At 41.4% G+C, this 124,387-nt stretch overlaps 2 protein-coding genes and 1 non-coding gene across 6 annotated transcripts; 2 read left to right on the top strand and 1 right to left on the bottom strand.

Moving 5' to 3' along the window:
* The first annotated feature begins 2,731 nt into the window (after positions 1-2,731).
* Positions 2,732-23,218, top strand: BTG3 (BTG anti-proliferation factor 3). Of its 2 annotated transcripts, none has more exons than XM_040227408.1 (5): positions 2,732-2,928; positions 6,345-6,523; positions 11,107-11,244; positions 16,432-16,639; positions 22,115-23,218. In XM_040227408.1, exons 2-5 carry the CDS (start codon positions 6,351-6,353, stop codon positions 22,352-22,354), a joined length of 759 nt encoding a protein of 252 aa, XP_040083342.1. In that variant the 5' UTR covers positions 2,732-2,928; positions 6,345-6,350; the 3' UTR covers positions 22,355-23,218. The 2 variants fall into 2 exon arrangements, with proteins under 2 accessions (XP_040083342.1, XP_040083351.1); XM_040227417.1 differs by having other exon boundaries at positions 2,732-2,999; positions 22,115-22,892.
* TRNAK-UUU lies at positions 10,354-10,426 on the top strand. The gene has a single exon. It is a non-coding gene; the product is annotated as a tRNA-Lys (tRNA).
* CXADR (CXADR Ig-like cell adhesion molecule) lies at positions 23,159-88,617 on the bottom strand. Of its 3 annotated transcripts, XM_040227386.1 has the most exons (8): positions 88,283-88,617; positions 63,712-63,878; positions 56,293-56,497; positions 46,834-46,989; positions 45,806-45,928; positions 44,885-45,023; positions 43,641-43,824; positions 23,159-23,288 (listed from the first exon to the last, which is right to left on the bottom strand). In XM_040227386.1, exons 1-8 carry the CDS (start codon positions 88,515-88,517, stop codon positions 23,247-23,249), a joined length of 1,251 nt encoding a protein of 416 aa, XP_040083320.1. In that variant the 5' UTR covers positions 88,518-88,617; the 3' UTR covers positions 23,159-23,246. The 3 variants fall into 3 exon arrangements, with proteins under 3 accessions (XP_040083320.1, XP_040083330.1, XP_040083313.1); XM_040227396.1 differs by lacking the exon at positions 43,641-43,824; XM_040227379.1 differs by lacking the exon at positions 23,159-23,288 and having other exon boundaries at positions 39,373-43,824.
* Between the last annotated feature and the right edge of the window lie 35,770 nt (positions 88,618-124,387).

Raw genomic sequence — 124,387 nt, 5'->3', positions numbered from 1 at the left:
GATATCCCATGGACAGAGGAGCCTGGTGGGCTGCAGTCCATGGGCTCTCAAAAGAGTGGGACACAAATTAAGCAATTAAACAATAACACAACAACCAACTTCTAATAAACTGAGAAGCTGGATCAAAATCTGTTTTTCCAAAAAAGATAGGCCATATTTGGGACAGAGAGGAGGGTTTTAAGAGTTAATGCAACTCAAAATAAGATGTTGGTTTGCCCAGTTTCCATTGCCTCATTCATCAAGAGAGTTTGTGTTGTGACTCTTGGAAGTCAGTTTTATTGCATGATGTAATGGGGAAAATAATGAAGATTACAAATTTTCTTTATGCTTATGTTGTTTTAAACTACTGCCAGTTTATGGATATTTAAGAAGTTGAAGCAAAGAAAGCAGATTTAGTTTCTTTTAATTCATCCAAGAGGTTAGGTCCTGGAAATTTTTGAAGTAATATGTTGAAGTGTTTTTAGAATTAAAAAGTCTTAAATCCCACTTGGTAGACCTCCAAAGGCCTTCAAAGGCTGCACACTTTCCCCTAATGTTATATAACAGAACTCTCTCTGTCCACTTTAAAAGTGGACAGTTTTGTATTCAGATCCAAACTTGAAATGTGGATTGAGAAGATGGTACCTGAGACTGTTGTGCTTTCAATGCTGAATTTCTCTGAGCTCAAAGGAATAACAGATTTGAAATTTTGGTGATTGTTGTCATGATCTCTGTGACTTTATATGTGTGATTATAGAGCCCTTGCCCTAGGCTCATTTAGGTGGCTCATTCTCAAAGGAAACAGCTTGTGCTAAAAGAAAACTACATCTATGAATACATGATTTAGTGAGCATTTAGAGTGAACTGAGAAAAGAAATCAACTGTGAAAGGAAAAAACCCATATGAATGGGTAATTGTTTGTATCAGCTCTGCTCCCCTGTTCCAGCCTCCTAGAGTAGGGACCTGCATTGAGACCAATTCTTTTGGGCTTGTGTGACTCTGAATTAAGTGGAAAGAGCTGAGGGAGAAAGATCTAAAGCACACAGCCAGGACTGAAGAAGAGTAGTATGTTTTAAAAAAGAGGCACACAATCAGTTACTTTGTGTGAGAACAGTTGATGAGAGAAGTGTTTAAGATAGTTTATTTATCTGCTTCCCAGTTTCAAGGCTATGAGAATTTTTAGGATTTTGAAATTGGGTTTCAGGTATTCCTGTGTGTTTTGAATATAGAGTCGGACATGACTGAAGTGACTTAGCAGCAGCAGCAGCAGTGCTCTAAGACTGGACCATATGGGTCACAGATTTATTAAAAAACATCAACATACTAATCTTGAGCTATATAAATTTCTGGACAAGTTCTGAGTAGTGTTTGTCACTGCCTAGCTATTTTATTAAATTGTAGAGAGAAAAGTATTCAACAGTAAAATAACCTCAATCAGATAGTTGAGAGATTAGAATGAAAACACCTTCATATCTCCTAGAATAGACTAGGGTGTGAATTTAAGTATCCTCTTTAAATTGACCGGTGAGTAGCTTCAGTTAGAACAGTATACTTTATACAAACACACACACACACAGTTTTATTGTACTGGTTTGGGAATTGCATTTTTTTTTTTTTTTTACTGCTAAAAATTAGCATTTTGAATTGCAAATAGGCTACACTCACCATCAGTAATGCAAACTTAAAATATTCATAGAACTGGGCTGAGAACATGATCGCAGGCCTAGCAGGCAGTGAAATATCTGGTCAACATATAACTTAAACAATAAGTTCTTGAGTAATTTGCATTGTGCTTTGTCTAAACAGTGAAAGCTAGCTTTCAGTTACAAGAAAAAAAGTAGAAATATCTTGTATTTTTCTGGCCTGTATAATGTATTAAAGTGCTTTCAAAAAACGAATACCATGACGCCAATAAGAAACGTTAGAAAGATGTTTCTTTTTTTTTTTTTCCCAGAAAGTTAATATACATTTTTCACATGTGTGTTTGCTCAAAGATTAAACTTTGCATGTGGAAGTCCTTGACTAGACGTGTCTGGGAAATAGAAAGCTTGGACTCTCAAGGTTTTATTCAGCTCATATCCCTGGAGACCCTCTTTTGTGCAGGAGACCCTCTTTTGTGTCCCGTTGGGACACAAAGGTCAGCAGGCGGCAGTCCCTGCTCTCAGGGAGCTACCCGCCGCTCAGGGAGGGGCCCAACTAGGACTTTGAAACAAACTGAAATGTCACCAGGAGGCCGCACAGCGGACGTGGCCCTAATTATCAAACCAATGAAGAGGTTCTGTCCATTAAAGCAACGTCTGCCTTTCGTCTGATCTGTGTAAACGCCCCCTACTCGCACCCCCCACCACTGCCCCCCAAGCCCGGGGAATAGAGAGCTGGGCCTCTACAGAGCAGGGTCTAAAACTCGCCCTCCCTGCCACGGGGTGTCAGGGCGCCGAGCGACAAGGACACGAGAGGGAGAAGCAGAGGCCCCAGCAGCAGAGGGGAAGTGGCCCACGCGACCCCCGAAGGGGCTACAGCAGGTGGGTCGGGCTGGCGCTAGACCCTCAGTGCCATTCTTTCCGGAAGGCAGAAGCCGATGGCGTTGCTGCCCTTGTCTTCGGACTGGAGGGTCTGCCGCGCGCGTGATACGACTGAGGGTGCTTCGCCGCCCGCGCCCTGAGGCAGGGACCCCGGGGGCGTGGCCTAGGCGAGGCCCCGCCTCAGACCCCTCCCCCTAGGAGCGCGAGCCAGTCCTGAGCGGCGCCATCCCTTTCCCGGGTCATCGCCCCGCCCCTCTTCCGGCCCGCGAGCCCCCTGCGCGTCGCTTCTGGGCCGCGTTCGCTAGCTCTCGCGCGCTAGCCAGCCCGCCCTCTCCGCGCGCGCTTGGCAGCCCGACGACGCGGGAGCCTCACAAGCCTGACGAGGCTTGCAGCGCTCATTACCACCGAGCGCCGGTCCGCTAAGGCGGTACGTTCGGTTCCCGGCCCGGGGACTGTCGGGGTCGCCGAATCTGTGGCCGCAGAGCGGAGGCGGCGGCGGTGAGGGGACTGGGCCAGGAGGAGGCGGACATGGCGGGGCTGAGGGCAGCGGGAGGAGGGTGGTCCGGGCGTCCTGGAGGCCACGTCGAAGGCTCGCGGGCGGGCAGTGCGTGGGGGGACCGCGAGGAGTGCGGGGTCGAACAGGCTTGCATCGGCTCCGGCCCGGCGCGAAGGAAGGGCTGGGGACTGAAAGGGGCGGTCCTCGAGGGTTTCCGCGAGACCCTCAGGGGCATCGCGACGGCGGAGACGCCGCCTAGAGGCTCCTGCCACGTTTCCACAGCGCGTTACCTTCCGCTCGGGGTGGGCTACAGCCTTCCTCGCGCGGCCGTGGGTTTTCTGGAGCCGGAGACCCGGCTTGCTGTCTCGGGGATGGAGGGAGGTCGCGCCTGAGGGCAGTCGAGTTCTCGAACCCGGGCCTCCGAAGGCTGGAACCTGCTCGGGGGCGGCGGACCCTGCGCGACGGTTCGCGGGCGAGGAAGGGAACGAGGCTCTGGGCCCTGCCCCCTTAACTCGGGAAAAACCGCGATTGCAGAAGTTGGACGCGCTCGCGGGCGGTTCTTCCAGGAGTGGGTGGATTCGTGGGGTGCCCCCTCACCGAGCGCTCCTCAAGAGCCCCGTGCCAGTGCCGGGCCGCGGGCTGCCGGGGCTTGATGAGCCCACCTCCCAGCGCCGCGGGAATCCTGCCTCGGGGTCCGGAGCCCGCTTTGTGGCGCCGCGGGGCTCGTCCGGGGCTCCTCACCCACCCCCGCGGCTGGGATTCCCTCAACCTTGGGAAAGTCTGTCCGGAAAAATACTTGTTTCCAGAAACGGGCGCGACTCGCCTCTCGTTACAAGGGAGGGAAAAGTACAAAGTTATAAACTCCTGGCAGGCAGGGCTGGGTTATCCTTGGGGTTCTCGGCCCGCCGCCGGGAGCTGAGGAGACTGTGGAACAAAGTAGAACTTGAGGAGCAGCCGCGGTGACTACGTCCCCGGATGACGTCACCGTGCGAGATTTAAAATGGGAGCTTTTCGCTCCGAGTGTGGGTGGAGGGTTTGCGGCCCCTTACTCGAGATAACTTCCCTTGCGTACCTCGGGTCTTCTGGGCCCTGCTGGGTTTTGCTTCCTGATTATAACTCTCCCCTCTGGGGGGTACCCTTTGGATCCTCCTGGAATACTGACTTGTGAGGGTGGGTTAAATTGTCAGCAATTCAGGCACTATTCCTTCAAAAGTGAAAAAAATAATAATAATTCCATATGACTCATCTTGTGTTACAACCCAAAGCCACCACTAAGTGGTTCTTTCCTTCCTTTCTTCCTTTTATTTTCTGATGTGAAACAGAGGGCCGAGTGGGCGGGGGTGGGGGGGAGGGGGGCGGGAAAGGAAAACAAAACCCCACACTCAGATATGTAGAGCAGAGTTGGCAAATTGAATGAAGAAAATGAGTTAGTTGGGGATAGAGTGTATTTCTTTAGCGTGATTCCTTATTTTCTTTGGTGGGGTGGAGGCTGATGTAGTTCCATCAGCAAGTTTCATCCCAAAGCATATATTAAATTGCAGTGGGTTTTCTTTTCTGTCATAACTTGGTGGAGTATAAATATAGCTTTATACGTGGAAATGGCTGACGTTCTTTTTCAACAGGAGGCTGCACAGCAGTTGCAGAGGGCTGGGGTTATGTGCTGCTGGCCATAGAAGAAACTCATTCTAGGGTTCCAGGAGGGAGTCTTCCCATCTAGGATCAGGGTAGCTATGGCTGCCGGCATACTTCTCAAATACCATACAGAATTTATTTCACACTAACATCCCTTGTTTGAATTTGCACAAGGAGGAAGGAATCATGAAGACAGACTTTAAGAGGAAGTTTGGGAAAAGAAAAAGGAAGCTAACAGAATCAGCTTTAGTTTTTAAATCTGAAAGAACTATAGGTAGGTTAGTCAGTTTTTACACCAAACATAGCAGGGGCTGTATGTCTTTAATAATTGGTTCTGAAAAGGTGTTGCTTAGTAAATGCAGCATCTGATAACTCCAAGTTACAGCAGCCAAATGAATGAGCTCATTGGGTAAAGACAGAATATACATTGAAATAATCCCAGTACAAGATATCCAGTACAAGGTTTTTGCTTTTATGGATTAATCAATGATAAATCAGATCTGACATTTATAAAGAATCCTTCTTGAGGCAGTTCCAAAATGCAGCTGAATCTCTAATTATTCCTTTTAGTTTGATTTTCCATGAATGACCCTGAATTTCCACTTTCTTAAATATGCTTTGATAGAGCTGGGTTTTGGGTAAATATGTCTCTGGTTCTGAAAGAATGCTTATAGAAGCTCAATGGTGGATCTTTTTCTTCGTGTATGACAGGTTTGTTGAAATACAGTTCACACACTGTATAATCTACACATTTAAAATGTACAGTTCATTTGTATTAGTATATTCACTAAGTTGTACAGCCCATCACCACAGTCAATTTTGGGACATTTTCATCATTTCTAAAGGAAGTCTTACACTCACTGACAGCACTCCTTCTCCCCCATTCTCCTACCCCTAGGCCACTAACCTATTTCCTGTTTATATAGATTTACTTATTCTGGACATTTCATATAATTAGTGTGATACAGTATTTGGTCTTTTGGCATCTTTCCCTCAGCATAATGTATTCAAGGTTCATACATGTTGTAGCACCTATCAGTTTGTCATTTCTGTTGCTGAATAATATTCCACATTTTAATTTATGCATATATCAGTTGCTCCACATTTAGTTTGTTTCTGCTTTTTGGTTATTATGAAGAATGTTGCTGTGGACATTTGTGTACAAGTTTTTGTGTGAACATATGGCTTCATTTTTCTTGGGTATAGAGCTAGGAGTAGAATTGCTGGGTCATCTGGTAGCCATATATATATATGACCTTTTTAGGAACTGCTAAACTGTTTTCTCTATTGGCTCTACAATACTGGATTTTAAAATGGAATTCTTTTTATGTTTAAAGTACAAGTTATTTCTTAGAATTTTAAACTTGAATTATTGTACTTAAATATTTATGCATGTAGTAAAAGCTATATAGTGGTATCATTGTAGTGCTTCTCTTTGCGTGATATCTCTGATTTTTATTTTAGCTGACAGGAACAACTTGGTGTGCTCTCTTTAGTGAACTCCATACAAAGGTGATAAAATTCTTAAGCAATATTTAATAATAAGGTCTTTATGGCATAAATTAGTGACTGTTCCTGCTCCAGATATCAGCCAATGAAACACGAGATAAAATTGGGAGGAGGAAAGGGGACTGTAAAGGAGGTATATTTCACAGAGCTTTATCTTCAAATTTTGATGTTTCAGTTTTTTGAGAAAAACTATTTTATCTTTGCAGGAGAAAATGAAGAACGAAATTGCTGCTGTAGTCTTCTTTTTCACAAGACTAGTTCGAAAACATGATAAATTGAAAAAAGAAGCAGTCGAGAGATTTGCTGAGAAATTGACCCTGATACTTCAAGAAAAATATAAAAATCACTGGTATCCAGAAAAACCATCAAAAGGACAAGCCTACAGGTAGGCTTGGACATTAGAATTGAACTGGACATTTGAATTGAACTGAGTGAAGAGGATGATCATCAGCTCCTCAAATAAGTGCCAGGCCAGAGGAGTGATGGTGTCCTGTCCATGTCTTTCACAGTTTAGCTGCATCATACCCAGCTCAGGGGTGGCTCATTTATTTTTTCCTTGTTCACTTTAAAATACAAGCATTTGTTGTTGGGACTCCTACTGCAAGGACTTGAGAGGCCAATCTGTAGACTCCTGGGAATTAGTCTTGTGGTCATAGTGTGACTCCTGAGTGTTTTTCTTTGTGTGTCACAGGTAGTTGAGGATTTTCACAATTGTAGAAGACCCCTAAAACTATCACTTAGAAAAGGGCATGGAAAGAGTTGAGAGAAATGAGTTCCTTGTATCTAAAAGTAAATTACATGCGACATATTAAAAGTTTTCTGGCAAATGAGAAATAAGATTATTAGACACCTGATATGTTCTTGATACTGGAGAAGGAAACGGCAACCCACTCCAGTACTCTTGCCTGGAGAATCCCATGGACGGAGAAGCCTGGTAGGCTACAGTCCATGGGGTCGGAAAGAGTCGGATACAACTGAGCGACTTCACTCACTCATGTTCTTGACACAGGAATGATTTCATTTGTACTGTGCATAATTCGTTGTAGTAGAAGCCAGTGTAACCATTTTATAGATGAAGCTAACTTACCTATGATTCGCAAATGGTAAATACTAGCTCTGGAATTTGAATTCAGGTCTAACTCACTCTAAATTCTTAGGAGCTTTCTGTAACACCACAGTCTGACCACTGCCTTGTCTCTGAGAGTGAAGGCAATTCTCACTCCCAGCTGTCTTTTGTACTCCAGTTTATAAATTCCATATACAGTTTAAAGAAGAGCAGACTCCTGTAAAACATGTCCTGGCATGTTCTGTCTTTAGTATTTATGTGAGTATTTGGGAACCTAAGTTGAGAATGTTGTACTAAACTCAGCTGTCAAACTGTGTCCCATTTGTGGATGTGACCAAAAAAATAAAAGTGGAACAGTTGTGACTGTCATGAATACAAATTCTTTTATTTTTGCATATTGCTGCCCCTAAAGATTCCTCCACAAACAGCACTTGACAGTAAAAAGAATTTTCTTTCAGTCACTGAGCTCTTGTCAAGTGTATGACTATTCACAGTGTGCAAAGGACGTGAAAATATGACTTGTTTAGTTCTCATTTGTGAAAAGCAAGGTAAGCATGTGATCTGTTGAAAAGAATCAAGTAATTGATATATTTCTCTCATTGTTATCCAAAGAGGTTTCCTAGTATACTGGAAGATGTGGTGAGTGAAAGTAGAAATGTGGATGTAATTCAAGTTACTGTTTTTTATCCTCTCACTTGATTCTCTTAATTTTTTCCTGTACATCTTCATTTCTGATAAAGTGAACAGCTTTTGTGAATTAGAGCTCTTGAGGCTTTTTACACTGATGTAATTGACATTGGACTAAGGCTTTTGGTAGTGCCAAGCCACTGTACTGTTACTGAAAAAGGAGACACTGTCAAGTAAATGCTTAAAGATCAGACAGTGTACAATTTCATTTCCATTAATCTCAAAAACTTGAGGAAAAAAGTTAGCCAAACAGGATTAAATTGGCATGTAATCAGAACTATCATTATTGAGTCATTTTGAAGCCATCTTTGAAGTAGAAAACTATTAGAGTTAATAGTGGGTTGTTTCTTTTATAAAAATGAGTAGACTATAGAATTAACCAAAGTTATTAGACTCTTCATAGAGTAGGTTGGAGGTGTTCTTTTTCTTCTAAAGTTTTTATAAATTAGTATGTTTCTCTGCAACATATACAAATAAGGGCAATTTGGCAACATTACGGAGATCTGTAAAAATATTCATAGTCTTTGAAAACTGAGTCTCCTAAAATCTATTCTAGAAGCATAATCAGAAATGCAAACAAATATGTATGAATATGGATATTTCTTGCATTTTATAATTGCAAAAAATTGGAAAGCACTACACTGTCAAGTAAATGATAGACTATTTTTATGCAACTTTTAAAATCTTGTTTTTGAAGAGTGGCTAATGGGTGAGTAGTCACAGTATCTAGAGTGAAAAAAAATAGCATAGAAATATGTATGGTATGCAAATTTTGTTGAAGCAGAGTCTCTAAGCCTTTATATTTACATATATATTTTTTAAGCTTAGAGCCTACATCTTCACTGTATGTTAAAAAACACATACATATATACATGTAAGATCTATCTCCTTACCCTTAACTGATTTTGATCCTGAGCACATGGGACTTTTGAATCAACCTACATAACACTAGAATCTGTAACATAAGACCATCTCATAGAAAGGAACAAAGATTTTCTTACATGTTTTAAACTAGTTTTTAATTTATACTCTGAATTTTCTAAATTGTTAATGGTGATGTTACGATAAATATAGGCCTAATTGCGTTGTTTAATAAGATGAACTTTGGCATCTGGTCTGGATCTGAACTCTGCATTCACCACTTTCTTGCCAGGTAATGTTGGGCAAGTTACTCAAACTCTCTCTGCCTCCTTTCTTTCTTGCAATGGAGAAAATAGTATGTAACTCACAGGATCAATGTGAAAATTTAAAGAGTTAATATAGACATACTTTGTTTTATTGTACTTTGCTTTATTTCATATCACAGATGTTGTGGTTTTTATAAATTGAAGGTTTGTGCAAGCATGCATTGAGCAAGTCTATCAGCGCCACATTTGCAATTGCATTTGCTCACTTTGTGTCTCTGTCACATTTTGGTAATTCTTTACAGTATTTCATACTTTTTCGTTATTATATTTGTTTTGGTGATCTGTAATAAGGGATCTTTGATGTTACTATTACAGAGACTTGATGAAGGCTCGGGTGATGGTTAGCATTTTTTAGCATAAAGCTATGTATATTGTGTTTTAGATGTAATGCTGTTGTACACTTAATAGACTACAGTGTAGTGTAAATATAATTTTTATATACACTGAGAAATCAAAAATTTGTGACTGGCTTTATTGTGATACTTGCTTTATTGCTCTGGTCTTTAACCAACCCACAATGTCCGAGGTATGGCCATACATACAAAGTATTTAGAAAACTCTCCATTGCATGGTAAACCTTCAAAAAGGGTTATTATTATTACTTACAAATATATATTAGCTATTATCTAATGAGAACTTTTTCGCTGTTTTAAATGAAAATGGAAATTGACTAAATATAAACACATTACTCTCTTGATGTTAAGTATTATAGTTAGTATAGTTAGTATTATCAATATTTGTCAATTAACTTATATTTTCTATATTTTAAAGCTTTGGGTCTGAAAAAGAAGTAAAATGATTTAATCTAAAGTCACCCTGTAAATCGCAGGCTTCTCTGGTGGCTCGGATGGTAAAGAATCTGCCTGCAATGCAGGAGACCCAGGTTCAGTCCCTGGGATGGGAAGACCCCCTGGAGAAGGGAATGGCTACCCACTCCAGTATTTTTGCCTGAAGAATCTCTTGAACAGAGGAACCTGGGGGCTACAGTCCATGGGGATCACAAAGAGTTGGACATGACTGAGAGACTTAACACTTTTACTTTCACACTTTCACCCTATAAATCAGGATTAGTACAAAAACCTGAATTCTTTTGGTTCATTTCTTAGCTGTAGGCAGTAAATACTTTCATTGTAACTAAAAATTTCTCTATGCAAGCAGGATACTTACTTTAACAGGTATTTTTGCATTCATACTGAGAGCCATCTTTGAGCATTCTGTTAGGTAGCCGTGGTTGGTACTTCTTAGGTTAAAAGAAGAAATGGGACAGATGAGAATTCCCTGGTAGTCCAGTGGTTAGGACTCTGTGCTTTTACTGCTGTGGGCCCAGGTTTGATCCCTGGTCAGGGAACTAAGATCCTATAAACTCTGTGCTAGAAGTCTTTATTGGTTTAGAATTTTTTCACCTTTTCACTAACTAAATAAGAAAACTCTCAAGTAACACAACTTAAATAAGCCAGTAACACTTTTGGATTATATTTTACTCTTAATACATGATATAAATGGTTCTGTGTCCTTGACTAATTTGGTATTTAGAGAACAGTTACAGGTAAGGCAAAGGATACCCTTCTTAAGCAAAGTAACGACAGAGCAAAACTTGTGACAAAAATTTCTGAATATTGTTTAAAACATTAGTTGAGGTCTTTTTGTTAGCTGGAGATTTTGTTATATAGGAATTTGGCTAATTTTTTGCATTCAAAGTTCTAAGTAATTTCATGCACTTACATACTCCTTGCTTATTGAAGTACATGTGAGGTTGAGTAGTTACTATCTGAAATGAGGTAGAGCCAGTCCTACTGATTTCCCTGTGCTCATGCAAATACCCTCTTTCTACCAGGCTGGGTAGCGTTGATGCTGCTGCCGCCTCTTTGCCTTTAGTTCAGATTTGTTATCTATTTAGGATAGGTATTCCTGAGTTCTTTACCAGGGTTTTATTTTTTTAAGTTCATGTTGGCAAATACTAGTAGATACAACTAGGTTTCTGATTTAAATTTTATTTAAAGCTGTTAACATTACTCCACTTTATTGTAGATGCATTCGTGTCAATAAGTTTCAGAGAGTTGATCCTGATGTCCTGAAAGCCTGTGAGAACAGCTGCATCTTGTACAGTGACCTGGGCTTGCCAAAGGAACTCACTCTATGGGTGGACCCATGTGAGGTGTGCTGTAGGTGAGTTTGGCAACTGAACTGATTACCATGCTGGGACTGATTTTTATGAAATTCTCTCAGGTACTGCCTATACACTTATCTTAATGGCCAGGAGCTGGTTGTTTGGCTTTCTCAGATGTGAATTTTGTAAACTATTCTTGGAGGTGATAGTAAAAGACTGGTTACACTCCTGTTTTACAACTAAAGAAACTTAAGAAATAGAGCAGAGTTTTTTTTTTGAAGAGATTTACCAAGTTTATTGTAGATTTAGATACCTTGATTCTCTGTAGGTCAATTATTACCATCTCCCATTGATGGTGCCCTTGTCTTACCCGTCTTCAAACTAAGAAAGTTGTTAATCCCAAATAATACTGGATAATTACTTTCGGTTGGTCTCTGTTGCTGTTTGTTTTTACTGTTGCCTCTCTCCCCGCTTTTTGGCTTTTAAGTGGCTGAGTGAAATTTTCATGGTTTTATTTTCATAATGGAAATTATTTCTTGTCTCCTAATGAGCAGAATTGTAAAAGGTAGGTGTGTTAGGTATAAAATTGAACTTCATTTACTCTAAAAGCATTCATTGTGGACCGGCCATTCTTAGTTGTGGAAAAGAAAGTGACATTATTCTTTCAGGTAGTTTAAAGTGTAATAAGGGAGAAGAAAGAATAAGCAGATAACAACAGAGTGAGATTTATGCTATAATAGAAATATGTACAAGATGCACTGGTTGGTGGCACAAAGGAGAAAGTTACTGCCTTACGGAAGACTGTAGTCACCCCTTGGTATATCAGTGAAGGATTAGTTCCAGGACACTCCTCACCACGCACACACATGCACATGCACAGCCAGAACTAAGATCCTCGGATGCCCAAGTCCCTTATATAAAATAGTGCAGTATTTGCATATAACCTATGTATAACCTCCCATTTACTTTAAATCATCTCTAGATTACTTATAATACCTAATATAATGTAAATACTATGTAAATAGTTGCCCTAAATTGAAAAAGTTCAAGTTTTTCTTTTACGAACTTTCTGATTTTTTCCCCCCAAATATTTTTGGTCTGTGGTTGGCTGAATGCACGGATGCAGAACCCATGGATACAGAGGACTGATTTTATTGAGTAGGTGGTACTTGAGCTGAGTGGGGAAGGAGTTGTAGTTGACTAGATGACAAAGTGGGTGTTTCCAGGCAGGAGGAACAGAATGAACAGATGCATGGAACTCCCTGCGAGTGATTTCCTACAGCTGTTTCTTTAGGGTTTTCTCTTTGGTTTAGAGGTACAGTTCACCCATTGATTGTAGTAGAGGTGCTTTTGATGTAACCCTAATATGTTCTAAAGGTGGTCATAGGCTGTGACTTGATCTTCATCAATGAAAGTGGTGATGAAAACATGCTGGATAAATACATGGTTGTTCTGCAACAATTTTCTGGACCACCCTGGAGCTGCTTGATATAAACTGGTGTCTTATGTAAGCTTATTGCTTTGGGAAACTGAGGGCACGTAGATTCTCCAGTACTTTTTTCTCATAAAAAGGAATAGCAGCAATTTTTGTTCTTAGAAGGTCAGACAATTTTTAGAGTCTGGGACTAAGGAAGGACTTACCTCAGGCCAGGGTCAGACTTTGTTTTGTAGACTTGGTCCACTGAATCCCTGCAGAAGACTTTTCAGTATACAAGAAATAGCTATCACAAAGTTGACTATTGAAATACTTACTTTTCAAGGCCTACACGTTGATCCTGATTTATTCTTACTTCATGCACAGTTCTTTAAGTTAGTTGTGTAGTTTTTTAAGCCCATAAAGACTTACATGGCATTTGAAGGGGTATTGTTCAAAATACAGTTGACTTTCCATATCTGAGGATTCCATATCCATGCATTCAACCAACTTTAGTTCAAAAATATTTGAGGGGAAAAAATTAAAGATAAGTTCTAAAAAGCAAAACTTGAATTTGCCATGATGTGCAACTATTTACATAATATTCAAAGTATTTGCATAATATTTACATTGTATTAGATATGATAAGCAGAGAAGGAAATGGCACCCCACTCCAGTACTCTTGCCTGGAAAATCCCATGGATGGAGGAGCCTGGTGGGCTGCAGTCCGTGGGGTCACTAAGAGTCGGACACGACTGAGCGACTTCACTTTCACTTTTCGCTTTCATGCATTGGAGAAGGAAATGGCAACCCACTCCAGTATTCTTGCCTGGAGAATCCCAGGGATGGGGGAGCCCGGTGGGCTGCCATCTCTGGGGTCGCACAGAGTCGGACACGACTGAAGCGACTTAGCAGCAGCAGTAGATATGATAAGTAATCTAGAGATAATTTAAAGTGTATGGGAGCGTGTGGGCAGGTTGTATGCAAATACCTTGCCATTTTATTTAAGGTACAATACTTGGGCAGCCATAGATTTTGGCATTGGGAGAGGAAGGGGAGGGGATGGTCCTGCAACCAGTCCCCCAGGATACTGTTGTCATAAATCTACAAAAAAAGTAATAGTCTAACATAGAAGTGGGAACAAAAAAGCAAGAGTTGAACCAAATATATTATCACACTGTCAAATAAGAAATATTTAATACAACAGTCTTAAATCATTAGGGGAAAGTTTCTGTATCCAAGGATGTTTAAGAAGTTGGCGAATTACATGAACATTTTGGACATATTGATTTGAAATGCCTAAACCATATCTTGACACCTGAAGATGAGAGCTTTAGTTACATGGACATTCTGTTTTACTTAAGTGAATACTTCATTATTTGATAATACCAGATAATGAAAAATTACTGAGCTTTCTCATCTTGCTAGTATAAGAAAATCCTTGCATTGCCTTCTGTATGATCAAAATTTTGCCTCAAATTGACTGTGATGTGAGTTTCTTCACAGTTAATAGAAATTATCTTCAGAATGTTCATTAAGTGATGATAGAAATCCCAGGGGAAACAAAGTGTTAGTAATTGGGTAGAGATGATTGCTATAAATTAATAAAGGAAATTGAGATATTTATTAGTGCTTTTGAATCCAAACTGAGAATATTCTGAAAACTAAAACTGATATAGCAGTTACATAGTTGAATAAATAATCTGAGTCATTAAAAATAATAAATCATTGTATACTAAAGGCTATGGTTTTAAAAAATATTTGAAATCTATTCAGAACATTTTTCATAGAATTATTCTATCAGGATAGATATCGGAAGAATGCAAAAGCGTTGTATAGTTAGAAAGGTTATCACTTCATGAAATACTTCAGATTATACTAAATAGAAAACAGATCTTTCCTATAAGGAGAAATCCTGCAAATAGCTGGCATGTTATTACCTACTCAGTAGTCTACACTTCTTTTTTGTTTGTAATTTCTGTAATCCTTTCTTTTCCTGGAAGATAAAGAGCATTAGATACTATTGATATTTTTCAAGTTAACTCAGTTGGTCTTAATGTTTCAGCAGTGTGTTTAAATTTTAAATTGTAAAGTTTAAAACTTGTCCCTTACTAATTCTGAGGAATTAATTGCATGTTCTAATATTACAGTAATATAGTAAGCTGCTTCACTTACCCTGAAGAGAGCCCTCATGCCAAAATACTACCAAGGGAAAAAGGCGAAACCTAATTGAGCTCAAGTGTCAAAGAAATCTGAGTTAATAAAGCTGATCCTTCAGTCATTTAGATGTCTGCCCTTGGTTTAGGTTTCTGTTTCTACTGAGGTAGGGTTTTTTCTCAGATTTCTTGCCTTTCTGTTTTGCCTGAGTTGAAATTGTAGTTTATGAATTCTGTGTTGTACAGAACTCACCCAGTTGTTCAGGCATTTTTCTAAGAAGAATACACCAGTTGAAGAACAACCACTATCCAACTACTTCAGCTTCCTCATCCTGCAGATAAGAAACTAAGGCCTGGAGAGACTGAATAACTTGAACCTGGATACAGCTAATATATGGCAGAGCAGAACCAAAAACATGTCTTGTGCTCTGTCCACCATCCTATAGCGGTTTACTGAAAAAGAATAGAAAAAGGGATTATATACTGTATTTAGATTGTATTTATGGCCCCATTCAGCCCATGAGAATAGAAGATAGCACAACTGAAAGGAATAGAACTCACCTATGAGACTACTTGATTGCCATTTAAACTTTCATAGACTTTGTTGTAATTAGGCCTTTTACTTAATTGTAAATATCCTGATTCAGAAATAATTTGAGATGAGTTATCTTGAAATGAAATTCATTGACATCATAGTTAACCTTATTTTTCTATTGAAGACATTCTTATATTTTGTAAGCTTGGAATCATTTGTTTAACTTTAATTACATGCTGTGTAAGACTGCTTAACAGTTCATTTCCTTTGTCCTAACACTTCCTAGAAATTGTTTCATAGTGTTTATGATGTCTAATTTATTTGAATAGATTTGTGGGTTTCTTCTCTGTCCTCTCAATGAAAACTCCTAGTTTTACTATGTGTTATGCTATTTTCCCCTGATCACAGAATTTTTTTTTCTAGTAACCAAAAGCCAAAGTTAGAGATCCTGACAGTTTTTCTTAGATCAAGGCTTTAAAAATGTTTTGGAAGAATAAAAAACACTGCTTAATTTAAAAGAAATGAACATTTATCATAAGAATCTCTGTGAAATCAGCAGTGTAATTCAAGAAAAATCCTTTTATTTTCCTCAACAGTAGCTATATTTTCTTTTTCTCTTTAACCTCAACAGTTGCCTCAGTTTTCATTTTTGTCAGTGTAGATACAGGAAACTCAGGCCCCTTTTTTAATTTAATTGCAGTAAAAGTAAATCCCATAAGAAATATCTAGTTGATATTTGACTTGAATTACTATGATCTACAATATAGAGGTCAATTAAAAATTCATTAGAAAGTTTTACTGTATTAATGTAAATGGCCAATACATTAATGTATGGCCAATTTCAGTGGTGCATACAAAAATGTAATCCATCAATTTTTCTTGGGGCAGTAGAAAAGAAAATCGGAAAAAAAGAATGAATGAGGTCACTTTTTTGGTACATTAATAGACTGGAAAACTGTGGCCTGCCTTTTGGCATGGAGCTGGGTTAACATGCTATATATGTAGAATCAAGTTCTGGGAGGGTTCCTTCTTGGCCCAGGACTGGTGGCATGTCCAGACCTGTTCAGTTGTTTTTATGGACATTGTTGCTTTGTTGATATAACTTCAGGGTTTCTAAGTTTTTGGATTTTTTTATTCTTAGGTATGGAGAGAAAAATAATGCATTCATTGTTGCCAGCTTTGAAAATGAGGATGAGAACAAGGATGAGATTTCCAAGAAAGTTACCAGGGCCCTTGATAAGGTTACCTCTGATTATCATTCAGGATCCTCTTCTTCAGATGAAGAAACATGTAAGGAAGTGGAAGTGAAACCAAATTCTGTGGCTGCGACCCCCAGCCCTGTGTACCAGGTAACCATGAAGTGGCTCTATACTTGAAGGTCCTGAGCAGGGCTTGCAAGGTCATCCTGGGCAGTCCTCATATTGCCCAGGGTTTCTGACTTGAGAATAGATCACAGTTCTTGCCTTTCCACATTAAGGGGAAGTAGAATAGGCATCCTGAGTCATGTTATCAAAGGTCTGCTTTACTTTTCAATAAGTAGGATAAATATATTTCAAAAAGAATAGGAAGAATCATGGAAATAAAACATTCCTGATGTTTTAAAATCCTTAGTGCTTTCAGAAACAGCCACTTTTTTTTCCTGTAGCCTTTAACACTTCCAATTTGTAACTTCAGGTTTAACTTTCATGTTCCTCCCTCCCTGTGGTTAAAGAGAAACCTCAATAAATTTTTCTTTAGTTAATTTTTCATTCAAGCCCAAACAATATCTTTCTTTGCCTTAACATGTAAAGAATCATATAGCAAGCGTGAGAGCTTCCCTGCTGGTTCAGTTGGTAAAGAATCTGCCTGCAATTCAGGAGACCCGGATTCGATCTCTGGGTTGGGAATATCCCCTGGAAAATGGAATGGCAACCCACTCCAGTATTCTTGCCTAGAGAATTATATGGACAGAGGAGCCTGGCAGGCTGTGGTCTGTGTGGTCACAAAGAGTGGGACACAGCTGAGCAACTAACACATAGCAGTCATGCATGTACTTTGTTCACTTATTTATTACTTATACCCCACATACAGTTAATGTATTATAGTTTGAAAAATTCTTAACAACAGTACTTTTCAACAGGAAATATTTTCAAGTAAAAAAGAAAAATCTTTTGAGTTGAGCCTTCTTCTGTACATGTACTTTTTCTGATTTTGAGTCTATTTTTAAATATACCTATTTTTATTAAGTTGGCCTTAATTAGATATAATTAAACATAACAGGTTTCTGGTAGGGTTTGATTTGGCCTAAAATGAGAATTTAGTCTTTAACGAGTAAGAAATCAAGAGTATCACGAGTATTAGAGACTGAACCTTTAAAAAAAATTAACTCGAAACAGTATGTGCGTCCATGCTGAGTCACTTCAGTTGTGTCCAACTCTGCAACCTTATGAACAGTAGCCCACCAGGCTCCTCTGACCATGGGATTCTCCAGGCAAGAATATTGGAGGGGTTGCCATGCCCTTTTTCAGGGACTCTTCCCAACCTAGGGATTGTACCTACATCTCTTAACGTCTCCTACACTGGCAGACAGATTCTTAACCCAGGGATTGTACCTACATCTCTTGACGTCTCCTACACTGGCAGACAGATTCTTTAGCACTAGCATCACCTGGAAAGCCAGAGTACAACAGTGACACGTCCTCCTCTTCCCCAACCACCAGTCTTGCGCCCTTGCATGAAGGTGTTTATTACCAGTTATTTTTGTATCCTTTCCAAGCAAGTCCCTATATAGATAAGTAAACATAATATTTGTGTTTCAGGAATCATTTTAAGACCACTGACATAAATATTTTGGACTTCTTTTCCCTCTATGTGATGCATTATGTACTACAAATTACCATTGTTTTTTTTACTTTTATTATTTATTTAACTTTACCATACTGTATTGGTTTTGCCATATATTGACATGAATCTGCCATGGGTGTACATGAGTTCCCAATCCTGAACCCCTCTCCCACCTCCCTCCCCATATCATCCCTCTGGGTCATCCCAGTGCACCAGCCCCAAGCATCCTATATCCTGTATTGAACCTAGACTGGCGATTCGTTTCTTACAGGATAGTATACATGTTTCAATGCCATTCTCCCAAATCATCCCACCCTCTCCCTCTCCCACAGAATCCAAAAGTCTGTTCTATACATCTGTGTGTCTTGCTGTCTCGCATACAGGGTTATCATTACCATCTTTCTAAATTCCATATATATGTGTTAGTATACTGTATTGGTGTTTTTCTTTCTGGCTGGCTTCACTCTGTATAATTGGCTCCAGTTTCATCCACCTCATTAGAACTGATTCAAATGTATTCTTTTTAATGGCTGAGGAATACTCCATTGTGTATATGTACCACAGCTTTCTTATCCATTCATCTGCTGATGGCCATCTAGGTTGCTTCCATGTCCTGGCTACAAATTACCATTGTTAAATTACCTGCAATTCATTGAGATGTGTGGTAATTTTATCTCAGAATTTTATTTGTTGTTACTCAGTAAAGCAAGAATATGAATCCCAAACTGAACTTATTGCTACTAATTTTTACAAGTAAACTGACCGTTAATTTTTAGATTTTCTTTTAAAATTAAATTGTACTTGTTTTCCCCCTTGTTGAAAGACTACTGGGATAAAATTCTAACAGAAAAGCATAGAAATGGAAGTGTCTTTTATGTGCTTTTAAAATATAACAGTTCTTTTTGACATTACATTCACTTATAAAACATTTTATAATTAAGAAGCATAGTTCAGCTCTTAACAGTCATTGTGTAGAAAGTTGGAGCAGGTGGTCCACTTTAAGATCTTTTTTACCTATTTTTTTCATCTTGAATCTGGTTACCAAGAAGAACCTTAGAAAAAAGAGGTTATCAAAGTATACACAAAATAATTTCTAGCTTGGGGGTTTTTGTTCTCTGATAGGGGTCTGTGTTTTCTGAAAGGAACCTCCAAAGATAATTCTCCACTAAGAATGAAGATTATATGATTTCTCCCCAAATTGGTCTACAGATTCACCTTGCTATCAAAATCCCAAAAGGCTTTTTTCTAGATAAAATTCAAAGAAAGGAGAATCAAGTCAGAGATCTCACATTAATATCAAGTCATTATGTTTATCAAGACAGTGTGTTAATGGTTTGTTGTTTAGTCGCCAAGTCGTGTCTGACTCTTTTGTGACCCCATGGACTGTAGTCCACCAGGCTCCACTGTCCATGGGATTTCCCAGGCAAGAACAGTGGAGTGGGTTATGATTTCCTTCTCCAGGGCATCTTCCCTACCCAGGAATCAACCTGCCTTTCCTACACTGGCAGGCAAATTCTTTACCACTGAAACACTAGGGAATCCCTGTGGTAATGGTTTAAAGATACACAAATGTATTATTGGAACAGATAGTAGACTCCTTATGTACAAAATTTTTTTTAATAAGTGCCAGAGGCACTCAGTGGGGAAAAATCTATAAGAACTAGTACTGAAACGATTGGATAATCCATTTATTTTTTAAAAAGTGACCCTAACTGCTACCTTATACCATACATTAAAAAAAAAACTAATTTTAAATGGGTCACAGGCCTAAACATAAATGCTAAATCTCTGACACTTGGAAGAAAACATAGGGAGATACCTTTATTATTTAGGATAGGCAAAGATTTCTTCCAAAAATGTTAATAAATTTGACCTCATCAAAATTAAAACTTTTTGCCCATCAAAAGAAGCCGTAGATAAAATGAACGGGCAGAAGTATAGGCTGGAACAAAATATTCTCAATACATATATTTGTCAAAGGACTTGTTTTCAAAATATACTTTAAAAATCAGTCCTATAAATCAACAATAAAAGACAAATGATCCAAATAACAACAGTGGGTATAAGATGTGAAAAAACACTTGTACAAAAGAAGTTATATAAATGGCCAGTAAGCAAATGAAAAAGGTGCTCAATCTTATTTGTTATCAAATTTAAGCCACAGTGAAATACTACTTTCAGAATGGCTAATATTAAAACATCTGACAGTACCAAGTGCTGACAAGGATGTGAAAAAGCTGGATTCATAAACTGTTGATTGAAGTGTAAAAAATGGTACAACCACTTTGAAAACTGCTTGGCACTTAAATATGTATCTGCCCTATAACCCAACAGTTCCATTCCTAAGTATTTAACAAGAGAAATGAACCATATCTACAAAGCCTCTTACTAGAATGTTTATAACAGCTTTTTTTATATAACAGTAAAAAAAAAACAAATATCCATTAACAAGTGAATGAGGGAAGATAGTCATATATTCATTCATACAGTAGGATAATAGCAGTAAAACATTTCATAATAGACACAGTACGGAAGGAGCTAAAAAACATTCTGTTGAGCAAAAGAATTTTGCCAGGGAATTCTTTGGTGGTCCAGTGGTTAAGGACTCTTGTTTTCACTGCCAAGGGCACAAGTTTGATTCCTGGTCGGGAAACTAAGATCCCACAAGTCATGTGTTACAGCCCCCCAAAAAGAATATTTCTAGACACAAAAGAATATATACCTTCCATTTATATGATGTTCACAACTCAGTCTGTGATAGAAATTTGAACAGTGGTTGCTTGTGGGAATCATTATTCCAGAATTGTGTCTACTTTCTGAGTTTTAAAAGCTTACCAGGACCCCAATGTAGAAAGAAATGAAAACATTCCACTTCGCTATCGGTTTGTAGTATAGGTCAATTATTAGTTGGAACTCTTAATAAATTTTTTCATTTCCCCATTATTGTAGGTAATCAAGAATTAACTGTGCATGCTAAGGTTATTCACTGCAGCATTGTTTTGTTTGTTTTTGTGCATCGTTTTTTTTAAAAGACTGAAAGCAGCCGAAATGTCCTATCAACAAGATACCACTTAATTTAGTTATGGCAGTCTTTGCATTACTGTCTAGCTGTAGATGTATGAAAAAAGTCATTATATATTGATATGAATGTCTCTGATATGTATTTATTGAGTGTAGAAGCAGTATGCAGAATTGTGGATATTTAATGTGTATATAGATGTACACACAAGTATATTCATAGAATATCTCTAAAGATAATCAAAAAATTGATTAGTGTCTGCTGCCTCTGAGAGGGTAGCTGGTAATCAGATAGAGAGACTTTTTTTTCCCACTATATACAACTTTGTGCCTTTTGAATTTTCTATCCTAAATGTAGTGCTGATACACAGAATATAAATTTTTTAATCCCTATGCTAAGAGCAGATTAGAAATCAGAGAACTCTGAAACTCATAGTCACAGGGCACAGTATTCTGAGCATAGAGGTCCAAAACTGCTGAAAACATTTTGCATAATGTGAGCTTGATGTCCCACTTGACTTACAGGATAATCTAAGACTGTTGTTCCAAAATGCTAAACTGGCTACATTAGAATCACCTGCAGAGTGTCATCAAAATACCTGGCCTCTCTTCCTAAAATTTTGTTAATATTGTTCAGTAGAACAGGACTGGGACATGACATTTTTGTGTTTAAAAGCTTCATAGGTGACTCTTTAGCCAGCTTTGAACACCAGCGGTCTTAAACATGATATGTCCTTATAGGCCTTTACTCAATTCTGTGTTTTCATCTTTTCTGCTTGATATAGCCAGAGAATACCTGGTTTTCGAGGGGTGTGTTTGAGTTTATTAATTTTTGTTCATTTGAAAAACACTGATCACTTACTATATTTGAAGTTTTTAACATATTTAGACTTGACTGTAAGGAATGTCCCCTAGGGCTACTCTTTGGGTTGTAGGTGAGTGAGTTTGTTTTTTATTAATTTACCATTTTCTTTTCCCTACAGATTTCGGAATTGATATTCCCACCTCTTCCAATGTGGCACCCATTGCCCAGAAAAAAGCCAATAATGTATCGAGGGAATGGCAATCAGAGTCACTACCCTCCTCCCATTCCATTTGGTTATCCAAATCAGGGACGGAAGAATAAACCATATCGCCCAATTCCAGTAACATGGGTACCTCCTCCTGGAATGCATTGTGACCGCAATCACTGGATTAATCCTCACATGTTAGCACCTCACTAGCTGCTTTTGTCTGTTGGTGTCATGTTGAGAGAAGGTAGAATAAGCCTGACTACACATTAAAAGTTCATACTTAAAGTAGTAAAGTTAGATGGGCTAAACCATCAAACTTATTTTTATAGAGAAGTTATTAAGAATAATCTTTTCTTAAAAATATATATGCACTTTAGATATATTGATATAGTTTGAGAAACTTTATAAAAGTTAGTCAAGTGCCTGAGTTTTTAATATTAAACTTGAGTATTTATATATTGTGCATCAGCTCTGTTGCTTATGAGGATACTGTAGGAGTGGATGATCTGTTCTAGCACCTTTGAGCATTTATGGAAAGTATGTAAGTTATTTATACACATGGAAATCTATTTTATGTTGTTTAGAAGAATTGCATAAAATCATGTAGTTGCAAATAAAAAGTAGTTTGAGGCATGCCAATGTGTGCTTCTGTTCTGTGTATAAACAGAAGAGTGAAAGGGATATCTCACTGCAGTGTGTTTAAATATTTAGCAAAGAAAAAGCAATGTAGCAATTTCCATTTTTCTTTTAAAAATTAATTTTTTATTAACCATAACTTTCCAAAGGCTATAGTAGCAAGTGATTCATATAAAAAGTCTAAAATTTGTTAGTAGTAGCTAATTGAAAATATAAATATAGTGAAACATCTTTCAGTCATCAGAGTCACTATATATAGAATTTTCTTAGCCTAGAATTTGGCCTGTACAAATGTTGATAAGACATCTGGCTTATATGCCTAGTGCCATTGCATAAAGCAGAAATGTTCTTGTAGATGCTCTAAACTCTGCCTTGTGCTTTTTTTCAACATGTTTAAGTCTTTATTAGTGGTCTAAAATAAAGTCAAATAGTACAGTACTTCAGATTCTTCAGTGGTCCTTCGAATTTATACCGCTGTAGTGTCATCAGTCTCGTAAGTGTACTTGAACTACAAAAACAAAAAGATAAAAAAAATTTGGATAAAAAAAAAATTGGATTTTTTCCCCAAAGGTATATTTTAAAAAACTAAGATCATTACACTTTCTCATTATCCACATCTTTAAATTTCTAGTCCTAAATTATTTAATCAGAAAAATCACCACTTGCTAATAAACACTGGATGTCCTTGGCTGTTCCAGATATTCCTGTTGCCTGGTGATAAATTCTATTGAGTATCGACTACCAGAAAAGTGCACAAATCATAAAGATACATAGCTCTCAGGGTATGTGGAATTCAAAATGTCTGCAATCTCAACAGAAAATTTAAACCTCAGAGACTTCTGGTTTCAATGTTACTGTGCTCTTCAATAGTGCTAGTTAACTGTGGAGATGTGTCCAACTTTGGCGACACCAGGGACTGTAGCCCGCCAGGCTTCTCAGTCCATGGAATACTCCAGACAAGAATACTGGAATGGGTTGACATCTTCTCCAGGGTATCTTCCCAATCCAGGGGTTGAACCCAGGTCTCCTGCACTGCAGGCAGATTCTTTACCGACTGAAATGAAGTGAAAGTCGCTCAGTTGTGACTGACTCTTGCAACCCCATGGACTAAACAGTCCCTGGAATTCTCTAGGCCAGGATACTGGAGTGGGTAGCCTTTTCCCTTCTCCAGGGGATCTTCTAACCCAGGCAGATTCTTTACCAGCTGAGCCACAAGGGAAGCCCAGGAATACTGGCGTGGATAGCCTATCCCTTCTCCAACAGATCTTCCCAACCCAGGAATCGAACCAGGCAGGGTCTCCTGCATTGCAGGCGGATTGTTTACCAACTGAGCTATCAGGGAAGCCCCTTACTGACTGAGCTAAGGCATTATTCTTAGTTTAGACTGGATTTCAGTGAAAAAGAAAAATCACTTTATCAAAATTACTGGCCACAAGAGGGCATCAGATGTTCTTTTTCCAACTTCCAAACTAAAGGTTGTAATTGTAAATAATCTCCCTCCTCCAAGGAAAAGTATTTGTGGTTATAGTTTAAAAGAGGGAGCTTTTACTTGATAAACTTCCGTTTTGTTGTTATGAAATATACTCATTTTATGGTCTCACAATTTGAAAATGTGGAACATTTTCTTATATCATTGTTTTTTTCCTAAAACATGATCTTTAATATTTTCATGGTATTCATATTTATGTACCTTAATTGATTTAACCAGTCTTTATCAGTAGCTATTAAGCTACCGATCTCGTTAGGAAATTTTTCTTAGCCACATTTTAAAATATGTATCTCCTTTGTTGGAGGTGGTTGGGGAGAGGGAGGTATTCCTTTGAAGTCCAAAAATAAATGAGCAAATTGGTTTCAGAGCTGCCAGCTTAATTTACATACAGAAAGTCTACAGATGATAAATTTGTTAAGAATCAAGTTCAGTTCAGTCGCTCAGTCATGTCCGACTCTTTGCGACCTCATGAACTGCAGCACGCCAGGCCTCCCTGTCCATCATCTCCCAGAGTTCACTCAGACTCACTCACGTCCATCGAGTCAGAGTTAGTAAGCTGTAAAATTTCAACAGAAAAATAGGACTGTTTCACTAAATTCAATGAAAAATTATTTTTGAATCTTATTGATCATTCATCAAACACATATAAAGACATGAAATAAAATTTACTGATTAAAAACAAAAGTATTTAAAATTTATAAACTTTGTCTAAAGTGACTGGAACATGACAAATGTAAACTTAAATTTTTTCACCTGAGTTAAAGTGAAATATGATTATTTCATGTTTCCTAATATTGCTAATAGAGACCATATTTAAAATCAGATATTGACAGCTGGTAAGATCAAATTATTTTGTAAATAATTCTGAAAAGACCACTTGTGGATGCTCAATAGTCACTGTGAAATCTGGACAGAAAAAACTAAAATGCAAGCTCTTTTACAGGGATTTGGCATGCAGATTTACTGTAAAATTACCCTCCCTAGCATGAATACGATTACCAAATTACCCTCCCTAGCATGAATACGATTACCAATCAGAAAGTTTAGGTGGGAAACCATTACAAATGATCTATCCAGTAAACATTTTAAATATTTAAAATGTATCAATATACAGTCAGTCATCTAATATCAGGACTTCCCTGGTGGTCCAGTGGTTGAGAATCTGCCTTGCAATTCAGGGGAAGAGGATTTGATCCCTGGTTGGGGAACTAAGATGTCATATGCATGCCACAACTAAACCAGTGCACAATTAGAGAAGCCCACACAGCCAAAAAAATGGAATTAGGAGACCTGAATTTCATTTCTATTAGCTTTGGTAAATCCAGACCTTTCTGGATCTTGATATTTTCATAAAATGATGTTTGCGTTTAGTTGCTAAATCGAATCCAATTCCTTGTGACCCCATGGACCGTAGCCTGCCAGGCTCCTCTGTCCATGGAATCTTCCAGGCAAGAATGCTGGAGCGAGTTGGCATTTCCTATTCCAGGGGATCTGCCTGACCCAGAGATCAGACCTGAGTCTCCGGCATTGTCAGGTGGGTTTTTACCACTGAGCCTCCAGGGAGCCCTCATAAAATGGCGCTGAGTTAGATGACAGCCCAAGGATATCTTGGGGGTGGTTCGGCTTTTACCAAATTTAACTGCTATGTGAATTTTCTTCACTATGTTACAAATCTTTTGCCCATAATATTGTGAAAATTAAAATGCTACAAAATCACACACCAAAAAATCAAACCTACAAAAAAACATGTGTTCATCAAGTTCTGTTGGCTACTATCCAGTGTCTTGGATGTAACAGACTGTATCTTTAAGTTGGCAAGGCAGAGATTACATTTCCTTTCATGTAATTATCTTGCTTTGTGTTCTCTTGTTTCTGTGAACATATAAATCATCTTCCCCCTTATCGGGAGGTCAAAAGGCTGGTGGAGACTGAATGATGGAGGGCTGATTGTCCAAAAGGTTTCAAATCATTGGCACAGTAGTCCTCTGCATGGTGTCACTTTCCACGGTTTCACTTACTTGCAGTCAACCATGGTCCAAACATTTTTCCATTTAATATTACCGTTATGAATAAACAATCCATAAGTTTTAAACTGCACACTGTTCGGGCAGTGTGACGAAATACTGCACCATGCTGTTCGTCCTGCCTGGGACATGAAGCATCCTTTTGTCCTGTGTACTGCTAGTCACTTAGTGACCCTCTCAGTCATCAGATGAACATTCGTGTCCCGGTAACCCTTTGTGTTATCAATGATAGCTCTAGCAAGTGTAGTGATGCTGGTAATTGTAATATGCCCAAGAAAAGTCATAAAGTGCTTCCTTTAAGTGAAAATGTAAAACTTTACTTAATAAGAAAAAACTGCTGAGGTTGCTAACATCTACAGGAAGAATAAATCTTTCATCTGTAAATTGTGAAAAAGGAAAAAAAAAAAACTGTGATGGTTTTGCTGTCACACTTCAGAGTGCCAAGTTATAGCCACTGAGAGGGGCAGGTATTTAATTAAATGGAAGAGGCTTTAAATTTGTACAATAAGATTTTTGAGAGGGATTACATTCACATAAATTTTATTATAGCAAATTGTTATAATTGTTCTGTATTATTAGTTATTAATCTTACTGTGCCTATTTATAAATGAAACAGTAACACAGGTATGTATGTGTAGGAAAAACACAGTAAACACAGGGTTCAGTATTCTCTGCAGATCCAGGTGTCCAAAGGCGGGTCTTGGACTGTATGCCTCAGGGGTAAGGGGGGACGACTAGATCTTCACCATCACGGTCTCCTCTCAGAATTGCAAGGTCACTCTACTGTTCTCCAGAAATGTTCTCACTGTTGACAGTTCTGGGACGCCATGAGGAAAAATGTCCTACTTAGCAACATAAAACGAACACAGTGCCAGTAGCCATCGTGACAGTTGACCTAACACACGACCAACACGTCTTTTTCAAGTGCAAGATAACTCATTTTCACCATTAGTAGTTTGTGCTGATTCCATAAAACTGCTCTGGGCAAAAACTCCGGGAACTTGAAGAAACCAAGGATAAATGATGAAGAAGTACACGATGATGGGTACACTTAGGGCAATGAATTGATATGAACATAGAACTGCTTCGATTATTATGAACAAAGTTTGAGTGCATGTGCCTAGTTGCTCAGCGGTATCCAACTCTTTGTAATAACATGGTCTGTACCTCGCTAGGTTCCTCCGTCCCTGGGATTTTCCAGGCAAGAATACTGGAGTGGGTTTCCATTTCCTACTCCATCAACAAAGTTTAACTGAGAATCTACTATGCATTGATCATTTAGATATAAACATGATCTGTCTTTGAGAAGTGTTGACATCTGCTTACAGAGAGGAGACAGACAGGTGAAGACGGGGGACGCTCAGTTTCCTCAGAAGGTACAATCTCAAGAAGGAAAAAATTAGGGGAGCGTAGGAAGGAAGATTAGAAGGCAATGGCACCCCACTCCAGTACTCTTGCCTGGAAGGTCCCGTGGACGGAGGAGCCTGGTGGGCTGCAGTCCATGGGGTTGCTAAGAGTCGGACACGACTGAGCAGCTTCACTTTCCCTTTTCACTTTCATGCATTGGAGAAGGAAATGGCAACCCACTCCAGTGTTCTTGCCTGGAGAATCCCAGGGATGGCGGAGCATGGTGGGCTGCCGTCTATGGGGTCACAGAGTTGGACACAACTGAAGTGACTTAGCAGCAGCAGGAAGGAAGATTGGGATTACAAGATCAGAAAAGGGTAAGCACATGAAGAATGGAAGAAGCAACGTAACCTGGTAAGGGGAAAAAAGTGCATTTCATATCACAAAGGGCTATTTTTTATAATATTTAAGAGCTCCGGCTTAGATGGTAAAGAACCTGCCTGCAATGTGGGAGACTTGGGTTCCATCCCTGGGTTGGGAAGATCCGCTGGAGAAGGGAATGGCAACCCACTCCAGTATTCTTGCCTGGAGAATCCCATGGACAGAAGATCCTGGTGGGCTACAATCCATGGGGTCGCAAAGAGTCGGACATGACTGAGTGACTAACACACACGATACAGACACCAAATAAGCAGAATTGTGATATAAAAGAAACATGGGCAAAGCATATGAACATAGGACTCAAAACCACAAATGGTTTTGAAACATAGGAAAAGATGCTCAATTAACTATACAGAAGTAGAATTTTAAGCCATGACAAAATTTTCTTCTCAGAGATCAGGAAACATAAAAAATGTTGGATAAGAGTATTGGTGAGGAACTGGAAGGAGATAAGTAAAGCACTCTTATCTGTTGCAAGCATAAGCTGCTACACTAATTAAAGAAGATTTTAACAGCTTATCAGAATAGGCTTTACTCATACCTCTCCCTTCTAGAAGTTTAAAGATACATTTGCACATAAGAAAACTGATATATAGACAAATACTACTTATAATTTTACTCGTATCAAAAAAAATGGGATCAACTGAAGTGGCCAATTGGAGACTGGTTAAGTAAGTTACAGTGTAGCACTCTGAAGTAATATAGAGTTTTGAAAATAAGATTTTAGATAGACATATAAATGATAGATAATAGATAAATAGACATAGGATGGTCTCAGAGGATTTGTTAAATTAATAAGTGTGCATAAAACATTATTTTAAAAAAACACACATGTGGGGCTTCCTTGGTGACTCAGTGGTAAAGATCAGCCTGCAGTGCAGGAGACCTGGGTTTGATCCCTGGGTCAGGAAGATCCCCTGGAGGAGGAAATGGCAACACACTCCAGTATTCTTGCCTGGAGAATTTCAGGGACAGAGGAGCCTAGCAGGCTTCAGTCCATGGGGTCGGAAAGAGTCAGACACAGCTGAGCGACTGAACACACAATATACATGTACATATATGCAAGCATAAGCATAGAGTAAATGCTGCAGTGGAGAGCTAGCTGTGAAAGTTTAAAGGTAGGCAGAGTGTGGACTTTAAGTTAGATGTTGTCCAGGAAAACTTTCGAGCAAGGGAATGCACTGAAGTGTTTTAAGTTTAACTTTGAGTCATCTACTCACTTCAAATATCAGATAGATTATTTCTATCTAAAGCAGTCAAAATTCACTGGAAGGACTTATGCTGAAAGCTCCAATATTTTGGCCACCTGATACAAAGAGCCAACTCATTAGAAAAGACTCTGATGCTGGGGAAGATTGAGGGCAAGAGCAGGGGGAAGACAGAGGATGAGACGGTTGGATGGCATCACTGACTTGATGGACATGAATTTGAGCAACCTCCAGGAGTTGGTGAAGGACAGGGAAGCCTGGCGTGCTGCAGTCCACGGGGTTGCAAAGAGTCGGACACAACTTAGTGACTGAGCAACAATCACGTCTTCAGGTCTTCCTGAGGTTAGATGCTTCCAGTTCTCTCCAAGCAAGTAGTAAATGAATGGAAAAGGATATTTCTTTTTATAAAAGCAACAGAGCTGAAACAAATCATACAAGCACGCTTTCACTGAATACTTAATTTTAGTCAGCTCTAGTACCAGATGCTGAACAAGCTAGGCATAACACATCATGGCCGAAACCACATCTGCGCCCTCAGGATTATCTGAGGTCCCTTTTCTGTGTGTGTTAGCCTCCTCCCTCTCCCATTCTTCAACCAAAACTTTCTAATTTCATCTCTTTCCTCAGTCCTCTTACCACCTAGCCACCCACCCCCCACCCTCCCAGAGTATGACCTCACCTTTACTTCCTGGAGAAAAGTGAGACTATCTAATTATATTCCATCCACAGTCACAATCCTATTAAACCTGCTCCCAACCTCACTGACTTTTCCCCTCAATCTCAGAAGACGTTTTCTTTGATTTCGTCAACTCAATCCTACCCACATTCTGTTTTGACCCCTTCCTCTTTCCAGACTCCTTTTCCGCAGCCTCACAAAGTAACTAACCTTTACCCCACTCTAGTTACTGTTTCCTCTGCCTTCCTGCTTCCCTTCATGGCCAAGAATATTGAAAGAATAGTCTAATATAGCTTTCAAATTGCATCTTATAAATCAGACATCTCAAGAGCTGGTGGGGATATCGTGGGAAGACAAGAACCGTTTGGACTTGGTAGGATTTAATCTGAGTGGGGTGTGTTTTGAATGTTAACTATGTTTCTAGATCCTCCTCAGCTCTCATCCATGCTTCAACCCACAGAACTAAGGGTTGGGACAACCATTCCATCAGAACTGGTCCATCATTATGGATGACTTCATTCCCAGAATGGTTTGTTTCAGCCTGTTGTGCTCCAGAGGGCTGACTTGGGTCTTCTTCTCATCCCACACAACTCTCTCCTGAGTGATTTCACTCCACCTCCCTTTTTTTTTTCTTTCAGATTTAATGTATATATATATATGCCTTTGGCTTAAAAAGGCCCGAACTTCACTTTTTCCCCTTACCAGGTTCCTCAAATGGTGCTTTGCATTCACAAAAAGAAGCTTGTGAAATAATCTAGTTTAGTTGTATAAGAAATAACTAAACAGTACTTTCACTTAAATCCCACAACTTAACTTGCCCTAACAACCCACTGTTTTAATACTTGTGCTCTGAAATACCTCAAAGAATGGGGGAGACTCCAGGAATGCAAATCAAATTACATATAACCAAAAATCAGAAGCAACTTCTAGGTCCAAAAGTGGGGAAAAAAATGAATTATACAGGATTATCTTAATGAAACATCATGCAGCTATTAAAATGGATATATAAATACTTTTAACAACAGGTAAGATATACAAATATGATACAATATCAAATAGGAGAAAGAAATCAAATAGAGGACGTTCACTTTAAAAAATAATAGGGATATTAAATATACTAGAAGAGAAATAGAACAGAAAGGTCTTTGGTAGTGATGTCATTTAGGTGAAATTATTTTTCACCTCATTTACTGTTGTTACAATGCTATCTTAATAAGGAAAGAGTTTTTCAAAATATTCCACCATTCAAGTCCGATGAAATCAAATTTAGAAGGTGTAATGAGTTAAACCTGTTTTGGAACTGACACTTCTTCACTACTTTCCATACTGGTAAATATTCCTACGTAACGCATGGGACAATGCCATGCGTTATAATAGTACTGGTGCATGTTCTAGACTTGTAGGAATAACCTAAAAACAAAGGAAATTTAATTATATGTAAATATATTGGTGTTGCTTTTCATTGAACAGTGTCAGAAAAAGTGAACACAGACATTTCCTTTCTTTATGCCAAGTACTACATCACCATGACTTCATACATGTCAAAGGCAGGGTAATAGTAGATCTTGCTGTCCAAACTGAGACATTTTCTTGAGCAAAACATCTTTTGCTGTATGTATTTACAGTGAGATAACAGGCAAAGACAGAACTGTCTTGGGGAAAGGGATACAGTCACCCAATCCCATAAGATATGAGGCAAATACTGCTATTACAACACAGTAATAATCATGACAGCAACCAATGCTTACAGAGCACCGATGTGCTAGCCTAAGTGCCTCAGACGTACTAATCATTCTCAGAAAAATTCCACAAAGTTGGTCCTATGATTCTCATTGTAGTGTTAAGGAAAAGGAAAATACAGGTAAAATGTTTTGTCTAAGGTTACCCAGATAGAACCAGGCAAGTTGTCTTCCAAACTCATTTTATAGTGTTACCCTGTCTGAAGGCCCCACCCCACCCCACACCTACACTGACTGCTTGTAATACCAAAATAAAATGTGTTCAATAAATGGATCCCTGCTGGGTACTTTTCTCTCCAACTAAAGCAGCAATCCCCTAAAAAATAAAAATCCAAAATTGAGGAACAGAAACTCTTCAAAATACCAGTAAAACCTTCTCAACAGGAACAGAAAGTTGGTTTGAAACAGCTCTTCCAAAGTTTCCAGGAATACTAGCTCTCCACTGGCTGACAGCATTGGACTCCCACAATATCAAACCTTTCACACACATACACTTTCCCCCCCTTCATTTTCTTAATGGTTCCATAAGTGAAGTGCCTGGTTTGGTCACTCATCATCCCCTACATCACTTCCTGAGTAACCTCCAAAGTTTTCACACGCATGACTTCCGTTTTCAGCCCACCCCTCACACTCTAGATCCACATATCCATGTATCCATCCAACACTTCATTAATACACATAATAAACTTCTCAAACTTTCAACATGTTCAAAACTGAACTCCTTAGCTTAACTTTCAAACACTCAAAAGAGTCAGGGCTCCAACCCCCACCTTTATTATTCCTCTGTCATGTCCTATTCTTGTCTTCATGCTTATGACTGCCACAATTATATCTCTGGCCCTGAGTTTTCTATTTAGATCCAGGTTCAGGATTCACCTGCCTACTATTATCCTGCATAGTTCCAATGATTTCTAATAGAAACAGGGTTCAATGTTTTCATTTCCCACTCAATATCCCCTCATACCCCTATGGCCAATCCATTTACTATTAGTTTTTTAAAATAAGTATTAAAAATACAGACATGTATCTCTATAAGTGTAAAGTATTTCTAGAAGGATAAATAAGAAACTGATCATACTTCTCACTACATGCTCTTATACCTTATAAATTTTATACCCCATTAATGTACTTATTTAAAAAATTAACAAAAAAATCTGTTATGTTTCTTGAAGGAAACTGAGGACAGAAACTGAAAAATGTGAATGAGAAGGTGATTTACATTTCACTCTCTCTCATGTGCACTATCTATCTGAAACATTAAAAAAAAAAAAAGCTGTTCACAAAAAACTGTATTAGCAACTTGAAATACAGAACTTTAAAAATCGATTTCCCTGGAAAAATAGTTTCACCTTGTCAGAAAGATTCATAAGAAGACAATCCATAATCATTTCATCAATGACTCTTTCACCTGACAAGCAGATGTGAGGTTAATAGTGTATTATGGTCATTCCATCTTTGAAAGATAGTATACTCCTGGGTTAAGAACTGGGGAGACTTAAAACTATGAAAAAACTATATTGGCATAGTTACTTAGGTGCTGATATTTTTTTTACCATACCACCAACAACTAAGAAAAAAAGGAAAACTTTCTGGGCATGTATTCTGTCCAACTTTCACTAGTTTATTCGTTCTGCTTCACAGTTTCCAATCATCATTGCTGTTATGGATAGAATTGTGTGCCCCTAAATTCCTATGCTGCAGTTCTAATCTCCAGTACCTGAGAATGTTACCTTATTTGAAAATAGGGTTGTTGAAGATACGATTAGTTCAAATAAGGTCATTAGGGTTGGGTCTTCATCCAATAGGAGTGGTGTCCTTATAAAAAGGGAAAACTAGGACACAGTGATAGACACAGAGGGACGGTGACCTGAAGGGACCCAGAGAGAAGACAGCCATCTACAAGCCATGGAGAGAGGACTTCCCTCACAACAATCAGAAGGAACCAACCTCCTCCACCAAGAAAGCTATTAGAACTAAGAAATAAACTCACCAACGTTTTAGGAGGCAAGATTAATGTACAGAATTGTGTTGTTTTTCTATACTCTAACAATGAACTATCGCAAAGGGAATTTAAGAAAAAGAATCCCATTTACAATTGTATCAAAAAGAATAAAATACCTGGAAATAAACTTAACCAAGGTGATGAAAGACCTATACTCTAAAACTGTAAGATGATGAAAGAAACTGAAAACACAACTAAATGAAAATAAATTCCATGTTCATGGATTGGAAAAATATTGTTAAAATGTCCATATTACCTTAGGCAATCTATCAATGCAATGCAATTCCTATCAAAACACCCATGACATTTAAAAAAATTTTTATATTTTTCAATTGAAGGATAATTTCACACATGACATTTTTTACAGAACTAGAACAAAAATCCTATAACTTATTTGGAACCACAAAAGATCCCCAATAGCCAAAGCAACCTTGAGGGTAAAGAACAAAGCTGAAGAAATCATGCATGCTCACTGACTTCAGACTATACTACAAAGCTATGATAATCAAAACAATATGGTACTGGCACAAAAACAGATAAATGGAACAGGACAGAATGCCCAGAATAAGCCCACACACCTATGGCCAATTAATCTATGACAAAGGCAGCAAGAACACACAATGGAGAAAAGCCAGTCTCTTCAATAAGTGGACTTCCAGTAAGTGGGAAAACTGGACTGCTACATGTTAAAGAATGAAATTAGAACATTTTCTCATACCATATAGAAACTAAACTAAAAATGAATTAGAGACCTAAATATAAGGCCAGAAACCATTAAACTCCTAAAAGAAAGCACAGGGACAATACTCTTTGAAACAAACTATAATATTTTGTTGGGCCTGACTCCTAACACAAAGGAAACAAAAGCGAAAACGAACAAATGGGACCTAATTAAATTGAAAAGCTCTTGCACAGCAAAGGAAACTGTCGACAAAACAAAAAGACATCTTACTAAAAGAGAGAAATGTGCAAACAATAAGATGGGTAAAGGTTTAATATCCAAAATATATAAAATGTTCATGCAACTCAATATCAAAGACAAACTGATTAAAAAATGGGCAGGCAATGGGAATTTGGTGTATAACTCAGGGAACCCAAACAGGGGCTAACAACCTAGAGGGGAGGGGTAGGGAGGGAGATGGGAAGGAGGTTCAAGAGGGAGGGGACATACATATACTTATGGTTGATTCATGTTGATGTTTGGCAGAAGCCAACAAAAATTTTGTAAATTAATTATTTTTCAATTAAAAATAATTTTTTAAAAAAGGGGCAGAAAACCTGAAGAGATACTTTTTCAAAAACATATGACTGGCCAAAAGGTACATGATATTATGGTCATCACTAATGATCAAAAATGCAAATCAAAACCACGTTACCTCACACCTGTCGGAATGGCTATCACTGAAAAGTCTTACAAATCAATGTTGGTGAGGATGCGGAGAAGACGGAACCCTTGTATACTGTTGATGGGAATGTAAATTGATACAGCTACTAATGAAAACATTTAACTATTATGGAAAAGGCTGTATATTGTCACCTTGCTTATTTAACTTATATGCAGAGTACATCATATGAAACGACAGGCTTGATGAAGCACAAGCTGGAATCAAGACTGCCGGGAGAAATATCAATAATCTCAGATATGCAATATGGCAGAAAGCAAAGAGGAACTAAAGAGCCTCTTGATGAAAGTGAAAGAGTGAAAAAGCTAGCTGAAAACTCAACATTCAAAAAATGAAGATCATGGCATCCGGTCCCATCATTTCATGGCAAATAGATGGGGAAACAATGGAAACATTGACAGACTTTATTTTCCTGGGCTCCAAAATCATTGCAGATGGTGACTGCAGCCAAGAAATTAAAGACGCTTGCTCCTTGGAAGAAAAAGCTGTGGCAAACCTAGACAGCATATTAAAAAGCAGAGACCTTACTTTGCCAACAAAGGTCCGTATAGGCAAAGCTATGGTTTTTCGAGTAGTTGTGTATGGAAGTGAGAGATGGACTATAAAGAAAGCTGAGCTCTGAAGAACTGATGCTTTTGAATTGTGGTGTTGGAGAAGACTCTTGAGAGTCCCTTGCATTGCAAGGAGATCAGGCAATTCTAAAGGAAATCAACCTTGAATATTCATTGCAAGGACTGATGCTGAAGCTGCAGCTCCAATACTTTGGCCACCTGATGCAAAGAATCAACCCATTGGAAAAGACCCTGATGCTGGGAAACTTGAAGGCAGGAGGAGAAGGGGACGACAGAGGATGAGATGATTGGACGGCATCACCGACTTGATGGACATGAGTTTAAGCAAGCTCTGGGACTTTGTGATGGACAGGGAAGCCTGGCACGCTGCAGTCCACGGGGTTGCAAAGAATCGTACATGACAGAGTGACTGAACTGACTGACTATGAAAAATAGTATGGAAGTTCTTCAAAAACTAAAAATAGAATTGCCATGTGATCCAACAATTCCATCCCTGGGCATACAAACAAAATGAAAACACAAATTTGAAAAGATAAGTGTACTCTAATGTTCATAACAGCACTATTACAATAGCCAAGACATGGAAGCAACCCAAGTGCCCATCAACAGATGATTGATTAAGATGTGGAGAAGGAAATGGCAACCTGCTCCAGTATTCTTGTCTGGGAAATCCCATGGAGAGAGGAGCCTGGTGGGCTACAGTCTATGCAGTCGCAAAGAGTGGGACATGACTAAATCACCACCATATATATCTATATCCATATATATAAAATTTCATAATTTATATATATATAATCTCACATATATATAATGGAATACTGCTCATCCATTAACAAGAATGAAATTCTGCCATTTGCAGCAATGTGGGTGGACCTGGAGAATATTATACTTGGTGAATTAAGTCAGAGAAAGATCAATACTGTATGATATCACTTGCACATGGAATAAAAAACGAATACAAGTGAATATATATGCAAAACAAAAAGACTCACAAATATAGAACTTGTGGTTATCAGCAGAGAGAGAGGGGGAGGAGAGGAGTATGGGATTGAGAGGTACCAACTATTAAGTATACAATAAGCTTACAAGTATTGATCATCCAGCACATATATATACAGCTGTTATTTTATAATAACTTTGAATGGAGTATAATCTATTAAAGAATATTGAAGCACAGTGCTGTACGCCTGAAATCAATATTGTAAATCCACTAACTATACTTCAAAGTTTTTTGGAAAAGGAACCAATCCTACCATAACCTTGCTCTCAGATCTTTAGCCTCCAGAACTGTGAGACAGTAACTTTCTGTTTTTTAAGTCACCCAATTTGTGGTTCTTTGTTATGGCAGCCCCAGCAAACTAATACAACTATACGCAGAATTAATCATAAATGACCAGGTCTGTTCGGGAGACTTGAGAACAACTGACATAATGTCATCTAAAACAATTTTTTTCATTAAAAATTAAATCTTCTAAGATATGGTGCTTTATTTACCTAAGTAGGTTTCCCTAAATTCTGAAATATTATTTTGATATTCAAATTAGGCCAAGATATCTAAGTTTGGTCTCACTGAAGGTGGACTCAAAAGTTCGTGAAGCTCAAGAAAAAACATTCTACAAGTGACGGAGCACGGACACCAGTCATCTGCACAGAGTTTTCCAAACGACTCAGAAGTTCCCAAGTTTGGGTGATTATTGAAAATAACCTGAGAGAGACACAGACCCACTGACCTTACCTGAATCTACTCAGAATCTCTGAGGAGGGTTTTAGAAATGTATTTCTCCAATGCTTCTCCACTGCTCTAGGTTTGTATAATAACTAGGTTGTTTCTGTGTTGGCTCTTATTGAGTCAGTTCACCTAGTCTTTATTTGCACAAGTTATCTTTTTAAGCCCTATGCAGAATTTTCCATCACCACACGTACTCACTCACCCTTTTCCTCTTGATATTGTCTTCTTGGAAGAAATCAGGCCAATCGTCTTACGAAACACATGACACACGCCCATAATGTCCCTTCCAAAAACTCATCAAGGAGATATACTGAGCACGCAGAACAATTAGAATGCAAAAGGTTCTGTGCCATACAGACCCATACTGGCAATGTTGAGGGTCCTACACCCCAAGAAGCATACTGATCGAGAACTTAGTCCTTGGTTAACTGGACTAAAATTTATTTCTCAGTGCTTCATTAACTCTGGAAATTCTACTTTCTCTGCAGTTATCTTAGGATGACTTTTTTCCCCTGTAAATAGTTTAAAAATTTAGAAAAATCATGTAAGTAGAAAAACAACAAATCCCATATGATTTATACATCAGAAATACCAGCAAGAAAAACAGGTGAATTTCTAGCACTGGCTTCCTGATCATTTTCAGCTGCCTTTGCCACATTTAGAAATTACATTTGTTTACACCTTAGAGTTGAACCTATTTTTATTTAACAATATATTATTTCATGCTCAAATTTGAGACAAAAATTCTGTCTCAATTTCAACAGTTTTGCCATTTGGCACTTAATTATCCAGAAATATGATCTGGCCTTCAGACATGCATAATTAAAATATGATCTAAATGAAAAGCATTAAATTATACTTAGTAGTTTCACTAAGCCTATATTATCGTAATCTTGATGCTCTGAAAATCTGTGCCTCACTATCAGCATCCCAGGACAGGGACAAATGCAAAGAATTTTCATCGTCATATCAATTTTATTTCTTTAAAATCTTCCAACATCCCTGTGATGCAGGTATTCTTATCCCCGTTTTAAACACCAGGCAACTGAAGTGAAGTAAGGCATCTAGTACTAAATGGTACTCGGATATGTCTGACTCCAAAGCCTACGCTCTTCAACGTGAGTAGAAAGCTTCATATTAGTATAAACCACTGATTCTCAACCAGGGGTGGTTTTGTCCCACCCCAGTGACTATTTGGCAACACTGAAGACATTTTTGGTTGTCGCCTCTCGGCAGGGAGGGCAGGAGCTATGGGCATTTTGTAGGTAAAGGTCAGCAATGCCACTACACACTGGCAATGCACAGATAGTCCTCCACAAGCAAGAATCATCCATCCCCAAATGTTAAAAGAGCCAAGGTTGAGAAACTATAGTAAAAACAAAATATTTCTCAAAATATCTTCTTACAAAAGCATTACTACCCCATTTTTTTTTTCTAAAATCACTGTTTAGAGTCAATGAAAATAGCTTTAAAGCATAACTAGATGTATGTGTATTTAATATATATATGCATGAACATTTTTTCATTTTGGCCATACCATGGGGCATGGGGGATTTTAGTTCCCCAACCAGGGACTGAACCCAAACCCCCTGCATGGGAAGCATGGAGTCTTACCACTGGGCCAGCAGGGAACTCACTGTACACACATTTTTAATGTATCTGAAAACTCTTGAGTTTAGACTGTAATTGTGACATGATCCTCCATGGAATTTTGGAGGCTTCAACCCCAAAAACATTGTTATACACTGTCATACAGATGCACAAGACTGGAAAAATTTTCATGGATAAGTTTTCATTGATGTGTGATTGCTCTGATCTTTACTTTAATAAAAGATGCAAGGGGGTTGCAGGGGAAGAAACCCTGCCTCAGGAAAGCAGGGAGAACAGTATATTGAAACATTATAAAGTAGACTTTTTCTTTTTAAATAAGAGGCACAATGAAGCCACACCATGAGGCAAAAAATTGCTTTCTTGATTTTATTTTCAAAGTACACAAAGTCACAAAACTAGAGCAAGTTTTTGGCTTTTTTGAAACCAAACTTTGTTCTTACAAATTTCAAAATCTGCACCATTGGATATTTAAGCCAGAAACTTGAAATACAAAAAAATCATTTTTGAAACTGACAGTCGCAGTTCTCTACTTGCATATGTGAAGTGTCAAAATATTTCTTCTCAGTAGTACAAGTGTATTTGTCACAAAAATTCACAGTTAGGGATGAGAATAGGAGAATCAGTGAATTGTGGCTCTCTCAACACTTGTGTCATAAAATAAGTTAGTAGAAAACAGAGTTCTTTGGAGCTTTTAGTGTTTGAGGTCTAAACCAAACTCAACTGAAATTTACCACACTCTGAAATCACAAACTAGGATATTTTGCAAAACTAGATTTTAATTAACAGTGAGAAGCCAAAACAACAAATATGTATTGGTGTTACCTTTCATAAGACAAACTGAACCACAATTCACCAATATATATATTGTTCATTCCTATTTCTATTAGGTAGAATTTGTGCTCAGTTATGAACCATTTTAGTGTCAAATGAGTAAAAAAGGTCTAACTACAGAACATGTCGCCTTTATTGCAAGAATATCCAAAGGCATTTGAAATATTAAAACTTGCCCAGAACATTTATACTACTAAACACAGAAATATTATAAAGATATATATATATATACACATATATATAATATATGTCACAAGCCACTAAAAAGTTAAAATTGTGCCAACATTTTCTACAAACTACTCCTTACATGACACATCAAAGCATTAACCATAAAAAATATGAATTTGTTTTCTTTGCCCACTGGAATAAGGCCATCTGAAAGCCCTAAACACTATGGAGATGAAAAAAGATTAGAAAAAAAACTTTAAACGTTTATATAACTTCAAATTTACATGCTGCACGCACACAGAAAGACAGAGAATAGTTAAGTCATACATTACAGGACTGGATATCCAACTTCATGCAATTAATTCTTTTCATATTTAATCAAACTGTCTTATCTGCCCCTTCACCTGCTACAAATTTTCAGAACTCAATCCTAAAAATCATCTTTTTAATAAGAACCAGGTCTTCATACCAATAATCTAATTGTGTTTCTTGAGTTAACCTCCCCATAAGACACACTCAGTCTGTGTTTCCATTGTAACAACTCCATGACAGCCCAAATTTAAAGGTTATCTGCCTAGAATAACTGGCCAGTTTAATCAATATTGTTTTTGATCTCCAAACAGGGAAATATTAGTAAGGTTGCCATATGAAAACAAGCACCAATAACCTACATATTCAAAACACAGAATTATAACCTCTATATTTCCTTTAAAGGTACCCCAACTAACTCAAAAAGATGGTGTCACTCTCTTAGATACAAAGTGGAATGGAACAGCTTTGCTTTGATGGTTCAGTGCTGTCCTTGACTGACGTTTCGAAATGCTTGAATAATAATCTTTTGTTGACTTGCTTGATGATTACCAACAGTAATTCAACAGAACAAATATTTGCTCTCTAGTTCAGTGGAAATTATCAGTCAGAATTACTTAGGAAGTTATCAGTACTATCTGACTTTTGGATTCACTGAAATTTATGAGTAGCTGGAGATAATAAACTGAAAACTGAGTTCTGTCCTCTAAACTCAACCACATCTCACAGGTCTCTTGAGGTCATGACAGTGGCCTTTTTTCCTGAGCTTGTTTCTCAGGCTGTAGGTGGTAATGGACCTGGATTGGAAGGAAGCATTCTGGAAGAGACTCTACAGCCAAATCCTAGATTAACTGCGAAGTCTAAGGGAAGAGAAAACAATGGGGTCTTCCCAGATGGTACTAGAGGTAAAGAATCCACCTGCCAACGCAGGAGACACGCAAGAGGTGCAGATTCGATCCCTGGGTAGGGAAGACCCCCTGGAATAGGAAATGGCAACCACTCCAGGATTCTTGCCTGAAAAGCACTTTCGGAAGAGATTCTACAGCCAAATCCCAGATTAACTACGAAGTCTAAGGTAAGGAAAGCCTTACGACATGTCCACTTTTTGTAGGGATTTCTACTTATACTGATAGCATAATTTTCATTACAAAACTGGGACTAGGAAGGACCAAAATTCTTATTAGTAATGTCTGTGCTCAGTTATTTACTTCTATAATACCTTATACATTTTATTCATATAAAACAGATCAGAGATCTGATATTCAAAAATAGTTATTATTATAAAATCAGAAACACAGTCAAAGAGTGTAGGGGATGTTGACATTTTAAAAACTTTATATGAGTAACACAATCAGTTACCTTGTATGCAAAAAGAACAGGAAGAGGCAAGACTGAAGGTATGAGGATAGACAGGTATCACAGTGATGCACTTTCAGGAACAGTACCTTCACCTCTAAGCACCTTTCAGGTGATAGCTAGCTCATAGGCACCAGAAATTCATAATAAAACTAAATTACCCAAAAGGCACGGATGAAAATGTTAACATAAGTATAAAAGCAACATTATGTAACGTTAAAAACCTATGTTAAAAATGCTTCCAAATATGTAAAACTATACACGAATCCATTACACATTCAGCTTTAATTTGCCATTAAAAAATGTATACAATACTCTGCCTAATCATAAATACATGCCAACATTAATGTATAATGTAGCGTTTACCACCACAGCACCCAAAGAGATGAACAGAAACCAACTCCCTACTAAAATCTAGGGAAAAGGTTTTAGAGCTAGTGAAATAATTTATTGCAGACCTTATTACTATAAAGAAATTGTTGGCTCATTCTACTAAATCCACACTCCCTCACAATCTTAAGGGAAGTACAATAAATTCACTTTCATCTACTAAAACAGTATTTAACACATTTGGCAGTAGGAGTATTTTTCTAATTCCTTTTCCTTTCATTTCTCTCTCTCTTTTTTTTAAAGATTAAGTCACTTCCACAAAACTAAGACAAACTTTTCCAAGCTCAACTTGATTTTCTGAAACTACACAAGACATGTTGGCCATACAATAGCAACTGTACATCCTCCCAAATCTGAAATACAGAATTGACAGAGGACACTTACTAGTTTAAAATGTAGTTCATCATTCTAAGTCTATGAAAAAAATATCCTCCAGGAACTGCATTCAAGAGGGTAAATTTCAGATTACCTTTCTAGAACATATACTACACAACACCATCACAAACACAAAAGAACCGAACCAGGAAAACAAAAAATTCTTCAATTTAGAACCAATAATTTAGAGAATGACAATCTGTAACTGCCAAACAATAAATGAGTTATAATTTTTTTTCTTATTAGGAAAATATCACCTAAAGCGCGGGGCCAGCATTTACTTGCGAACTGCAAAATACTCTACATCTTTGACAGCAGGCCACTGTTCTGCAGACCACCACAGGCCTCGGGCCACTGGAACATAATCAGCAAAATCCATCCTCACTATTGCACCACTAGTGTCATCACTGTACACAGGTAACAGCAAATTATCTAAACGAATCAGATAAATGCTCCTGTAATTTAGCATACCAAAGAGCCTATGTCCCTGCCACCCACAGCAATCTATCCATTAAATACTTGAGAAGTCATTTCATATCCAAGGCTTATGAATTACACGGAACTAGGTGATTTCTAGAACACTGTAGTGTTTTCTAGTTATTAGAGACATTTCAAACACAAAGCTTTCGAAGAAGTGAAAACAAGAACAAACATAAATGCATGTAAGTATTTTTGCCATGAATCGTTCTTTACCAATTTTGAGGGGGTTTGGGGAACACTATCGGGTCACATAAATTAAGTGGGAAAAAAGCAATCTAAAGACAACGGCAGAAATTTCAGATGATTCAAGTATCAACTTGGTGTGCACGAGAGTTCACCAATTTCCTTCTTCGCCTCTGATTTCATATTCAAAGTGCCACATCTGACTTAAGTATTGATATTCAGAAACCTATAAAGTCAAGCTCTTGAAGGAAATATTATTTAGATAATGAATCTATCATCAGAACTTCAATGCCTTTACCATTTCAATATATCCAAACAAAACTTTTTGATGTATTACTCTTACAGTTTTTGGTTAGCTTTTTATTCTCACGTATTTTGAGGCTGGTAGCAAAACGTACGGGTGTTCATATTTCCAGAGGAGAGCATGGGTGACGGGCACAGAGGCTCTACACTATGGACCCGTCCTTGCTCTGCGCTGGGATCATCACAGGCACCGCCCCCATCCTACTGAGATTAGGGGCAGCTACCTTAGCGGGTGGGAGCGTCGGACTCTGAGGAGCGCGTTCCAAGTCTTCGCTTGGCACTTGGTTGTACTGAGTCTTGGAATATCCTTCCATGTTGGACGGGGACATGGATCCCAGGGATGAGTGATTGCTGCCGATGTAGCTTCTGGCAGTGGACGTACGGCTCTTGGGAGGAGGCACGTCTTCTCTAGAAAGCGAAGATCCCAAAGAACGTTTCTAAAAAATCTTAGACTATGTGAGCTGTGAATCATGGGTAGGGATGAGGGAAGAGCCGCTATTTAAGCATCAAGTGTGTAAAAGTGAGAGTGACACACAGAGAACAAGCACAGGAAGGCATGATGTCATCAACTGTGTGTTTGGCCCAAGTTCATCAATACAGAGTTTCCACCTTCACACACAATGAAATGTGGGTGTTTCAGAAATGCATGACTCTATAATGTTGTCTCACACAGAACAAACTTCAAATATTTTCATATTCTAGTATCACTGATCTAGATAATCTGGTTATAGTCGTGTAATACTTCATAGTCAATAAACCGACAGATATTTCAACCAAAAAAAAAGAACAAGACAAAATATCCTTTTTATTATGAAAGCTACTCATCTAAGACTTTAGCTGAAAACTTAGCAGATTTAAGTTCGGAAAAACTGAGAAGCAGGCATAAGAATTTTCATAATAAGCACTGACATAGAATATATATCTGAGTTACTTCTGGTACACTTCAAAAAGAAAAGTGCCAGACCCCACCCCAGACTCAGCAAATGTCAATTTTCTGGGTGTTACTTTGGTCATATGTTGTTATTTTTACAAGTTCTATAATTCAATGTTATAATTCACTTCTAGTTAAGATCTACTGGTTTAGAATATTTTTAAAAAATTAAATCACATTACCAATAGATCTATTAACTAGCTACTAGATACAATCAGACCTTTAGAAAACAAACTAACCAACCTTAACATCTTCATTTCTTGAAAACTTCACGCCTGTACTTTATTGGGAGAAGGCAAACAGCCTTGAGATATCCATTCAGCAGTGGTTCTTCAAGTAGGGCCCCAAGTAGGGGAGAGGTTAGTTGGCTCCACACACTTGAAATAAATATTAAAATGCTTTCAAATGTGTTAAGGGGAAAAGCTACAGCTTTCATCCAGTTCTCATGTGGCCAAATGCTTCAGATGGTTAAGAGAACTAATGCTTTAAGGATGTAATAAATTCAGTGTATCAGTCAACTCCTGTGTACTTAATTACCTGATATCATGGTGAACTTCCTTTTCGTATTTTTCTTCTCTGCGCTTTTTATGACAGCAAAAGACAATAAGAGCAATGAGCACGAGCGCAAGCAAAGTTCCTATAACAGCTCCTGCAATTGTCCCAGCTCTGTTTGAAGCTAGAATAAAATGTTAACAAGAAAATAAATAATAGTAAAAACAACACAAAACAAAAATACTTTTGACCTAGTCATATTGAAGTTAATGATACACAATACCAGATTGATTTCATTGCATATATTAACTTTAAGAGACAAACTAGCTAGCTTTTTCTGGTCAGGGGAAACTCTACTAAACGAACTGTCTTCTGAACTGTATAAGCTATTTCAAGGATAAAAACAATAAAATCACTCTGAAAGATTTTACTATTCACAGCTATCTAGGTTGGCATAAGAATGTTGTAAATAATATGTCCTTAGTCACACATGCTAAATCACTTCAGTCGTGTCCACCTCTTTGCGACCCCACAGACTATGGACCGCCAGGCTCCTCTGTCCACGGGATTCTCCAGGCAAGAATGCTGGAGCGGGTTGCCATGCCCTCCTCCAGGGGATCTTCCTGACCCACGGATTGAACCTGCACCTCTTACATCTCCGCATTGGCAGGCGGGTGTTCTTACCACTAGAGCCACCAGGGAAGCCTTACTTACACTGGCTAAATATGAAACAAGAATTAACTTGACAACTCTTGCCTCCATGATGGTGCTACAATAATGAAGGTTTTATTAATAAAATGTAGTACTTCTTTCCCTTCCATGTCTTAAAAAAGCGAGTAACCAAGCCAGAGTGCTGTGATCAAAGGCAGCATCCCACTGCCCATCACACACACTTGCTGATGGAACCAAAGGCGACTGCGTAAACGTCACGAAACCACCTTATCAGAGCACAGAGAAGATACTTACGAGGAACCACATCCAGGCGCAGCAGGCACTGATCAGAGCCCACTCTGTTTCTCACCGTACAGCTGTATGTCCCGGAGTATTCGGCGCTGGCATTTTTCACAGATATAACAGGTGACGTCACTTCTGTGGGAAGAAAGAGGGGGTGAGGGAGCAAAACCCATTCTTATAATAACAGACTGCTGAGTTTCTAGTAAAGGCAAACCCTACTTGGTTGACAATCCAGGTAAAAGTGAGACAAAATGAAGCGAGACGCAGAACAAACGCAGCAAGACACGTTCATGTCTCCTGAATGCAAACCATCGCGCCTCCGGTTCATTCACGTCAGAGCCAAAGTAATCATGAACGCTTCGGCCAGGTACAGGGTCTCTGTTGAAACAGAGCCACGCTGATTATAAAAGAATACTCCGTGGCATGAAAGCTCTTAGGTGCAGCAGCAAGATCTGCAAAATGTATCTCATCCCCCCAGACAGAAGAAACAGAAAAGTAAACGGGTCCTACTGTTCAGCCTCTTAGTCTGAAAAAGACAGAGGTGGAGAGAGGACAGGGCATGGAGGGGGTTAATCAGTTTGAATAGATTAATTATAACACACAGATGAGCAATCAGATTTAAACAATTTGAATCACTGTGGTTAGAGTCACACAACTATTGTTTTTGTTTGTTTTTATAGACATGCCATGTGTAAATAACCATATCTTCAACCTGAATCAAGCCAAAACACTCAAGATTCATCTCTCCTTGTAGCTTAGCCACTAATTTATGATAATGAAGTTTCCATCAATATTACCGGTAATTAAAAATACACACCAAAGAAATCAATTATAATACCCTAAACAGTTATAAAATGTCTCTTCATTTATACATGACACCAAGTCGTCATTATAAAACACTAATTCCCTTAGAATCCTGATTGCTTTGTCTAGGAAAGGGAAGGCTTTGGGGATTAAAACATCTATACATACATGTACAAATCCTACCAGGCTTAAGTTCAAATCGATGACACAGAATCAAGCTGTATAATCAGCAGTACCTGGTAACCACGAAGCGGGCAGTTTCTGTGAGTCGGACAACTTCTGCCATTCATATCGTAGTGGGAGTGAACCTTCTTTAGGTTCACATTTGAGTTTAAAGTCATTTCCAATTTCTTCTGATCCATCAACATAACATCGTGTACCTGAAGGCTTAACTAAGAAAAGACATTAAGTTATAACTTCATACAGGAAAACGGAATGTATGTTTCTAATGTTGATTTTTTTAATTTTTAAAAATTTTTATTTTTACTTTATTTTGCTTTACAATACTGTATTGGTTTTGCCATACATTGACATGAATCAGCCACGGGTGTACGTGAGTTCCCAATCCTGAACCCCCCTCCCACCTCCCACCCCATATCATCTCTCTGGATCATCCCCGTGCACCAGCCCCAAGCATCCTGTATCCTGTATCAAACATAGACTGGCAATTCGTTTCTTACATGATAGTATACATGTTTCAATGCCATTCTCCCAAATCATCCCACCCTTTCCCTCTCCCTCAGAGTCCAAAAGTCCGTTCTATACATGTGTCTCTTTTGCTGTCTCGCATACAGGGTTATCATTGCCATCTTTCTAAATTCCATATATATGTGTTAGTATACTGTATTGGTGTTTTTCTTTCTGGCTTACTTCACTCTGTATAATTGGCTCCAGTTTCATCCACCTCATTAGAACTGATTGAAATGTATTCTTTTTAATGGCTGAGTAATACTCCACTGTGTATATGTACCACAGCTTTCTTAACCATTCATCTGCTGATGGACACCTTGGTTGCTTCCATGTCCTAGCTATTATAAACAGTGCTGCGACGAACATTGGGGTACATGTGTCTCTTTCAATTCTGGTTTTCTCGGTGTGTATGCCCAGCAGTGGGATTGCTGGGTCATAAGGCAATTCTATTTGCAATTTTTTAAGGAATCTCCACACTGTTCTCCATAGTGGCTGAACTAGTTTGCATTCCCTCCAACAGTGTAAGAGGGTTCCCTTTTCTCCATACCCTCTCCAGCATTTATTGCTTGTAGACTTTTGGATCGCTGCCATTCTGACTGGTGTGAAATGGTACCTCATTGTGGTTTTGATTTGCATTTCTCTGATAATGAGTGATGTTGAGCATCTTTTCATGTGTTTGTTAGCCATCCATATGTCTTCTTTGGAGAAATGTCTATTTAGTTCTTTGGCCCATTTTTTGACTGGGTCGTTTATTTTTCTGGAATTGAGCTGCATGAGTTGCTTGTATATTTTTGAGATTAGTTGTTTGTCAGTTGCTTCATTCGCTATTATTTTCTCCCACTCAGAAGGCTGTCCTCTAATGTTGATTTAAACAAACACAGCATGTCGCAAACCGCTAATCAAGAGCAGTGGTCCTGGGTTCGGAGTAGACAAGACTGAAAGACTAAAACAGGTTGCCAATGCCAGTTTCCTTAGCTGCGTCCCGCTCAGAACAGGCGAGAATGAGCTCAAGCAAGCAGCCATTGCGAAAGAGGCCAGGCAGCAGCTCAGACGCGGGTCTGTGCCCCTCCCATGGGGCACATCTGAAAGAAGCAAGAATGATGCGGCCTGGGCTGCTTCAGACCCAAGGACGCTTCCCCTCCAGTCCTAAACCTATTCTTCTACTTGGAACTTGACACGTAGCATAGTTTTCCGGGAGTATGTAGTCCCCTTAGAGTGTGTGTGCACTGTTAAATCTTCTGTTAGCCCACCATCAGGGGGTTAAAAGGGACAAGTCACATAAGAGCAGCAAAGGCCAATTACATTCCATGGTTATAGCAATCCAAGCCCCTCAGAGAGCAGTGTTATAAAAAGGCAGTTCTGAAGTTATACTCCAGGTCTCTCTGAGGTACTGTTTAAAGCAGCTGCTAACAGCTCCATTACATGCAACCCACCTCAGTACTAGTTAACACCTTGGCAGGTCATACCCTCTTGCTCAACTGCATAATCGCTATAGGTTGGTTCTGCTTCTCTGTGAGTCACATAAATGGAATACACAGTATGTACTTTTGCTTCTTTTATTCGTCATAAGGCTTCTGTTGTTGTTTCTCAGTTGCTTAGTCATGTCCAAATCTTTGTGACCCCATGGACTGCAGCACGCCAGGTTCCTCTGTTGTTCACTATCTCTGGAGTTTGCTCAATTTCATGTCCATTGAGTTGGTGATGCTATCTAACCATCTTAGACTATGTTGCCCCCTTTTTCTCCTGCCCTCAATCTTTCTTAGCATCAGTCTTTTCCATCGAGTCAGCTCTTTCCATCAGGTGGCCAAAGTATTAGAGCTTCAGCTTCAGCATCAGTCCTTCCAATGGAGTCAGGGTTGACTTCCTTTAGGATTGACTGGTTTGATCCCCTTGCAGTCCAAGGGACTCTCAAAGAGTCTTCTCCAGCACCACAATTTGAAAGCATCAGTTCTTTGGTGCTCAGGCTTCTTTATGGTCCAACTCTCACATCCATACATGACTACTGGAAAAACTATAGCTTTGACCAGATGGACCTTTGTTGGCAAAATAATGTCTCTACTTTTTAATATGCTGTCTAGGTTTGTCATAACTTTCCTTCCAAGGAGCAAGTATCTTAATTTCCTGGTTGCAGTCACTGTCTGCAGTGATTTTGGAGCCCAAGAAAATAAAATCTGCCACTGCTTCCATTTGCCCTTTCTATTTGAAATGAAGTGATAGGAACGTAATTTTTTGGCACGTTGAGTTTTAAACTAGCTTTTTCATTCTCCTTTCATCCTCATCAAGAGGCTCTTTAATTCCTCTTCACTTTGAGATTGATCCAATTGATCCATGTTGTTGTATACATATCAGTTATCTGTTCTTTCTTATTGTTGAGTTGGATCCCATTGACTGTAACATAAATTTGCTTTTTCATTCAGATATTGATGAACACTGATTTTGTCTAGGGGTTATGACCAAAATCCAGTTAGACCAGGAGCAGGTATGAAGTCAACGGGAATCAGATGGACTGGCGAGCAGGCACTGTGAGAAGCGGTGGCATGTCACTGGACAAGGCAGCGAGAGAGTCTGAAGGTTCAGGGAAGAGTCTGCAAGAGCAGAGACCAGTTCTGAATCTGATGCCGTTTCTGCGGCAGGATTAGGAGAAGCAGGGATTAAACTGGAGACGAGCACAGTCCAGCAACCTGAGCCCCCCAGGATAGGAGGAGTAGTGTAGGTGTCTCTGGGGGCAACAGTGAGGAGACAGCCGTAGGCCAGAGTTTACCAACGCTCCACACCCTTGGGAGAGCAACCTTCCCATAGACCCTCGACCTGACTGTCTGCAGCCATCCTCCCAGTCTGATAGATAGCAGGACTGCTTTTTCTTTGTTGAGTCTTTCAAGTTCCGGTTGGGCTTTTATTTTTTCACTACTAAGAATAAATATGAATGGGTTTTACAGTTTTGCAACGCTATAAACAACAACGCTGCTTGTAAGTGCTGGCATATTTTTTCCTTTTTCACATCAGGTTAGTGAATGTTTAACTCTATAAGAAAATGTCAAACTGTTCCAAATCTGGCTGACAGGGTCTGTCATACCCAGTGGGGCCTCTTTAACTAAGGGTGTTGATCATGGTCACACTTCACACATTTCTTGATAATTCTAAAATTTAATTGGATTTCTCCCCTTTGTCTGTTATTCTGTTACAATGTACACTTTTTAATAAGGATCAACAGATGCATTTAACTGTGTTGTTGATTTTCCTAAGCAAGTCTGTTTCTTTTTCACATCTATCAGTCGCCCTGGACACTACATCATTTGGACTTTTGAATCAGCTTTGCACAATTATTTCATCCTGCTGCTGCTGCTGCTGCTAAGTCACTTCAGTTGTGTCCGACTCTATGCGACCCCATAGATGGCAGCCCACCAGGCTCCCCCATCCCTGGGATTCTCCAGGCAAGAACACTGGAGTGGGTTACCATTTCCTTCTCCAATGCATGAAAGTGAAAAGTGAAAGTGACGTCGCTCAGTCGTGTCCTACTCTTAGCGACCCCATGGACTGCAGCCCACCAGGCTCCTCCGTCCATGGCATTTGCCAGGCAAGAATACTGGAGTGGGGTGCCACTGCCTTCTCCGATTTCATCCTGAGTCTTCAACAAAATAAGTCTTATTCTCTGTTTTTTCAAACTACCAATAAATCCTTTATTACGCAGATGAGCAGTAAGTGAGATATTGAAGCAATGCTTTGGACATCAAGCATCTATTGGTAATATAGCATTCTAACCCTAAACTTTTTTTCTACTGAAAATGTCCCCCTCCCAAATATATCCAATAAAGGGCAGTTATTTACAGTGGCTGCTCAGGAAGTCAGGGTCCCACTGAGTTTGAGATTTCAAGATACTGCATCCACAACAGAACAAGATTTTACCAACTCTAGTTCTGAGTGTTGCTCAGGAGTGCAGGTGTGCTAAGTTGCTTCAGTCATGTCCAACTCTGTGCAACCCCATGGACTGTAGCCCACCAGGCTCCTCTGTCCATGGGATTCTCCAGGCAGGAATACTGGAATGAGCTGCCATATCCTCTCCAGGGGATCTTCCCAACCCAAGGACTGAACTCGAGCCTCTGATGTCTCCTGTGTTGGCCGGCGGGCTTTTTACCACTAGTGACACCTGGGAAACCCTGCCTAGAAGTGGCTACCTGCTTTCCAAAGGGAGAAGAAAGTGCAAGTCTTTTACATGGCAACCCCAACCACTAACCATAATAATTTTACCCATCCTAATATAGGGAAGACTAACTCTTAATCCATGACACCTTGCTGGACTGAAAGGTAAAACCAGAAAGGGAACAAAGATCAAGTTTTATCATCTAATATTTCTTTGGTCTGGGGCTCCAGGATACCCAGCCATTGTCCTCAGAACATCCGTCACCATGTTCAGTGACAAAACCAATAAATAATCCTTCTCAGTTGAAGATCTATGACTTTGAACTTACACTTGGTTGGCATCCCACCAATTTAGTAATGCTGTGTTCCATCTGTGTGTTATATCATCATCCCTCCGAGCTAGGGGCCCGCTACCTCAGACTACAGAAAATACTCTAAATCTCTATTTGGGACAGAATATACTTTTATCAGCAGGTCATCCACCCAGGAATAGTATTTTTGCTTGGTTCAAAATACCTCGACTTCTGGTGAAAACCATGCATAGATGGTAAAAATCAATAGGCAGAAAGTTTGAGGAGAAAGGATATTTGCAAAGTCTCAAAGTGGCTCCCCGACTGGGATTTTTTTTTAAGTTTTCAAACTTTTATTTTATATACAAAGAGCTACTATTTTTGTTATTATTGTTGAAGTTTTCAAACTTTTATTTTATATACAAAGAGCTACTATTTTTGTTATTATTGTTGAAGTTTTCAAACTTTTATTTTATATACAAAGAGCTACTATTTTTATTATTGTTGAAGTTTTCAAACTTTTATATATGAAAAGGGCTAGTATATATATATATATTTTTGAGGTTTTCAAACTTTTATTTTATATACAAAGAGCTGGTATTGGGGATTTGGTGGGGGGGAGGTATTTTTCAATCCCAGAGGGAAAATTAGTAATTTTATAATGGAGAAATCTATCAGATAAAATTTAGACCAAGTGATCATGGTTAACAATAAGACAGAACAACACGTGCCCCTTGACATTAACTTGAGGAGACTAGAGGGGACATCAATTCATCAATGGACCTTCGACTTGACCCGGGAAGAAAAGGGCATTAATGGGAAGCTGTAAAGTTCAAATTAGGCCCATAGTTAATAGTATAGCTTCAATACTAATTTCTTGGTTTTAGTAGTTGTATTATGATTTTGAAAAATGTTATCCTTAGGAAAAATTAGGTAATGGGTATACTCTAATGAACTTTCTGCTAGTTTTGCAACTTGTCTGTAAAACTAAAATTATTTCAGAATAAAAAGTGAAAAAAAACACAAATAAATCCCAGTGTTGACTGAATCCCTGCACATGCCCTCCTCGTGGTGCGGGTGCAGTCTGAGTGCACCATAGACACCAAAGTAGCCAAGTCTATTTACACCAAAAGGGCCCAGTAACAGGGTTTCTGGAGTTCTCAGGGAAGGTGCTGGCAGTGAGCAGCCACCATAGCCCTTGTCATCATCACCCACGTGCAGCTTCTTTATTGAGCTGCATCCACTTGCACAGTCGGTGCATCTGAAAGAGCAGGGCGGGCCCGAGCAACAGAGCATGGGATAGCGACACGCCACCCCTCACACCCAGGCAGCTAACAGCCATCCCCGTTCATGTCTGTACAGCAACCAGGGCTCTGAACAAGCTTTCTTTTTTTCTTAATTGTTTTTTGGCTGTGCCATGTGGCTCTTAGTTCCCCAACCAGAGATCGAAGCTGCGACCCTTGCATTGGGAGCTCAGAGTCTTAATCACTAGACCACCAGGGAAGCCCCCGAACAAGTTTCCATTACTATGGGGACACCATGGTGGCATCTACAGGTTTCAGACAAGCAAATCGAAGTGAAGTCTCAGGCTGAGCCTCTGACAGTGAAGCAATCAAAAGCTCCACTGGACAGTCTGGTCTCTATAAGGCATCCTGTTTAATCTTTCCTCCAGACTGCCTAAGCAGTATTTTTCAGGAAAAAAGCAAACAAATTAAGTTTCTATCCAGCTCTCACTTTCAAGAGAAACTTCTAGCGTCTTCCGCCACAGTGGTCCTGACTCATCTGAAAACATGGAGGAGAGATGAAGAAATTCTCCTCTGGCTCTGAGACAGTCTCACCAGGTCAGAGGTCACCCTCACGGTCAGAGGTCATTCCCACTTCCCCCTTCAGCCATCACTGTCCCCTCTCCCCTCACCCCTCATGCAGTCTCTCCCTGCCCCCATGGTTTGACACCAGAGCTTGCTTACCATGGTGATCCCAGACAGAGCTAACAAAGGGAGTTACAGTGTCAGCGCTTCCCACCCATCCAGGCTGAGGAAGAAGACGTCAGAGGTGTGAGGTTTAAAGTAAAAGGCCATCCCTCCTGCCCGACAGTCATGGCTGCTGCCTCGGGTGTGCCTGGCCAGAGTCTATGACAGCCCCTACGAGATCGTACACACACACACACACACACACACACACACACAGAGTATCTGTCCACATCTCTTTTGGGAACATGTGCCAATCACATCCCTCCCAGGGTAACTGCCCCCATCAAAGAGGGACTCCACAGTAAATAATTCTGACAAGCAGGTATAATCTGCTTGGTATATCAGGAACCAGTTAAAATTCCATATATATCTTAACTCAACAATTCCTGGAAAGCAGTGACTGTAGCCCGCCAGGCTCCTCTGTCCATGGAATTCTCCAGGCAAGAATACTGGAGTGGGTTGCCATTCCCTCCTCCAGAGGATCTTCTCAACCCAGGGATCCAACCCATATCTCCTGCACTGCAGGCAGATTCTTTACTGTCTGAAATCACCAGGGAAGCCAGAAAGAAGATACACTCAGAGTTATAATTTCAGGTATGCCACAGTCTGGGATAAGAGTTCAGACAAGTTATTAAACTTTTACCAGCTTCCACATTTATAAAAAAGAAAGGCAACTCCATGTTTGCTGAATGTAGACACAAAAGGCTAGAATTTCCAATGTTACCATATTGCCTTTCCCGGTTCCTCTTTAGGTTCACTTGCTTTCCTACCACAGACATATTCTGAATGGGTTCCACTCAGCATGGAGTGCCTCTTACCAGGACGCCCTCGATGATGTTGCCAGAAGACTGCCTTATCAATCACAACAACCCTGGGAGTTGTTGCTGGGATGCACAAAAATTAGTCTCTATCGGCTATTTTTCTGGGCTCCAAAATCACCGCAGATGGTGACTGCAGCCATGAAATTAAAAGACGTTTACTCCTTGGAAGGAAAGTTACGACCAACCTAGATAGTATATTCAAAAGCACAGACATTACTTTGCCAACAAAGGTCTGTCTAGTCAAGGCTATGGTTTTTCTAGTAGTCATGTATGGATGTGAGAGCTGGACTATAAAGAAAGCTGAGCGCTGAAGAATTGATGCTTTTGAACTGTGGTGTTGGAGAAGACCCTTGAGAGTCCCTTGGACTGCAAGGAGATCAAGCCAGTCCTTCCTAAAGGAAATCAGTCCTGAATATTCATTGGAAGGACTGATGTTGAAGCTGAAACTCAAATACTTTGGCCACCTCATGTGGAGAGTTGACTCATTGGAAAAGACTGTGATGCTGGGGAGGGATTGGGGGCAGGAGGAGAAGGGGATGACAGAGGATGAGATGGTTGGATGGCATCACTGACTCAATGGACATGAGTTTGGGTGGACTCCAGGAGTTGGTGATGGACAGGGAGGCCTGGCGTGCTGCGGTTCATGGTGTCGCAGAGTTGGCCATGACTGAGCGACTGGACTGAACTGAACTGACCTGCTCTAAATAAGTCTGGAATCTGACACACTTAACCCCTGCTCAGTTCTCTAAATTAAAAGGAACAAAAGGTAGAAGTTGATGTGAGGGAGACTTGTGCAGATGAGTTATTTCCAGGGATATGGAAGGCAATTTCAGCAGTCAGCATTTCCTATGTAAAGTGAGTCCCCAAGTATCCCCCAAACCTGACACCTTAGGTCACACGGGAATTTTCCGTCATATAATAGTGCCAGACTATTGAGATTCTATACATGGCAGCTCATTGTACTTTTGGGCAAAGCTACCACAGCAAGATTTTAGAAGCATATTTCTGAGCAATACCTTTCAGAGTTTCTCAGTTTGCAGGGCTTAAGGGTGCTTGTGCATGACCACAGAATCTAGAGAAGGATAATAAACTTTTCAGTCTACTATGTTCACAAAGCAGTTTATACTTAGTCTCCTTCTTAACTGTCCTGGAGAGCTACATCCTAGCGGCCAGCTGTCTAGCCTCCTTACTTTTAAGGATGAAAAGATCATGATGCTCAGAGAGGTTAAAGGACTGTCCGAGGTCTAATAGCCTTACCCCAATTCAATATTCAAGCTACCATATTCCATCTGCTCTACTCTAAATACTCCAATTAGTCATCATAGAAATCTCATTTATTCCTTGGGACATGCGGTTTGATAAAGCTTAAAGCACATGTCACAATTTTGAGCTGAATGAGACTGCATAGAGATTTAATGATTTTTATTGTTATGTCTCAAAAATGTAGGCTTGAGGCCCAGGAAATGTTCTATTTAATTCCCAGAGTAAACCTGAGAACAAGGCAAAAAGTCTGGATCCCCTACCCCTGCCTTATGGTTCATCTCCCACATCACAGACCTCCTTCATTTACTTTCAAATACTTTCATGAACTTCACCAAGAAGCTGTTCACTTATTTTTTCTATTAAAAAAAATTGCCAGCTTTATGTTTTATGCTATTTGAGGACAGAATGTCAAATACTGAAACTTACTACTCTAGAATTCTAAGTTTTGTCTCACGTAAATGCTGCTGCTACAGTACTGTGATCCCTTACCCTGTTAATACATAACACTGATACAAATAACTTACCAAGAACTGTCAGCTGAATCTTCTTATTTCCAACACCAGGAGCTTTTTTCACTTTGCACTGATATGTGCCAATATCGGACAACTGTAAATTTGTCACATTTATTGAAGCATCACCAGATTTGAGATCATTACTTGTAAAATGTACTCGTCCTTTCAGATCTTGATAGTAGTCATCATAAATTTTGTCTCCAGAATATAAAATAATCTGAAAGAAAGCCAAAATAAGACAATGAGAAAACAAGCAAGCAAGTGAACTCCCTGTCTTGTTAAAGGAGTTCTAGACACACCACAGTGCTGTAGGGATCCAAAAAAACAAAAAAAGAACACAATATTCTGAGGAATCTACAACTATTCAAACCACAGGTGAAGAAAACGGAATGAGGATGTGAGGGCGATCTGTTTGCAACATCTGTCAGCTCACTGATCACCGGGGCTGATTCAGCCGATCTGGCTGGCTAGATCAGCCCCTCCCTCGCTCACCACTCCAGGAGCGTCCCTCCAGGAGCACCCCTCCCGAAGCTGCACACACAGTGGGAGATGAAGACCATTCCCGGCAGAGGAGGATCGGTCTTCAGTCAAGGGTTTCACGAGTAGCTGTGCTCTCCTACTAGAACCTCCAAACGAGCTCTCAAGAAAACAGAAAGAGGCCAATATGATCCTTAAGTATGATAACACATGGTCATTACAGATGGGGAAACCAAGACCCGACATGACTAAATAATACCGTCCTCTATGTGAGCCATTCGGTGAGACGCACAAGAGTGTGGACTTGTGAATTCTTATACACTCTGTTTTTCAGCTGCCTCAGAGAAAGAAGTATGCCAATCAACTGTATAAAATCAGATTATCAAGCACCACCACTACTCCCAAAAGATAATTTACCTGTGGAACTTAAGAACAGTAATAACAACAAAGACATTTTTTATCTTAATATACTAAGCTGGGGGCACTTGAAGGTTCCAGGCTACAACAGATAAAATCATAAACTTGTTAAGATGTGTCTGCCCAGCCTGGTTAACAGGACCTTCCAATTAATCTTCAGAGACTAAAAGCAAAGACCCTTCACAACTGAGCGACTGAACTGAACTGAAAATTTATTTAAATACTTCATACATTTTATTCACTCATGAAGTCCTTCATTCTGGCCATCTGAGACCCAAGGGCCAAAGAGCAATAGTACCAAACTTACATAATAATCAGAAAACTACAGCATACATCCTGCAGACCATCTATCTGGTATGTTCAGTAAGATCAGCATCGGCACTATGTGTAGGAATTTCTCCAGAGCACAGACTTGGGCTTTCTTTCATCACCTCCTCTACCATGTTGCCCCCACTCCTAATTCACTAAAGATCTTTTGCTTACATATTAAGAGTCAGCACTGAGGGAGCACTCAATATCAGCTTGCTAAGTAAATAAAAGCAGTTGAAAGGTCCACAGCTGACTTGCTCCGTAAACACAAGCCATCACTTTATTTGCTCCATCTCTGCCCACATCTACCTGTCAACAGCAGTACTGAGAACGCCTTAAATGTATCTTCCTCTGTATTAACCCATGGACTCTCTTGTTGTGAAAAGCCAGGGAGTTCAACCAGTGATACTTTGAACCCCTCATACACACACGCCTTTTTAGTAGGCCCTAGTCGTCAGTCCCTATGTCGTGTCCGACTCTGTGAACTCATGAACCACAGCCTGCCAGCATTCTCTGTCCGTGGGATTTCTCAGTCAAGAATATTGGAGCGGATTGCCATTTCCTTCTCCAGGGGATCTTCCTGATCCAGGGATCGAACTGGAGTCTCCTGCACTGGCAGGCGGATTCTTTACCACTGAGCCACGTGGAAGCCCAGCCTTTCAAGGAGGGCCTGACAAATGCGTCTTCACAGTCAGTCATTTTTGTAAACTAATGTGGTCATGCTCTCATGAAAACAATTTTACAAACAGTCGCTGAGAAATAGGGAAGTAACATGTACCAGGCAATTTTGATTCTTCTTTACAGCCCAACGGGGATGGAGGCACGATCCACATTTAACGTTTTAACCGTGCGGAAGGCAGTGGCTGTCACAGACCAACTCTCTCAATACAGCTGCGATGGAAACCACATCCATCCGGTCTGGCATTGCAGGCTGCCTACATGAACATTTCTGTATGACTTGTAGACTCAGAAAACACTAAACCATACAGTATTTTCAGAAAATTCTTATCACAACCCTGAGAAGCAAGTGTACCTGTTCTTAGTTTACATATGAGGAAATAGAGGCTTATGAAATATGGGAGGCAGTACATGATACTGCATAAGATAATCCAGACAGGGTCAGGGCAGGGGGTGGGAGGAGCAGTCGGGAAAGATCTGGGCTCAAAACCCCTGCTGTGTCTGTTGCCAGCTACGTGACCCTGGGCATGTTCCTTCAAATTCCTGGGCCTCCTTTTCCTCCTCCTCGAATGTATAATGATCTTCATTCTGGGGTGTTGTTTTAAAACTTAAGTAAGTATATATAATTAAAGTATATAAAACCCTGTCCAGGGTTTATAAAGCATATAAAGCCCAGCACACGGTAAGTGCATGAGTACATCGTAACTGCTGATTAAAGAGATCACACAGGGAATGAGGAGGGAAATTTTTCCAGCCCAGGCCCCCATCACACTGCCCACTAGCTTAAAATATTACAAGAAGGATTTAGCAAGCATAATACAGCTGTAATTCTATGCACACATCCTCCTATGCATCAATCTCTCCCTAACCCTTCTTTCTTTTGGCCTTATTTACTGTGCTTTAGGTTAGAGGCTAGGTATCTTAACCCAGAAATGGACACTTCAGCCCATCACCCACTATCACATTTGTCTCTCAGGTCCTGTGGACTATGAGGCTTGGGCCTCCCACTTAGCACAGAAGTCCTTGGATTCTCCTTCCCTGAATGGAAACACAAGGCTCCAGGACACACTGGCCTTTTTGGTCCCAAGAGGCACCTTGTCCCTGGGCTTCACCCCTGAGCCTTAAGCCAGGATCTGTGCTCTCCATTCTCGCATCTTAACCATGGAACCAGAGTCCTGGATTCTAAAGGAGGTGGGCAATTCACTGGCAAAGGAATGAGGGGTGTGCAGGGGCTCAGGCAGAAGCCCGAGTTCAGGGTGTTGGCACTGTCATGGGAAGAGGGGAGGGATGAAGAGCAAGATGGGAGGGGGACAGGGTATCTGGGCTGAGTAGATAGGAGGAGTCGGGCTCAATTTCTTTTCCTTCAGGGAGAGAAGGAAGTTCTCATATCAGAATCAGGGTAGATATATATCCTTGGAGGGAGTGGCCCCAGCCATTTACAACTCAGGAAAGCACCTTAATTTTTTCCTTCACAAAAACATCATGGGCACACTACTTGTATTTGCCAAAAACAGTTAATTACCTAACTGCATTCATTCAGCCACTAACTGCTGCCTGGATAACCCCTTTGTTTTTAATACGAACCACAAGTAAAAATTTCCCTTCCAAATATATATATATATATATATATATATATATATAGTACAGTTCAGTCGCTCAGTCGTGTCCGACTCTTTGCAACCCCATGAATCGCAGCACGCCAGGCCTCCCAGTCCATCACCATCTCCCGGAGTTTACTCAGACTCACGTCCCTCGAGTCCGTGATGCCATCCAGCCATCTCATCCTTGGTCGTCCCCTTCTCCTCCTGCCCCCAATCCCTCCCAGCATCACAGTCTTTTCCAGTGAGTCAACTCTTTGTATGAGGTGGCCAAAGTATTGGAGTTTCAGCTTTAGCATCATTCCTTCCAAAGAAATCCCAGGGCTGATGTCCTTCAGAATGGACTGGTTGAATCTCCTTGCAGTCCAAGGGACTCTTCAAGAGTCTTCTCCAACACTACAGTTCAAAAGCATCAATTCTTTGGCACTCAGCCTTCTTCACAGTCCAACTCTCACATCCATACATGACCACTGGAAAAACCATAGCCTTGATTAGACAGACCTTTGTTGGCAAAGTAATGTCTCTGCTTTTCAATATGCTATCTAGGTTGGTCATAACTTTTCTTCCATGGAGTAAGCGTCTTTTAATTTCATGGCTGCAGTCACCATCTGCAGTGATTTTGGAGCCCCAAAAAATAAAGTCTGACATTGTTTCTACTGTTTCCCCAACTATTTCCCATGAAGTGATGGGACCGGATGCCATGATCTTTGTTTTCTGAATGTTGAGCTTTAAGCCAACTTTTTCGCTCTCCTCTTTCACTTTCATCGAGAGACTTTTTAGCTCCTCTTCACTTTCTGCCATAAGGGTGGTGTCATCTGCATATCTGAGGTGATTGATATTTCTCCCAGCAATCTTGATTCCAGCTTGTGTTTCTTCCAGTCCAGCGTTTCTCATGATGTACTCTGCACAGAAGTTAAATGAGCAGGGTGACAATATACAGCTTTGACGTACTCCTTTTCCTATTTGGAACCAGTCTGTTGTTCTGCGTCCAGTTCTAACTGTTGCTTCCTGACCTGCATACAGATTTCTCAAGAGGTAGGTGAGGTGGTCTGGTATGCCCATCTCTTTCAGAATTTTCCACAGTTTATTGTGATCCACACAGTCAAAGGCTTTGGCATAGTCAAGAAAGCAGAAATAGATGTTTTTCTGGAACTCTCTTGCTTTTTCCATGATCCAGCAGATGTTGGCAATTTGATCTCTGGTTCCTCTGCCTTTTCTAAAACCAGCTTGAACATCAGGGAGTTCACGGTTCACGTATTGCTGAAGCCTGGCTTGGAGAATTTTGAGCATTACTTTACTAGCATGTGAGATGAGTGCAATTGTGCGGTAGTTTGAGCATTCTTTGGCATTGCCTTTCTTTGGGACTGGAATGAAAATGGACCTTTTCCAGTCCTGTGGCCACTGCTGAGTTTTCCAAATTTGCTGGTATATTGAGTGCAGCACTTTGACAGCATCATCTTCCAGGATTTGAAACAGCTCAACTGGAATTCCATCACCTCCACTAGCTTTGTTCATGGTGATGCTTTCTAAGGCCCACTTGTCACATTCCAGGATGTCTGGCTCTAGATTAGTGATCACATCATCATGATTATCTGGGTCGTGAAGATCTTTTTTGTACAGTTCTTCTGTGTATTCTTGCCACCTCTTCTTAATATTTTCTGCTTCAGTTAGGTCCATACCATTTCTGTCTTTTATCGAGCCCATCTTTGCATGAAATGTTCCCTTGGTATCTCTAATTTTCTGGAAGAGATCTCTAGTCTTTCCCATTCTGTTGTTTTCCTCTATTTCTTTGCATTGATCACTGAGGAAGGCTTTCTTATCTCTTCTTGCTATTCTTTGGAACTCTGCATTCAGATGCTTATATCCTTCCTTTTCTCCTTTGCTTTCACTTCTCTTCTTTTCACAGCTATTTGTAAGGCCTCCCCAGAGAGCCATTTTGCTTTTTTGCATTTCTTTTCCATGGGGATGGTCTTGATCTCTGTCTCCTGTACCATGTCACAAACCTCATTCCATAGTTCATCAGGCACTCTATCTATCAGATCTAGACCCTTAAATCTATTTCTCACTTCCACTGTATAATCATAAGGGATTTGATTTAGGTCATACCTGAATGGTCTAGTGGTTCTCCCTAACTTTCTTCAATTTGAGTCTGAATTTGGTACATTACTCCAAATATTTGAACTTCTTTTTCTCTCCCTGGTTTAATAGTATTTGTTAATGTTGACATATTTTTAAGTATGTCAGACAAAGCTAATATGAAGCATTCTAAAGGAAGTGAAATATTATGGTACCATTAAAAGGCAAAGTGTGATACATGTATTTGCAGATGGGGCAGAAATCGAGCCCCACAGGGTTAATGGAAACTGGTGACTAAGAGGAAGTCTTGAGCTTGTCTTACAGAATAGCATACAAGAGAACAGCTAATAAAAACCCCTCCACTTGTATCCTGCCTTCACTGGCCAAGCGTGCCTTAATCACTTTTTTAACTCCTTGATCACCTTTATAAAAATGCCTCTGATTATGGGTCACAGAACAATGGGGTTTTCTACATTAGGTCCCTGTCAAAGTGTAACTAGAAAAAATTCTGTAACAATACAGTCATCCCTCAGTAACCATGGGGTTGGGGGGTGGTTCTAGAACCTCCTCCCTTTCCCCCTTCCCTTCCTCAGATGCCAAAATCCACGGATACTCAGCTCCCTCAAATAAGATGGCATATGTATATTGTTGTTTGGTCGCTAAAGTCATATTCAACCCTTCTGTGACCCCAAGGACTGTCACCCACCAGGCTCCTCTATCCACGGGATTTCCCAGGCAAGAATACTGGAGCAGGTGTTGCCATTTCTCCAGGGGATCTTCCTGAACCAGGAATCGAACCTGTGTCTCCTGCATTATTAGCAAGTGGATTCTTTACCACTGAGCCACCAGGGAAGCTTGACGTACTTTTAAGATGGTAAAGCATATGCATCCTCCCGTATCTTTATCTAGATGGCCGAGGATGGCATCCCCGACATGTCACGCATATCCCTGCGGACTACCATGCCTGCTCCTTACACATTTCCCATGGCTCAGGGCCACACACACTTCCAAGGCCAGATTTTCAGAACATTCTCAAGCTCCCCTTCTTCCTTGCAGCCCTCTGTAAGAAGTCTGGTGACCTTTTCCTTCCTCTGAAATCTGAGGTCACTTATCCATTATCCCATATACTTTATCCAGATTACCTTTATCTAGAATACTTAATACAATGTAAGTGCTATGTAAATTATTGCTGGCATGTGGAAAGTTCAAGTTTTGCTGTCTGGAATATTCTGGAATTTTTTTTTTTTTCCTGAATGTTTTCAATCCATGATTGGTTTAATCCACCAACGCAGAACTCACAGATCTGGAGGGCCAACTGCTATTTTGTTTTTTAAGGCATTTAACATACAGGATATTTAACTTGCGAAAATATGGGAAATAGACTGTAATAATATATACTTTCACACCTCTGTTAGATTTGACCCTTATACTGGTGATGGAATCCTTGTGTGAAACTTGGAAATTCAATTCTATCTAACCTTTCACAACATCCAGTTTACCCCAGTGCCCCTGACATGTCACACACTTCCCTGCAGACTAACAAGCCTGCTCTGTACACACCTCCCATGCCCCTGGGCCACACGTATTTCCAAGGCCAGATTTTCAGAACATGCTCAAGCTCCCCTTCTTCCTTGCAGTCCTCTGTGAAAAGTCTGGTGACCTCTCCTTCCTCTGAAATCTGAGGTCACTTATCCATTTCACTCCATTACATCAGGGTGCTTACTTTCCAAGCATCTGCCTCTCTCCCCTACACTGCAAGCCGCGGAAGTCTCAGGCTTCCTTCACAGCTCCCCATGTCCCCCCACCTATGATATCAACACAGTGACAGACACCAAACACAGGCTCCCCCGACATCTGCCGAGTGAGCAGCACTTACCACTTGATCCACCTTCTGATTATCGGCTGGTGACAGCAGCCACTCGATGTCCAGCGGGCCCTGGTCTTCTGGACTGAGGGTAAATTTGCATGGCAAATAAGCAGTTTCCCCTTTGGCCTTTTCAATCATCTGTTCAGGAGTAGTGATACTCAAACCTCTGATGAAATCTAGAAAATGAAACACAAATGGACTGAGCATCTGCTCCCAGGCTGGCAGCACCCTCAGGACACCTCGACTGTTCAGAGGGACCACAGGGTGTGGCTGAAACAGGGCTCTACTGGGGACCAGAGTAATGAAACTCCAACTCAGTGGTCCCAGTCTGTGTGTGTGCGCCTCTGTAGAAATAGAAATACTAATACACATCCTAGTCAATACAGTTTCGTTTCAGAGCACTGGAGGCTTCTCAATATTATTTGGAATAACAGTATTTTCACATGAGTTGGAAGAACCTAAGAGGATTTTTATTCTCCAGGTAGATGTTTAAAACTGAACCTGGCTAGAGTCTCTGAAAGGTCAGTTCCATCAGTCTAATTCAAGGCCGCATTAATTCATGCTTGCCATGGTGTCAGAAACACACTTGGAACTCCTATCACTGGGCACAGGCTGATGAATTCTGATACATTTTGTGTCCAGGCTTCTATAATTCCGAATTTTTATTAAATTTGATTTTGTGACTCTTATTGAAATCTTAAAAATATTTCTAAGCAATAAATTTTGATGACAATTCAAAAGGAGAAGAAATGCTGTCAATTTATATAGTTTTAAACATACCAAAATGTTGACCTCAATATTATCTTTAAGACATTTTTTTACTTTATCTCTGCTTATTTCCCTTCTGAAAAAAGTCAAAGTTATTACATAATTTTAAGAAGACATCTTAAAATTCTATAACTTATTTTCAAATTTGTAGCCTATGAAACTTCCACTTAGATTACTGAGAGAATTAACACTGAATAGCAATATTTTAAAACTCTCTAAAAGCAAAAATAGATATCCAGAGCTCCAAACAAAAATTCCAACACAGTTTCTGCTGACTGATTTTTTGAGATGGTTTAAACTCAGTACTGGGCTTCCCTGATGGCTCCCAGGGTAAAGCGTCTGCCCACAACGCGGGGGAGACCCAGGTTCAATTCCTGGGTCGAGAAAAGTCCCTTGGAGAAGGAAATGGCAATCTACTCCAGCACTCTTGCCTGGAAAATCCCATGGACGGAGGAGCCTGGTGGGCTGCAGTCCATGGGGTCGCAAAGAGTCGGACATGACTGAGCAACTTCACTTCACTTCAAATTCAGTACAATCCCATAAGAACTGAAAAAAAGTCTCCTTCTTGTGGTTAACGACTTACTGTAACAAAACTAGTATCCATTACATGCATAAAAGATGGAACAAACTATGAATATATGATGCTCTTTCCCACCTATACGGGGAAAAAAAAATCCAGTTTAATTACACACATAAAAATAGGTCTGTTCACTACTTATGCCTTATAGTAAGACTGCAGTTTGACCAGGCAACAATTTAACATAAAATGTAAATTCAGTCTGTAAATGAACTATTACACAAAACTTAATTTTTTTTCTTACTATTTACACTATAAAAATTTGCACAGCACCAGTCTGTCACTGTATGTTTTCCTTGTGATAACCCAACATTTTGTTATGTGTAAAGTCAAATGTGTAATGAATGCAGATCTGAAGTTTCAAGGGCACACACTGGTTTCTGTTTAGCAGCTCTATCACTTCAACCTCTGCATCATCCAACCCTGACTTTCAGGGCTGAAAGATGACCTGGAAGGGGCCCCAAGTGCTAAGATGATGATACATGGGGCTTGCCTCTCTCCCTTCTACCCCCTCTCCCCGTTCACACTGTAAAAATAAACACAGAGCAAAATCAAAAGTAAATCCAGTCCAAATTCTCCATAATGATGATTTCATTGCTGGTTTTCCAATGAGACATTCCAACAGAACAAACCAAAATGAAGAATTGTATTATCAGCCATTATATGATCCTTCCTATTAGCCCTTAATACTGTAATAAAATGTTAGTAACGCTGAAGCCAATAGATTTGAGAATGAAAGAAAAGTCAAGCTACATTCAAGACCATTTATGTTCATGCACCATCCTACGCTTTTATCACATTTAAGTGCACTCATCAAACAGCATTAAAACTGGACACATAGTTTCCCTGGTGGCTCAGGGGTAAAGAATCTGCCTGCCAGTGCAGGAGACGCGTGCTTGATCCTTGGTCTGGGAAGATCCCGCATGCTGCAGGGCAGCTAAGCCCGTGTGCCACAACTACTGAGCCTGTGCTCTGGAGCCCTGGAGCCGCAACTGCTGAGCGGGCAACCCATGTGCCCTAGAACCTGTGCTCCGCAACAGGAGAAACCACCGCGAGAAGCCAGTGTACTGCAATTAGAGAGGAGCGCCCCCTGCTGGCTGCAACTAGAAAAAAATACCAGGAAGCAACAGAGATCCAGCACATCCAAAAATAAGTTTTAAAAAACAACAACAAAAACTGGACACAGACTCTCTGCACAACTTCTCCTAAACGAGAGGCTGGCCTTGCTTTTGGGCAACAGCCTGTGGCCTGAGTCCTGCTGAGCCTCCCGCGGCCAGGCTTCAGGAGGTGTTGCTGCTCCCACTCTGGCCCACTAGGATCCCTGCCACCCGTCACCACGTGCATGACATAAGAGAGAGCTGAGGTGTGAGCACAACAGCTACCAGTGCCCAACACACGGCCACCCTGGAACACAGGCCCAGCCCCACACTTGCCACCTGCAGCCCCAGGACTGAGCCCGACAGGATCTTGAACTAACACACGATTGTTGTTTTACAGCCTCTCAAGTTTGGGTTGGTTTGTTAAACAGCAAATATTAATGATACGCCATCCAAAATCTCTGCTGCTGCTGCTGCTGCTGCTAAGTCGCTTCAGTCGTGTCCGGCTCTGTGCGACCCCACAGATGGCAGCCCACCAGGCTCTCCCATCCCTGGGATTCTCCAGGCAAGAACACTAGAGTGGGTTGCCATTTCCTTCTCCAATGCATGAAAGTGAAAAGTGAAAGTGAAGTAGCTCAGTCGTGTCTGACTTTTCGAGACCCCATGGACTGCAGCCTACCAGGCTCCTCTGTCCATGGGATTTGCCAGGCAAGAACTGGAGTGGGTTGCCATTGCCTTCTCCACCAAAATCTCTGATTCAGCCCAAATGAACTACTTACCATCCCCCAAAGTCCATACTACCCCAGTCTCCATTTCATGTACACATTTCTAGTTTAGATGGTATGATTTGACACTTATGTGTATAATTACAGCTAATTCTCCTGATTAATATTCAATTCTCTGAATGAATACTTTCTATCACTTCTAATAACTCAGTTCCAGTCCTGCTTCATTCACTTAAGGCATTCTGCCATCTTCTCAGACTACAGTGATTTTTCTTTCTGTCTTCCTGGAATGCTCACAGTACTTTACTTTCTGCTATCTGTATTATCACTCGTTCAGCACTCAATGTATACTATTTTTTTATTTTCCCTTTTATAAACTTTACTGTGAAATTGACTCAGGCTCCATGGTTTTTGCCTCATCTTCCAGACATCAGTGAACTTATCTTCCCATACCACCTTGTATTTTTAAGAAAATTTTTAAAATGTATACCCTGATTCATTAGCTCCATCAGGGTTTGGGGAAATTGTGGCTTTTATCTCTTGCTGGGTTCCTTGCACATTAGTAGAAAATAACTGGTGACTGGATTGTAAGCTTGATCAATTTTAGGAATGTTGAAAAAGAGCATTAATTTGTCAGAAGGTCCTGCTATTTGAAGATCTCCTATCTACAGCTACTATAAATGTTGCCTGCATCTAATTGGTCTGGGAATGAATACCATACAAATGATCTAAGATAGAGAATTCTATTTCAAATGAATCAAGACAGCTCAAAAATATGGAGGCATGAATGAAATTTGCTATAGAAAAAATAATTAAAACCTCCTAGTTACTCTGTGCTTCAAGTTTTTATTTTATAAAAATCAAATTGAAAAGTCAAGAGGCATCACTGAGACATCTAAACTGAGTAAAAGTACCAATCCTCCTAATTCATGGTTTCAGCACTGACACTACCATCCTAAGAATGAAATGTAACTTTGTTTTTATGATAGTATCATTCATTCTTTCCTGTTTGATACATAAAATTACTTCTCTTTCAAAGAGTATCTTAGAAAACAGTTACATGTGTATAAAAGTGATCTGGATAGACAAATTGTTAGCAGTTATTTTTCACAACAGAGACTTTAAGAAAGGTGAATTTTATAATGAGATTTCCTTAATATGTATACTGCTATAGGAAATTTTAAACAGACTTTTAAAGACTTGCAGTACTTCGTTTTCCAAAAATGTTTAAAACATTCAGCTACTCTTCATTGTGTTGCACTAGAAAGGAATTAAAATTTCAGGATGGTACAAAACAGTTATTGGGTTTCCTAGCAACTCTGTAGGGGCCTCTCGGCATGGAGGCATAGTTTTTCAATATTGATGCATGCATCAGTCAAAAACTGTAGAAGACAAAGGCAGACACTTGGTCTCATGTTGCGTCTCTGGATATTCTTAATACTGCCCAATTCTATTTATGCAGCACATGAGACACAGTTTAACTCGTAAACTACTTTCAAGTTCAAACATGATCTCTAAACTAAATCCTGTAACAAACCTTCTTAACAATTTTACTCAACCTTATATTCAGAATGTGATGAAATATGTAGCACATGATCAACCCTAAGTGTTTGCAGAGTCTTGTTAGTAAGATTCAGTACTAGATTATGTAAATGAACTAGCTGAGTCATGTCCCTTTTTGGCAGTGACTGAAATAACATCTCCCGGTTTTCTGCTTGCTTTTTCTAATCTCCAAATTCCGAATTCCTGCCGTGCAGTGAGCAGGCTGAGCTCGGATTCCGTAACACGTTCAGGCCTCTATTATCTCTCCCATAGGCTAAGCCTGAGGTCTTCCCTGCACCCACTCTACTTCATTCTAACCATCTCCATGCTTCACCCAGAGTGTTCACTACACATTGCTTTTTAAACTGAATCACTGCCTGGTCTGAAAACCTCTGGTGGGTCCACGCTAGCTCAGATGCCTTTATTCTCCTCAGCACCCTTTATGACCAGGCACTTCCCCACCTTTAGCTGCTTAGTACCCCCACTCTGAGCACCCACACACTTTACAACACTGCCTTCCCTGCTCAAGCCCACCTTTTAGGGCAATCATGTTAGTTTGGTCTCAGGCCAGACCCTTCCCCAGAAAGCATTCTTTGTGCCCAATTAAGGGGTTCCCTGGTGACTCAGTGATAAAGAATCTGCCTGCGATGCAGGTGACACGGGTTCGACCCCTGGGTTGGGAAGATCCCCTGGAAAAGGGGATGGCAACCTACAGTCTTCTTGCCTGGAGAATTCCATGGACAGAGAAAGACCTTGTGATCCTGGTGATCCCAAAGTCAAACATGACTGAGCAACTAAACAACAAGAGACTGAATCCAAAAACAGCAGTCCAGCAACTGACAACCCAATGCAGAGTCATACATGGCCAAAGCTCCTCGGCATGCACGCACTGCCTCAGAAGACACACAGTAAAGAAGCAGCCTCAGTAAAACAGGGTACGTGCTCGTGATGGCGGGCTTATCGGTTGACTGACTGACTGGGTAAGTCATCAGCACTTACCTACCCTGTTTTACTGAGGCTGCTTCTTTACTGTACCCGCTCTGGTGTTCTTGCCTAGAGAATCCAGGGGGTGGCGGAGCCTGGTGGGCTGCGGTCTATGGGGTTGCACAGAGCCGGACACGACTGAGGCGACTTAGCAGCAGCAGCAGCTTCTTTACTGTGCGTCCTTCTGCTGCAGTGCATGCTTGCTAAGGCGCTTCAGTCAGTTGTGTCCGACTCTGTGCGACCAGAAGGACCACAGCCCCCCAGGCTCTTCTGTCCAGGCAAGAATACTACAGTGGGTTGCCATGCCCTCCTTCAGGGGATCTTCCAGACCCAGGGATCAAACCCGAGTCTCTTACGACTCCTGCACTGGCAAGTGGGTTCTTTTCCACTAGTGACACTTGGGAAGTGCTCTTCTGCAGAGAAGAAGCCAATTCTGACTCCATGTTGGAACTGTTTCTTTAACTTGCTTTTGTTATTAATCATACAGAATGGCCTGCCCCTAAGACTCCTGCCCCTCTAACTGCCTGTTAAACTAGAGTGCCTTTGTTCAGAACCCTGTCCACCTGTGCATGGCAGGAAGGAAGAAATTAACACATGCCCTGCCTGAGGCTTACTATTCTAGGAGATGTTTCCAAGAGTAATCGTATTTTTACTTTGCTTCCTCACCTCTCCCCATCTCTGATCTATAGAAGAACCTGGTATCCACAGCCCGATAAAGTGGATATTTTGAGGAGCTAGTCTGCCATCCTCTGTCAGCCAGCTCCCTGAATGAAATCTCTTCTTTGCCTCAACTCCTCCTGTCCTGGATTCATTGGCCTGTTGTGCGGTGAGCAGAGCAAACTTGGACTTGGTAACTTCCTACCCTACACCCTAGGTGAACAGGTCACATTTGACTTAGAAGCCAAAGCTTCTTGATTATCATTGATTTCCTTTAGCGGAGCAAAATTTCTAGTGCTTGGGTGAAAAATAAGGAAAAGAAAAGCTACAGCACAAGTATGTAGCTTCTTTGTGTAAGAGGAAGGAGACAGAATCTACCCGAATGAAAGACATTCCATTTCAAAGTAGTGAAGAAAAATTAACAAGGTGCGGCTGAAAGTCGGCGAAAATAAGTTAAGGTCTTTTTCTATCAAAGACGGAATCACAACAGTGAAGGCATTCTGATCAAGGATCAGAGGAAATCAAAGACACCAAAGGAAGCACCGAAGGAGGAAGACAGAATTAAGTGCACACACACTGCGGAGCATCTGTGTTTGCACACATTTCCCTTGTCTGCAAGGCCCACCTTCTCCCACTGAAAGCACCTGGCAGCCATTCCCCGCCTCTCACCTGTGGCCTCCTCCCCCCAGACCCCCACAGGAAGTGTCAATTGCTTCCTGCTCGCAATTACACAACCTGCTTCTCTACTGCAGGCACAAAGCAAGCTCCCACACTTAACTGAGGGCTTCTTCCAAAGCTCAGGGGTAGAAAGAATCCATCTGCCAATCCAGGAGACTCACGAGGCGCAGATTCCACCCCTGGGTCGGGAAGATCGCTTGGAGGAGGAAGTGACTCCCCACTCCAGTATTCTTGCCTGGGAAATCCCATGGACAGAAGGGCCTGGCAGGCTCAGACATGACTGAGCACGCACGCACACCCTTTAAGCACACACTTTTAGTTGCTTAACAGGGTCCCAGGGTTTCATCTCTGGAGGGCATGTTCCAAGCCTTATGCGACACACCCTGGACCTGCCTCAGAAGAAACTGCTTAGTTTAAGCGCAGAGCGGGAGTTGCCGGCAGAGTGAAGGTGAAGGAGCTGTTTGCAAGAGGAATGCTGATGGGAGAAAAGATCATGAAACCTTCTGGGAAAGTCATGGGAAGGAGGGCCATGAGCAGACTGTGTATCTAGCAGAGTAAAGGAAGAGCGAAGCCACTGGGGATGCATGGAGCTCAGAGGGAGCTGAGCAAGCCTGGCTGTATGCTAACAGGAGCAAAGACTGATGCTTATTGCTTTAATATTCACATCACAAGAAATATTAGCAGATGTGATAAGAAATTAACATGGATTCAACTGTATAGTTATGTTGCATGTAAGTCACTTCAGTCATGTCTGACTCTTTGCGACCCCACGGACTGTAGCCTGCCAGGCTCCTCTGTCCACGGATTCTCCAGGTAAGATACTGGAGTGGGTTGCCATATCCTCCTGCAGGAGATCTGCCCCATCCAGGGATCTCTTACATCTCCTGCATTGACAGGTGGGTTCTTTACCACTCACACCACTTGGGAAGCCTGCAAATTTATGTTAACATGAAAGAAGTATGACATTAAAACTTTAATTTGTGAATATTCTAAAATCACAACCCTTGTGGCTCAGCCAGTAAAGAGTCCACCTGCAATGCGGGAGATCTGGGTTCCATCATTGGGTTGGGAAGATCCCCTGGAGAAGTGAAAGGCTACCCACTCCAGTATTCTGGCCTAGAGAATTTCATGGACTGTACAGTCCATGGGGTCACAAAGAGTCAGACACGACACTTTCACTTCACTAAAATCACAACTAGGGATGAAGAAAAAGTTGCTTGTCTATCTTGCAACTCCCTCCAGAACAACATGAAGCAAAATGAGAAAAATGTTATATACTTATGCATGTTTTCTCAAAATATCTGGAGTCATTCCAAAGATACTAACAGAAAAGAGAAACTAGGAATAAAAATAAGAGTAATTTAACTTCATTTTCCAAAAGTCTGGCATAATTCTTTGGCTGCTTGAAAAGGGATATGTTATGATGATCTTAGTGTCAATTTTTATAAAGAATTTATTTGATACTGACTTTTGTGAAAAATATTAAAGAATGTCATAAAGGTTACTATTTTAAATAGAGAACACATTCAGTTCTATTGCTTAGTTCAGAATATGGAGTTCAGGAACCTTACATAAAAACACAGAAACACTGAAAAACGATTCATTAGGGCAATGTTAAAAAATAAACTGGGAAAATCAGGAAGTGGTATGTTTAAGAAGTTGATTGGGACAAGTATAATTTTGTTGTGTATGTCTGATTAACAAACACTACAAATCAGATGTCTGGGTTAGCAAGCAACTCACTGGGACACTTTAAACCCTGTTTTAAATATTGAAAAAATGCAACTGCCAAGCTATTTAGACCCTTTCCTTGACCCTAAATCTAATCTGCCAATTTCCTTCTCACCAGGGAGCTGCTTTGGGATTAGCTATGTTAAAAGTCACCTAAATACCATGGGTTTGTTTTTAGGAAAGAAAAAGAAAAACTTACTATATGTTAAGGGTAGTTAACTACTCCAACTACGCCTTTAAACAAACATTGCTCAGGAAGAGGGGAAAAAAAAAACAAAACCAACACTGGAAGGTAGAAATTACCCTCTGTGCTGCCTAGTGTGTGAGTGTTAGTCATTCAGTCGTGTCCAACTCTCTGTGATCCCATGGACTTTAGTCAACCAGGCTGCTCTGTCCTTGGAATTACAGTTAATTCCCATGTGTTACTCAGTACAGTGTGTTAATATGTACCGTTGAGCTAAGAAAATAATACTGAGAGTCAGATAAGTTAATAACAATGAGAAACAACATTAGGTATACTTACTTGGTTTTCTATGCTGTTTTTTAAAAATCAACTCTCAGCTCCCCACCCCCAGCGAGTAATCAAAAAGCAAGTGCCCAGAAAATAAACTGAGATGGAAATAGGGAAACCATCACCTTAACCATAAATAGTAATGAGCAGTGACTGAGTACCTATTAAGTGCCAGGGTGAGTCGCTCAGTCGTTTCTCAGTCTTAGCAACTCCATGGACTGTAGCCCACCAAACTCCTTTGTCTGTGGAATTTTCCGGGCAAGAATACTGGAGTGTGTAGCCATTCCCTTCTCCAGGGGATCTTCCTGACCCAGGGATTGAACCCGGGTCTCCTGCACTGCTGGCAGATTCTCTACTGTCTGAGCCACCATGGGTGTTAGATTATGTGCCAGCACTTTTCAAAATATTTTATACACATTAACTCCTTCAAGTCTCATAACAACTCTGAGGGCGTTACTACTATTATCTCAGTTTTACAGTGACAAAACAGAGATGATAAGAGGTACCTAAGCTACTAAGTGGGCAAGATACAAATCGAGGCAGACTGGCTCCCAAGCCACACTCACCCTGCAAGTAGAAGTCCATGAGTCAACAGCCCTGGACATTAAGAGATTTCCTTTTAAAAAAAAATCACCACAAAATAATACAGTGAGTACATTATTAGACCCCCTTCCAGTCACTGTGGTGGAAGAAGGTTTGGAATTTTTGCTATTCCCCTCCTATACTAGATTGCCAAGAAGACAGCATTTTAGGTAGCACAAAGTTCAGGCGTATGGGCTGACCCGTTTTTAAAGCAAGAGATACACCAGGCTAGGATCTGTTGTCAAGTCTGTCAACAAAAAAACTCTATCACTTTGGACATGTTGTTTCTCTGGGGCTCAAACATAAGTTAAGGGTGTTAAACTGAATTCTCTCTTTCAGATCTAAATATGTCCGAAGTTTAGACCATCAATCAAGCAACTGACCAACAAGAAGCCTTCTCCCAACACCCATCCCCTCCCCTCCCTGCACAACTCAATGCCAGTAGTGACAGCTGTCTGGGCTTACCTCACAGCAAGTGCAGACATTTCTGAAATATGAGCAGGCTAAACTGTGCAAGCAGTTCTGCCTACAAGGAGCATGGGCTCTGAAGTCCGAGCTGTGCTATAATTCAAACCGAGGTTACCAAATGCTTGCGTGCGTGCGTACTCAGTTACTCAGCCATGTCCAGCTCTTTGTGACCCCATGTACTGTAGCCCACCAGACTCCTCTGTTCATGGGATGTTCCAGGCAAGAATACTAGAGCAGGTTGCCATTTCTTATTCCAGGACATCTTCCTGACCCAGGGATCAAACCCAGGTCTCCTGCGTCGGCAGCCGGATTCTTCAGCACTGCGCCATCTGGGAAACCCTACCAAATGCTTAGGCAGGGCAAGTTTCTAGTCTTTTAAGTATTGATGTTTTCTACTATAAAGTGAGCATTAGCAGTAAGAATGCTTACTTCCACATAGAGATTAAATACAATAATGCATGTAAAGCTCTTTGGTATCATCCCTTCGATAAACAGTATCCAGTATGAAAACTTACTGTTGTCCTCCAAAACCCATCATTCCTACTAGGAAATGAACTCATGTAGTGTTGGGAAAGTATCTTTTATCCCTCACACTGAGCAGCACCTTAGATACAGAACTCAAAATCTGTTATGTAAATAAAGGACACTGACTTGTATATACTAGATCTGGCAATCAGAACCTCACTGGCAACCTAGACCAAATCTGATTTTTTTTTTTTTTAATTAAAGGCCTCAGGTTGGGGAGGGCTATTTCTAACTACAGAAGTTGAGTATGTAAGCAGAGACAGAAACGACTGCTATTTTGAGGAACGTGGCTCTTAAGAGTAGGAGAAAAACAGCACTGTGATATGTCATCAAGGAAAGGTTGTTTTGAAGTGAGAAATATAGAGCATGTTTATAAAGTCAGAAGGAAAGGGGAACGGGAGGTTAAATACACGGAACACTCAGAGACCGAAGGAAACAATGAGACCTAGAAAAAAGGGATAAGATAATTTTAAATGAGATTCGAGGGAAGGACATTTCTTCTGCTGTAACAAAAGAGAGACATGGAGTATTTACCTAGAATATAAGAGGCAGAAAAAAATGTGGATAGAGAATTCCAGAAAAACAGCTACTTCTGCTTCATTGACTATGCTAAAGCCTTTGACTGTGTGGATCACAACAAACTGTGGAAAATTCTTAAAGAGATGACAATACCAGACCACCTGACCTGCCTCTTGAGAAACCTGTATGTAGGTCAAAAAGCAACAGTTAGAACCAGACATGGAACAATGGACTGGTTCCAAATTGGGAAAGGAGTACCTCAAGGCTGTATATTGTCATCCTGATTATTTAACTTACATGCAGAGTACATTATGAAAAACACTGGGCTGGATGAAACACAAGCTGGAATCAAGACTGTTGGGAAAAACATCAATAATCTCAGAAATGCAGATGACACCACCCTTTTGGCAGAAAGTGAAAAAGAACTAAAGAGCCTCTTGATGAAAGTGAAAGAGGAGAGTCAAAAAGTTGGCTTAAAGCTCAACATTCAAAAAACTAAGATCATGGCACCCGGGCCCATCACTTCATGGCAAATAGATGGGGAAACAATGGAAACAGTTACACACTATTTTCTTGGGCTCCAAAATCACTGCAGGTGGCGACTGCAGCCTTGAAACTAAAAGATGCTTGCTCCTTGGAAGAAAAGCTATGACAAACCTAGACAGCATATTAAAAAGCAGAGACATTACTTTGCCAATAAAGGTCCATAGTCAAAGCTACGGTTTTTCCAGCAGTCATGTACGGATTTGAGAACTGGACCATAAAGAAAGCTGAGCACCGAAGAATTGATGCTTTTGAACTGTGGTGTTGGAGAAGACGCTTGAGAGTCCCCTGAACTGCAAGGAGATCAAACCAGTCAATCCTAAAGGAAATCAGTCCTGAATATTCATTGGAAGGACTGATGCTGAAGCCCCAATACTTTGGCCACCTGATAGGAAGAAGTGACTCATTTGAAAAGATCCTGATGCTAGGAAAGATTGAAGGCAGGAGGAGAAGGGGACAAGAGAGGAGGATGAGCTGGTTGGATGTCATCACTGACTGCACGGACATGAGTTTGAGCAAGATCTGGGAACTGGGGATGGACAGGGAGGCCTGGTGTGCTACAGTCCATGGGGTCCCAAAGAGCTAGACACAACTGAGTGACTGAATTGAGAGAGGTTTTTGGAGACTGGTTCAAATCTTTAATATGTGAAAAGGAATGGGAGAAGAGTGGAAAGACTGCAGAATGGTACCATGAGTCCAGCGGCGACGAGCTGATGGCTGATGAAGAGGAGCAAAGACATTTATCCCACTATTTACTGGTATGATAAATAACATTTATCATATAATTTTTCTAATTTTATATCATAACATCATACCATTTTTTTCTAGTTTATATATTTGAAATTTGCCGTAATAAAAGCATTTAAAAAAGAAAACTACAATGATGTGGCACTGTACACTCACCAGAACAAAATGAAGAAAGGCCGTGGTTTGGAGCAAGTCTCATCTCTATAGAAGGGAGTGTCAACTGGTACAATTAATTTTAGAAAACGCTTGGTAGCATCACCTAAAGCTAAACAGGTGTGTAATCAAGACCCCAGAAATGCCATTCATAGTTACTGTGTGCACTAAAACACGTGGCTGGGAACGTCAGAGCCACATTTTTCATGAGAACAAAAAACCAGAGGAAAAACATGTCTATCAACAGTAGAATGGGCAAATCAACTGTGGTACAGTCATATGACAGACTATCCAACAGAAACAATTGTACAAATGTGACAGGAAGCCAAGTTTAGGCAGGAAAACATACACTGTACAATTCTGGGTATACAGTGTCAACGCCAATCTATGCCGTTAGAAATCAGAAGACAGTGACGGAAATGACTGCAGGAGGCATGAGGGGACTTTTGATGGTGGGTTTTGTTCTGTCTCTTGACCTGGATGATAATTGTATAGATGTGTCTGCTTTGTGATTATGCTCTCTCACTGGTAAATAATGCTCTAAACTGCATGCTTTTCCGGCTCCCCTGATGGCTCAGACAGTAAAGAATCTGCCAGCAATGTGGCAGACTGGAGTTCAATCCTTGGGTTGGGGAGATCCCCTGGAGGAGGGCATGGCAACCCACTCCAATATTCTTGCCTGCAGAAGCCCCATGGACAAAGAAGACTGGTGGGTTACAGTGCATGGGGTCACAAAGAGTTGGACACGACTGAGTGACTAAGCACAGCACAGCACGCTTTTCTACAAGCGAAAGAAAAGAGAGAAAGTGAAGTTGCTCAGTCGTATTCGACTCTTTGCGACCCCATGAACTGTAGCACACCAGGATTCTCCATCCATGGGATTTTCCAGGCAAGAATACTGGAGTGGTTGCCACTGCCCTTCTCCAGGGGATCTTCCCAACCCAGGGATCGAACCCGGGTCTCTCGCATTGCAGGCAGACGCTTTACTGTCTGAGCCAGCAGGGAAATCAAAGGTTTATTTAAAATTGAATTTTAAAAGGTGAAAGAATTAAAGCAGAAAACTTGTTTTTATTTTGTCTTTGTTAAAAAAACACGATGTTCTGGTAATTCCCTGGTGGTCTAGTGGTTAGGACTTGGCAAGCTTGCTGCCACTCCTGGTCAGGGAACTAAGACCCAATAGGCCTTGCTGTGGGCTCCACCCCTTATATTTCTGATGCTTTATAGAAATGTACATAAAAAACAAACTGTAGCCAAATGGACAATAAGAACAGTGGGCTGAAAGGCTGACATACAAGGTGAAGGGGGAAATGGTTTGGAGAAGCCAGTGGGTCCTCAAGAGAATAATCAGAAAACCATATGGTTTTTACATCACATAGCACATCTGCCCTAATCTGTACCTGTTTTTCTTTATTTATTCATTTACTTATCTACTCATTTATGGTTTTATTTATTTATTTTATTCAGGATTAAATGCCAGTCACCCTCCTCTAGACTGAAGCTTGCCCACAGTATTGGAATGACATCTTCTTCCTAGTCTCCAAAAGAACCTACTGCCATACCTAACCCACATGTACATGGTATTTATTCCCCCAAACTTCTTCTATGGCGATTGTGGTCCTATATGAGAAACTGAATTTGTTACTTATAAATCAGGAGCAGTTAAACCACAAATTACAATGTAAAGACAAACGGGGCTGGGGGGGGGCGGGGGTTAGGAATGTGAGCACACAGATTGTATCTGTGGAACCGGACTTCGACCCACTCCTTCCTCCTCTCCTCAAGGGGACACAGACAGACTCATCTATGGAAAGAACTCAAATTTCATTTCTTGATTAAAATTAAGTCTCAGCCTTTTTCAATCTATGTAGTATACTACTTTCCTCATGTTCTTTAATACAGAGATGCTAATTTCAGAATTCTCTGGCAAAACAAATGCAAATTGGGTATTTTGCATTATGGGTAAAGCAGATCCGTTGCCATGGTGAATATTTTCATCACCTTCAGAGAATAGTATGTATTGCTCCATTTTAAGAAATCTGCCTTTGCCTCCTTGCTCAAAAACCTCAGGCTCTCTTTTCTTCCTTTAATTAACATGAAAGAGGAAAAAGTGAGTACATGGCGAAAACAATAACAAAAACACTCTGGTGAAGTATCTTAGAGAGATCACAGAAAATAAAAAAGCAAAGAGATTATAGCAAAACAAGAAAATAAACTGATCTTACGAAAAACAGTGAAGTTAATAAGGAAAAGGTTACCAAAAAAAAAAAAATTCCTGTTGTAAGTATATTTAACTTGACTGCCTTAATCTTGGCATGATTTCCTTTCTAATATCCCCAAATGAATTCAAATTTCCCTAGCAACCATCACCAGGGACCACTCTATCCTTACTTTTGATATTTCCATAAATGCATTTATTTTCCTCATCGGCACGCTAAAAATATTATTTTTCCCCCTATATTTGAGTTTTGGCCTTATATCTAAAATACAAATGCATATAGCTATCAAATAAAGACAGTTTATATAATTCTTTGATTTGAAGAAACTAAATATGAAGTGAGACTTTTATTTAACTTGTTGCCAACAGGAATATTATGTGACACAAATATTTTAGATAAAATCTCATGACAGCAATTCCAAAGGCACTTCCCACTGCGGAAGCTGTTCTGACGGCATGCCACACCCGTACTATTTTAATCAGTAGCATGTTCTGAAACTAAATAATAGTGGAAGGTGACTGGAATTAAAGCTCCAGGTTCTAGACCTGTGCTAACCAGTGTGGTAGCCACACCCGACTACTGAGCATATGAAATGTGGCTAGTGCAAACTGAGACGTGCTGCAGGTAAAATACAGACCAGATTTTGAAGACTTAGTATAAAAAAAAATGTTATTGATGTTCAGTTTGACCACATATAGAATTAATATTTTATATATACTGGGTTAAACAAAATTATATTTAAATTAATTTCAACCTTTTCCTTTTCACTTTTAAATGTAACTACCAGAACATTTTAAATGACATATGTGGCTTGCATTATGTTTCTACTAGGACGGCACTGTCTGGACCAATGCCATAATTTATTGGACTTAGGCCTTGGCTTTATGACTTGATTCCTGTTAGGAAAAAAAAAAAAAAACAGTGTCCCTTCTACTCATAGGCTGTCAGGAGACTGGATTCAAATGAGATGCATGTGAAATTGTCTTTAAAAACACAGTAAGATACTCTTCTAGCCCCGAGTCACCAGTTCCTTCTATAAGTCTCAGATTTCAAGTTGTACAACCAAGTAGGTCAAAGAGTCTTCTCAATTCTTACTGTAGAACTATCCAGGGCACAAAACACTTGAAAGTTTTTGTCTGGTTCATTAAAGAAACCCCCCCCTGGGAATGGCCTGGTATTCAAGAGTTCAAAGCACTCTTCACTGGGGAGTCTGAGAGCTGAGGAGGGTCAACTCGAGTCACTCTAACAATTCAACAAAGATGTGGTGCAGCACATTTGATTTCACTGCATCTGCATATTCCTTGAGATTCCTTGAGAGCATTTTTATCGGTGTTTCTTCCTTTGGAGAAACCGATAAAACTCACATAGAACACACAGTGACACGATGGGGAAGTGAAAAGGGAACCGTGATGAGCTGTTGCTGCTTCTCAAAAATCTAAACACAGTTTTATTGATATTTTTTAGAAATAAATGAAACAAAGTTATTCCCACTGCAATCTGTAAAGTACCTTTGAAAGAATGGAAGTGATTTAATAGTCTCTAAAGAAAAGTGCATTGTCTCAGTATGTAAACACGGGTTAATGTGACTATTAATCCTTTTTCTCACCAACTATCACAGGACAAACTGAACTATGTCCCACACCCACCCTAAAAATAGGCTGTTACTGTCCCTTACCCTACCTCCTCTTGTCCAACAGAGCAGGCAGTCATCTTTTCTTCTACCGGAATCCTGCCAATTAAAATGAACTGCAAATACTGCTGAGTCAAGCAAAGGCCTTTAAAGCTTAAACTTCAACTGGCTAACTCATTATTAGAAACCAGAAAGGGTGAGTCCATAAGGGGAGGGAAAGCCTACAACCAGTGGAAAAGGACTGAAGAGATAAAATGTCCCTTTAAGTCACCATCTCGCCACTCAATGCAGAAACATTTTCAACTTCCTGCCCATTTTCTTCCGTGTGGAGACAGCAATGGAGTCAACAAACTGAACAAATTACAAAGAACACCGATAACAGGCTCCCACGAGATCACCAAACCAGGAACTACCAGTGTCCTGCACAGATCACTGTGCCAGGGTGAGCGCCCCACCCCCTCACTCTCTGCCATTTGTAATTTCAGCCCCACTGAAGAAATTAGGTAGAAGATAAAGGAGCCAGAGCTAGAGAAGGTGACTGCTCTTTACTTCCACTTAGCATCACACTCTTAACAATCTAACTTCAGAATCAATCTAACAATTATTCTACAACATTATTTTCTTTAGAAATGCAAGGTACTTCCGTGGCGGTCCAGGGGGTAGGACTCTGTGCTCCCAATGCAGGGGGCCTGGGTTTGATCCCTGGCTGGGGAACTTGATCAGTGTGCAGGCCACAATGAAGAGCTCTGGAGACACAAATGAGACCAGCAAAGCCTACATAAATCAACAAATGAATATTTTAATAAATCATTTAAAAAGCAAGGTGGATGAAACACAGTAAGATAAAGCCGTAAGCTCATTTTAGTTGACTTTTAATTATTTTTCAGGCTACCTAAATAATTAACTACTTTGTGCTGTGTGCTTAGTCGCTCAGTCCTGTCCGACTCTTTGTGACCCCATGGACTTTAGCCCGCTCGGCTCCTCTGTCCACGGGGATTCTCCAGGCAAGAATACTGGAGTAGGTTGCCCTGCCCTCCTCCAGGGAATCCTCCCAACCCAGGGACTGAATTTCGGTCTCTGGCATTGCAGGCAGATTCTTTACCATCTGAGCCACCAGGGAAGCCTGTTAATTACTTTAATAACTATCAAATTAAAGTTCACATCCTTTACTTGCTGGCCACCAGATGAAGCAGGGTAAAGGAATACTTAGGGAGTTCAGGAAGGTCTGTACACACTGCTATATTCAAAATGGATAGCCAATAAGGACCCACTGTACAGCAGATGGAACTCTACTCAAAGCTCCATGCCAGCCTGGATGGGAGGGGGTTTGGGGGAGAATGGATACATGTACAGGTATGGCTGAGCCCCTTCGCTGTTCACCTGAAACTACCACAAGGTTGCTAATTGACTACACCCCAATACAATATAAAAAGTTTGAAAAAAACAAAAGCTCCCAGTCTCAACTCTTGCCTTTACTTACTTACTTACACTTGAATATGATAGAGGAAAAGAGGAACTAAAGGGAGGAGGAGAACAGGCTGCAAGCAGAGGATTACGATGAGACTGGAGGAGTAACACAAATTCACCCCAACACTGCCCACGTGGCAGAACTGACACACAAAGCAAGCCTGTGCAGGACGCTGGGCCCAGCCCTGCTCACCTCTTCAAATGATACACCTATTCTTGATCTTCAAATGCTCTTGCCCTGCTCCAGGTCTCTTCTGAAGCCAACAAGCAGAAATTCCTGCCTGGTCCATCTTTCCCCATTTATTCACTCAATGAGAAACCACTTAGAAAACTATTTCAACCATCTTAAGAGATGGCAGTACTCTCTGAACTACGAGTGGTAGCTGGAAGGATACAAGTGACCTAGAAACATGGGTGTAAGTTGGGGAGAGAATAGGAAAAGTCAAGTAAGGTGCCTAGATTTCTGCCTGGGGAGTCTGATGGCTGAAAATGCCATTTAATGTGCGAGAGAACAGTGGTGTGGAGACAGGTTCGACTGATTGGTGGTGCCCGTGCAAAGTGTAAGCAGCGGTGTTGAGTGAGTGGTTTGACATTATGGGCAAAGCTTCGGGTGAGTGAGACCAGAGACCAGCTGGAGGCTGTAGGGACAGAAATGGTCACCGGAGCCAGAAACGGACATTTAGGCAGAGGGAGGAGAGTGGATCCACTAAGGACGATGAGGACGACTCAAGGGGAAAAGAGCTTAGCTGACAGAGCCATTCTCAATTTAAGAGGGTGACGGTGCGACATGTCCACTGTGCGATGCAGCCACGGCGGCTGCTGCAGTTTCACAGGAGGAGGGGGCTGAAAATGAGATTCTACGGGAATGAACCTGAGGGAAGTCCCTGGAGTCAGTAAATGCAGCAAACTCCTTCAAGAGATCTGGTGGAGAAAAGAGAGACGGGGCGTGCTTAAGCAGGGATATAACGGATATAAGGGTTGAGGGCATGTCAGGAAGGATATTCAAGCTTCCTTAAAGTTGATGGGAATCCCTACATAAGAGACAAATGAGATGGGAAGCCAAAGGGTTCAGAGTCCTGAAGTGAGTGTAAAGAGGAAGAATAATCATGTGAACAAGATTCCAAGTGGGGGTGGTTGGAAGTGAGAGTTCTAAATAAACAAAAAACACCTACTGTATAGAACAAGGAACTATATTCAGTACCCTGTAATAACTAGAATGGAAAACAACATGAAAAAGTGTATGTGTCTGTGTATAAACACACACTTTATTAAACATACACTTACAAGTTAGAGCTCTTATCTTCGGGTTTCTACATTCTCCCATGGAGTCTGCTACTGTCCCCTGAAATTAAGGGCACGTGTGCAACAGGCACTGTTATTTTTTTGTTGTTGTTTTGTCTTTACTTTGTTGTGTTTGTCTTTTGGTGGCATGTGGGATCTTAAAAGGGCTTCCCAGGTGGTTCAGTGGTAAAACAATCTGCCTGCCAATGCAGGAGATGCTGGTTTGATCCCTGGGTTGGGAAGATCCCCTGAAGGAAGAAATGGCAACCCACTCCAGTATTCTTGCCTGGAGAATGCCCATGGACAGAGGAGCCTGGCAGGCTGCAGTCCATGAGGTCACAAAGCGTCGGACATGACTGAGCATGCACACACGCATACGGGATGTTAGCTCCCCAACCAGGGATCGAACCCTTGCTACTCGGCAATAGAAGCATGGAGTCTTAACCACTGGACCACCAGCGAAGTCCCAGCAACACACACTATCAAACCAAAGGCAAGTGAAAAGTACCTCTCTAAGTACATTCTCTACTTACCTGATGTCCACTCCTCAATGTACTAAAATCTAGCCTTACTCTCAGTATAGGAACTGTCCTCTCTCTGGAATCAGTAACTTCCCAAATGTTCTCAACAGTTTCCTAATGTAAGACCCACTGGTCTCATTTCTTCATCACTTTCTGGGACCCCCTCATCCGCGAGTTCTCTGACATTCCCGTCATTCCTTACCGTCTCCAGCTCACTTCCCGCCAGCTAGTATGTTCCACAGCTTCACGTTTCGCCTTCTCTTCGAGCCCTACCTGCTTCTCCTGGTTAACCCGACACAGATGCCAAACTGTCAGCACTGATTCTCAGTTCTGTACCGCCCATCTCCGCCGCTTGCCCGAGATCCAGTCCTTTGTTGGAATCTTCCCACTGGATTTCTTTCACCTCCATTCCCCTCAGGCATCCACCGCAAATACGACTGGTCCAAAGCTCAGTCATCTAAGATTTGCCTCTTTTTTCTTGATTCCCTGTAGATTAGTGACATCACCACTAACTCAAGCCAAAAGCCTTACTCCTTCCCTCCAGCTTTTTCTTGCCCACTCATTCAACCAGATACTGGTTGGGCTCCACTGCACCGCCCTCAGAACAACTTTTCAGATGAAAGAGGGGGCCCAGCATCACTCCTGCTGTATTTCCAGGGACCGCACATGTCCAGGTCATCCTAGATGGATTCCTGCCTTGGAGCTGTGGTTCTCCCTGCCTCCAGATCTACCGTGGAGCTCTATACTCTTCAAGAGAATCACTCCCAGTGTACAGGCTCTCTTCTTTAACACCTCCACGAGCTTCTTAGTGCCACCCCTGGGCAGCAGGGGGCAAGACAACACTTTGACAGACAGCGATCCTCCCCTAAGCTCTCCACACAGTCTCCAGGCCTTTGCCCAAAGTGCAGTCATCAATGACATCACGTGGAACCTGTTAACATGCAAAACCTTAAGCTCCACCCCACACGTCCCTCTGACTCAGCTGAACATCAAAAGAAGGGCTAGATACCTTATATGCCCTGAATGTCTCAGCTCCCAAGGCAAGTTGAGTTTCCTTCCAGATCTCTATCTGCTGGGAATGCGCCATCAAATCTTGCGCATCTTGCAAAATCCTGTACAATTGTCGGGATATCCAGCACAACCACAGTATGCAGCAGGCCATAAATATTTGAATGACTGGACCATTCAATCAGTTAACTAATGCTAAGTTCAGCTGAGGACCTGCAGAGTCTCAGGTACTCAAGCGCATGCAAAGTGGAAGGCTGAATGTTGAAGGCAGTTGGAAACAGTGGCCCAGAAATCAAAGGAGAGGTGAGGCGGCAACATTTTAAAGTCCCTAGTGACTATTTTGAGAATGCAGTGATGGATAGATGAAGTCATCCAGGTTTCAGATGGAGACTGAGAAGATGGCTACGGGTCAAATCATGGGGGTAGCTGACATTTAAGGGATGTAGTGAAGAAGGCAGAGAAGGGCAGGAGAACACAGTGGGAAGGAAGGAGCCAAAACAGGGGTCATGGAGCGCCAAAGAAATGGATGGATTTGGCATGTGATTATTACCTTTGACAATTGAAGTAGGGGGGTGAAACCAGGAGAGAATGAGAGATGTAACTGATGACAGCTGTATCATATCCTTAAGCCCAGTGGCAAAGAGGCTGAAAACGTCTGGTCGTTCAACATTTGCTGAACGCTTGCTATCTGCTAGGCACCACAAGTTAACACTGGGACTGTAACAGTGAACAGCAACACAGATAAGGCCCAAGACCCAGTGCAGTGAGTATTGGGTAATTTTATGGAAACCCCACAACAGACAGGTTAAGGAGCCAATGCTGGGTGGCCTGCCTTGGAGGAAAAGCAACTTTTGCCCAGGTATAATGGGGACTTTTGGTGGTGGTATAAATACAGGAATGTACTTAAGAGACAGGCATACAGAAGGGATAAAATTCACATCTAATAATCTTCATTTTTTTTTTTTAAGTAAAGGAAAATACTCCTGGTAAAGCAAAGCAATAAGTATTCTTGACACATAAACCAAATGAGGCTCACAGAGAACAGGGTCCTGTTGTCACTGAATGGCTAACAACTACTCTGGAGACCAGACTCAATGGCCAGTGCTTTATTCTCACTCAGACTGATACTGTGAAAAGCAGCAGCACCTCAAATTTTTAACACTGCCATCCCTAGAAGACAACAATGCTGCTGGGTCATGCGCCATATAAGCCTGCAACACCAGTCCAAGCCCTGGATCCTCGTGTCAGAAAATATTCGACTAAGATTATAAAATTATTAATAAAAGGCTAGTAATGAAAGGCTTCAGTACCTGGCATGTGGTCAAACCAACAGCAAGTTCTTAATAAATGACAGATAACCAGTGACATTAATTTAGGGTGACGATCAGAGGTAATCAAAGAGGAAAGTGATAGCACAGTGATAAAAGCAGGGATTCAGGAGGAAATTTATGATCTTGGCAAGTAAAGTTATAAAACCATGTCATGCCTCAGTTTCTCCATTTGTGCAGCTGGGATCATTACAATACATATCCTCCAGGGCTGCAAGGTATGTTAAATAAGTGTATGTAAAGCCCTTACAACAGTGCCTGGCATTTAATAACTGCAAAATCAAGCCTTACTTTTACTATTACTGCTACTACTCTATTCCTACTGCAACTACTAGTGGTACGGCTTGCTACTCGGAAGGCAATGAAAAGTGTTCCACCAGCAACCAGAGTACACCAAAAACTCTGCAACCCACATAGAGACAAGGCTAGAGGACGGTCTACTAATGGCTCATTTTTAATGACAGCCTCCACCTTATGTTGCCAACTGTAAAACAGATTCCAATTGGGTCACCACTCAAACTGAGTTCATGGCAATAAATTTCTCAAGTGTCAAGAAGTATCTGAAGAAATACTCAAAGCCATATATCAATGACAGTTTTTGAGCTGTTGCTTAAGCAGGAAAACTGAAGTAAAACTAGTTTAGTTGAAGACAATAGTCCTTTAAAGAGAGGTACACTGTACCATAGTGTGTAGATTACAAGCAGCAAGACTCTATACCTATCAAAATATCCTGGGTTTAGATTGTGCCTACCAAAGTGAGGCATCCAGAAAAAATGAAATTATCCTGATATGGTTGGGGGGACGGGAGGGAGAATTCTCTATAAAGTTTATATTCCTCCACTTCTCTGCTTTAGATGTAGCCTAAAACATTTTTCTCCTTTTCCACAGAGATCACAATGTTCTCAACTTCTTCAGTTTAGTCCTAGACCAAAACAAGGTGAAAACCTATCACCTAAAATGGTTACTGATCTTTCATCTTTTCTAGAAGCTTTACTTTGGATATTTCAGCCATGTCGAAATGACAAGCATTAAAAAGGTGGAGGTAATGCTATACAGACTCAGATCGAAAATTAGACTTGTTAATAGAATGTTGATCCCATGAGTAATGCTCACAGCTGTGGCATCCAACAATGGAATTAACGTTTCAACAGGAAGCAGAGAGCCATCCCAACACAACGGGCCACTCTATCCAGCTTCAGAATGCTTAAAATTATCCTTCCGGGGCTACACAAAGTGTGCGTCCTAGGGTCCCACCGATGGATGTTTTGTTGTGAATGGTTTACTGAAATCTTTTGGCTCAACAATGCGACAAGTGCTTACTTTGACATAACAAGATCAGTAGGCTAAAGCCCGGACATGGAAACAAATCCGTTTTTTAAAACTATCAAATGAGCACGTCTTTTGTCCACATTATTTTAAAAGCCTTTTCCCCCTCCCTTGACAAAGGCTCAGTGGAACATGTACTTGGCGGATCCTTTCGGAATTACCCCGTACAAGTCATCCTATCTTATCATCAACATGAATCAAAACATTATAAACTCAAGGTTACTAATTTCTCCTTTGCACTCGGCCCGGCGACTGCCTAAATCAATACTGCATTTTTTTTTTCTGGAACCTACTTCCGATTTTCCACGGTTTACTTCTCCGAGTTATCGTCTAGTTGTACAGCTCGAGCTCGCCTTTTCCCAGAGACCGAGAATGCTCAGCCTACAGATCGGTCTGCGCCTCTTTCCTGGAGGTAGCCTGGACGATCAGAGGCGCTGAGAAGCTCAGTGTAACATTTAATCATGGCGTTTGTAATTCGGTCTCCTGGCTTGGGCAGCTCGACACCTGAAAATCCGCTGATGCCCAAAGCTTTTGAAATCGGGTAACCCTGGACGGACACGGCACAGCAGGCAACAAGGGAAAGGGCGAGAGCAAATAAAGCAAAGCCTGCACCGGCAGCAAAGAACAGTCCGGGAGAAGCGCCAGGCGCACCCAGTACGCCGCGCCCACCCGCCCGCGCCAGGGGCGCCCCTCCACCGCCGCCGCCCCCTCTTCCCGGGGCTCGGTACCCCCCCACTACATTGCCCGCCCCCGCCACCAGGCACCCCACGTCCCCGCCTGGCTCCCCTCCCAGCGACCCCACCTAGGCGGCTCGCGCGTCGGGTGCTGCAGAACCACCCCGGCGCAATTCGGCGCGCACCGCCACCGCCGGCCGCAGCGCCCCCAAGTCGCCCCCTCCCCCACGCCTCATTGTTCCCGGGTGGCCGCGGGCAGCGAGCGCCCGAGGGCTGGCCAGGCGAGGAGGACCCGAGGGACAGAACCGCCCCCCCGACTCACCCGCCACTCCGCACAGGAGCACGAAGCACAGCAGAAGCGCCATGGTGGCGGCCCGGCCGTGGGAGACGACGGCAGGTAGGCGGCTCTCACCCAGGGGTCTCAGTCTGCCGTCTCCTCGCGCGCTCCCGACTGGCTGGCGGCGGCCGCACCTCGCAGCCTGGTCCCACCCCGCCCTCGCTCGGCAGGTGAAATACGTCACTTCCGGTAGTAGCGAAGCCCAGGCGGCCCGCGCCATCCCCGTCGGGTGCGTGGGGTTGCTACGGCAACGCGGATCCCGGGGAACCCTCCCGGGAAAGCACTCTTGCCCGGGAGAGCTCGGGAGTTGAGGTGCTCCAGCAGCCACTCGCACCAAGCCGGAGGCTGGATCCACGCCTCCATGCCTTCAGTTAAATCGGGTTGGTGCACGTGGGTCGAACCAGCTATTCTTCTCCCTAGACGATTTAAACTGCTGTCGCACCCTTGCTTAAAGGCAAGGCATGAGACAACCCTCGCCCACCTGACCCCCGACGCAAAAGGGCTGCTAAAGCAGTTGGTCCAGCCTGCACTTACCCACCCTCGGTGGAGAAGGGGTAGGAGCCTCCAGCCACGCCTCCTACCTCTGGAGATTTGCTGCTGGGGCGGGCTCTCCCACCTAAGGATCCCGGAGTGGGCTTGTATGCTTAGCGTCCTAAGGTTCATGGGGTCTTAAAGAGTCGGACACGACTGAGCGACTGAACTGAACTGAACTGTCCGACTCTTTGCGACCCTGTGGACTGTAGCCCGCCAGCCTCCTCTGTCCATGGGATTCTCCAGGCAAGAATTCTGGAGTGGGTTACCATGCCCACCCCTAGGGGATCTTCTCAACCTAGGGATCGAACCTGCTTCTCTTATGTTTCCTGCGTTGGCAGGCGGGTTCTTTACCACTAGTGAAGTGAAGTCGCTCAGTTGTGTCCAACTCTTTGCGACCCTGTGGACTGAAGCCCACCAGGCTCCTCCATCCATGGGATTTTCCAGGCAAGAATACTGGACTGGGTTGCCATTTCCTTCTCCGGGGGATCTTCCCGACACAGGGATCGAACCCCTGTCTCCCGCACCGCAGGCAGACTCTTTACACTCTGAGCCACCAGGGAAGCTTTACCACTAGCGCCACCTCGAAGGAGGAAGCCAACTGGGCAGCCCCTGGGCATTTGCTCCCATAAGGTAGGGTCCTTTGGGCTGTTGTACTAGAAGGCTAGAGGCTTTTCCGAGTCTTCAATAATGACGGAGCTAATTTGGGAAATACCCAGATTGGGTTTCCTCCCTTGTATTTGAAGGTTATTCCACCCCTGAAATTGGCCAAGGATCGATGAGTTTGAAAAGTGGGGATAAGTAGGGACGGCTAAAGGCTTGGGGGTGGGGAAGAGGGCGGTGATCGGGAGACCTCGGAATGAGATCTTGAATCTCCAGACTCTCCCTGTCAGCCCTGCGATGTCGCTTCTGCCTCCAGGGGCTGGCCATACTTGTTTTTCTGTCATTTTGCTACTTCTCCCTGGTTGGTCTTTGCAGATAATGTTTATTTATAACTGAAAGTGAAAATGTTAGTCACTCAGTCGTGTCTGACTGTGTGATCCCATAGACTATAGCCACCATGGCTTCTCGGTCGGTGAAAGTCTCCAGGAAGGTATACTGGAGTGGATTGCCATTCTCTTCTCCAGGGGATCTTCCCATCCCAGGGATCGAACCTGGGTCTTCTGCACTGCAGGCAGAGCTTTTCTATCTCTGACAGTAAACTACTGAGAGACTTTGGTTTTCCCAGGAGTTCCTTATCAGGAGTGAATTAGAGGAGAAAAGCAGTGGGTGAGTTCTCCGGAATGGGGCAATAACTGGGTAAGTAACTTAGAAATAGCACCTACCTCATGGGGCCTTTCCTGGTGGCTGGGTTGGTAAAGAATCTGCCTGGAATGTGGGAGACCCAGGTTCAATCCCTGGATCTGGGAGATTCCCCTGGAGAAGGGAATGGCAACCCACTCTAGTGTTCTTGCCTGGAGAATTCCATGGACAGAGGAGCATGGTGGGCTACAGTCCATGGGGTCATAAAGAGTCAGACGCCACAGAGTGACTAACACTTTCACAGGTAGCTATGAAAATTAAATGAGATAATTCATGAAAGAATGCTTGGCATGTTGCCTGATACATAGTAAGTGCTCGTCAAAGTGGAAGCTAGTAAGAAGTGATGGGAAAGTCTTGTTATTTATCGAACCAGCAAAGAAAGTGAAACAGTTATCAGGAAGGCCAAACTTGCCCCCCTGCAATTTAGGTGGGTGGTTTGCAACCCTGGCTGCACATTAAAATTATTGGAGAACTTTTATAAAATACAAATACCTGAACACCAAGTCCGGCAATCCTGGCTTAACTTGTCTCCAGTGGAATCTTGGCTGATTTAAGAAGAATCCAGAGTAACTGCTAAGGACTTCCTGTTAGTTGAGGAAACAAGAATTCTACTGGATATAACTGAAGGTGATGGTGATGGGTTAGTCTCTAAGTCGTTTCCCACTCTTGAGACCTCATGGACTGTAGCCTGCCAGGCCCCTCTGTCCATGGCATTTCCCAGGCAAGAAGACTGGAGTGGATTGCCATTTCCTTCTCCAGAGGATCATCCTGACCCAGGGATTGAACCCTTGTCTCCTACATCGCAGGATTCTTTACCACTGACCCACCAGGGAAGCCCATATTTGAAGGTACTGTATAAAATATTTGGAAGTTGAATTTTTATGCACCAAATTATACTTTAGCATGCACCCTGGTGGCACAGAAGGTAAAGAATCTGCCTGCAATATGGGAGGCCCCGGTTAAATCCCTGGGTTGGCTAGATCTGCTGGAGCAGGAAACAGCAACCCACGCCAGCAATTGGCACTTCACTTCACATTATACTTTATGAAATGAGAAAAAATTGTGACCTGTTAATCCCTCAGTCATGTCTGACTCTTTGCAACCCCATGGACTATAGACCACCAATCTCCTCTGTCCATGGGATTCTCCAGGCAAGAATTCTGTAGTGGGTTGCCACGCACTCCTCCAGGAGATCTTCCTGACCCAGGGTTCGAACCCACCTCTCTTATGTCTCCTGCATTGGCAGACAGGTTCTTTACTACTATCACCACCTGGATGGAGGAAGGCAACTGGGCAGACCCAGGGATGGAAGCTGGGTCTCCCACATTGCAGGCAGATTCTTTACCATTTGAGCCACCAGGGATGTATTAAAGTTTCAGACTGTTTATGAGGACTCTTCTAGTGAATCACTTCCAAGCAGCACACATTTGTTATAAAGTTTCTGCTAATATCTTGAGTGTCTCCTTCCATAGAAATCAAATGCACCATCCGGGGTCATCTCAGTCACTTACTAAAGGAAATCTTTAGAAATTACCGCAAATTATTTTTATCTTAATCTCTTTTATTCTGATACTTTGTCATACAATTCTTGCTTTTTGCCTCCTTCTGTGGTAGGCATTTTCATTCCTATCAATCACTTCTCTTTCCCGAATATTTCTAGAAGGCCAAATTACTCATCTTTTTTACTCTGGGGAGCATAGCCCACAGTAAGTTCCCTAGGATTTGTTGAATTGATTCATATATTAATTAATATATTGACTATATTAATAGAGTATGTAAATATCCATACAGTAACTCACAAATCATTTCTTAATATAGCTTTTAGAATGTACTTCTAAAAGGTAAATTTCACTAAATTAATGTTTTCTTCTTTAGATTACTGAATATAGATTTTTCCAAATGAATCATCTCTAAAGGGCTTACCAGGTAACACTAGTAAAGAGGGCTTCCCATGTGGCATTCATGGTGAGGAACCCACCTTCTAATGCAGGAGATGTAAGAGAGAGATGAGGGTTAGATCCCTGGGTCAGGAAGATTCCCTGGATTGGGGAATGGCTTCCCACTCCAGTATTCTTGCCTGGAAAATTCCATGGACAGAGGAGCCTGGCAAACTATAGTCCATGGGGCCACAAAGAATCAGACACAACTGAGCATACACACTTGAGTATATCTAAGAATTAAATAACTTTAAAATGAGCTGTTTATCCTATTTAGTGAAGTATTTTTCTTTTAGAAATTACATTAAAACTGGGGAAAAAGGGAAAAAAATTATTTGAAGTCCTCTTTAGACTTTGGTTTACTAGTGTGTTATTTCATATAAACAGTAGCTGAAATTATGCAATAATCTGAAACTTATTAAATAATCTGACACCTTAAAAACCTTTGTTGTTACTGTCTGCTTGGAAATTATGTTCCTAGAATGGGCAGTGAGATAATCTCATTAGTTCTGGAATGTGCAAATTATGGATTGTTTGGTATCTGCAAACCAAGCTTACAGATAACTCACAGCTGTTGAATGAATTGCCCTTTCTTAGTAAGGGACCCAGCACTCACAGACAAGTGTTGGTTGGAAAGGAAAGGTTGCTTTATTCAGGAGACCAGCAACCTGGGGAGAAGGCAGACTTGTATCCAACTCCCAAGATTCTGCTCAACCAAGGAAACTTTTAAAGGGACAAAAAGGAAGCTAACTGTAGTTAGTCATTTGGGGAGGAGATGAGTCTTTGTTGGGCTTCCCTGGTGGCTCAGACAGTAAAGAATCAGCCTGCAGTGCAGGAGACCCAGATTCGATCCTTGGATCGGGAAGATCCCTGGAGAAGGGAAATGGCAACCACTGCAGTATTCTCGCTTGGAGACTTGCATGGACAGCGGAGCCTGGTGGGCTACAGTCCTTGGGGTTGAAAAGAGTCGGACACAACTTAGTGAGTTAACAACAGTAACAGGTTGATAATCTAGAAATCTTGTTCTCAGACTTGTTACCATCCTCCACCTGCATGGATGCCTTATCCTGAAGAAGAACTCAAAGATATTGTTATATATATCCTTTGAGGAGGCCTCAGGACCCTGCCCCATGGCTGCGCTATTGTTTCATATATATATTTCTCCCGGCAATCTTGATTCCAGCATACGCTTCATCCAGCCTGGCATTTTGCATGATGCATATAAGTTAAATTAGCAGAGTGACAATATATACAGCCTTGACATACTCCTTTCCCAATTTGAAACCAGTCTGTTGTTCGTCAGTTCTAACTGTTGCTTCTTGACCTGCATATAGATTTCTCAGGAGGCAGGTTAGGTGGTATGGTATGCCCATCTCTTTAAGAATTTTCCACAGTTTGTTGTGATCCACATAGTCAAAGGCTTTGGCATAGTCAATAAAGCAGAAATAGATGTTTTTCTAGAACTCTCGTGCTTTTTCGATGATCCAGCGGATGTTGGCAATTTGATCTCTGATTCCTCTGCCTTTTCTAAATCCAGCTTGAACATCTGGAAGTTCACAGTTGACGTACTGTTGAAGCCTGGCTTGCAGAATTTTGAGCATTACTTTGCTAATGTGTGAGATGACTGCAATTGTGAGGTAGTTTGGGCATTCTTTGGCATTGCAATTGCAATGCCAGAGAAAGGCACTGACCTTTTCCAGTCCTTTGGCCACTGCTGACTTTTCCAGATTTGCTGACATATTGAGTTCAGCACTTTCACAGCATCATCTTTTAGGATTTGAAATAGCTCGACTGGAATTCTGTCACCTCCACTAGCTTTGTTCGTAGTGATGCTTTCTAAGGCCCACTTGACTTTACATTCCAGGATGTCTAGCTCTAGGTAGGTGATCACACCATAGTTGTTATGAAGATCTTTTTTGTATAGTTCTTCTGTGTATTCTTGCCACCTGTTCATAGTATCTTGGGCTTCTGTTAGGTCCGTACCATTTCTGTCCTTTATTGTGCCCATCTTTGCATGGAAATTTCCCTTGGTATCTCTAATTTTCTTGAAGAGATCTCTAGTCTTTCCCATTCTATTGTTTTCCTGTATTTCTTTGCATTTATCTCTGAGGAAGACTTTCTTATCTGTCCTTGCTTTTCTTTGGAACTCTGCATTCAGATAGGAATGTCTTTCCTTTCCTCCTTTGCCTTTAGCTTCTCATCTTTTCTCAGCTATTTCTAAGGCCTCCTCAGACAACCATTTTGCCTTTTTGCATTTCTTTGTCTTGGGGATGGTCTTGATCACTGTCTCTTGTACAATGTCACAAACCTCCGTCTATAGTTCTTCAGGTGGTCTGTTTATCAGATCTAATCTCTTTAATCTGTTACTTCCACTGTAGAATTGTAAAGGATTTGATTTAGGTCATACCTGAATGATCTAGTGGTTTTCCCTACTTTCTTCAATTTAAGTCTGAATTTGGCAATAAGGATTTCATGATCTGAGCCACAGTCAGTTCCTGGTTTTTTTTTTGCTGACTATATAGAGCTTCTCCATCTTTGGCTGCAAAGAATATAGTCAGTCTGATTTCGAGATTGACCATCTGTTGATGTCCATGTGTAGAGTCTTCTAGTGTGTTGTTGGAAAAGGGTGTTTGCTATGACCAGTGCGTTCCCTTGGCAAAACTCTTTGCCCTGCTTCATTTTGTACTCCAAGGCCAAATTTGCCTGTTACTCCAGGTATCTCTTGGCATCTCTGCCCCTATGGTATCTCTGCCCTTATGCCAGAAAGCAAAGAAGAACCAAAGAACCGCTTGATAACACTGAAAGAAGAGAGTGTAAAAGTTGACTTAAAACTCAACATTCAGAAACTAAGATTATGGCATCTGGTCCCATCACTTCATGGCAAATAGATGATGAAACAGTAGAAACAGTGACAGACTTTATTTTTGGGGGGCTCCAAAATCACTGCAGATAGTGACTGCAGACATGAAATTAAAAGATGATTGCTCCTTGGAAGAAATGCTATGACCAACTTAGACAGCATATTAAAAAGCAGAGGCATTACTTTGCCAACAAAGGTCTGTCTAGTCAAAGCTGTGGTTTTTCCAGTTGTTATGTATGAATGTGAGAGTTGGACCATGAAGAAAGCTGAGCTCCAAAGCATCAATTGCTTTTGATCTGTGGTGTTGGAGAAGACTCTTGAGAGTCCCTTGGACTGCAAGGAGATCCAACCAGTCTATCCTAAAGGAAATCAGTCCTGAATATTCATTGGAAGGACTGATGCTGATGCTGAAGCTGAAGCTCCAATACTTTGGCCACCTGATGTGAAGAACTGACTCATTGGAAAAGACCCTGATGCTGGGCAAGATTGAAGGTGGGAGGAGAAGGGACAACAGAGGATGAGATGGTTGGATGGCATCACTGACTCAATGGACATGAGTTTGAGTAAGCTCTGGGAGTTGGTGATGGACAGGGAAGCCTGGTGTGCTGCAGTCCATGGGATCACAAAGAGTCGGACACAACTGAGTGACTGAACTGATATATATATATATTTATATATATACACACACATAATTTTATTTATTTATTTATTTGGCCATGCTGGGTCCTCATTGCAGTGTGAGGGCTACTCATTGCAGTGGCTTCTCTAGTCTTGGAGCACAGGCTCTAGGGCATGCAGGCTCAGTAGTTGTGGCTCGAGGGCTTAGTTGCTTAGAAGCATGTGAAATCTTCCCAGACAGGGATTGAACTCATGTCTCCTGCATTGGCAGGCGGATTCTGTACCACTAAGCCACCAGGGAAGCCTTACACTATTGTTTCTTGATTGGTCCTCCTTTGTCTTTGCATTCCCTCACTTTTCCTTCTTTCAAAGATTATTTATTTATCTGGCTGGATCTCAGTTGCAGCACATAGGGTCTTCTGGTATCGACAGGAAAACTCTTGTGGCATGCAGACTCCTTAGTTATGGCATGTGGGTTCAAATTCCCAGACCAGGGATTAGACTCCACGCCCCCTGTGTTAGGAGCTTGGAGTCTTAGCCACTGGACTATCCAGGGAAGTCCCTCCCTCACTTTTCTAATTGGCAACTGTTTGAATCTGCCTTTTGGACTTCAGGGAAGGTCAAGGAAAGCGAATAATGCCTATTTCCAACAAACAGAATGTACCCAGGAGGACCAAAAAGTATTTGTACCCAGGAGGATGCCACAGGGTTCTGTTTGGTTTCAAAACTATTTGAAGCTTCACCTGGACCACTGCTGGCTTAGAATTCAACTTTCTTGAGTGCATTCAGTCTATAAACTTTTATCATCTGCTTTCAGTTTCTAAAATGTTGGTATTGTTAACTTCTGTCCTTTTACCTTTGTCCCTATGCCTAGAGGCCTTTTTAAAAGTTCCATTTACTATAATTTATTGATATTTTATTTTGGGAGGAGTAGAGGCAAATGCACGTGTTTAATTCTCCTTCTTTATTCAAAACTCTGCTCTCAGTTGGGACTAAATGTCTCCATGCACATTGAAAATTTTAAGGCCTGAAGAGAATTGACATCTCTACTCTTCTCCAATAACACGAGGATCTTAGACTGGTTTAACTCCTTCCAAATCCCTCTCCTAATTTATTGTAATCCATTGTTTTTGTTCTGTCTACCTCATAATTATATATTGCCATTTTTTTTGTTGTTGTTACATAGCCCTGTTTAATTAGATTTGTCTTGTGGAAAGGGAATGTTGCCTGCCATTCCGGTAAACAAAGAATTTTGCCTGCCATTCCAGTTCTACAAGGATCAAGCCATCAACAACTGCAACTACCCTCCTCCCCTACCCCCCACTCCGCCCCCGCCAATGTACACCTGGAGGGTAGTTCAGGATGGAGAAAAACAGGAAGCATTCTGTGCTTTGGCTATAGGCCCTGGATAGTAAAGAAGCATATCTAACTTATAATTTCAGTGAGGCCAGACTCTTGCATCTTCTCACGTATCAGTTCAGTTCAGCCACTCAGTTGTGCCTGACTCTTTGCAGCCCCATGGACTTCAGTTCAGCAGGCCTCCCTGTCCATCACCAACTCCTGGGGTTTACTCAAACTCATGTCCATTGAGTCAGTGATTCCATCCAACCATCTCATGCTCTGTCATCCCCTTCTCCTCCTGACTTCAATTTTTCCCAACATCAGGGTCTTTTCCAATGAGTCAGTTCTTCACATCAGGTGGCCAAAGTATTGGAGTTTCAGCTTCAACATCAGTCCTTCCAATGAATATTCAGGACTGATTTCCTTTAGGATGGACTGGTTGGATCTCCTTGCAGTCCAAGGGACTCTCAAGAGTCTTCTCCAACACCACAGTTCAAAAGCATCAATTCTTTGAAGCTCAGCTTTCTTTATAGTCCAATTCTCACATCCATACATGACTACTGGGAAAACCATAGCTTTGACTAGATGGACCTTTGTTGGCAAACTAGTGTCTCTGCTTTTTAATATGCTGTCTAGATTGGTTGTAACTTTTCTTCCAAGGAGCAAGCATCTTTTAATTTCATGTCTGCAGTCACTATCTGCAGTGATTTTGGAGCCTCCCAAAATAAAGTCTGTCACTATTTCCACTGTTTCCCCATCTATTTGACATGAAGTGATGGGACTGGATGCCATGATCTTAGTTTTCTGAATGTTGAGTTTTAAGCCAACTTTTTCTCTCTCCTCTTTTACTTTCATTAAGAGGCTCTTTAGTTCTTCTTTGCTTTCTGCCATAAGGGTGGTGCTATCTGCATATCTGAGGTTAATGATATTTCTCCCACATATATCAAAGCACTAAAATTACTAACTTGAGATGTCTGGGTTTTTTTACTAGTAGTAATATTTTGATGTTTGACCACATGTATTTTTTTTTCTTTTTCAACAGAAAATTGATATATATTGTATATCCTAGCTTTCCCTTTACTTCCTCGGACCCGATACCTGTAACCATCTGAGAGACTGCTCCCCAGGCTATAGTCCTCAGTATGGTCCACAAATAAAACCTCACTCACAACTTTCAGTTTCTGCATTTTTCTTTGGTCAATAATTCTCACATTCTTCCTTATTTTTTCCTGTATGTCAAACCACTTCTTTGCCTTCTTCCAGAAGTATGTCCTTTACAAATTCCTTTACTGAGGAAACTTTGTTTACTGAGAAATGATTTCTGTTTGTCTAAACATACATCTTTATTTTGCCTTCCTTCTTAAAAAGTAGAGCTCTTGGTATAGAATTTGGGTCTTGTCAGTCTGTTCTGTCAATGCTTTCAAAATTCTGTTCCACTGTATTCCGCCTTCCTTTGCTGCTGGAATGAAGTTAATCTAATGATCTTTGTAGTTAATCTGGCTGTTTTTAAGATCTGTTTAATTTGTTAATTTCATTACAATGTGTCGAGTTCGGAGTTTCTGTTTATTTATCCAGCCAAGGATTTCCTGAACATGAATTACTGTCATCCTTCAATTCTGGAAAAATCTCAGTATTCAAAATTTTGTTGAGTATTGTTTTCCTCATATCCTTTTATCATCCTCTAAGATATCAGTTAGATATATATTACACCTCCTCATTTGAACTTTCATATCTCACTCTCTTTTATTTTTCAAGTATTTGGTATTCTGAGCTAAATCTCAGGTAATTTTTTCAGTTTTGTGTTTGAGTTAACAACTTTGCTCTTCAATTGTGTTGAGTCTTCTATTCAGTTCTCCGAATGGATTTTAATTTCAACTACATTTTTCATGTAGACATTTAATCTTTTTTCCTATTTGTTTGGTTTCTTATTCCTTACTCATATTTCCAAATACCCCTCATATTTCTCTAAGTATATTGAATATAGATTAGGTGCACAGTAATTATTTAAAATCTGTCTCATCTTTTTCCTTGTTTTTTATACAGGTTCTTGATTATTTTAGACTTCTTTTTTCATGTTCTATGATTATTTCTTATCATTGGCTTCTTATTTGTGGAACTTTGTGTGAATCATCTGAGGGATTTTTAAATACCTCCCTTGAGAGAGAATTTGTATTAGCTTCTTTTGGGATCTTAGGGGCACTACCAATCCAGGAAAATTTTTAAAATAATTTTTTGCAATAGCTTTTATCAGAGAGCACAGTTAATGTAAATTAGGGTCAGAAACCAGCATGAGGAAGAGCTTGAACTTATAAATTCTCAATGAGACTCATCACTTGCATTGCTTCAATAGCCCTTTTAGATAAAATAACAATCCTGTGCTCTCTAGATTAGCTATATAGAGAAATCAAGCCATGTCTTCCTTTGTTGATTGCCCTCCAGATGTTTTCATTTAGCTGGCTCCTTTTGGTTTGTTTGGGCCTTGGTTCTCTCTCCCTCCCTTTCTTCACCCCTAAGATAAGCTGTTCTGAAGATACCAATAATATTAACGGTTTTCTTTGAAAGGAAAGAAGAGGAGTCAGCTTGCAGACTTCCTTCTCATCTCTGTCTTTATGTTACATCTTTTGCCCCAAGTCTCTATCTTCATCGTTTTTTCATCTACAGTTCCTTTTCTCTACTTTTTCTCTTACGCCACAACAATACATAAGGTATTCATTTCCCCTGTACTAAAGAAAGAGATAGGGGCTTACCAGGAGGCACTAGTGGTAAAGAACCTGCCTGCCAGTGCAGGAGACATAAGATACATGAGTTCAAGCCCTGGATCGGGAAGATCCCCTGGAGAAGGAAATGGCAATCCACTAAGAGAAGACATTTACCTAGGCAGAAAGTTTATTGCTTTTTTAAAAAGCAAAAACAAAAACTCTTCCTTCATCTCCATGTTCTTCTTCTTCTTTTTTTTTTAATGTTTTTTAAATGTGGACTATTTTCTTGGAGTCTTTACTGAAGTTGTTACAATTTTTGATTTTTTTTTGACCATGAGGCATGTGGGATCTTAGCTTCCCACCCAGGGATCAAAACCTCACACCCCCTGCATTGGAAAGTGAAGTCTTAACCATTGGACAACCAGGGAAGTCCCCATCTCTATGTTCTATAGTTTATATTTTGGTTTTGAGGTATTTATGTTTGCTTGAGTGAGAAACAAACAAACAACAGGACTGGCAGAATAAACCAGGAGGTTGTATCCTCTTCTGGGGATTTTAACCTGCCTTGGGTGGTGACCTTTAAAAAGACACGTAAACTTTGTGAACTCGGTCGTAACTCTCAGGAATGAATTATGGTGGCTGGTGTTTTGAGAAGAGGTGACCTCATGTTTGCAGAGTGCTCTGGGCATTTTAGATCAAAGATGCTGCATTTACCCAGCATTAAACCCACTTAATTTATACCCAGATTATGAATGTGTCATAGAAGTAGCTGAAGCCTCAAATACTTTGTTTTGCTGGTTTCTTTCTGACTGGAGACAGCTTTCTGTCTGATAGGTAATAACAATGCTTTACATTTATAGGCTGTATGGCATCTTACATCCAAGGAGTTCAAAGAGCTCAGCAATTATGACTCATTTTGTTTCTTAAATCTCTCACAACGCTTGAGACTGCCCTCCTTGGTGTAAACTGGTTATAGGTAAAGACACTTGAGTCATGGAGGCATTATAGGGTAAACAAGGCATCCCAGAGATAGAATTCAGAAGTTCCCCTCTCTTGCCTGGTGGCTCAGAATCTGCCTATAACTCAGGAGACCCAGATTCAACCCTTGGGTTGGGAAGATCCCCTGGAGAAGGGAATGGCTACTCCAGTATTCTACTCTGCAGTGTTCTTGCCTGGAGAATTCCATGGACAGAGGAGCTTGGCAGGCTACAGTCCATGGGGTCTCAAAGAGTCTGAGGCAACTGAGTGACTAACACTTGCACTTTCCCCTCCCTTTGATTAGACCATAATCACACATGGTTGCACACATTCCCTCTCAGTAAGGTTAGCTCTTGAAGAGCTTCCATTGTGTTGATGATAACGATAGATACATTTTACCTATGAATGGGATTAGCTGTTACCTACCTCTCCAAGCTCATCTCATGCTCCCACTTCGAAGAAGCTGTTCTCTCTGCCTGGAATACTTGACTTTCTCAAGTAGATATCTCCTAGTCATCCTTCCTGCTTCAGACCAGGTGTCCCTACCTAGGAGACCTGTGGATTAAGTCAAATTTCAGCTTTATAGTTTTTCAAAATACCAGGCACCTCCCCTTCAGAGCTCTTGCAGTTTTACGCTTGGACGTGTTATGTGATTGTTCGGTTAGTGCCTGTTCAACTCTCCCTCCTGTAGGCTCCAGGAGGGCAGGAAACATGCCTGGTTTCCTTACTATTGTAGCCCCAGAACCAGTTTTAGTGCTTGCTGCTAAATATGGGCTCAACATATGTTTGTTTATTGAATTAATTTGAATTTCAGGAATTTGAACAAAATTCTTTCAGAATTTGAGCAGAAAGAAAATGGTGGTATTCTAAGTCATTATTCTAATTTATCTGAATAGGAAAATATATAGACTGTTTTAATAACTTAATTCAAACTGAAGCCATTTAAATTCTAATAATACGACCAGAGACAAATCAGGAAAGCGGTGAAAGGGGGGAATGCATAAAAACTGTGATTAAGAGGAGCTGTCACAACACAACATTTCTCTCTGGTCTTTGGAAATCTGAGATTAGACGAGAAAGCCAGGAGATTGTTTCTGTAGCAGGAGTCCCCACTTGAACCCAAGAACTGATCTCTTCTCTGTATTTCCTTTTGTCTCTGTGGCCTCCAGTCATCTTGTCATTTTTATTTGATCTGTCAAGAGGAGCTCACTATAGAGCAAGACTGAGAGACTAGAAGCATTCAAGCCATCTCTTCCCTGGCCTTATTATAGGACTCACATCAGAACTTGGGGTTTCTTTGCCAGCAAAAGCTGCAGAGGTACTAACCAGCTGAGTGACACAGTGTGGGCAGTAATCTCTCTACATGGTGACCATTTGGTAACATATTGAAATAACAAATCACTACACTGTGCACCTGAAACTTACTTAGTATTTTAGGTCAATTATAGGTGTGTGCTCAGTCGCTCAGTTGCGTCTGACTCTGTGCAACCCCATGGACTGTAACCCACCAGGCTCCTCTATCCATGAAATTTTCCAGACAATGTACTGGACTGCGCTGCCATGCCCTTCTCCATAGGATCTTCCTGACCCAGGGATCGAACCCACATCTCTTGCATCTCCTGCAATGGCAGGCAAATTCTCTACCACTGCACCACCTGGGAAGCCCACAGGTCAATTATACTTCAATGAAAAAAATTATTTTAGGACTTCCCTGGTGGTCCAGTGGTTAAGTGCTACTGCAGGGGACATGGGTTCCACCTATGTTCTGGGAAGGTTCCACACACCATGGGGCAACTAAACCCACATGCCATAACTACTTAGCTCTCACACCCAAGAGCCTGTGCTCTACAAGAGAAGCCACTGCAATGAGGAGCCCTCACACCACAGCTAGAGAAATCACATACACAGAAATGAAGACCCAATGAGCCCAAAAAATAAAATAAAAATAAATTTAAAAAAATTATTATATACCTAAAAGGGGCTTCCCTGATAGCTCAGTTGGTAAAGAATCTGCCTGCAGGAGACCCTGGTTCGATTCCTGGGTCAGGAAGATCTGCTGGAGAAGGGATAGGCTATCCTCTCTAATATTCTTGGGCTTCCCTTGTAGCTCAGCTGGTAAAGAATCCACCTGCAATGTGGGAGACCTGGGTTCGATCCCTGGGTTGGGAAGATCCCCTGGTGAAGGGAACAGCTATCCACTCCAGTATTCTGGCCTGGAGAATTCCATGGACCGTATTGTCTCTGGGGTTGCAAAGAGTTGGACACGATTGAACAACTTTCACTGTCATATACCTTAAAAAAAATAATCTTCTGAAAGCAGGTGGTGTGTGTGTGTTTGTGTGTGTGTGTGTGTGTGCATGTGGTGGTGGTGGTAGTATTTCTATTGCCTTTTGTTTTCAACAAGGCTTGTCATAATCCTGTATTTTTGGAAGAGGCTGTACCAAGGGTAGATCTGAAGAAAGTAGGGAGAAACGAAGGAAATCATTGAAATTATTGTCATAGTCACAGAAAGGCTGCTGGAGTCTGCACTCAAGCTGTGGTGGTGAGCGAGGTTTGGGCCACATTTCAGGGAAAGGCCTAGCAGGATGTGAGCCTGTGAGGAACGGGAAACCAGACAGCCGTCTCGGGTTTCTAGGTTTGGACAATCGGTGGATAAAGTGCTATTAACTAAACAGGGAATAGAGGACAGGCAGATACGGTGCAGTGTAAATGTTAGCTTTTTGGCACCTTGTGTACTTCTAAATGGAAGTGCCAGAAAAAGAGACGACCTGGCTGGAGATCCAGATTTTGGAACCTAGATTACACTCCTTTGAGGAATTAGTTTCTTTTTTATAGTGTTTGTAAATCTCGTAGCAGCCGTGCTCATTTCCCCAGAAAGCCCACAAACACCCATTTAGACTATTGTGTTCCTGATAGAGCAGATGAAATGTCATTCATCAGAATGCTTCTAAAGGGACTTGAATTTACAAGGCCAACCCAGGACCCCTGTAGAGCAACATCTCTAGCTCAGATTATAGAACTGGGAGTGAGAATTCTGTTTGTTAGTAGCTCAGCTGTATCCAACTCTTTGTGACCTACTGGAATATAGCTGGCCAGGCTCCTCTATCCATGGAGTTCTTCAAGCAAGAATATTGGAGTGGATGGCTGTTTCCTTCTCCAGGGGATCTTTCTGACCCATGGATTGAACCTGGGTCTCCTGCATTGCAGTTGGATTCTTTACCATCTGAGCCATCAGGGAAGAGAAGACTTCTATACCAAACCTTATTCTCTTTCCCAGGGATAATGGAGCATACAGTGTTTAAGGGCAAGTCACATTTTTATGATGTAGACTAGTTCTGCTTGTAGTTTTAGGGAGAGAGGACTATATTTGCATTTAAAGATGTGAGGGAGAGAATTGGTAGGTCATTTAGGTGGGGATAAGTGATCTAACATGGCTAGATGCTCATGGGGATGCTGTGGAAAGTTGGAGTAAAGGACCCTGGTTAGAGTTAAGTGTCTAGCAGGAGTGGTAAATCAGGAAAAAGAGAAAGCCCGGGACCACAGGTCCCAGGCAGCTTTGGAGACTTTGTTGATGAGTTTGGGACAATAACAGTTGCAATATTGTGATATACATTTACATGTATATGGGGTTTCCCACATGGCGCTAGTGGTAAAGAGCCCGCCTGCCAATGCAGAAGACACAAGAGACTGGGTTTCAGTCCCTGCGTCAGGGAAGATCCCCTGGAGGAGGGCATGGCAACCCACTCCAGTATTCCTGCCTGGAGAATCCCATGGACAGAGGAGTCTGGAGGGCTACAGTCCATGGGGTCTCAAAGAGTCGGACACGACTGAATTGACTTAGTATATATCATTCAGATGATCAGAATATATAACTCCTATAGATTTGCTCTTTGTCCACAGTACCTGACTTAAACAGCTTCCAACACTCTTGGAATTTTCCTTACCAATAAGAGCAATGGGAGAATCTTTTGTTACAAAATTCGATTTCTTGTTCTCAATTCCTGAAAATGCTTCAAAGGCATAAATGTGGAATGAGGGTCTTGATTTTCATAGCAAGCAACTTTGTGCCGCCTTTGGGTTTATGTTAATGAGGTGACTTATGGAAATCCCCTAAAGATGAGGGCTGGTTGCCAGGTGAACTAACCATGAATAGAGGGTTGGAACTTTCAGTCCCATCCCCTGATTTCAGGGGTGAGGAGAGGAGTTGTAGGTAGAATCAGTCACCAGTGGCCAGTGATGTAATCATTGCATATGTGATAAAGTCTCCATAAAAATCCAAAAGAATTCTTGGTGGAACAAAACTCCTTCACGTGTCATTGTGCCAGGCCCGAAACTCTGTGGACAGAAGCACCTTTGTTTAGGACTTCACTCTCTGTATCTCTTCATCTGTTTGTTGATTTGTATCCTTCAATATCCTTTTGTAGTAAACTGATACTCTAGTGGGTTTCCTGAGTTCTGGGAGCCACGCTAGCAAACCTAAGGAGGGTGATGTGGGAACCTCTGCTTTATAGTCAGTTGGTCAGAAGTACAGGTGGCAACATGGGTTTGTAACTGGCATCTGCAGTCTACTCCAGCAAATTAATTAAACCCATCACGGAGGTGGTTATAGCCAGTTAGTAAGATGCACGGGTGATAATAAGAGCTTTCAATGAGCCTCTGAAGGGTGTGTATGTGTGTGTGTGTGTGCGCGCGTGTGTGTTGGGGGAAGAAGGTGCACTTCTTGAAGGACTGAGCTCTTAACCTGTGAAATCTGGTGCACCAGCCAGGTAAACAGTGTCAGAATTGAGTTGAATTGTAGGACACCCAAATGGTATTGGAGAATTGCCTGGTAGCAGAGACACTAGAGACTTGGATTCGCTCCCTGGGTCAGGAAGATCCTCTGGAGAAGGAAACGACCACCCACTCCAGTATTCCTGCCTGGATAGTCCCATGGACAGAGGAGCCTGACTGGGCACTGTGCATGGGGTTACAAAGAGTTGGACAAGGCTGAGCAGCTGAGCATCCACACACACACAAGCACATTGGAGTTGGGGAACAGAACCTTTATCAGCCACCCATTCTGCTAATCAGTAGTGAAGAAGAGAAGAAAGGTGATGTGGAGAGCGCCCAGGGGCAGTGGGGATGGGCAGGGAAGGCCTGTTCTTTGGATAACCAGGTGACTCCCTATCTAGGACACTAGACTAGACTATCAGTCATTCATAGGTATATTGGATATTTCTAGTTTGGGATTGCTAGTATTGGGAACAAATTATCTCAATTGACAACTCAAGCTCTGAAGACCTAGGAAATGTGTCCTAGGAGGAACTTTACTCTTGTGAAGATGAGCCTGCTGTCAAGGTGATCTCACCTGTCCCTATTTTTATGGGCTTAAAAGTAAGCTAAGCATCCTTGATTCAAAAGCAATTGAAAGATTTAAGAAGTCCTTATTATTTATTTTGTGGGCTTCCTGAATGGCTCAGATGGTAAAGAATCTGCCTATAATGCAGGAGACCCAGGTTTGATCCCTGGGTCAGGAAGATCTCCTGGAGAAGGGAATGGCTACCCACTCCAGTAATCTTGCCTGGAGAATTCGATGGATAGAGGAGCCTGGTGGGCTACAGTCCAGGGGGTTGCAAAGACTCGGACACTGCCAAGTGACTAACACTTTTATTTATTTATTTTTTTAAAGTATTCTTGTCATCTGTGACGATTGTGATTCACTTTTTTTCTTTTTTGGCTGCTCTGGGTCCTCGTTGCTGCACACGCACTTTTTCTGGTTGTGGTGTGCAGGCTTCTTATGGTGGAGGCTTCTTTTGTTGTGGAAAGTGGGCTCTCGGGTCTTTGGGCCTCTGTAGTTGCAGCACGTGGGCTCAGTAGTTGTGGCACACGGGCTCCATTGCTCCAAGGCATGTGGAATCTTCCCACATCAGGGATCAAACCTGTGTCCATTGACAGGCAGATTCTTATCCACTGTACTGCCAGGGAAACCTTATTGTATATAAAAATAAACTGGCTGATTTTAGGGTGTTTTTTGCTTGTTTGTTTTCTATTTTCCTGCTGCTGCTGTTGCTAAAGCAAGGAAGGAATATAGGGAGAATCAGTGAGAGAAGATTAATTTTTGTTGTGAGTCAGACAAACAAGAGATGCTGGGTAGGGAGCAGGGTGGCAGTTGACTCTTTGTTGAAACATAAAACTGAGAAAAGGACATTTAAAGATATTTAATATGCACTTATTTCAAAGTATTTAGGTAGCTCCAATTTATAGCTTATAATGTAGTGCTATTTTCAATAGAGATTACATACACTCTGCTTGACCAAGTAAAAATGCATTTGGCGCATACAGACTCCGTTAACATGATAGGATTTTCCCAAACTGAACTGTAGGTGTGCTAGGTAATACCTTTGTTGAGTTCTTTACTCCATTATTATGTGTTTCCTACTTGCTTGATTAAGAAAATAAATGGATTTCTGGTGAATGTCTCAGTGTATCCTATGTGGCTCTCAATACATAGCTGTTGGTTTCCTGACATTCTTTTTCTTCAGATGCTCTTTCATGCACTAAAATTGCTTAATGGACAGGAGAAGAATCAAATGGACAAACATTGGCAACTCACATGGAAACTCAGATGACAACTCAAAGAGGATAATTAGGTTTTGTCTGCAGAAGTGCAAAAAACCATCTGCCAGAAGACACGCCTGCAGATTCCAGGGGCCAACTTCTTAGAATGCTACTAAGACTCCTATTAATTTCTTAGGAAGCGTGAGAGCCAAGCAACAGCAGCAAGAAGGAGTCTCAAGTCAAAGAAACAAACAAACCAAAGTAGGCTGTAATCTTCAAAGGAATGAGGGAATAAACACTTAGCCTCCTGATACCCTAGGTCAGCTCCATTAACACTCCTTTCATTTTTATCCTCAGGCCCCAAAGGATTGCTGAGATTTTTTAAAGTAGTGATGCAATGCACAGAAGCCTAAAATAAGAGGAAGAGTAATGTATTTTCCCATAAGTTACCTTGTGTGGTGTGGAATGTGGTGAGGTTGAATAGGAAGCAGGGTCTAATGTAACCACTTCAGGAAGGATGAGGGAGACGTGGATAGGGTTCCTAAGATGGATATAGGACTAGGCCCATTAACAGGTCTTCTGATTTTAGTATAGATTGGCTGGAGTATCAGTTCAGTTCAGTTCAGTCGCTCAGTCATGTCCGACTTTTTGCAACCCCATGAATCGCAGCATGCCAGGCCTCCCTGTTCGTGACCCAAATGACAGCCATAATGGATTAGCTATATGGGAACCAAAAGGGTAGTGGTTTGACTTAGATTGACCCTGAGGTACAGATTTGAGTATAGATTTTTATTCAGTAGGTCACAGGACACTCAAGAGGGGAAATGGAGAAGTGAGACAACCATGGGAAAAAGCCAATAGCAGGTATGTTGATGAGAAGATTGGCTCTGTGAATAATGAGTCAATCTTAATGGAAGATCTTAGAAGATACGGAGAGTAGGTCTTGGAGTTGTCCTATATGATGAGTGAGGAGCCAGGGCGCTTATTCACAAGTTTCATCTGTCAATGGCTCAAGGCTGTTCTTGGAGACAGTAACTCCCCAACATTCCCCATCTGCCCTTTAGGGGCCTAACACACTCCATACCTGGAGAAGTCCTTAGGCAGTCAGTCAGCCATTGGTTCTTACCTATAGGAAATAGAAAGTGAAAGTTGCTCAGTCATGTCTGACTCTTTGTGACCCCCATGGACTATGCAGTCCATGGAATTCTCCAGGACAGAATACTGGAGTGGGTAGCCTTTCCCTTCTCCAGGGGATCTTCCCAACCCAGGGTTCGAACCCAGGTCTCCCACATTGCAGGCGGATTCTTTACCAGCTGAGCCACAAGGGAAGCCCAAGAATACTGGAGTGGGTAGCCTGTCCCTTCTCCAGAGGATCTTCCTGACCCAGGAATCGAACTGAGGTCTCCTGCATTGCTGGAGGATTCTTTACCAACTGAGCTAGGAAATATGGGGAAATATCTTACGTAAATGTAAGATATATATAGACCAGGCACCTACAATATCTGTTACATGGCTCTTAAGAGTTTTTGACAATTGTCAATCACTTGGAGAATTTGATTCAAAGTCATAGATCCTTTCATTAGAAAAAAAGTAATCAGTGCATTTTTCAATTTATTGGGATTGTAAACTTCCACTTCAAGTGCCAAAGAAGCTCTGTCTTTGGGGATCTATGTTGATCTAGAGAAAAAGTTCACCTTGTCTCAGTCTGCTGAAAGGTGAGTACAGAGTGACTGGGGCCAGCTAGGGAACTATCTATCTTGGAAAGTCTTCTGGGAGAAAGCATAGTTTTCTTGAGACTCCATGTTCTAGATGGGTGAATGGAGGCCATTATTAGAGGGATTCAGAGATGTGGAGTGGGAAGACCCATGTGTTCTTGTAGCAGGAGGCACAAATAAGACACTGTAGAAGTGTGGTGCCAGAGAGATACCTAGTGACTGAAGAGTAATGTTGTTATAGAGCGAATGTTTGTGTTGCCCGCAAAGTCACTTGTTGAAACCCCAACCCCTATTATGATAGTATTTGAAGGTGTGGCCTTTGGGAGACAATTAGGTCATGGGGGTTAAGCCCTCATGAATGGAATTAAAGTCCTTGTAATGAAAGACCACGGAGCTCTACGTTACTCCTTCTACTATGTGAGGACACAGCTAGAAGAAGGCATCACTGAACTAGGAAACGGGTCCTCTCCAGACACTGAATTTTCTGGTACCTTGAACTTGGACTTCCCAGCCTCCCGAGCTGTAAGACATAAATATTTGTTGTTTAAGCCTTTTAGTCTGTGAGTGCAGACCAAACAGACCAAGGTGAATCTCTTCCCTAGCGGGTGAATTTTGAGTCTTGGTTTGATTTTAGTAAGACCATCTGAAATTCCTATAGGAACAGCACAATCACTTATTTTACAGTTTGTTTGTTGAGTGGATAATGCAACTATATAGCCCCAACTTCAGTAACTCTGTGTGTGTGTGTGAGTATGTGTGTGTTAGTCACTCAGTCGTGTCCAACTCTTTGCGACCTCATGAATGTAGCCTTCCAGCCTTCTCTGTCCATGCGATTCTCCAGGCAAGAATACTGGAGTGGGTTGCCATTCCTTTCTCCAGAGGATCTTTCTGACCCAGGGATTGAACACGGGTCTCCTGCATTGCAGGCAGATTCCTTACTGTTTGAGCTACAGGGGTTGTCAGTAACTATGCATGTGCACTAAATCGCTTCAGCCTACTATAAGAGGTTACAGAAATCAAAATCATGACTTATGCCCTGACTGCTAATCATCTCTAATTTCTCCGGCAGTAGTAACCATTATCAATTTCAAGCGTGATAGTGTTGGTAGTTTCTCAGTACCTAGGAAAAATGAACCATTATTGAAAGAATATCCACAGTTGCCAGGGTGTCATCATGACTTTGAAGCAAAGGCCACACCACAAAACCAGTAAATATAGTCCTCCCTGCCCACTGTAGGTTAAGAAGAAGGCTTTGGGGTTTACTGGTGAGGGTTAGGGCGTGGCATAGACCTGGCACATGTATGCATGCTTTCCCTCGCTGTGGTGGATCAGGGGTCACTGGGTATCTCTTGTTGCTGGGTTATGTCTTAAGGAATGTGTGGTGAGCTCCTGCTAAGGAAGTAGCACACAGTTCCGCGGTTCTGATACAGCTTGTGGGACTAGACCAGCAGCAATCTGGTTCACTGCCGAGACACAGGCTTTCTCTTAAACAGATGCTGGTCAGTGTAGACATCATAAAACAACTCTTGAAGGTATAAGAATTCTGTGTCTTTGTTTTCCAAGAGGATCTGCGGATCCAAAGGAAAGTAAAAGGTGGCAACATGTTGGACCTACATCAGTGGTCCCTGACATTGTTGGCACCAAGATTGGTTTCACAGAAGACATTTTTTCCATAGACTGTGGCAGGGGTGATGGTTTGGGGATGATTCAAGCACATTACACTTATTGAGTATTTTATTTCTATTATTATTACGTCAGCTCCACCTATATCTTCAGGCATTAGATCCCAGAGATTGGGGACCCCTGACCTGTGGTTTCCATGCGGTGCCTTAGTAACTGGAGAGATGGGTGGTGGGGAATGGGAACTCTGGTTTATGGGTCAGAAGCTTCAGTTTGGGGCTGCCAAGAATATAAGTAGTGCTTCCCTGGTGCCTCAAATGATAAAGGATCTGCCTGCAATGCAGGAGACCTGGGTTTGATCCCTGGGTCAGGAGGATCCCCTGGAGAAAGAAATGGGAACCCACTTGAGTATTCTTGCCTGGAGAATTCCATGGACAGAGGAACCTGGTGGGTTAAATGATAAAGGATCTGCCTGCAATGCAGGAGACCTGGGTTTGATCCCTGGGTCAGGAAGATCCCCTGGAGAAAGAAATGGGAACCCACTTGAGTATTCTTGCCTGGAGAATTACATGGACAGAGGAACCTGGTGGGTTACAGTCTATGGGTCACAAAGAATTGGACACAACTGAGTGACTAACACTTTCACAAATATAGATGTTTTAGAAAATTAAGCTAGAATACCCTGTGGTTATTCCTATTTCTTAACTAATTTAAATAGTTAAATTATGGCCAAAAGCAGAAGACAGAGGTGGAGGAACAATTGCCCGTGATTCAGCTTCTGGATAATTCTCCTGTACTCATGGTTCCTGAGAGTCTGATTTAACCACAGCCCAATTTCCCCTATGTAACACCTCCGAGTCTCTAAGGCTGACCTGACGGCCAAGGAGTTTTGGCCTCTGGTTTTGGCCACACCTCACAGCTTACGTGATCTTAGTTCCTTGACCAGAGATTGAACCCTGAACCTGTGTCCTCAGCAGTGAAAACATCAAGTCCTAACCACTGGACTGCCAGGGAATTCCCTGGCCTTTGATTCTGAGTGTGTGTGTGTGTGTGTAACAAATCTGATGGTTAAATTTGGCCTGAATCATTTAGGGAGAAATATGCACCCAGGAATGAAAAGACAGATTATGACCTGTGTTAATTCAGGTCCTTCAAGAATCAGGTGTCAAATCAGGGTTAGAAGCGCATGGAATTTCTTGGAGAAAATACCTGTGAGGGAGAATGAAGAGAAATGGAACAGAGGAAGCTGAGAGAGGCCTCAGATAACTACACTGATCTGATTCCTGTGAAGGAGAGAGGGAGAGGAAGTGTCCCATGAGTGTATGTTCCTCGGTTCTTTGTCTCGTCACAACAAAGATTTGGAGTGATGGACATTAAAGCCCCCTAGGCGTGTCACAGCTCTCAGGTCTTGGACAGACCGTGTTATAGCTCTCAGGTCTCGAAAGGACCATGTTATAGCTCTTAGACAAATCAGTGTTATAGCTCAGTGTTACAGCTCTATTTTATTTAGAAGATAGCAGGAAAATCCATCTTTGAAGCATGAGGGCACGTCGATCCAAAGACACGAGGAGAAGAGCGCCCCAGCGAGCGGGGGAGAGAGAGAGAACGCTAGCTTTGGCTCTTCTATGTATATGTGTATCTCTCCCTGGGCCTGTCCTGTGTAAACTGGGCCAGCCACGAGTGTTGTTTGTTTTACCTGAGGTCCTCACTCTGGTCCTCGGACCCTCTTTTGTTCTATTTTCGCGGGCTTTTCCCTTCCTTGTCTTTTAGCCACCGTCATTTTGGACTCCTTTTCCCTATTCTACCTACCTAACAGAAGGAAGGGTGGGTGGGAAGAGTCTTGGACTGCAGTGGGGTTCGAAAACTTTGGGCCAAGCCAGTGCGGAGTCCTCAAGAGAAAGTCGCCAGGTGAGGAAGGAGCCTGCCTTATTCCCCTACCACATGGGGCCATTGGCTGGGAGCAGCTCATGGGCAGCCTGACTTTAGAACTCACATGCTATTGAACTCAGCTCACGGAACCTGGGAATGTCCCTTAGATACCATGTAGACAGAGCTGGTTTTACAATTTTGAAAATATATGTAGTAAATTTGTGTAGGAGTTTGGAGTATTTCAGGATGGTGGGAGAGAAGAGGTGACTCATCAGGGAATAACTTCAGCCCAAACAACTGACATCTATACTGACAGCTTCCCTGGTGGCTCAGATGGTAAAGAATCTGCCTGCAATGCGAGAGACCCGGGTTTGATCTCTGGATCAGAAAGATCCCTTGGAGAAGGAACTGGCAACCCACTCCAGTATTCTTGCCTGAAAAATCCCATGGACAGAGAAGCCTGGATGGCTAGAGCCCATGGGGCTGCACAGAGTCGGACACAACCAAGTGACTAACACACATATGTACATATGCACCAGATACTTGCTAAGCTCTGTGTGTGCATCAAGTCATGCAATATTTGTCATAAGATCATGAAGTGCTGTTTTAGACAGGACTGTTCCAGTTGGACATGATGGAACTAAAATTAACTTGGGTGGAAAAAAAAAAAAAAGAACTTCTAAAAATTTACCTGCTCACCTAAGCAGATTGTCTCAGATCTGAGATTAGAGGGAGGAAAGTGTGGTAGGTGTAAAAAGAGAGTAGGATCCTGTTTTTATTGAAAAGTCAATATTCTTTTCCATCAGGAATTTTTTATAGTAATTTTGATTCTTAAAAATATTTTTTAAAATATTGGTTTTTAGCATTCATTTTTAATTGAAGGATAATTGCTCTACAATATTGTGTTGGTTTTGCTATACATCAACATGAATCAGTCATAGCTAAACACGTGTCCCCTCACTCTTGAACGTTGCTCCCAACCTCCCATCCCATCCCCCTCCTCTGGGTTGTCACAGACCACCACGGGTTTGAGCACCCTGTGTCATACAGCAAGTTCCCACTGGCTATCTGTTTTACATGTGGTAATGTATATGTTTCCATGCTACTCTCTCCATTTATCCTACCCGCTCCTTTCTCCTACCGTATCCACAAGTCTCTTCGCTATGTCTGCATCTCCACCGATGCCCTGCAAATGTGTTTGCCAGTCTCATCTTTCTAGATTCCATATGTATGCATAAATACATATTTGTTTTTCTCTTTCTGACTTACTTCTCTCTGTATAATAAGCTCTAGTTTCATCCACCTCATTTTTGAACTGACTCAAATGTGTTTCTCTTTATGGTTGAGTACCATTCCATTGTATATATGTATAACAGCTTCTTTATCCATTCATCTGTCAATGGACATCTAGGTTGGTTTCATGTCCTAGCTGTTGTGAGAAGTGCTGCAGTGAACATTGGGGTACATGTGTCTTTTTCAATTATGGTTTTCTCAGGGTATATTCCCGGTAGTCAGGTTACTGGGTTATATGATAGTTTTATTTCTAGCATTTTAAGGAATCTCCATATTGTCCTCCGTGTAGTGGCTATAGCAATTAACATTCCCACCAAGAATACAAGAGGGTTCCCTTTTCTCCACACCCTCTCCAGCATTTATTGTTTGTAGATTTTTTTTGATGATGGCCATTCTCACCACTGTGAGATGATACCTTATTGTAGTTTTGATTTGCATAAAATTCTGTTTTTTTGATTATGAAGTTTTGTTCACATCCTCTTCAACTTTTGCTCCAGAGATGAATGCCTCACTTGCCTCACCCTAGTCCCTACCTGATTCAGGCATGGCTGAATCCAGGGGTTCAAATGAACACACCATGACTTAGCTATATCATTTGGCTCTACTTTTTCTCAGTTTGGCTTTATTTTATGTAGGCACTTTCTACTTGTGGTTTTTAGCACTCATAAGTTCAGAGGGAGAGATATCCTCTTAGATCTTTGGGAGGACTCGACTTGAATCCATCTGAAAGATGGAATTCTAGAAGAATTTTGAATTGTAGAATATACTCCAATTGAGGAAGTCATTTAATTTCTGGACTCTTATTGCCTTCTTGGAAATTCAAATCTTTTTTAAAAATCATATTTTTAGTTTACAAAATTGTTCTCACTGAAAGGCAAAACCAGTTTTAACTAACTTCATATATTTACTAGGAGAGAAAACCAAAATATCTTTCACTGAGGCAGCTTTTTATGCAATAATATTTCTCTCTTTGTACAATAATGATGTATCAAGGATCTTTTTGTTAACTGAAGAAAGCAAGGTACAAAACTGTCTGTCATATACCATTATGTATATGAGTGTGTATATGCCTATGATCATTATTTCTGAAAAATTATAGAAAAACACTGATAATAGGTATTGCTTCTGAGGAGGGTAGTTAGGTGGCTGGGAGACCATGGGAGAAAAACTAAGTTTTCATTGTATATTATGTAGTATCTTTTGAATTTTGAACTGTGTGTATACATTACCTATTCAGAAAATAAACTTTAAAAATACCCTTTATTCCCCTCAATAAGTATGTAATGGATATTATTATATACATTAGTAATAAATTAGGGAGCTGGACAGACAAGTTTTCTGTGCTCCTGGAGTAGATACCAGGCCTTGATTTGGTAGAAAACGCAACTCATTATAAGATCCCTTGAGTGTAAAATAGTCAAAACAGCATGGTTATTTCTTACTGTTCAGTTTTCATTTTTTCACTCCTAACTTCGTTTACCCAAAATGAGACCCATGCAGAAGTATACACCCAGGGATGCTAGAGTTTTTATAAAAGATGCCTGAGATTAAAGAAACTAACAGAAAACCAGTGTTAGTTGATAATGGCAGTCTGTCCCAAGTAGTAAACAGAAAGTAGATTTCTTTATTGACCCCTACCCCTAGCAATATATATGGGTTGTTTTGTCAATAACATTAAAGGCTGTATGAGTCTTTAATAAACATTGGTACCTTGAATTCCTGGAGCAGCTGGGTGTTGAGGCTTCCCTGGTGGCTCAGACAATAAGGAATCTCTTGCAATGCAGGAGACCCAGGTTTGATCCTTGGGTCAGGGAGATCCCCTGGAGAAGGAAATAGCAACCCACTCCAGTATTCTTGCCTGGAGAATTCCATGGACAGAGGAGCCTAGTGGGCTATAGTCAATGGGGTCGCAAACAGTTGGACAGAACTGAGCAACTAACACTGGGTGTTAGGTCAAACAGGAGGTATACCAATTTCACGAAGCCTCGTGTTCTAGGGACCGAAGAGTTAAGAGGACCTCAGGTTACCATGGTGGGAGGTGATTCTCTAGCTACATGGGAGCATAGCTGCCTCCATGAATTTGTAGGGTTCCCTCCTTACTGCTCTGGAGAAGGAAATGGCTACCTACTCCAGGATTCCTGCCTGCAGAATTCCATGGACAGAGGGTCCTACCCTACAGTCTACAGGATAGCAAAGAGTCAGATATGACTTAGCGATTAAACAACAACAAACAACATAAAGGTCAAAATCTGCCGTGCTACCAAAATCAATGTCAGAAGCTGATGGGGGCATATATGGATGTGCAGGACCACAGGACCGGATAAAAATTCCATTACCGACAGGAAGAGAAGGTGCAGTCATGCTGCCAGGTCGCCCATCAAATAAAGAACTGCTCCGCTATGTGGCTAGATTGGCTTCTTCTGGTAGTTTCTTCCCTGGACCACTTCCCTTACAAGCCTGGAAGAAACAGTTTTTCTACCTTCAGCTGCATCTTTTTTTTTTTTTTTTAAATATCATAGACTTTGCTAATCTGAACATAATCACTGTTAGGTTGGTTATTCATGTCTATCTGGACTTGTTAGATGAAACATATTTAATTTCAGTGTTTCCTCCACTTATGATTTTAAATCACCATAGGTTATTCTCCAACATCTATGTTACTATATCAGAGAACTTCATACACAGAGAAAAGCCAAGAGATCCATCCATCTTACTCATTTTGCTTATGTTGATGCTTAGGTTTGGAGAGAAATAGGTATTAACTTATTCCTATTCAAAGGAAAATTATTTTGCTAAAATTAATTGACAATTTGGAAAAATGTATTAGTTAATTCCCTTTACAGCAGTATACTCAAATGGATTAAAGAAGTAGATGAAAAATCCGATTTTCCCTGGCAGTCCAGTGGTTAGGAATCCACCTTGCAGTTCAAGGGACACCAGTTCTTGGTCCGAGAAGATCCCTCACGCCGAGGAAGAGCTAAGCCTGTGAACCACATCTACTGAGCATGTGCTCCAGAGCCCACGAGCTGCAGCTTCTGAAGCCGAAGCACCCAGAACCCATGCTCTGCAACAAAAGTAGCCACCTCAAAGAGAAGCCGGTGCACTGCAACAAAGAGCAAGCCGTGCTTGCCACAACTCGAGAAAAGCCTGCTGGCAGCAGTGACACAGCACAGCCCCAAATAAAATAAATACATATTTTAAAAAGTAATATATATTATATATATATATATTTGAGTGATTGGGTGTGTGTACACATGCATGTTATAGACTAGAGAAGATCTCTACCTCTGTGGTAAATGTTTTTGAAATATCAATATGGAAAAGTGCACAGATCATAAGGGTGCTGGATAAATTTGCACTGAGTGAGCAGTTCTGTGTCATGACATAAAACCAAAGGAAGGAAACATAAGGGGAATATTGATAAGGTTGACAGCACAAATAATTTAAAACATCTGTATGTCAAAAAAAAGTCAAAATTTTCAGAGACGATAAACTGGGAAAAAGTTTACAAATATATGACAAGGATAATTAATGTTTATTTTTTTCAGAGTAAAACTATCATTAAGAAACTTAAATACCTCAAATAAAATGGTATATACAAAAGCAATTAAATATATAAAAAAGAAAAAAAGAGAGACCCCTCTTTAATAACTAAAGAAATTGGCAGTACTGAAAAACATGCAACACTCCATGATGCAAGGTGCTGGAAATATGCATTTCTTATAAGAGTATACAAGGACTTTTAGATAAATGTGTAGTGAAAGGTACTGGTGGTTGGCTGTGTGCAATTTTCAGTACATATCTGGAACCCCAACATGTATAGATACTTAAGCTCAAAAATTCTACTTCTAGAAATTTGCCTGGACTTAATAATAGTAAAACATAAGTAATAATTTAAAATGTCTAAAAATAGGGATTGGTTAAACAGTAGAGCTATATGATATGATCTTCTTCAACCATTAAAAAAATAAAATCACAGGGAATTCCCTGGTGGTTCAATGGTTAGGGCTCCGTGCTTTCACTGCCAAGGAAATGAATATCTTTCTCTAGCCAGGGAATGAATATCCTCACAAGCTGCACAGAGTGGCCAATAAATAAATAAGTAACTATAAAATATCACAAAAAGATATTGAATAACATGAAAAATTTGCAATATAGTAAGTGAAGACAGCAAACTGTAAAACTGAATGTATACTCAGAACCCAGTTTTTACAATAAATTATGTACACACATATACACTGAAAAAATACTAGTAGGTATTATATCAAAATGTGGAGAGGTTTATATCTGAATTTTAAAATGTGGATGATTTTAATTTTTCTCTGTGCTTCTCTATATTTTCCAGATTTTCAGTAGAGAGCATTAATTTTGTAATCAGAAAAAATATAGGTAATAAAAATAATTTTAAAGTGTTTTATAGTGTGATTGCATAACATCCATATCCTAGGCAGTAAAGATTTCCATTTATGTGAGAGGTGCACATAAGAAGAAATAAAAATACTCATTTTTATTTTTGTCTAAGTGTTAAGAAATTTCCTACTCATGTTTAAAGACGTACATGTTATGATTGCCTCTCTGTGGTGAAATCCAGCATCCTGACAAGCATTCAACATTGGGATTAATCAACAATAACCACTAATAAACAACCAAGGTATTAGTTTTGACAAACCATAAAGAGACTCTCCAAGAACACTAACTAGATAAAACATTGATTTACCACATATATCCAATTACTATGATAATATCTCAGAATTGTTTGAAGGGTTTCCCTAAATCTGTTGTTTAGTCACTAAGTCATGTCCAACTCTTCTGCAACCCCATGGATCATACCTCACCAGGCTCCTTTGTCCATGGGAATTCTCCAGGCAAGACTACTGCAGTGGGTAGCCATTTTCTTCTCCAGGAGCTCTTCCTGACCTAGGGATCGAACCTATGTCTCCCTCATTCTAGGTGAATTCATTACCCCTGAGCCGCCTGGGAAGTCCTTCCCTCAATTAAAAAAAATATAAATATCAAGATTTTACTGACTTGCCAAATAGGATTATCTGCCAAATTTATACCCTGGAAGATATTATATAAATATTTTCTTCCTTTTCTTATGCAAAAATGTTACCTCTCCCTCCTTGTACCAGTAGAGATGGTGGTAGTTCATTGTGCCTTTTGAATTCTAGGAGGACATGAGTTATGCCCAGAAGAAAGGTAAAAAGAAGGATTTTGTTTAATACCAGCTTCTGAGGGAAACCATTTCCATCAGGAGCCCAAGGATCTTAAAGGGAAAGATAAATACTTCAATCCTTGCCCCTCCCCACCCTGAGTTTTCTCCCTGAGGTTTGATTTCAGGTAGATTCATAGATTTGGATGAGGGTGGTCCCAACCAAGGCCTGGGTGCAAATAATGCAGCAGGGCCTCTGAAACAAGACATGGGAGCAAGGAGCTGCCTCGGACACTAAACAGGAGAAGTAGGGCATCTGAGGGGCTCGCCCTTCTGTCTGTCCTGAGCCGGCTCTCCTGGGGCCTCCTGCTCTTTGAGTTGCTGTTATTGTGAATGGAAGAGCTGACCCCTTGAACTCTCATTGGAGATTCTGGCCTCTGAAGGAATGCCTGACCTAGAGAATGTCAAAGGGCTCTGTGCTAGCAGCTCTAACTCTAGGAATCTCAACTTGGGTGTTCTGTACAGAAACTCTCATGATGGGAGCAATCTTCATTCCCTTGTAGTAATAAACTCTCCGAACTGGTCAAGAGTCACTGCTGCCCTGAGTCCCGCACTGGAGAGGGCCACACATGTCACAAAAATATCCACAAATTATTTTTAAAGAACACATGGGGACCTGCTATGGACAGCTTATTTGTGTCCTCCCAAATTCATATGCTGAAACCCTAGCCCCCAGTGTGATGGTGTGTAGCATCAGATCTTTATGAGGCTTCCCAGGTGGCTCAGTGGTAAACAATCCACCTGCCAGTGCAGAAGCCGTAGTAGCCTTGGGCTTGATCCCTGGGTCAGGAAGATCCCCTGGAGGACGAAATGGCAACCCACTCCAGGATTCTTCCCTGGAGAGCCCCATGGACAGAGGGTCCTGGCAGTCTGCAGTCCATGGGGTCACAAAATATCGGACACCACTGAAGTGACTCAGCACACACACATGCACTTTGGGAAGCACTGAGGTTAAATTAGGTCCTGAGGGCCCTGCTTCCTGAACTAGGGTGAACTGCCTACTGAACCTATGGAACTAAGTTCATTTCTGACATGCAGCAAGCCAAAACACTGAGATGCCAAAAGCGAAGTGAAAACTGTTAGTTGCTTAGTGGTGTCCAGCTCTTTGTGATCCCATGGACTGTAGAACACCAGGCTCCTCTCTCCATGAAATTCTCCAGGCAAGAAGACTGGAGTAGGTAGCCATTCCCTTCTCCAGGGGATCTTCCAGATCCAGGGATCAAACCCCAGTCTCCTAGACTGCAGGCAGATTCTCTACTGTCTGAACCACTAGAGATGCCAATATTTGCAACTGAAAGAGGATTTATACTCAAGGCAGCCAAACCCAAATGAGGAGACAGGAGAGCAACTCTCAGATCCACTTCCTTCAAGGCAAGGAGCTTGAGGTATTTTGGGGGTAAAAAATAATGAGGCAGGGGCCTTCCCTGGTGGTCCAGCGGCTAAGACTCCACATTCTTGATGCAGTGGGCCGAAGTTTGATCCCACGTGCTTCAACAAAGACTCGATACAGCCAAATAGATAAATAAATAAAATAAAATGATCAGATTTAGAAAAATAGTGAAGCAGGGCTATCTGAGGCCTCAGGAGCATGGGGACATGGAGAAAGGTGATTGGAAAAGATGTGGCAATTGTTATTCTGTGCAGATGTAACTAAGCTACAGGCCTGAGCACATTAAAAAAGGGAGGCATTCAGCATCATCTGTGGGTGGTCGCCTGACCATCATTTCTGGTCCCCTGTTGTCATGACGTCACTGAACAGACACTTGCACGTGTCCAGGAGGGTCAGTGGTCCTATCCAGTCTCAACCAGCTCAGTTCCAACTAGGCACAGCCAACTTCAGGTCCCTGGAAAATAACTCAGGCAAGCATCATATTGTTTCCCTACCTGACTCTTGGAGGATGTGCAAGTCTCAAAATGACCTTGATGAATAAAGGCAGGGGAAATGGCAATGGGATGACTGTCCTTATAAAAACAAGAGGAGAAATTAATGTCTGTGCACGCACCATGGAAGAATTGGTGAGGACCTAAACGTGCTGGCACCCTCAGCGCAGATTTCCAGCCTCTGGAACTGGGAGAAATACACATCTGTTGTTCATGCCTGCCCAATTTGAGGTACGCTGGTGTAGCAGCCTGAAGTGCCCAAGACAGCATCTTTATCAGTATCATGGGCATGAGGTTGCATGAGGTCCGTGACCCTAAAGTCACTCTGGTGGCTGACATCGCTCAGGCTCCAGAGAGATACTTCTCCTGCCTCCTTTTCTTGAAACTGAAGACCACCTGTGATCAAACTGAAGCCTTGAGGTCTGCAGCTGTCAGTGTTGGGAAAACATCCTGCCTTATGGTGTGAGGAGGAGTCGCAGGGCAGGAAAACCAGGTAAGAGACAAGACAGATTCTCAGGCCCTTCCCTTCAGATTGTGTGAATGTAGTAGATCTTTGCTTCATGCACGTGTCATTTTCCAGTTACTGGGGAGCTTCTACTTTCTTGCTTCTGTTCATGTTCCCATTTGGTGTTCACATGGTATTTGGAAGAGTGACAAGTGAGGTTGAAGAATTGGTGTTACTCATACAAGTGTATATGTGTCTGGACATACTGACGTGGGATAACGATTCTTTATGTTGGTAACTTGACAGACAGTGAATGCTAGAATTAGGCTTAGTTTTAGTTCATTTCAGTTCAGTCACTCAGTCATGTCCGACATTTTCTGATCCCATGGACTGCAGCATGCCAGGCTTCCCTATCCATCACAACTCCTGGAGCTTGTGCAAACTCATGTCCATCGAGTCAGTGATGCCACCCAATCATCTCATCCTCTGTCGTCCCCTTCTGCTCCTGCCTTCAATCTTTCCCAGCATCAGGGTCTTGTCAAATGAGTCAGTTCTTCGCATCAGGTGGCCAAAGTATTGGAGTTTCAGCTTCAGCATGAGTCCTTCCAGTGAATATTCAGTAGTGATTTCCTTTAGGATTTACTGGTTGGATCTCCTTACAGTCCAAGGGAGTCTTCTCCAACACCACAGTTCAAAAGCAATTGATGCTTTTGGGCTCAGCTTCCTTTGTAGTCCAACTCTCACATCCATACATGACTACTGGAAAAGCATAGCTTTGACTAGATGGACCTTTGTTGGCAAAGTAATGTCTCTGCTTTTTAATATGTTTCATTACTTTTCTTCCAAGAAGCAAGTGTCTTTTAATTTCATGACTGCAGTCACCATCTGCAATGATTTTGGAGCCCCCCAAAATAAAGTCTGTCGCTGTCCATTGTTTCTGCATCTCAGTTCAGTTCAGTTCAGTTGCTCAGTCGTGTCTGACTCTTTGCGACCCCATGAATCGCAGCACGCCAGGCCTCCCTGTTCATCACCATCTCCCGGAGTTCACTCAGACTCATGTCCATCGAGTCCATGATCCCATCCAGCCATCTCATCCTTGTTTGTCCCTTTCTCCTCCTGCCCCCAGTCCCTCCCAGCATCAGAGTCTTTTCCAATGAGTCAACTCTTCACATGAGGTGGCCAAAGTACTGGAGTTTCAGCTTCAGCATCATTCCTTCCAAAGAAATCCCAGGGTTGATATCCTTCAGAATGGACTGGTTGGATCTCCTTGCAGTCCAAGGGACTCTCAAGAGTCTTCTCCAACACCACAGTTCAAAAGCATCAATTCTTTGGTGCTCAGCCTTCTTCACAGTCCAACTCTCACATCCATACATGACCACAGGAAAAACCATAGCCTTGACTAGATGGACCTTAGTCGGCAAAGTAATGTCTCTGCTTTTGAATATGCTATCTAGGTTGGTCATAACTTTTCTTCCAAGGAGTAAGCGTCTTTTAATTTCATGGCTGCAGTCACCATCTGCAGTGATTTTGGAGCCCCAAAAAATAAAGTCTGACACTGTTTTTACTGTTTCCCCGTCTATTTCCCATGAAGTGATGGGCCAGATGCCATGATCTTCGTTTTCTGAATGTTGAGCTTTAAGCCAACTTTTTCACTCTCCTCTTTCACTTTCATCAAGAGGCTTTTTAGCTCCTCTTCACTTTCTGCCATAAGGGTGGTATCATCTGCATATCTGAGGTTATTGATATTTCTCCCGGCAATCTTGATTCCAGCTTGTGTTTCTTCCAGTCCAGCGTTTCTCATGAGGTACACTGCATAGAAGTTAAATAAGCAGGGTGACAATATACAGCCTTCATGCACTCCTTTTCCTATTTGGAACCAATCTGTTGTTCCATGTCCAGTTCTAACTGTTGCTTCCTGACCTGCATACAGATTTCTCAAGAGGCAGGTAAGGTGGAAGTGATGGGACCGGATGCCATGATCTTAGTTTTCTGAATGTTCAGTTTTAAGCCAACTTTTTCACTCTCCTCTTTCACTTTCATCAAGAGGCTCTTTATTTCTTCTAAGGGTGGTGCCATCTGTTTATTTGAGGTAATTGCTATTTATCCCAGCAATCTTGATTCCAGCTTGTGCTTCATCCAGCCCAGCGTTTCTCATGATGTACTCTGCATATAAGTTAAATAAGCAGGATGACAATATACAGCCTTGATGTACTCCTTTTCCAATTTGAAACTAGTCTGTTGTTCCATATTCTGCTCTAACTGTTGCTTCTTGACCTGCATACAGATTTATCAGGAGGCAGGTAAGGTGGTCTAGTATTCCCATCTCTTGAAAATTTTCCACAGTTTGTTGTGATCCACACAGTCAAAGGCTTTGGCGTAGTCAATAAAACAGAAGTAGATGTTTTTTTGGGAACTCTCTGGCTTTTTCGATGATCCAGTTGCTGCTGCTAAGTCACTTCAGTCGTGTCCGAGTGGATGTTGGCAATTTGATCTCTGGTTCCTCTGCCTTTTCTAAATCCAGCTTGAACATCTGGAAGTTCATGGTTCACATACTGTTGAAGCCTGGCTTGGAGAATTTTGAGCATTATTTTGATAGCTCAGTTCAGTTCAGTTCAGTCACTCAGTCGTGTCCGACTCTTTGCAACCCCATGAATCGCAGCACACCAGGCCTCCCTGTCCATCACCAACTCCCGGAGTTCACTCAGACTCATGTCCATCGAGTCCGTGATGCCATCCAGCCATCTCATCCTCGGTCGTCCCCTTCTCCTCCTGCCCCCAATCCCTCCCAGCATCAGAGTCTTTTCCAATGAGTCAACTGTTCGCATGAGGTGGCCAAAGTACTGGAACTTCAGCTTAGCTTTAGCATCGTTCCTTCCAAGGAAATCCCAGGGTTGATCTCCTTCAGAATGGATTTTGATAGCTAGATGAGTGCAATTGTGAGGTAGTTTGAACATTCTTTGGTATTGCCTTTCTTTGGGATTGGAATGAAAACTGACCTTTTCTAGTCCTGTGGCCACTGCTGAGTTTTCCAAATTTGCTGTCACATTGATTGCAGCACTTTAAGCAGCATCATCATTTAGGATTTGAAAAAGCTCAACTGGAATTCCATCACCTCCACTAGCCTTCTTCGTGGTGATGCTTCCTCAGGCTCATTTGGCTTTGCATTCCAGGATGTCTGGCTCTAGGTGGGTGATCACACCATTGTGATTATCTGGGTCATGAAGGTCTTTTTTGTATAGTTCTTCTGTGTAT

Source organism: Oryx dammah, unplaced genomic scaffold (genome assembly GCF_014754425.2).
Source record: "Oryx dammah isolate SB20612 unplaced genomic scaffold, SCBI_Odam_1.1 HiC_scaffold_2, whole genome shotgun sequence".
In the NCBI taxonomy this organism is placed as follows: domain Eukaryota; kingdom Metazoa; phylum Chordata; class Mammalia; order Artiodactyla; family Bovidae; genus Oryx; species Oryx dammah.
This window is presented reverse-complemented; position numbering and strand designations above follow the sequence as displayed.

Excerpts from the sequence above, each read along its gene's own strand:
- CXADR (XM_040227379.1), bottom strand. The coding sequence starts at position 88,517 with ATGGCGCGGGCCGCCTGGGCTTCGCTACTACCGGAAGTGACGTATTTC. Across the intron at positions 56,498-63,711 it reads ATCAGAAGGTGGATCAAGTG|ATTATTTTATATTCTGGAGA; the intron begins GTAAGTGCTGCT and ends GCTTTCTTTCAG. Across the intron at positions 45,024-45,805 it reads GCGCCTGGATGTGGTTCCTC|CTTCAAACAGAGCTGGGACA; the intron begins GTAAGTATCTTC and ends ATTTTATTCTAG.
- BTG3 (XM_040227408.1), top strand. The coding sequence starts at position 6,351 with ATGAAGAACGAAATTGCTGCTGTAGTCTTCTTTTTCACAAGACTAGTT. Across the intron at positions 6,524-11,106 it reads TCAAAAGGACAAGCCTACAG|ATGCATTCGTGTCAATAAGT; the intron begins GTAGGCTTGGAC and ends ACTTTATTGTAG. Across the intron at positions 11,245-16,431 it reads CCATGTGAGGTGTGCTGTAG|GTATGGAGAGAAAAATAATG; the intron begins GTGAGTTTGGCA and ends TTTTATTCTTAG.